The 144,179-nt window shown below is 40.4% G+C and overlaps 1 protein-coding gene across 2 annotated transcripts; it reads left to right on the forward strand.

Annotated features, from left to right (window-relative positions):
* The first annotated feature begins 4,141 nt into the window (after positions 1-4,141).
* Mrps28 (mitochondrial ribosomal protein S28) lies at positions 4,142-108,566 on the forward strand. Of its 2 annotated transcripts, none has more exons than XM_035439994.1 (3): positions 4,142-4,663; positions 25,624-25,805; positions 103,125-103,237. In XM_035439994.1, exons 1-3 carry the CDS (start codon positions 4,454-4,456, stop codon positions 103,186-103,188), a joined length of 456 nt encoding a protein of 151 aa, XP_035295885.1. In that variant the 5' UTR covers positions 4,142-4,453; the 3' UTR covers positions 103,189-103,237. The 2 variants fall into 2 exon arrangements, with proteins under 2 accessions (XP_035295885.1, XP_027254579.1); XM_027398778.2 differs by lacking the exon at positions 103,125-103,237 and adding an exon at positions 108,272-108,566 and having other exon boundaries at positions 4,175-4,663.
* Positions 108,567-144,179: the final 35,613 nt, after the last annotated feature.

A 144,179-nucleotide genomic window follows, 5' to 3' on the forward strand; every position in this document is an offset into this window, starting at 1 on the left:
TGCTGTGATTAAAGGCCTGTGCCACCAATGCCTGGCTTAGATAGTTATTAAGACCAGTTGAAGGCCAGATTTTTTTTTCCATAGCAAAGAGACATCTGACTGTAAAGTAGACCTCATTTTTAGTGGCTGCCCTCTTCTAACTGGATTGATTATAAAAATCACAGTTAATTTATACCATTGCCACTTTTAAGTAAACCAGCAGATCTTAAGTCTGCAATTTCCATATTCTGATGTAGGAGGTGAGTCTGTGTGTACTCATCACAAGGCTTTGTATTCCAGTGATCTGGAGTCTCAGTTCCTACCAAGTCCAAGCACACAGCAATATCCAAGCAATTTTCTTGTTCAAATATATCTTCTATGTAATGGTTCTGACCTTTAGGATTCTCAACTTCAGGACTGGGGAAATGATTCAGTGGGTAAGGGGTTTGCCATGCAAGCATGAAGACCTGTATCCTCATAGAAAGAGGGTACCAATACCAACTACTGGCCTCCACATGCATGCTGACTGTACACCTTCACATATGAACACATACATTAAAACCCCTTCACTTCCACATGCTTTAGTTTTCATTCATTTCTAAGGTTTTGCTTTTCTCCAATATGACTGATTTTTAGTATTACCACGTCTCCCAAAATGCTATTTTCAATGACCTCTATGACCTCTACTGTGACTGAAATGATTGTCTTCAGTGTGACAGTGTTTCACCTGTGTCTTGGGACCTTTCTTCCAGACTTTTCTAAGTAGTTAAGAAGCGTACCCCCCCCCCTTTATTTTTATGTGGTGCTGGGGATTGAAGCCAGGGCTTGCCTTAGGCATGCTGGGCAAGTAAGTGCTCTATTATGCCCAACCCGAGGCATAAATTTCTAATCACCTCTAAGTGACCCCCACCAAGCCACTAACAACTACTTTTTATGAAGATTTTACTAAGTGCTTTTTACACTGGTGGTCTTGTGGGTAAGGTGGGATGTTTGTACTGGAATTGATGCCACAATTTGGTAGATGAGGCTGTAGCCAGTAGATGTAATTAGGGCTTTGAAGTGTGTTTTATTCTCTTTCCTTGCTGTCTGCTACTAATATTTTTACAATGTATATGAATAACTTTGGAACTGTAAAGAAGCCTGTATTCTAACAAAGGCAGGAGTAAGATGCAGGGAGCAGCAACATTGCCATTGCAGTAGATGCTGCTTGTGGTGCCTATGAAGACAAACATCCTACAGACATGTCCTTCTGTGGACTCATATGGTTTTGTCTTTTGAAGCAGCTCAAGCTGGCTTCAATCTTGCTATGTAGCCAAGGATAACCTTGCCTCTATCTACTATGTACAGGGATCACAGCCATGCCCCACCACATTTTGTTTTTGAGACAAGTTCTCACTCCTTAGCTCAGGTTGGCCCCCAGCTCACAATTCCCATCTCCTCACTACTTCAGTTTTAAAGATATATTTTTGAGGGTTGCATATATTTCAGTCATTGTCTATTCCTAACTCTCCCTAAGTCCTCCCTGATCTGCTTCTGCCTCCCTACCCCACCTTCATGTCTGTCTTTTTTTAATTTTAGTACCCATTGATTTCAATTTGTGCCATTATACTTCTGGTATAATACACTGGAGTGTAGTCAGCTTACCAGGAGCCACACCCTAAACAAAACAAAACAAAAAACAAAAAAAAAAACTGATTTTTTTCTCCTCCAGAAGCTATCAGCTGTCCACAGCTCCCGAGTTAGGGGAGATAGAGCCCGAGTTGGGGTGGGACTCAAAGACCCCTTCCCAGTCTGTTTCAGAAAGTTGCAATCTTGTGTAGTCCCCACTTGGACAACCACAGCTGCTATGAGTTCCTGAGTGTAGGGATTCAGGCATGCCGAGAAAGTGTGTGCTTTGGTCCTCCCCCACTCTTGGGTCTTAATCTTTTTATCGGCTTTTCTAAAATGGTCCCTGGGCCTTCGGGTGGTGGCAGTGGTGATGCAGATGTCCCATCCATGGCTGAATGTTCCACAGGCACATATTCAGGCACTGTGAACAGTGGTTTCTTGTTAACCACCGTCCACTGCAGTTTCTGATGAAGTCTGTGAACTGCACTAATCTGAGACCAGAGAGAGGAATTTAGAGGGCAGTTTGACTATAGTAAAATAGTAGCTGGTTTTGGCCACATTTGTAGCAACCAGGTGAGTTCCACCTCCTGTGGAGCAAGCCTTAAATCCAACCAGGAAGTGTTTGATGACCCCCCTAACATTCAAGCTACCATTGCACCCATGGGCATATTCTGCCATGCAGGGTATTATTAGAGTTCACAGGGGTCACAGCTGGGTAAAACTGCTGATGATCTCTGCTCTTCAGAAGCCTGCATAGCACCTTCTAGTACATGGAGTGCTAGCCTGGTCAGTACCAACTTGATTCTTCCATATTCTGTGATGAGTATGTGTAGCATCTTCAGCAATAAGAGTTTTACTGTCAAGTTCTGATGGGCAAACAAGAGCAAGGACAATAGTCTGTATTGAGCCTGGGGTCTCCAGGACACCTCTGGCCAACAACTTGAGGTGAGGTATCACAACCTGGCATTGGGCCGTTTCTTAACCCATGGCTTATCAGATGAGCACAATCCACTGTGTAGAGAAATTCCAATGAAAACTTTAAAGTGAATCCTCACTTTCCTAGTCTCTGTCATTTGATGCTTCTTCAAGTAGTTAGGAAACTTCAAGGTGTATCCTGCTTCCACTGAGTGCCTACAGCCCACCAACAGGAAGAACAAGAAGCTGTAGTAATTGTCCCCCATAGCTGTCAGTATCTCAGGTTTATCCTGTAGGTGAGGCAGGACATAAATATGACATGTCTATTGGTGAAAGACGGACCCTTAGTAGCCTCATTTGTTCTGTTCATCCAGATGTAGGTTTTATACTGAAGACTGAACCTGTGGTCTTGGCATGCCAGGCAAGCACTGGCATGATTTAAGGTTACAAAATGGTATGAATTAAGTTTACAAAGCAGTTCTTTAAACTTGACACTGGTTAGCAGTTTGCTTTCCCAAGTAGGGAAACCAAATCAGCAACATGATATTGGATTGCCCAAGATAAACATTACTTACTCAGGACTACTGAAGGCTCTTAAAGGTCACTGGCCAGGTTCTACAATTTGCCACCGTTTTTGAAAGGGACTGAAAGTAGCAACAGCCATAGAGAATGACATTTTAGACAAGAATCCACTTGACTGTTAGCAGAATAGAGTTTAAGTGTGTAGAGTGAGACCTCACCTGGATTAGATTGCCTTTGAGGTACCTACTGAATTTTTAGGATTCTCCCTACAGTGAGTGGCCAGTAATGGTGAGTCTTAAGTGACTGGAACAATTAGGCACCTTTCCAAGGTCCCTACATGCCTATGACATTGAGGAAGATTTAAATAAACAGTCAAATGACATAAAAGAGGGGCTGTCCTGGTGGTGATGATGCTTATAAAATCTCACCATTCAGCAAGAAGCAGGAAGTTCAGGTGTTTAAGTCAGCTTTCAGGGGACTGCATAGTGAGCTCAAAACCAGCATGGGCTACAGAAGACCCTGATTCCAAAAGAAAGAAGTTTTTGTTTGCAGACAACATAGAAAAATGTGACACCTGCCCCAGATTTAGTAACATCAATCTTGTTATTAGATGAGTGGACGCAATTAATTGACAAACACTTCATGTTAGGTGGTGGTAGGTTTGATTCTGAAGTGGGTGGACAAATTCTGGGGATTTACGCTGAAAAGAAACAAACAAAAATAGTACTTGTGTGCGGTTGTGGAAGGGCTATGCCTGGGTACATGCTGAAACTTAACTCTCGAGAAGGGATGGTACGTATCCTGGATAAAACTTCTCAGATTATTTTTGTAACGAGGGGGACTGACAACAAAAGTGGCCAAGGACAGACCTGCCACCGATTTCACAAACAACTCTGTGTTTATTTGCAAAAACAAATCTCCTTCCTGGAGTTTTCAAAATTGGAGGGCGAATACTAAAAATTATTTTGTCTCAAATATGACGCATTCAGAAGTGCTGAATAAGCCGGGTGTTGGTGGCGCACACTTTTAATCTCAACACTAGGAGGCAGAGGCGGGCGGATCTCAGTGAGTTCGAGACTAGTCTGGTCTACAGAGCAAGTTCCAGCACAGCCAGAGCTACACAGAGAAACCCTGTCTCAACAAAAAAACTAAAGGACTGAATAACAAGGGACAGGAGGCGCTGCCGAGCTTGTAGCTTCCAACTCCAATAGGATAATTAAGGAGACCTCTAAAGACCGTGGGGAACAGCAGCTGTTGCGTCCCCTGAGAGGCACATGCCTTCTCCAAACGTAGCGGTGGAGCCATAGCCATAAGCTCTGAGGCCTGCCGGCTCGCCCCGCACTGAGGAAGTAGGCGGGGCTCTCCTCTGCCCTCCCCCTGACCCGCGAACGTGCGCAAGAGGCCAGAGGTGAGAGGTCGTGCGGGCGTCATGGCGGCGCTGTGTGGGTCCCATGCCGGGGCTCCTGGGAGCCGATTCCTGAGAGCGCTTCTCTTCTTCAAGCCCTTTCGAAATGCAAGCACGGAGAGTGGCTCCGAGAGCACGACCCCTGACTCCTCCGCTCCTCGGGAGCGCTCAGCAGGCTTCGCGAGCGCCCTGGAGCGACTCTCGGAGCTGCGGCGGAAGGCGGAGCTCGGACGGGTGAGTGGGCCTGGCGGCGCCACGACCGGACGCCGGGCGAGCGTAGGGTGGGGCTAACCAGCCACACTGGGGAGGGGCCAGTGTGTGTGTGGGGGGCAGGATTCTGTCAGCGTTAGGGTGGGGCTAACCAGCCACACTGGGGAGGGGCCAGTATGGGGGGCAGGATTCTGTCAGCGTTAGGGTGGGGCTAACCAGCCACACTGGGGAGGGGCCAGTAGGGGGGGGCAGGATTTGTCAGTGTTAGGGTGGGCTACACTGGGAGGGGCCAGTATGGGGGGCAGGATTTTGTCAGTGTTAGGGTGGGGCTAGCCAGCCACACTGGGGAGGGGCCAGTATGGGGGGCAGGATTCTGTCAGTGTTGGGGGTGGGGCTAACCAGCCACACTGGGGCGGGGGCCAGCATGTGGGGGCAGAATTCTGTCAGTGTTGGGGTGGGGCTAATTAGAGACACTGGGGAGGGGCCAGCATGGGGGGCCGGAGAGGTGGGATTCTGTCCTGTGAAGCTATGCAGTGACTTAGGGCGGGGGAGGGACTGGAGTGGCAGATGTGGCATCCTACTCCTGGCCTCCTGCAGCAAAGCGTGTGACTTTTCTTTCTCTTCTGAGTACTTTCCCCGAGGCTGGGTGGGCTCTCTCCGTGTACCCTCCATCGGCATCTGGGCGGGACCGGTGGGGCGACCTGGGACTCTGCAGAAAAAGAGCTCCAAGTCTTAGTGCTGTCTCAAGGAGCTGGAGCCTGAGGCTCCAGGCCTGTCATAAACATGGTAATTGAATTGCTAGGAGATTGACAGACAGAAGGAAAAGTGTCCAAGAGAAAGGACAAGAAACTGACCCCACTTGTTTTAACGCTAAGGAGTCCCATAAAAATGCTAAACCAAAAGCTATACTATATACACGCAGAGGAGCCGGTGCAGACCTGTGCAGGCCCTGTGCATGCTGCTTAAGTCTCTCAGTTCCTTTGAGCTTTGCTGGTGTTAATTTAGAGGGCCATATTCTCATGGTGTCCTCCACCCCATCTGGCCCTTACACTGTTTCCATCTCCTCTTCCGGGGCTTCACCCTGAGGGGTGGGATTTGATGGAGACATCCTGTTTAAGGACAGAATGTTTCAAGGTCTCTCACTCACTGCATATGTCTAGGTGTGGGTCTCTGTATTCTCATCTGCTGCAGGAGGAAATTTCTCTGATGATGACTGTGCAAGGCATTGGTCTATGAGCATAGCAGAATGTTATTAGGAGTCATTTTATTGCTACTTTTGTTATTGTTGTTGAAACAGTAGTATTTACCCTAGGTCCTTGGGATCTCTAGTGGCAAGTTCTTGGTCACCCAAACAGTGTTGGGTATGGCTTTCATCTCATGGAGTGGATTATCAGTCAAATCTGATAATGGTTAGTTACTCCGACAAACTTTTTGCCACCATTGCACTAGCATATCTTTCTGGCAGGACACCATTGTAGATCAAATGGTTTGCACCTGGGTGGGTGTTTATATTTCTCTTTTAGTACCATGCAGAGTACCTTCCTGTACCAAATATGCTAAATATAAAGGTGAAAGCTCTATATGGGTAGCAGCTCAATTTCTCCATGTTCAATAATTTGTGTAGGTGTTGTCTTCAGCAATGGGGCCCTATTATCAGTTTTGTCATACTCACTACCTCATAATGACCCAACATTAATCTCCCTGTTTTAAGGACAGCTTATTGGAAATTTTAAACATATCTGTGGGTTTCACATAATCAACAGTGATCAGTTTAATGAAAGAAATATATGACCATGATTCCCCATCCTTCTGAATACTATTCTAATTGGGGTGCTCTGTTTTCCCAGGAGGAGGCGAGGTGTTTTCTGGCAGTCCCAAGACATTTTACATTTGTTCTGCTAGCTGATACTGCATGGAGACTCTAAGGACAGTTTTTCTTCATCTAACACAGCTTAGAAAGCATTATTCTATTACCCAGAGCAAATGCATTTGGTTGTGACATGTAGTTCACCAATGTCTTGTTCATAATTCTTCAAGTCTTGGTTTAGTGGGAAGGAAATGCCTTGGGGAGGAGGTGGAAGGAGGCTGGGTTGTAGTCTCCATTTTACAGGGTCTCAGCTTCATAACATTTAGACTGAGACACTGCAATTGAATTATTGTAAAGCTGGCTCTGTAACTAGGCATAATGAGGCAGTTTTCAGTGATGTGTTCAGAATCAACTTGTTCTTTAAATGAACCTTACTGCTCTGTTAGTGAGAAGCTTTTGTAACCATGGGGTTTCACCGTGCTTCAAATACATACTCTGGTCAAGGTTGTGGGGAATAGAGACTGTAGGGGTGGGGGAAGAGATGCATGGGATATCACCATCTCAGTTTTGCTATAAGTACCCTAAAACTGCACTGAAACACTTCCCTGGAGTATCTATCAGGGCTATGGATTAAATCCACAGCCTTGGATGTGCTGGATTCAAGCTCTAACACAGCTCCAGCAGCAGCAATTTTGTTTTGCTTAGTTTTGTTTATGAGACAGGGTCCCCAATATCACCTGAGGCTGGCCTCAAATTTGTGGTTCTCCTACCTCCCATGTGTCATCACGACTGGCCTGTGTTTATGTTATAATGAAATCATGAAAATGTTATTTTAAAATGTCTCTTGGGAGTGGGAAGACACTTGTTACCAAGCTTGCTGACCTGGAGGGCATCAGTTCCTGCAAACTGCTGGCCTCCACATATACTCTATGTAATGCCCTCATCCCCTCCCCAAAAAAGTTTTTTAAAAAAGTAGGCCTATGCTATGACTACGGGTTGTACAATTGTGAGACAATAAAAAAAAAAAGTTTTTCACTGGAGAAATAGAAAACTCAAAACAACAAAGATAACATGCACCTAACTTACAGGCATTGGTAATTTCTTTCTTTTTCTTTTCTTTCCTTTCCTTCCTTTCTTTCTCTCTCTCTCTCTCTCTCTCTCTCTCTCTTTCTTTCTTTCTTTCTTTCTTTCTTTCTTTCTTTCTTTCTTTCTTTCTTTCTTTCTTTCTATTTATTTATTTTGAAGACCGGGTTTCTCTGTGTAACAGTCCTGGCACTTGCTCTGTAGACCAGGCTGGCCTTGAACTCACAGATATCCTCCTGCCTCTGCCTCCCAAGTACTGGGATTAAAGGCATGCACCACCACCTGGCTGGGCATTGGTAATTTCTAAATGAAAGCTTGTGTAATTTAGTACACTTTAGGCTAAAGTTTTCCTTGACTCTCTCCCCCAACAGAATGAGCTTTCAGGAGGTTGTCTCTCTTGTTCTGGTTTGTTACCAGTATAGAGCACTGTGTGTGACCTGTGGTGGGAGTGAGTAAATATTTGTTATCTTAGTTCCTTTTTTCTTTGCTGTGACCAAGTCAGTATCCGACAATAAGCAGTTTAAGGAAGAAAGGATTTCTTTCTGCCCACAGTTTGAGGACATAGCCCATTGGTAGAGAAGACCTAGGCATCAGGAGCAGGAAATGGCTGGTTACATGTGCCTGGAGCCAGAAAACAGAGAGATGAATGACAGAGCCTCAGCTCTCTTCCTTGTATTTTCTTTTCCTTCCCAAGGGGACCCCAGCCTGTGGGATAGTCTCTCCTCGTTTCAGTCTCTCTGGAAACACATACATGCCCAGAGGTGTGTTTCCTACATGATTCCATTGTCTATCACGTTGACAGTAAAGATTAAATATCAGATTTACCAAACGGATGCCTGGATAAGTAGTACACATAGATCTCATACTGTGACTTTAGTTACTTCATAAGGCTCTGTCTAAGTTGTGATATGTTTGTGACTACTCACAAACTTACACAAGTAGGATAGTTTGGGCTATTGGTTAAATGTGCTTGTTCATAAGAATAATTGAGTAAACATGATTTTAGAGTAGTAAAAACAAGCTGAAAATACCCTCGTAGCTTTACCTTTAGTATCTACTGGAAGTTTTTGGTACATATCTGTCTTAGAGATGTACCAGGTGCAATGATGAGGAATGCAAGCAGTAGTTAGGGACTAATAGGGATTTAGTTTATAAGAAAAGTCTCACTTCACTTTTTGGGGCTCCTGGGTTTAATTAATTGAAGGGTAACCTAAAATTAGAAGATGAATAAATACTGTGTGATCAGGGCTTTTGAAAGAATTTATTTAAAAATTATAAAGGTAATATTTATTTAAAAAGAGCTTAAATAGCACAGGAAGGTGTTATGTGAAATGTAAATCATTACCAAGGAAGGAGAGAAGTTTTTAAAAGTATGTCCCTTGAATTTTATTTATGTACATTTGTGTATACACACAAAGACAAATATAAACTAAGTATATGTGCATGTGTAGTTAAAAACACACAACTGAGCTGGGCAGGGGTGGCACATGCCTTTAGTCTCAGCATTCCGGAGGCAGAGGCAGGTGGATCTCTGTGAGTTTAAGACCAGCCTGGTCTACAAGAGGTAGTTCCAGGACAGCCTCCAAAGCTACAGAGAAACCCTGATTTGAAAAACCAAAAATAAAAATAAAAACAAAAAACAAAACCCACACAACTGGTTTATGTTGCACAGGTTTACAGCCATATTGCTGTAAAAGAGTATACTCTTTGGATTCAGAAAGTCTTACTTTAAATGCTTGGTTTTGCTTTGTTTATTAGCCATACTTTAAAAATTTTAATTATTTTCAGGTGTGTGTGTGTTAGTGTACCATGTGCATGTAGTGCCCAAGGAGACCAGAATATGGCATTGGCTCCCCCAGTACTGGAGTGTAGACAGTTGTGGGCTACCATGTATGAGCTGGTAATTGAACCCAGTCCATTGGAAGAACAGCCAGTGTTCTTAACTGCCAAATCATATCTTCTGCCTCTTCTAGCAATTTTTTTCATTTGAAAAACTACTGTTATGGGATTATTGCAAGGTTAAATAATTCATTATTTAAAGCTCTTGAAACTGGCCCTTGCTAATCTAGGAACCACAGGTAAGACACCTCCCACTGCCAGGTAACGCTCCTTAAAACCTATCCAGTAACCCCAGACTGTACCCTCTCCCCTGGGCTCTCTACTAGGGCCCATAGCTCTGGCAGCCTTATGGGAGGCCAGGCTAGTCCTAATACCTGCAGGTAAGACACAACATACTGCCCACAAAACCCTTTAAAGCCTGCTCAACAACTCCAGACTGCACACACCCCTGCCTTCCCACTCCCACATCCAGCTCCATATCCTGGTCTACAACTTCAGTAGAAGATTTCTGCTTTACCAGAGGCCAGGCCTGATCTAGGAACTCCAGGTCAACATCTTCAGAAGCATACTTCAGTTTTACTGGAGCACAGGTCAGATCTAGGGACCCTGGTGTTGTCAGCTATACTGGAGGCCAGGCTGGTCCTATGGTCCTCAGAGGCCAGACCAGATCTAGGGACCCCAGTCTGCACTCCCTCCTCTGGGTCTACAACTTCAGAAGAAGACTTTGGCTTTGCCAGAAGCCAGTATGGATCTAGGGATCCTTAGACCCCCAAACTCTAAAGGGGACACTCTATTAAACCTGAAGTCATACTAGTCACTAGAACCCTTGGCCATTTAGGCCAGAAGACCAGAGAGGAAAGAGAAACCAAACACCCATCCAACAAAGAAAAATGCAGGAATCAACTCCTAGACCAATAATCATCCTAAATACAGATGCCTAAACATCAGTGTAAGAACACAGTTAATAAAAGAGAAGGCAGTATGGCACCATCAGAGCCAAGCTATCATACAACAGCAAGATTTGAACAATCCAACATAGCTAAAGCACAAGAAAACAACCTTAAAAATGACTTTATGAAATGTAAAGGTTCTTAAAAAGGAAATGAAAAATGCCTTAAACAAATTGAGGAAAGGACAGATAAAAAATTGGAAGAAATCAATGAATCCCTACAAGAAAGCCAAGAAAAAGCAAACAGAGGAAAGAACTGAAGTACTGAAAATGAAAATGGAAGCAATAAAGAAAACACAAATGGAGGGAATCCTGGAAATGGAAAATCTTGGTAAGGTAACAGGAACTACAGATACAAGTATCACCAACATAATACAAGAGATGGAAAAGAGACTATCAAGTATTGAAGACAGGATAGAGGAAAAGGCAGAGAGAGAATATGCAATTCAACAAAGTCAGAAATGAAAAGGGGGACATAACAGACTTGGCGGAAATCCGGAGAATAATTAGGTCATACTTCAAAATCCTGTTCTCCACAAAATTGGAAAATTTAAAAGAAATGAACAAATTTCTTGATAGATACCACTTACCAAAGTTAAATCAAGATAAGATAAAACAATTTAAATAGACTGATAGTCTTTAAGGAAATAGAAACAGTCATTAAAAGTCTCCCCCCCCCCCACACCACACAAAAAAACCTAGAGCCAGATGTTCTACCAGAAATTCAAAGAATATCTAATACCAATATTTAAATTATTCCACAAAATAGAAACAGAAGGAACATTGCCAAATTCTTTTTATGAGGTCACAGTCACCCTGATACCCATACCACAAAGATTTAACAAAGAAAGAGAACCACAGACCAATTTCACTCATGAACATTGATGCAAAAATACTCAATAAAATACTGGCAAACTGAATCCAAGAACACATCAAAAAGATCATCCACCATGACCAAGTAGATGCAGGGATAGTTCAACATAGGAAAATTGTCAGTCCATCATATAAACAAACTGAAAGAGAGAAAAAAAACCCACATGATCATCTCCTTAGGTGCTGAAAACACCTTTGACAAAATCTGACACCTTTTGGAGAGATCAGGGATATGAGGGACATAATCTAAATATAATAAAATCAATATGCAGCATGCTGATTGCCACCATCAAATTTAATGGAGAGAAACTCAAAGTAATTCTATTAAAGTTACGAACAAGACAAGGTTGTTCACTCTCTCCATACCTAGTCAATATAGTACTTAAATGAAATCAAGGGGATACAAATTGGAAAGGAAGAAGTAAAAGAAGACAACTTCTTGAACAGAACATCAGTAGCACAAACAATAAGATCAATAATTAATAAATGGGACTTTATGTAATTGCATTTGTCTTTGGGCTGCCAGCTCACAAATAATGACACAGAAACTTGTTATTAATTATGAAAGTTTGGCCTTTATTTTAGGCTTGTATCCAACTATCTCGTATAACTCAAATCAACCTATTTCTATTAATCTGTGTTCTGCCATGTGGCTGGTTACCTCTGCTTTGTACTACATGTCAATATATACTTATTCAGAGTCTCACTGGTGTTTCTGTGCCTTCCTTCTTCCCAGAGTTTTCTCTCCCCAGAAATCCGGCCTTATTCTCTCCTGCCTAGTTACTGGCCATTCAGCTCTTTATTAAACCAGTCACAATGACACATCTTCATACAGTGTAAACAATTATCCACAACATTCCCCCCTCTTTGTCTAAATAAAAGAAAAGGATTTAACTCTAAAACAGTAAAATTACATATAATAAGAACAATTATCAGGGAAGAATTATATTTACAATGTTCAGTCCAGTAGTGTTTGGCAATTTTGGAGAAAATACTTGATTATCTGTCCTATCTTGGTGAGTCCAAAGTTTTATATATATATATATATATCGCTTTCTTTCATAACTTGTATTACCATCCTAAAAATTATCTTTTTAGACCTTGAAACATCTTTTTAGATAAGCAACTTAAGCTGTTATGTCTCTGAACTTTGTATCTCTTTTGTAAGTTTTTTTTTTTAATTTAGTAACAAAGAAATTGGTGTAACTATCTAGTCTTCAACCCCCATCAGAGACCATGAAGTATATAATATTTCCTGACTAAATAGGAAGTATAGAGCAAGCAACTTCCAAAACTATGGAAATGACAGGAATAGCTGGCTACCTGGACAGTCACTCCAGATTCTTCTGCTACATAGGGGCATCCATCTTTTGCCTACAGGGTTAGAATATCTGACAGACTTTTGTGTAGCAGGGATTTTGAAGGACTGACCTACCTTGTCTTGGCAAAGTTCAGTAGTCACCTTCTTTTGTGCCCTGCTTCTCCAATTTGGGCAACATACTGTTAGCAGTTGAAGCAAGGGCATTTTTTTGCCTCAATGGATTGTTTTGTCATACTGAAAGCAAATTCTATATGGACATTCTTCAATGCCTGTCACCCTTTTTTTAAGTATATTGGTGCTGCCAGGAGCAGACATGTCTCTGTCATGGAAAGCCTTATGTCATTAAGATATCTAATGCCATATTCCGTAGGTCTCTGGAGTGTTTGAAGACCATCTTTCTATCTAAAATATATCTCTGTATGACTTTGAAAACATACCTAACATGACTACAAGTTTGATTATTAAATGACTACTCACCTGTATTTCTTAATTATCCTAAATATTTTGTAATGATGAGTTTTAAGGACTAGAAATTTGTATTACATGTTAAATGACCTCCATAGTTACAATACCTTAAACAAGAGTAGAAACATTTATACAGTATAACAAAAGTAACCTTAAATTTGTATCAATATACAAAAATCCATACCAATGCAAACTATTTAAGACTAGTAGTTGCTTTTTAGTTTAAAAGTAGATTCAAATAATCTACTCATTTTCCTATTGTTTCTGACTATATTCTTGTTTCTCCCCCTTCAGAAAGAGATCCCTGAATCTAATCTCCTTTGCTCAGCTTTGTCCCTGACCATGATCAACAACAACTTGCAACCAACCCCCCCCCCTTACAAATGATAAACATCCATAATCCATTGAAACAAAAGCCATCTATCCCACCTGTTGGGAATGTAGGTGTCATGTTCTCTAGGCTGCTTCCTAATGTCTGGGAGTGATGGGATCTTTAGGGAACCCTGAGAAAATTGAGATAATGGTCAACCTGGAAGAGCTAGCTATGTCCTTTTTTGTCCAGTCTCCATGTAATGGGAAAGTGCAAGGCTTATCTGAAGTCTTGGCTGCAGTAGTGTATGAGGCTGGACCATCTCTGTAATAGCTTTGAAGTTGTTCTGGATGCAGAATTTTGAGGAAACTGCAACAGAGGCATTTTGAGACTGGATCACCTTGGCTGCTTGTCTTTATTGGTGTTTGGTCCTGTTGTTCTGAAGACACACAAACTTTTAAAGATAACATACATATCTGCATTAACACAAGTATGAAATGTGTGGTGTGCACAAATCAGTGAAAGATGATTTTCTGTTTTAGGTTTGAGCCGGTAAAAGGCATCTGTTAATTTTATAAGACCATTTGGACTATATAAATAAACTGTAATATAAATCTCCATCTATGTTATATGAAAAGATGGCATGTAATGGTATGTCATGAGGATTCTATAGCCAACAAGATTTATCATGTCTCTTTCAGTCTCAGAGCTATTCCCATGCAGAGAAATCAGCATACATGTCACCTTCCCTATAGTCTTTCCTGGCATTCTACCTTATATCTGTAGCCAAAATTCTCAGGATATCTCCCCCAATCAAATCTGATTTTTATTAATTTTGAAGAAATCCATTGCTTTTTGTTTCCAGAGGAAACAAAAGCAAAAACTCTCCTCCAACACACCATATTTTCTGACTTACATTCCAGTTAAGATGTTTAAAAAATATATAGGTTCGTTTGGTTTAATTTAGCAGTTTCCATAATCCGATGTCTCTCAGCAGCTATTGATTTTTATTGATTAATATTTAAAAAATTCCAAGTCAACAAAGCACCATACAAGATCTAGACACCCTGTGTATTTCCCATTTTTATGTGGCTTTCTCCTTTTACAGTACATTACTCTCTGTTTAAAGAAAGACTTTATTATTTTTAAACTACTGATGTTTTATATCATGACCAGAACATAATTTATTTAACTAGAAAAGGGCTTCCTTCAAAATGTCCAGGCTGTTGTTGTTTTGTTCTCCCTTAACAAAGAATGCTACAGTGGGCATCTGTGCATCTGAAAGCAAATGCGGAATCTGCCCATGGGGAGAAAGCTTACACACAACTCCTATGTACAGGGTTGGTGACACTTGTTTCCTTACCACCTCGTCACCGTGGGCTTTTTATTATGGTGTGCATTTTCTTTTATTGTTTGCATTGCTGGTGTTGGAACTAAGGGCCTCATGTGCTCTGTGGCTGAACTTTATCCCCAGCCCATCAGTGTTCTTGATGCTGGATGACCAAACCAAACTTCAGAACCTGGGAGCTGGGATTGTTACCCCTCATCCCTGATTTTAAGTCAAATTTGCTGATGATTATATTTTTTACTTGATAAATGAGCTTATAAGATACACTTGTAGTCACAAAAATTACATTTATGTTATATATATTGGGGATTTATGTAAGATTTCATTAATTAGATGGTTTATGCTTGATTTTGTTTAAAGTACTCTCCACCCTAGATACATTTCCTATGTGCAGATTCACAGTAAAACTCATTCTTTGTCTAGCCTTAGTGATCCTACTAACCTTTGAATGTCTTGTGCTTTGCTTCATATTGTCTTCATAGTATGCTGACAACTCTGAAGTAATTTCTGAGCCTGTTATCTTATTTTGTAATTGTAACTCTTGGAGATCAGGGTTAGGTTTCATTTGTTCTTTCCATCCACTGCATAATGCCTTACATGTTAAGTAGGAATGTATGTTGATTTAAATTGTTTATGGTTGAGTAGTTATAAATGTAAAAATTTATAACTACTCAGATGCCCATTTTTTGGATTTAAAAATATGTATATATAGTGATGAAATTTCAAGTGGTACCCACTGGCTTTTTTCTTTATAATGTTTTAATCTTATAAAATAATGGGTTTCATTGTGGTATTTTCATATATGCCAAGAATTCAGGACCTGATCTACATAGTTCTTTGTCATAATTTTTCATAGAAGTTACTAGATAAAGGGACCTATGGGTTCTATGTACTTAAGTGCTCATGTGGCCATATTTCTTTTCCTTTGGTTCACTAGCTTTGATGCTAGTAGTTTTTTTCCCATTTGTTAGTTAGTTGTTTTGCTTATTTTGATTGTAAGGACCAAATATTATTGCTTATTGTGATCAACATAGCTTATTCTGGTGCATAAAAGGACTACTGGCAAATGTTTGGTAGAGATTTTTGTAAATACATTTTTTCTGTTTTTTTTTTTTTCTTTGTGGGGTAGAGCATCAAAGCCTGAGCCTTGCATATGATAGATTGTTGTATCTTTGAGCGACATCCCAACCTTTCCGCTCCTAAATTTTAAATCCTGAACTTCTCTATGTCACTTACACTCTGAACAATATGACAGACAATATGAACTGTTGTAGCTTATGACCCATGTTAACTGCCCAAAGATGGCAGTATTGAGCAAAGAATGGCCTTTTCTGTGTTCAGGCTATTCATACTGCTTCCTTACAGTAGAGGGTGCCCTATCTCTCTTCAGTACATTGAAAAAGTGCTTTTCAAGGAGTTTAGGGCCTTGAACATCCTTCTGCTTTAGATTATTGAGAATACAGACATTAAAGGACACTTTATAGTTTTATTTATTTTCACAGTATCTTAGATGGATTTCATGTAAATAATTTTAAAAATTTTTTTTTGTTGTTTTTGTTTTTCAAGACAGGGTTTCTCTGTGTAGCTTTGGAGCCTATTCTGGCACTCGCTCTGGAGACCAGGCTGGCCTCAAAGTCACAGAGATCCGCCTGCCTCTGCCTCCTGATTTCTGGGTTTAAAGGCATTCGCCACCAACGCCCGGCTTTTTAAAATATTTTTACTTTCTTGTTAAAAATCCGTCCTTCCGCCAGTTAATATAAAGACAATAACAAAGTAAATTGAAAACAGACAGATTTCTCAAGGGAGTAGGCTTTTATCAACACTTAAAATATGCTTGAAAGCAGTAATCAGGTGATTTATGTTGTATTTGAAGGGTGACCATATGACCTGACCCATTTAGACCCTTTTCTCACTTTAAGCTCAGTCTGTTTCTCTACCTGTAGATTTCTGTTAGCACCCACATTTTGCCCAGAAATCTTGCTACCTTCTTTTAATGTCTTTGATTTTTTTTTCTTCTAAGGGCTATAATAAATTTTATTTTTCATTACATTAGTTTTAGAACGTGATTCTGCTTTTTTAAAATTAGCATTAAGTAACAGGAATGACCCCAAAGAAGGAAGAAGAATATCAATCCTGTGGACATCAGTCGACCTCTCTTGCCCTTCTCAAATGAATTCAAAAACACAGTGGCCATGGTAGCTTCTTTCTGTCTTAGTGTTGAGGGGTATGTCAACAGGCCCCAGAAAGAAGCTAACCACATTTGAGAAGAGCTTGCTTTGTAGGATTTAGGGAATAAAAAGATACAGTCTTGATTCAGTTTGGGTTTTGCCTTCTTTTTTTAAAGGTTTGTGGACTTCACTGTTGGTAGCTGCTGGACATGAGTCATTGCTGGCATGTTGTCAGTTGTCCTTCAGGAGTCTGCATTTCAACCTACTGCCTGGACCCTGAGTACTCAAATAGATACAGCTGAGTTTTCCCAAAGAAATGAGGGAACACTGGGAACTGGATGCTAACTGTGGAGAGAGTATTTATTTCAAAGAAATGAAAGCTTATGTTCTGACTTGGGGTGTAGGTTAGTTGATAGAGTCCTTGTCTGGTGTGCATGGAGCTGTGAGTTCAGTTTCTAGCACTACATGAACAGGGAATAGTGATGGCTATACCAGTACTTGGAAGGTGGGGTGAGGTTACTTTGACTACATAAGGAGTTTCAGATTAACCTGGGCTACACAAGACCCTTTCTAAAAAAAAAAAAAAGATCTTCATTAAAACCTAAACCCAAACCCAAATATTTATAGTAGCTTTAGTTTTTAGTTTAAAAAGATTTTAAAAAAATTTTACATGTATGTTTGTACAGCACATGGTGCAGTTGCTGAAGAGGTCAGAAGAGGCTGTTTGGGACTCTTGGAACTGGAATTAGAGATGGTTTTTGAACCACCCTGTGGGTGCTGGTGACCAAACCTAGTCTTGTGGAAGAGCAGCAAGTGCTCTTAACTGTTGAACTATTTCTCCAGGACTATTTAACAATTTTTAATTTAAAATTTTACTTCATGTGTATAGGTGTTTTTCCTGCATGTATGTCTGTGCACCACATGTATGCTTGGAGCCCTCAGAGAACTGGGATTACAGATGGTTGTGAGTACTGGGAGTAGAACCAAAATCTTTTGGAAGAGGCATTTCTCCAGTTCAGCTTTATTTTTAATATTGGAAAAAATCTGCATGTTTATTTAAAAAAACAGTTAATGATTTAATAAAGTATGGTTCATTCTTACATAGAATACTGCTTAGTAAATCCATACTCACAATGTCAGTTCCCAGCTATGCTATGTTACTGTCCTTTTTTTCCTGTACAGATGGTGTCTTGAAATCAGCCTTTCAGCAGGTGGCAGGCATAGGGAAGACAACTATATTGGGAAGTTAATTTTGCTCTCTGCTCCTGGCTGATTGCTTCATCATTTAGCAGGGACTGTAACCATGTCACCACAGGTAAAAAGAAGTCAGTATTTCTGAATTCAGACATAACCTCCTTCCCTAAAAAATGTAGGGTCTTAGAACTGGGGAGATAGCTTGTTAGGTAAGAACAGTGGTTGTGCAGGCATGAGGACCTGAGTTCAGATGCATTTTATAACCCAATGTTAGTCTAGCTGAAAGACAGATCTAGGTTCAGCAACAGACCCTTTCTCAAGGAATAAGATGGGAGTGACTGAGGAAGACAACTTTCTCCTTTGACCTTGAGAAGTGTGCTTGTGGATGTGCGCATCTCTATACACATATATATACCACACACATTTCACACATACACAAGTATGTGGTGTATGTGTGTGTGTGTGTGTGTGTGTGTGTGTGTGTGTGTGTGTAGTGATAATGCACCTGTAATTCCAACACTACTTATGAGAAAGAGACAGGAAAATCAGGGGTTCAGGGCCATAATTGGCTATACAGTGAGTTTAAAACTAGCTTGGACTATCTGAGATCCTATCGAAAATGAACAAACAAGTAAATAATATATGGGTGCCTTCCAACTTGATGAAACTTTAAGGTGACCAATGGTCTGGGGCCTGTTGACATACCCCTCAACACTAAGATGAAAGTGCATCTTGACTGCCATGGCTACTATGTTTTTGAACCATTTGAGAAGGGTAAAAGAGATAGCTTGATGCCAACAGGACTGATATTCTTTCTTCTTTGAAGTCATTCCCATGTGACCTTATATAAATTAGACTTATTTTGTTCCCCAAAGTTTGATGTATTAGAAGCTTAGTCCCCATTGTGGTGATGTGAGAGATGGTGGTCCTGTAAGACATGGATCCCAGTGCAAAGATGGTATGTCACTGGATTTGCTGTCCTCAGAAGTGATGGCTGTCATTATTGTGAGACTCTACTTGGATCCTGTGAGAGTGAGTTTGTTATGATAAATCTTTCTGCCAAAAGCTGCCTGAGCCCTACCCCCACGTGGACGGTCTCCACCAGCCGCCTGAGTTTTGCCTGCTGCGTGGATGGACAAAATAATACACAGACTTATATTGGGTACAAATGCTGCTTGGCCAATGACTAGGATTCTCATCTGTTAGCTTAGTCTAACCCTAACCCTAACCCCAACCCTTGCCTGTGGATCACATCATGACGCTGGAGGAAGAGCGGAGGGGAAAAAGGACCACTTCCTACTTCTCTTTCCTTAAATATATGTCTCCTTGCTATGTCACTTCCTGCCTGGATCACCACTTCTCTGCTACATTTCCCAGAATCCTCCTCGACTCCTAGTCCTGCCTAACTTGCTGCCTCATTGGCCAAACAGTACTTTATTTACCATCCAGTAAGACAAACCCATGCACAGAAGCACTTTCCCCATCATGAGTTGTTAGAAAAGCACTGCATCTTGAATCACTGACTCCCTGTCTTGACATTTAGTTCCTCCCTTTTCCTCTGTGCTCCTACCATGAAGCCATGTAAAGTATGGTTGGAGAAGATCCACACTAGAGCCATCACCCTGCTATTGGAACTTCAGAAAGGATTCTTTCATTTTAGAAATTGTTATTTTGTGTGTGAGTGTAGTGCGAGTATTGTATCTGACTTTTCCTCTGTTGCTTCTGAAGATCAAACTTAGGTCCTCAAATGTGTGAGATAGGCACTTCATTATGGTCATGATTAATAATGGCATACGTGTTCCTTCTGAATTTCTGACCATCCAGCAAAACTGCTTACTCATTTTATATAAGCCAACTCTCATTCCAAGCAAAATATCACCTGGGCATGAAGCTCAGAGTTCTGACTACTGATTTTTTTTCTCCATCTTTCAGTTTTACCTTGTTCTACACTCTGGGTCACCACGTCTCTATTCTTTACATCTGCTGCAGAACATTTCCAGGTACCACTGTATCTGTCAGGTCATGCAGTCCAAGAGATGGAACAGCTTGCATGAACACCTGGGTCTGTTGTAAAGCCTTCTCTTGTTCTGGGTCCATGAAAAACTGGCTAGTTTGAGGTAACTTGTAAAAAGAATAGAAATACAGATCAAAACTGTATTTGTTGCTTCTAGACAACAGCAAGAGCCACTAGGCATTGTGCTTCTACTAGGAATAGGGGTACTTTATATGTCCCAGACCACTAAACCTAGAATTTTCATAGGGTAGGGCTCATTTTCCTCCTGTGGCATATGACTTTCTTATTGTGTGTCCAGAGTATAGAGTTGCTGCTGCTTATCCCAAGGTTCCATCACCAGAATGGTGTCCAATGGAATTGTCTGACAGCAAAATTCCTAAGGTTTAGGTTATGGTATAGAACTGAGGAACTGATAGAGCTATGAGATGTGTGCTTTTACTGTCAGGTTTGGTGAAAGGAAGCTCTTGTCAGATCAGTAGTGGCATGCCAGATGCTCAGGGATACTTGATTTGTTCCAGCCATGAAATTACATCTAGAATAGTAGCTACAATTGGAATTACTACTAAGTTTCTACTAATAAATTGTCATCTTCTAAGACCATCTGTTTCTGCTGGACCATATAGATAAGCTGAATGGGAATGAGGTAGGATCTTCGATACAGAGTTCTTTGTGGTGGCAGCTGTGGCTGCAATTCTTCCAGGGAATATAGCACTGCTGTTGGTTTACTTGGTAAGTAGACACATTCTAATGCAGTGATTCTCAACCTTCCTAATTCTGTGACCCAGTAATACAGTTCCACATGTTGTGGTGACCCCCAATAATAATTTTGTTGCTACTTCATAACTGTAATTTTGCTATGGTTATAAATCGTAATAGAAATTTTTTGGAGATAGAGGTTTGACAAAGGGGTTTCTATCCACAGGCTAAGAACCAATGTTCTTGTGTGTCTTCTGCTGACTTTCCCTATCATCATAGACTTGTGTCCACGAATCAGAACTAGTGTGGAGATTTTGCTAGTTATTGAGGGTGTCTATTTCGGTTATACATTATAGAATGAGAAGACAGCTGCAGAGTGCATACATGGGAGAGAACTAAGTTAAAACACCTTGAGCTTGTGGTCTCCAACAACCTCCATTCTGACTGGTGTGATTTGTCTTCCTAGGAGTTATTGCCAGCTCAGGTCATCTCTGAAAACAATTTTCCTTTACTTGATGGACAGTCATCCTGATCAAATAGCCATAGCTCCCTGTGGGAAAGTGAGGAAGAAGATTGATAGTGTATTTTTTCTTTTATTAATTGTTTTTAGCATACACAATAATGGTTTCACTATGACACTTCCATACCATATACATCTTACTTTGCTCCTGTTTGTCTTTCCATCTCTCCTCCACTCTGTCTCCAAGCCCTTCCCTGCTGATCTCTTCCTCCCCCTTCTGCTTTCATATCATGCACTCATAGTACACATATGGAAAGGTACTTTTTAATCTTTCTTTTTTTCCCACCCCATACTCTCTCCTGTTCCTTCCTCTTTCCTCCTTTAGACATCTTCTTCCCAGACAGAGCCTCCCATCCATATTCAGGCAAGGCCTTGGAATGAACTCCTTTTCATTTAAGAGACAAAAAGTCTGGAAATTGGTGCAAGTTTGGGGGCTAGGTCATGATGCTCACTTGTGAGGGGACTTTTTTTGGCTTACTCTATTTGGTGTTCTGTAAGCTTCTTGTACTTTCATAGGCATGTCCTTTGGGTTGGGAAAGTTTTCTTGTATGATTTTGTGAATATATTTACTGTGCCTTTGAGTTGGACTTCTTCTTTTATCCCTGTTATTCTTAGGTTCAGTCTTTTCATGGTGTCCCAGATTTCCTGTATGTTTTGTGTTAAGGGTTTGTTGGAGTTAACATTTTCTTTGATGAATTTATTTCCTCTGTTGTTTCTTCAATGCCTGAAATTCTCTCTCTCATCTCTTGTATTCTGTTGTTTATGCTTGCATTTGTGGTGCCTGATCTTTTACCCAGATTTTCCATTTCCAGTATTTCAGTTTATGTTTTCTTTATTGCCTCTATTTCAAATTTCAAGTCTTGAATCGTTTCCTTCACTTGTTTGATTGCTTTTTCTTGGTTTTCTTTAAGGGATTTGTGGATAACTTCCAATTTTTTGTTTGTCTTCTCCATTTCTTTAGGGGAATTTTTCATTTCCTCTTTAAGGGGCTCAGTCATCCTCATAAAGTTATTTCTTAGGTCATTTTCTTCTGCTTTATCTGTGTTGGGATGTTCAGGTCTTGCTGTTGTTCCTAGTTCCTAGTGGTGCTGTATTGCTCTTTATATTGTTAAGTGTGTTCTTACCTCGATGTCTACACATCTCTTCCTCTAATTGGTATAGGTGGAGCTTGTACTTCAAGGTATCTCTCTTTCTTCAATTGGTATAGTGGGGGGTGGGCTGTGGCTCTGTTGAGTATTCCTTCATACTCAAGCAGAACAGAGCCCCAGGTGATTGATTGTTCCTCCTGGTAGAAGTGGGTCCAAGGCTCAGGTGGTTGCTCCTTGAGGTATAGGTGGGACTACAGCTCTGGTGATTGCTCCTCTAGGTATAGGTGGGGGCTGAGGGTCCAGTGGTCACTGTAGCAGTGGGGTATCTCCAACCAAGAAATGTCAGTGGGTGTTGACTGGGACACAGGTGCTGTTTCCCAGAGGAACTTCTTGTGATAGCTTCTGGAAGCCACTACTGGATGCTGCTGTCGTCGTCTCACATCTCACTCAGTGGTTGCTCCCTGTTCAGGGCCCTGAGACTCTGGCCTCCCCCTGATGTTGCTCCCAGGCCTGAGGTTCAGGCCTCACTCTGATGCTGCTGAAGCTCAGGCCTCCCTCCCTGAATGAGCTTTATGGCGATGTTTTTCATCACTCAACTGAGTTCTGTGAGGCAGACCAGCAGTTGACAATGCATCTACTGTCTGTGAGCTGTGTTAGCATGCAGGGAGCTAAGTGTTGTTTCAGACACTTTATTAACAGGGCTACCTGTTGTCAGAATGTGCTGTGGGAGTTGCCATATTTGATACGTTTAGAAATCAATTGACAAGTAAATGGTTTAGGCTCCAGGAAATCATAGATGGTTCTAGATTATGGTTTTTATCTGATTATCTAAAATGACTTCCAAAAGTCAGTGAGTGATGATGAATACATGATTAAAGAATAAATTTAGGTTTTAACCCAGGGGTCTTATGCTTGCAGCAAAACCCTTTCATTCATTAAAGACACATTTGCTCCCATTGTAAAATGTGATAAAGACAAAGGTAACAGAAGACAAAGAAATGTTTCATTCTCATTTGATTTAAAGTAGACTGTTAGAAAAGTATATAATGGAATAAATATTTTAAAACAGATTTACTAAAACTTTATTTTCACCTATTTGTGTGTGTGCATAGATTGCCTGTGGAGGGGAGAGGGCAAGTTGCTGGAGCTCTCCTACCAAGTGGATATTAGCAATTGTACTCAGGTGTCAGGCTTGTCAGCAGGTGCCCTTACCCTCCGAGCCATCTTGCCACTCAGGGAAATCTTTATTAAATAGTCCAATATACTGTCTTCGAAACCTGAGGGAGAAGTGCTACCTGCTGCCTCACTGCTCTTAGCCCAGGCATCCTTCACGTTTATAAAGAAGATTGTGTATTTTAGGAGTGGGCCCTAAGTACATGTTTAATTTTTGGATCCTCTTGTTTTACTTGGGCTCTGGCTTTAATGAGTCAGCTGAGAAAAAATTAAAAGAAGAAACCTCATAGGGATCAGTGTGGGTGGGGCCCTCCTGGCTACAAGCACAGTGAGACCCTACATTGATATCTGTCTGGTCTTCCCAGCTGCTCTGGTGGTGATTGCTTTGGGTAGCTTAGTGGCTTCCAGCAGAGGAACATGGTGGTTGTCTTGTTTCTTCCCCTGGCTTACTTAGTGTGACTCTGCTCTATTCAGGGCTGGGCAGAATTGAGCCTCTGGGACAGTGGTTCTTAACCTGTGGGTTTCAACCCTTTTGGAGGTGTAGAATGACCCTTTCACAGGGGTCACCTAAAAGCATTGGAAAACACAGATATTTACATTACAATCATAACAGTAGCAAAGTTACAGTTATGAAGTAACAATGAAATAATTTTATGGTTGGGGGGTCACAAGATGAGGAACTGTATTAAAGGGTTGCAGCATTAGGAAGGTTGAGAACTGCTGCCGTAGGGTGTGCCTTTCCCTTTATTTCAGCAAGACCTCCTTGTTTGTTTGTTTGTTTGTTTTGTTTTTTGCTTTTGTTTTTGGAGACAGGGTTTCTCTGGGTAATTGTCCTGGTTGTTCTGGAACTCAGTTTGTAGATCAGGCCAGTTTCGAACTCAGAGATCCCCCCTGCCTCGGCCTCCCGAGTGCCAGAATTAAAGGTGTATGCCACCACCACAAAGCAAGATCTGCTTTTAAGATACTTTTGCGGAGCCGAACTGAGGAGCTATAAGCTGGTAGGATGAGCTCCTGGCTATCCCTGGTGTCCAGATCTACTGATGTGGCTTTGGCTTGTATTGACTTTGTATGCTGAGGAGTCCTTCCCAGTATGTTAGGCATGTTTTGTCTCATTTATAAAACGGAGTGTGTATTATTTGTTTGTTTGTTTTCTTTTTCAACATGTATGCACTTTTAAAAGGCAGAGTGGTGGCTCTCCCTACCTGGCCTCTTGTTCTTCCAGGATGCCTCCCAGGGCCAGACGTTTGAGTTTGTAACACAGAGTATACATTAAAATTCTGTTACAAATGTGGTTGTGTAATTGAAAATATATACCACTGAATGATTAATAATCCTTGAGTAGTATGTAAAACTCATTCATAATTCAGGGTGTAGGTAGGTAGAGGTAGACACATCAATTTATTAATATTCCTCTGTAATTTGCTGTCACAAATAGAAATCTGGTGCTTATTTTGCACCAACATCCATACGCACATCTCATATTGAAATTAAAGATGACTAGAAAACACAAGTTTGTATTCAGATTTCTAAAGAAGCATGCCTGAGAAACAGTTGTAAGAATAAGAAAATTCCTTCACAACATCCCCTGTCCAGCTTTCTACTGCTAGAAGACTCCTAAAAAGTTTGTAGTAGAAAAAAGTTAGAGGCTATTTTCCCTTGGGAACTTTATATCAGAAAAAAAAAAAAAAGTGGGGGGTATGAAGACCAACCCGAGTTGTCTAAAATTATTCTATAACAAGAACTCATACTCAGACTGATATTTGTGATAAAGTCACTCTCTCTGGGCTAGACATTTTTTACAGGTGGTCAGTTCTGGGAGTGAGGTCAGTGTGGTCTCTTTGGATGTGCTTCAAGGGCCCAGGATATGATACCACTTCCCATGTCCTGCCTGCTCTCCTTACTTCCCTACCAGACCCTTTCCTTTGGTTCTTTTGTGAGAAAGAAAGGGAGGAAGAGGAAGTGAAAGAATATTACTGTCTTGTGGAGCAGACTTCCACTTTTAGTGTTGAATTAATTCTGCACAGTGTAAGTATACAGAAAATTGGTTTTGTGAAATTTCCTCTTTAAGTCCCTGTTAAACTTACTCTCATCTTTTTGGTGGATTTCATGTATATAAATATTTCTTCTCATATTTAGGAGTCTCCAAAAAATGTGGAATCCTTTGCCTCCATGCTGAGACACTCTCCACTGACACAGATGGGGCCTGCCAAGGACAAACTGGTCATTGGACGGATCTTTCATATTGTGGAGGATGATCTCTACATAGATTTTGGTGGCAAGTTTCACTGTGTGTGTAAAAGACCAGAGGTGGATGGCGGGTAAGTAGAATCATTTCTAAGTGACTTTAATGTATTCATAGGAGTAGGGAAAGGACTGTCAGTAAATTGCTTGTTCTGCTATCATAAGGACCAGAGTTCCAACCCTGGAACCCCACAGAAAGCCATGTGTGGTACATGCAGTTGTAATTCCAGTGCTGGGAGGCAGGTGGATCCCTAACGTTTACTGACCAGCCAGTATAGTCTACCTGGGGAGCTTGAGGTCAATGAAAGACCCTGTCTCAAAAAAGAATGCATGATGGACAGTGCCTAAGACATGACATCCAATGTTGAGATGTTGACCTCTGGTCTCCATACACTTGTGAATGCATACCTTCCCCATACCTGTGTAGTTATAAAGGTTAATGTACCACAAAGGTTTTGTTGATTTTTTTTAATTAACTTGGTTCTTTGACAATTTCATACATAGATGATACATTTTGATTACTCCTCCCTTCTCTCTCTTATCTCCCTCCCATCATGATGAACACATTCTCCTTCCTACCCGACCCTTTCCAAGTTCATGACTCCTTTTGAACTTGTTTTGTTGTATGACTCATTTAGGTTAACTGGGACCATTGATGTGACCACTGAATTTGAAGTACACACTGGAGCCTGGGAGGGTCACCAGTGGGCACAGACTGCAAGCAATAACTTCCCTCTCCCTGAGTCTGTTAGCTGATAATTCAGTAGTGAGAGACAGGGTCCCGTCAACCTGTCCTCTGCTCATGTCCTTGCCTGGCTATTGATGAGCTCATTTTGCAGATCTAGTGCAGGCACTGAAGCTTCTGTGAGCCCTTGATTGCAATACCTGTCTATGTCTTGCCTAGAAGCTGGTACTTTGCAGCTCTTCTCCCTGTCTTCTGGCTCTTACAGTTTTCTGCCCCCTCTTCTGAAATGTTCCTTGAGCCTTAGGGGGGATGTTATAGATATCTTTTTAAGACCGTGTACTCAACTATCACTTATTCTCAGAACCTTCTGCAGACAATATGGTAATGCTCATGGAAGTCAGAAATAGGGTTCCTGGAGGAAGCTGCTTATCTGCAGTAGTTGAACCGGCAAGCTCTGGGTTCAAGTGAGAGAGTCTGCCTCAGTAAATAAGATGGAGAGTGCTCACGGAAGTTACCCGATGTCAATCTTAGGCTTACACATATATAGGCATATACATTCAAACACACACACACTGTGTATATATATACAAATAGAAAGGAAGTTTGTGCCATGTTCATCTCACACACCTTTAATCCTAGCTCTTGGAGGCAGAGACTGGTGGATCTCTTATGATGAATTCTAGGCCAGGCTGGTCCTCATAGCGAGTTCTAGGCTGGCCATGGTTACTTAGTGAGACCCAGTCTCGAAAAGGAAGAAAAGATGGTCTGGGAGATGGCTCAGTAGTTAAAGCACCTGCTGAACAAATAGCAAACAGAAGGACCAGTGTTTGGATTCACAGAACCTACATAAATGCTGAGTGGGTGGTGTGGCTCCTGCCTGTAATACTGACATTTGGAAGGTGGAAACAGCAGATTCCCTGAGTAAACTGACTAGCTAGACTAGAGACCTTATCTCAGTAGAAAATGACCACAGAAGGCTTTAGACATCAGTCTCAGGCCTCCACATAGACACACATGCATGCATACCTGCAATACACACATACTCCTACATACCCAGATGCAGGCACATGTGCACACACTGCCCTGTACCACACACAGCACATACACATGTGAAAAGGAAAGAACCAATTGTATTAATAGAAATGAATAGTCCAAGAGAGCAATTCTAAGAGGTAGTTACCCCTTCCTGAGCACTCTGGGTGTTTACAAGTGCAGGTAGTAACTGGGCTCACCCAGTTAAGATCATAGGCTTGTTCTATCTGACAAAATTAGTGAAATACCCATTTGTTTTTCACATCAGTGATATCTGAGAGACCATTTAACAGTTTATTTTTTATTTTAACAAGAACCCCAGCTTTGCCAACTTCTGGACTATAAACCGCTCCCTTCTTGGTCAATTTCACATTACCAGTTTGGTATCACTAAATGCATATCTGGGAAGATGTAGACAGTGGGCTCTCACAAGGTAGTTTGAACCTCTCCAGCACACCTCTGTCTCAGCTAATCAGATATCAACGTCTGTTTCATTAAGCTGAGTGGTGTAAGCCACTGAGACCTAGGCAGACAATCGATTTCCTTTGCTCCCTGGAATGGGAAGTGATGGCTCAGGCAAATGTAAAACACATACAAACCCAGTCCAAAATAGTAAGACCTAAAGAAACTCTAATCTGGGCATATCTGCAGTCCAGATTTCAACACTGTAATGTATATGTGTGCTTTATAGGGTGGCTGAAGGGGTTAGTCTGCATATCAGTATTTAGAACATGGATGGCGTCTGGGAGGCAGATGTTCCTGCTGTAATGTAGTTATTATTGAAATGTTATGGAGGGCCAGATGTAGATATATATTCTCTAAAGCTGTCCCTCAGACATGTTAAACCTATTTGTAGATAAAACTATTAGTGGATAGTTCCCTACTCAGTCAAATTTATTGTAACTTCCAGATACCTGAGATGTTTTGCTTCTTGTGTTTGAGGCAGAGTCTTGTTATGTTGCCCTCACTGACCTGGAACTTGGGCATTCCTGCTTCTGCCTCCCTCCTGAATGCTGGGATTATAGTTGTATATATAGCACTACATCTGGCACTTTCTCTAAAGGATTGAAGTTTTTAAAAATTTTGGTTGGTCTTTTTTCATTTAGTTAAAATTTTACATCTGTTTTGTCATTATGTCATTTTCTTGAACATAATATTTCGGAATGCCTTCAGAATGTCTTGAGTAGAAAATTTCAGAATTACAGATTTAATTCTTTCTCATTTGCTAAATTGCAAATTTTTAAATGTCAATATTTGAAATTAGATATTCTCTTATGTGGACTATATTGTGTTTTGGATATTCTTTATAATGTAAGCTTTAAGTTGTTAAATGTTAGAATTTGTTGCAATATATACTAAACCTTAGAATTTCATTTAAAACTGTTCACACACACATGAGTATACATTCTTAGAGAAATGACTGTATATGTAGCCCCACCACCATCTGTCTTCCAAAGTAAAAGCAACTACTTAACAAGTCTTTTGGAAGGAGAATGGATGAGCAGTTCACAGTGCTTTTGCAAATAAGATCTCTAGTGTTTAGAGCAGTTGCTGTTTCCTCCCTCCCTCCCTCCTTCCCTCCCTCCCTCTCTCCCTCTCTCCCTCCTCCCTCCTTTCTGTATTTAAGTGAGGTAAATATGTACATCTGTTGGTTCTGTAGTTACCTGCAGTAGCTATCTCTCAGCTCCTGCTTTGATAAACCGTTTGTCCAGTATCTAGAAATAGCTCCTTAACTTCCAAACTACTCACAAACTTCATGCATTTATGAATGAAGATTATGAAGAAGGTTGTGCAGGGGTTGATGTGCTCATTTGTATATTCATATAGTCGTTCATACTTACTAGATCTCAGTGTGCTGGGGCACTATTGACAGGGCTAGTGAAAAAAAAAACCAAACAAACCAAAAAACATCATTCTCTGTCATTGTGAAGTAAAGATTCTGTCTAATGGGGGAAAGGAATAGGTAGTATATAAGCATATAAATTAGTTTCAAATAGCAGTAACCCTACAAATGGAAAAGGAGAATATGGTGACAAAATGCAGGTGAGTAGAGAAGTAATAGAACCTTTGCTCACAGCCTATATTGACATAGATGAGAAATGCCGTCAGAGGACCTTTTTTAGAATGATAAAGCAGAAACTGAAGCTTACACGCCGTTTCTTCTTCTGTGGACCAGAAGCGATAGACCTAAGTATGTCTAAGGAGTAGTTCAGTTCAGTCACAATTTAATCTGGGACTTTGATTATTTGCTTCTGCTGCCTACAATACATAACATGGTTTTTAAGAGAGAAACTAAGCTAGATTGTTCGTCGTCCATCTTTTATTGTATTGTGAGGTTTTTCTACTGTCCACAAAGTATTTATTAAATCTCTTGATTTGTATGTGTAGAAATGTGTAGGTTCTATCTAAAAGTCATCAGTTTACTATAAGTTTACATAGGTGTCTGCCACTGAAGCTTTGAAAGTACTGTAGAAAAATGTTAGGCCCGTGTAGTTACTGCTTCAGTCATGTTTCATTCCTATTTGTATGCAAAACAAAATGTGTGGGTGGAAGCTTTCAAACAAATGTTGGCCTGACCTTTTTCACTGCCAGGAAGATGGTCTCACTGGAATGAGCAGTAATGAGGTCCAGCATGGCAGTGCCTCTCCTGTTGTCCCTGTATGTTTAGATTATGGGTTTGAGAGATGTTTGCATTCCTACTCTATAGCATCAGACCTCCGATGGACAGTTTCTGAGTGATCAAATCTTCTGTTAGGACACATTTGAAGTCACTATAAATAGGCGGTGCATATTTATTTACTATTCATCAGCTGCATCCTGACTTCTCTTTCAGTACTTTAGAAATCAAGTTTTATCTTTATTCAGACTTCCTCCAAGTCAGGATTAATTTGGGCATGATTTAGACAATGTACTTTTTCAGTATTTGCCTACCCTTTTCTTTAAATATTTTTTCTTCTGTCATATGCACACAATGTATACTCATATTAACAGGTTTGTCCCAGTGTGAATAGCTCACAAAAACAGAATGTAGATAATATCATTGCTATTTTCCAAATGAATGAAATGAATCTCTGGGCCTAATGTGCTGCAGTTACACAATTAGTAATTAACAAGGCAGACAGCATAGGACTCTGTGTTAATCCAGGGCCCATGAGGGTTTTCTGCCCAACTTTGCTGCTTTCCAGATCATGAAACACAAGAGCATTCACATGTCATCAAAATGTAGTCTCACCTTTGAAGTACTTTTCTACCAGGGACATTGAAAGCAGTGCATTAGTGAGAAAGGGCGATACAGATCTGTTAAAGAATACATGGTAGTTTGCTATAGTATTCTGTTCAGGTGGCCATGGTTGCTGTGGTCTGAGTGATTGTGTGTGTGTGTGTGTGTGTGTGTGTGTGTGTGTGTGTGTGTGTGTGTGTGTGTGTGTGTGTCTGTGTGTGTGTGAAGATTCAGATGTTACAACGTGATTACCATTGTGATGTTATTAGGAAGCTTGTGGGGCTATTGAAAAGGGATTAAGTCATGAGAGTACTTCCCTCATAAGTGGCATTAGTGCTTTGTAAAAGAGGCACTTGAGAGCTTCCTTGATCCTTCCACCAGTTGAGGATAGACACAATGCTCCAAGGCTTGGCCTTCATTAGACACAGACTCAGCTGCTACCTTCTTGGACTCCTTAACTTTCAGACCTCTGAGCTGCCATTTTTTCTGAGGCTTTGTTGTAGCATCCTAAACTGACTAAGACAATGGTATTCTATGTTTGATAGTGTTATCACCAGTACGGTAATGAATAAGGCCCAGACTTTTTAGAATAAATCCAGATTGTAATTTTAGTGACAACAGTAATAACAGGAATTAGTTATGTTTATCAGTGATTGGTAGCTGAAGTCAGTGTGGCTCATGCTATGTAGAAATGCAGTTTATTCTGCAGGGAACAGAAGTCCTTTGATACACATAGTACTAACTTTTAATTCTTTGGTGCTTTTATAGAATGTAGCAGCTTTACATTTCACTGGGCTTAAAACTTAACCTTTTCTATTTTTTATGTCCCAAAGTTATATTTACAAATTTGAATTTATATATTTTATCATCACCCAGATACCATATAGAATTACTGTTCAGTAACCACATAACTCCCAGTTGTATAGTTTTGTTTCATCTGGTGTGATGCCCATTTCTGTGATGGGGGACGTCCTTCTGTATATGTTTATCTTACTGGTTGTTGAATAAAGCACTGTTTGGCCAATGAGGCAGCAAGTGAGGCGGGACTTGGAGTCAAGGAGGATTCTGGGAAATGTATTAAAGTCTTGTGATCAGGCAGGAAGTGACATAGCAGGAAGACTCAGAATATAAGCAGGGACAAGCAAGAAATCACTCTTTTCCTCTTCCTCCTGGAGCCGCCATGTGAGCCCAACTAGAGAGGACGCATGCCACTGGTGTCCTCGATCAGATAAGTCTTTATAAAATATATAGATTAATAATTATGGCTGATAATTAAAACTGACCTAGCAAGTAAGAAATCCTAGTCATTGGCCAGTAGCATTGTACCTAATATAAGTCTCTATGTGTTATTTAGGGTGCCCACATGGGCAGCTTGGCAAAAAGACTTCTCGTTACAAAATGGTGTCAGCAGTGTCTGTTGAACCAGCCAAGGTGCTGAGTGTTTGGGACATGAGCAGTTGTCATGGTAGAAACTTTAACACCTTCAGTATGGAATAGTAGGAAAAATAAGATGAGATTATTGGATTCTAGATTGTGTTTGAAGAATTAAAAATTCTTACAGCAAACTTGTAAGTAGATCATGAAAGTCCTTTTAAAAATTGTTAAGCCTAAAGAATAGATTTATGATATTGATTAATTTGTTTGCTTTAGAATATACCTGTAAAACATTTATTTTTAAACAAACAGAGCATAGTATAATTTTTCATTGAATCCAGAAAACTTTAAGTATATACCTGGTAGAGCAGTGTGTCTCTACCCCTTTGGGGTCAAATGACCCTTTCACAGGGGTTTAGACCGTAGGAAAGCACAGATACTTACAGTATGATTGATAACAGTATCAAAATTACAGTTATGAAGTAGCAATGAAATAATTTTATGGTTGGTGATTACCACAACATGAGGGACTGTATTAAAGGGTTATAGCATTAGGAAAAGTTGAGGACTACTGTATTAAAGCTACCTCAGTATTATTAATGCTAATGATACACGGATTAAAGATAATCTCTGCATCCCAAGAGTTGTGTTAGTCCATGGTGCAGAGAATAACGCCATACAAATAACACCGTGTTCATTCTTTTCACTGTGTTCTTTAGGAATGGAGACTATGGGTCAGTGTTTCCATTGTGTGCATCATCAGGGAGGCTATTACAGAGGGGCTGCTGACATTAGTGGGAAGTATGGGTGAGAGCAAGAGACTTGGTTGCCAGATAAGAGAGCCTATGTCTGGGAACTTAAATGGTTTAGCCAACCTGTGTTTAGGAGATGTACTAGGCAAGGTGGCAGGTAGACAGAATGTAGTTTTCAGTAATATATATTCTGTTCTAAAAAGTGTGGCTTTATCTGGAAGGGGACAAATAGCCATTGAAATATTTTAACAGGTTACATGGAGCGTTTACTGAAAGAAAAATGCTATAGTTAGGTCATTGAGGAAACTGTTAGAAAGAAATGGCAGTGTGAATAAAGCCTGAGGGTGGGGAAATAGAAATTCCTCAGCAAAGTAGGGAGAGATGACCCTGTTCTTGATACAGGAGGCAGAGGGTAGGTTTTGAACAGTTTTCTATTTCAGATGTGACGTACAAGGTAGGTAGTGCATTGGGCTATACTGGGGAGGTAGAGCAGAAGGGTGTTATTTTAGACATTTTTGCCTGCTTGCTCACATTAAGATTGGTTTGATTCTCTCATTCCCATTCTTGGGCATTCAACTTCTGAATAGTTACCAGGCAAGGAGTGCTTCTACCTTTATCAAAATACAGCATCTCCGCAGTTTATTCATGGTTATTGATTTGTCAAATTCTTGAAACCTTTTCATTTCATAGTTATATTTTCATTTTTCAGGAATTGCAAGCATTTCTGTAAAATCATCCAGCTCAGTTGTATAAGTAAAAAGTCTATTTATTAATGTGTAAATGAGGGTTATATCTCTTAATGCATTATCTCTACTCTGGCATCTCTATCACAACACACATGATTGACAGCTCTGAAAATCGAAGAGTTTCAAAACAAGCATGATTGGCAGCTCCAAGGTAACTTGCACGTGCCCTGAATGTTATTTGTACTTTTGTCTGACACTGGGGTGGAATAAACAAGCTAATTTCCCAGTCTTTGTTTCTATTTCAGGTTATGAAATATATAGGGTCAAATAGAGAGTGGAATATATAGTGGATGCTTCAAAAACTCAAGTTTTCAAAGTGTATTATTGGCAAAGCGAAAATAAATATTTGAGTTGAGTCCCTGTTTCAGAAGAGAAAAGAATACACTGTAAAAGTGTGCCTATATTTGCCTAGATTGGTGATTTAGACTCATCCTGTGAGCTAGCTCTTCTTTAATACATCTACAATAATTTAAAAGTAAAAGGGTGTGTTATATTTAACTTTAAATTAAAGACAATAGTTATATGAGTTATATGTTCACATGTGGTCAGATTGTAAATTATGATCTTTTCTAGAGATGTCCGACTTGTGCAAATATGTGGTATCAACTGTGCATAGTATTAGGAGGTTCAAGTTTTTCGTAGTTGGGACTCATATCATAGAAACTGCTTTTGGATTTTGCTCTGTTGGCTTGGTTGTAACAGATTCTTTTTTGTGGCTACCAGAACTGATTGCTTTGTAGTTGTCACCTGTGTAAAACTCTACCAGGGCAGAGATGGTCAAAAGAAATATCTAGTAAGTTTTTAATGCTGTCTCAGGACTGCAAAAGTCACAAGTGATTTGGCCATGGCTTGGTGTGGCTGTTTCTCAAGGAATGTAAGCCTTTTTAAGTGTTTCCACAAGAACTTCGACATTAAAACCTCAGGACACAGGAAAAAAAGTCAAGGCTTCACTCCTTCACTTGAGTCAAGAGTGGAATTTCCAAATATTAAAAATTGTTTTAATGGAAGATCTGGGTTCTACTTTAGCATGTATAATTTTTCATTAATTCATTGCTACTTGGTAACATCTGGAAAGTCAGAGATTAGTATTTCAGCACAAATTTTGTTATTTGTGGTTATTGTAACATGAACAATATTTCACATTTGTTGAACCATCTGTTCTTTTCAAGACACTTTATGAAGAAAATTGCATGCATTTTTTTCTTAAATCTTTTTATTACCATAATATTAATACTGTTAGGAAACTTGTTTAAAAACCCTGAAGAAACTGAGGCTGTTATTTTAAGTAGCTTACCCCAATGCTTTGGCACTAGAGAGTGAGCATACTTGAGATAGCATAGCTCCTTTCTAGCTTTCACATCATGTTTGCTGCTTCATGCTCTTCAGATTCACTTCCAGTACAAGTGTTCATGCATACATGCATACATGCATGTGTGTGTGTGTAATTTGATTTTTTTCCTTAATAAACCTTTTGCATAGCTTTACTGCAGTATGTAAAATACAGTTTGAAAGATCTGTAGAGCATAGCAACAATGCAGAAAAATGTATGAGCAAATGTCCAAGTGAATGAAGTGCTTAAGAGAAAGAGTTAAGATGGTTTTGTAAGCAGGGAAAAAAGTCTTTTCTAAAAGATGGAACTTTAGAATCTAAAAGCTGGAGAAGTTATTAGAAATTAATGAAAGGGTATTTCTGGGGAAGTGGCATGAAGTATGGCAGAGTGCACATAGTATGATTGTTGGTATCTCCGATTTGTATGTGTCTTGATTATGGTTTCTATTGCTTCAATGAAACCAGGACCAAAAAACAAGTTGGGGAGAAAAAGGTTTATTTGGCTTACACTTCTAGATCATAGTCCATCACTGGAGGAAGTCTGAACAGGAACTCAAACAGGACTGAAACCTGGAGGCAGATGCTGATACAGAGGCCATGTTGGGGAGATACTTACTGGCTTGCTTCCCTGGCTTGCTCAGCCTGCTTTCTTATAGAACTCAGGACCAGCAGCCTGGGGATGGCACTACCCAACATGGCTGGGTCCTCCCACATTGGTCACTAATTGAGAAAATGCCTTACAGCTGGATCTCATGGAGGCATTTCCTCAACTGAAGCTACTTCCACTCTGTTGACTCCAGCTTGTGTCAAGTTGACATCCAAAAGCCAGTACAGTCTATAACAAGTTATCCTAAAACTTAGTAACTTAGAATAGTAAACATTTATTAGTCTCATGTTGTTGATATGGTCCCGGGATCAATGAGTGCCTTAGCTGGATGATTCTAGCTCAGGGTCTCTTAGGAAGTTCATTGGAGGTATTTGCCTGGTAGCAGTCATCTTAAGTCTTGGCTGGGAGTAGAGGGCTACCAGTTGTGCCATGGGCTGGTGACCAAACCATAAACACTGAGTCTTTGGAGAATGCTCCAGATCCACACCATAGCATTAAGGTGCTGGTTGTTGGCAGGAGACCTCAGTTCCTTCCACATGGACCTCTTTCTCCATCTAGATGCAGTGAGTGCCTTCATGAGTAATCTAAGAAAGGGAGCCAGGGAAATCATGGTAACAGTGTCATGGAGCATGCATTTTCACTAACACCCTACTCTGTAGGTCTGAATCACTAGACCTACTTCCTGGGGGTGGGAGTTTGGATTGGCCTGCCTCCTATATGGGGAGGTATACAAGGTTTATGCATATTTTTTGTGAACAAAACTCAACTTTTATTCTAAAACCTATTATAACTGCTTTTAAAATTTCTGTGTGTATTGTTTGTAATTTGTGTGTACACATGTGCACATGGGTAAATGTACATGTGTGCACATATAGACATACAGTAGATGTCAGCCACTGGTGTCATCCCTTAATCACAGACTACATTTATCTTTTGAGGCTGAGTCCCTTGCTGAATCTGAAGCTCATCAGTTTGGCTAGGTTAGTTGACCAGTGGGCTTAGGAATCCACCTATCTCTACCCTTCCCCTCCCTCCAGCACTAAGCTGAAATTATAAGTGCATGTTGCCATACCTAACTTTTTAGGTAGGTTCTAGGAACCCAAAGTTCAGGTACTCACACTTGTGCAGTGGCCTTTGCTGACTAAGCTATCGCCCCGCCCTGTTATAACTCTTTATAAAACAATGAAATATGTGGTAGAAAAAGATTTAAGAAAATGAAAACATTTTTTTTTCTACCTTTGCTATATTTTCTTTGGAGGGAGGGGATTCTTTAGTTCTGTTTCTTCTTTGGGATAGTTGGCTGCATTTTTTCATGAGGGTGGAGGGAGCGGAAGTGGGGAACAGGGTTATTTGTATGGCTATGAGTATGATGGAGACAGTCCTCCAGGAGACAACTTTGGTGAATCTGCTCAACTTTATTCCAGAGCATAAGCAATATGTAGGATTGGGGAGCCTGAGGACAAACCCTAATTTACATTAAGTGGCACACTTCTATCACAAGGCTTTATATGTAGCAGCAGGGGCCTAAAGCAGAGCTTTAGTCTAAGTCTTAGTTATATGTGCAGCAGGGGAGCCTTCTAGCAGGGATCTGGGCCAAGGGTCATGCTAAAGATAAAACAGGAATCTGGCTTAGAGACCCATTTCAGATCAGGTCAGTCCTCTGTAGGCAGAAGTTTCTGTCCTGCCAGCAACTACCAAATAATTGACTGGCCTCGAACTCACAGAGATCCTCCTGCCTCTGCCTCCCGAGTGCTGGGATTAAAAGCGTGCGCCACCAACACCCAGCTAAATGATGTCAGAGCTGAGTCTTGTTTGTTTTGTTTTTCAAGACAGGGTTTCTCTGTGTAGCTTTGGAGCTTGTCTTGGAACTAGTTCTTGTAGACCAGGCTGGTCTCGAACTCACAGAGGTCCGCCTGCCTCTGCCCCCCAAGTGCTGGGATTAAAGGCGTGCGCCACCAACGCTCGAAATCAAATTCTTATGTTACATGAACCATATGAAATTACTGTTTTAAAACTTAAAAGTAATCAAATATCTGATATTTCCTATGATTTCACCCAGTACTCTCTGGATTCCCTATTCACTACCTTAAATTTTCTCCATTGTATTTTCTTTGATAAAATGCTTCTGATTTTATATTTCCCCCTTAAAATATTTTCCATTCTTTCTTTTCCCCGAAACTGCCTGTTCTCTAAATTTCTGTTCATTCCCCAGCAAGGCTTTGCCCTCACCATTATGTCATGAATGCATTAACAGTGGTCTCTGGTCATCTGCCCAGCATTTTTTGCTCAAGTGCTTTCTGTCGTCATTTAATCCTGCTGGCTTTTCTCATCTTGGAAATTGTCCATCCTTTCATTGTCTTGGTCATCCTTTAAAATCCCTATTATTTTTCTTCATCTGTATTTTTTCTCTTGTATGTCACAGTCAGAAATGCAGCTGCTTTGCCTGAATGGGATGCCTGAACTTGCATTTGCTAGGACTTCTTCAGGACAGTTCCTTTCAGAGGATGTGCCACAGACACAAGTTCCTAGATGCTCTTGCCTATATATCCTGATTAGTTTCTCCAGAAAGTGCTTTATAAAATCGTATATATGGTGGAGATATAGGAGTCTTAAGTTGTGGGTTTTTGGGTTTTTTTTCTTTTTCTTTTTCTTTTTTTTTTTTTTTTACTTCCCACAAAGGTCCAGGTGTTAAAGAATGGCTGTGGGTTCTTGGGAGCAGGTCAGACCTTTAGGAGGCAGGGCCTAGTGATAGGAAGTGAGGTGATTGGAGGCATGTCCTTGAAAGGTGTGGAGGGAGGCTGGCCTCTTTTTCCTTTTGTTTCCTGACTTCTGTCACTGAGCTTACCCTTTATGATAATATTGCCACACTGAAGGCTCAAAAGCAACAAGCCACGCCACCATGAATAGAAACTTCTAAAACCATGAGCCAAAATATGCCTTTTCTTCTTTTTGAGTTGACTATGCCAGGTATTTGTCACAGTGTTGGAAAGCTTACTAACAGAAGTAGGTTTGAGCAAGGGAGATGAGCAGGGCAATTTGGATGGTGAGGTAAATTAATTCCTGTGGACATGACATGTCGGGTATGCCCTTCCCTCCCATGTTCTTGCTGACATTGCCTTTCTCATCTCTCTTGCATATGCTTCCTCCTAAAAGAAAGTGGGGATATAACTCAGTGGTAGATAATGGCTCTACAGCCATTATCAAGTAATGATAGTAAGTAAGTAATGATAGTAATGATAAGCAAGTAATGATAGTAGGATTACATGTTCTCTTCAGCACCACCCTAATCCCAACAACAAAGAAGAGTTGTTCCAACAGAGTTGTTTGGATGCTCCCCTACTTTAGAAACCACTTCATTTTAATCATTAGAAAACACCTGATATGTGCATAATTGACCCTTATAAATTTATAGCTCTGTTTATACATACCTTATTTTCATCTTGGTAAGATAAATCAATGAGGTTCAGCATCGTCCAGTACTTGAAAATATGCTTTGTTCTTAGCATGTTCTAATTTTTGAGTGGGGGTGGCATCCATAAATATACCATAGTTAGGTTTCTTTTAAAGTTACAATTCAGACCCTTATTTTTAGACCTAAAATAGAGTACTTTGCGTTCCCTTTTAAAATGCAAATTGAGTATTAAACAAGTATAATTAGATCCTTAATTTGTACTGATTGAGCATATTATAATGTTCATGTGAATTTTATGATATTGCTTCAGTCACTTTGAATTTATTAAGCAAACAAATTTTTCCTTAAGATATTTTCCTTGAAAGCAGTCTTATATAGTGTGTATCCTTATGAAAATGATGGTATCAACAATTATGATTAAAATGGAGAAACTATGCATTTTTCAATGTGGAATATACAATTTAAGGTGAATTGGTTTCTAAAATATATTCCTGCAAATGTATGTATGTTGGAACTCAGCAATTTTACTTGCATTGCCTTGTTATCAAAATTTCTATTATGTAGTTCACGTAAGATGTGAAACTGGTAGAGGAAAACGGTCAAAGATGCAGGCATAGTACAGACTTTCTGAATGGGACTCCAGTAATCTAGTAAATAACAGCAAGTAATGATAGTAGGATTACATGAAGTGAAAGAGTTTCTGTACAGCTGAGGAAACAGCAGTATGAAGAGAGCCTGCGAGATGGGAGTACACATTTGTCCGCTATTCATCTAACAGTAAGAATTTCCAAACATAAAGAACTCAGAAATGTAACACACACACACACACACACACACACACACACACACACATTCAAATAATATCACCAACAAATGGTAAATTAATTAAACAAACCATTTGTAGTTGGTTGTTTTTTCACTCTTATTACTCTTTGTTGGGGGGTGGCGCACCCAGCTCCCAAATAATCACACATGGAGTCTTATTCTTTCTTATAAATGCCTATCCTTAGCTTGACTTGTTACTAGCCAGCTTTTCTTAACTTATCCCATCTACCTTTTGCCTCTGGGGTTTTACCTTTCTTTTACTTCTGTAAATCTTTTTTTCACTCTTACTCCATGGCTGGGTGGGTGGCTGGATCCTGACGTCCTCCTTTCCTTGTTGCATCTTGCTCTTTCTTCCCTTTTCTTCTCCTCTTCCCAGTTTCTCCTCCTATTTAACTCTCTGTCTGTCAGCACCCATCTGTCCTTTCTCCTGCCTCACTATTAGCCATTCAGCTCTTTATTAGAACATCAGGTGTTTTAGACAGGTAAAGAATCACAGCTTCACAGTTAAACAAAAGCGACATAAAAGAATGCAGCACATCTTTGCATCATCAAACAAAAGTTCCACAGCACAAACAAATGTAACACACCTTTAAATAATTTTCCACAACAGTAGTTTTCAAAACAAAAAGTATAGTGGTTGATCAGTAGCTATTAGGCAAATAGAAATCAAAACTTCATTAAGATTCTTTCTTTTTACCCAGTAAAAAATGGATATTCTCAAATCAAGTAACAACACTGTTGAGGATGCAGGAGTAAGTAGAATTTTGTTGTTTTTCGAGACAGGGTTTCTTTTTGTAATAGCTATGGCTGTCCTGGAATTCACTCTGTAGACCAGGCTGGCCTTGACCTCACAGAGATCTGCCTGCCTCTGTCTCCTGAGGGCTGGGATCAAAGGCATGTGCCACCACTCCTGGCAGAAGGATGTGAACTGGTACAGCCATCATGGAGCTAAATCTGGAGGTTTCTCAAAACACAAACTATGATGCAGCTGTACCACTTCTGGGTATATGCCCCAAGGACTCTTAAGTCAGCACACAATAGAGAGGTTCTGCTCATTAGTGTTTGCTACAGTGTTATTCAGAATAGCTAGGTTGTGGGATGAGCCTAGCTGTCCATCAACAGATAAATGGATAAAGAAAATGAAGTGTACTGGTATACAAATACAACAGAGTTTTATTGAGGATAAAGAAGAATAAAAATCATGTCATTTACAGGAAAATGGATGGAATTGGAGAGCATTATATAAAGCAAAATAAACCAGACTCTGAAAAACATACCACACTTTATTCTATGTGTGGAATCTAGACATCTAGATTTAAGAGAGTAGGAAAAATCTTGAAAGCAGGGGAGGTTCTTTGAGAAAAGGAAAGGGACCGGTGTAAGGTGGGGAGTAGGAGAGGATAATAGGGAAAGGAGTAAATAGAGTACTTGGTGATATGTAACAATGCCATAATGAAGCCCATATTTTATAAAATGAATATATACTAACTAAAAAGCAGTAACTTCTTGGATGCAAAGTAGTACAGTGGCAGAGCTAGAATTTAGGAGACATTGGTTCAATCCCTAGTGCCATCACACACACACACACACACACACACACACACACACACACACACACACACACACACACACACAGAGAGAGAGGGGGGGGGGCAGGTGGATCTCTGAGTTCTAGGCTAGCCTGGTCTACTATCTACCTAGCATGTCCCAGGACAGCCAGGGCTACACAGAGAATCCCTGTCTCACAAACAAACAAACAAAAGAATAAAAATCCCATATTCTTTTCAACACATCCATTCTGCTTTGGCCCTTACATTCTAGTTTTTAACCAGAGAGGTAGTATTCAACTATTTTGAAAATTGTTAGCAAAATTTAAACACTTGAGATCTCAGATAAATCTGTTTCAGAAATGAAATACCTTTTCCTAATTGCAATTGCAAATGTTTCAATTCTCCTGGTTCCAGAATCTACTTTATTTAGGCACTTTAATTCTGAATTTAGCTTATTTTGTTAATACTTTGAGAAGAGCAAAGAGACCAATGGCAGGTAGAGGGCAGGAGAGGATGATGGGGAGAAATCGATGATTTTTTTCTTTGTCATTTATTTCACTGAGGTTTCATCCTGAAGTTTGAAGGAAAAACATGCCTCAAGTAAAGCTTAGCATTTATGTAACAGAAGCTTTATATGCCACTAATGGTCATGATGGTGGGAATGTTATAACTGACAGCTACTTCCTAACTTTTTAGGACTATTCTGATGTTCCATTTCCAAAAGAATGTTAAATCACTTTAAAGAAATAAATATTTGTTACTTCTTACAGAACAAATTTTAATGTCTCATATAATCTCTTACAGAGTATAAATTCAACATGAATATTCACTACTCATTTTAGGGGGTTGAGGTATTAGGGATTCAACCCAGAGTCTCATATGCTACGTATATTTATATTCTCTTTCAATATTGTGATGTGAACTATTGACATCACAATGCCTACTTTTTTGAACAGTGGGTTCTCAAAATCATTTAGTTAATGGTGCAATATTTCAACTGTTGAGATATACTTGTCTTAGGGGCCAACTTATATTTGATAAAGAGGCTTCACTACTCTGGTTCAGTAATGACCTGGGAACTTTTAAGTTTTAGGAAAGAAAATAAAATAAATACTAAATTAAATGAGACTTTTCTAGAATTTAGCACTGGGAAATTTCCTACCAGTTCTTATCTTTATGATTTTCTACATTTTAGTAATCACTACAGACAAAAACATTTAGCTGTCAACTCAGTGGTTAGTAATTTTTCTGAGTATCTAAGTTCAGCCCATTGGCCCCTTTCTGTGATGATTTTCAGATTTGAGTCCTGGCTCTCCTTATTCATTTAATTGTGTGATTATGAAAAAGTTACTAAGCTTCTTGAAGCTTCAGCTGTCTGATCTTTGGAATGAATGAAATAATAGAGGCTTACAACTGTCTAAGCCCAGAAGAGGGAACCCGATTGGCTTCTTCTGGCCTTTGTGGTCACCAGGCACACACATGCATACATGCAAGTAAAACACCTACACACATAAAAAAGAATAACAACAATTCTAAAGAATTATTTTTTATATATCGGTGTGCTTGCTTTAGTTTATGTGTATCACATACTTATAGATGCCCCTAAAGCCCAGAGCATGTCAGATCTCCTGTAACTGAAGGAAGAGGCCAAACCTGGGTCCTTTGTCAAAGCAGTAAGTGCTCTTAACCTCTGAACCATCTCTCCAGCCCCCTCATTTATTATCTTTTTTAATTAAAAGTTTGTTTTCAGTAATCTTTTTCTTAAAGGGGGATTGAGGATAATTCTACATTATCTGACCAGTGACTCTGCTAGTTTGCTAGGACCCCTACAACTTAAGTGGTCAAGTTGAGACTCTAGCCCAAGTGTGGCTCACTGTAAAGGTCCATCCTACATTCATACTTCTCCAAGAGTGTCTACATCAGAAACATTGCTAATGAACATTACCCAGCATTTTAAAGATCCAGTTTTACTTCTTGAAGTATATATATTAAAAATTATTTACTTTGTAGACTCACTGAATTTTGTCTTCAGGTTAAAATATAAAACAAAACCAAAATCTTTTGACTTTTTTATGTTTATAAATGACTTCAGGGACTTTCTTTCTCTTTTTTTCTCTCTTTTTTAAAATTATTTTTTATTTTTGCCAGGCTGGGAATTGAGAACAGGGCCTTATTCATATTAGGCAAGCTCTCTGCCACTGAGCTAGGTACACACCCCCATTCAGTGGATTTCTGGTAACATTTAAAATTTTTGTATAACAAGAAAAAGCATAATACATATTTGAAATACTGATTTTTTTGCCACTCTGATCAAATTGCATGGTTTTTAAATTTATTTATTGTTTTGTTTTCAATATATCCTGACCATAGTTTCCCCTCCCTCCACTCTTCCCAGTTCCCCGCCCCTTCTCAACATCTACTGTTCTTTTTCTGTTTCCCTTAGAAAAGAGCATCCTTCCCAGGGATATCAACTGAAAATTGCATAACAAGTTACAAAAAGACTAGGCACAAAACCTCATATCAAGGCTGGATGAAGCAACTAAGTAGGAGGAAAAGTGTCCTAAGAGCAGGCAAGGGAGTCAGAGACGCTGTCACTCCCTCTGTTAGGAGCCCCACAAAAACCCCAAGCTACCACACCATATATGCAGGGGACGTAGCATAGACCCACACAGGCTCAATGATTGCTGCTTAAGTCTCTGTGAACCCCCATAGACCCTGCTAAGTTGATTCTGTGAGCCATGTTCTCCTGGTGTCTTCAACTCCTCTGGCTTCTACAATTCTTCCTTGTCCTCTTCCACGTGTTCCCTGAGCTCCAAGAGGAGGGACCCAAAGGAGAGCTCCAATTTGGGCTCCCTTTCTGCTTAATGTTTTTAATCATGTTAAGTGAGTTTTTTTTTTTTTTTTTAATGTTTGTTTCCTAAGGAGTGGTTATCCATTAATTTTGTTTTCTGGAAATGTCACAGTTCTTGGAAATTGCACATTTATTTATTAATTAGATTTTCTTTTTTTTCTTTTTTTTTCTTTTTTTTACAGAGAGATGAGGGTAGAGGGAGACTGAGTAAAATTAAGGCTGTAATCCAAATTCCTTAGTTTTCAGATATATAACCATAGTTTCTTCCTCTTTTTTTTAATGTTTAAAGTAAATTATAGTGTAGCTAAATGCACAAATTTTCTAAATTAGACAACATTATCAACATTTTTGAATTCAGGAGATTAAGCAAAAGAATACATTCAGTTTCTGTAAACTGATACCTTCCGGTTTTGGTGGAGCTTATACTGAAGCTGGGCAGTCTGTCTAGGGGCAGACTCCTGTTTTTCTAGTTCTCTAAAACACTTAAACTGCTTGGTTGTGGAAACAAGCATACCTTGAAGTATCACTTTTCAAAAGAATTTAACACCTTTTTGGCATATGCTTCTTTTACAAAAGAGTTAAAACAGTAAGTTACACAAAATACTGTATTTCTTTTTAACTAGTTGCATTACCATGGGACCTATCCCCTTTCTGTGTATATGGTTCTATTTCAAGTTCACTTTTTAAAATGGATAAATAACTAACCAAAATATGTGTTCTTGGATTTTTATAAGAAAAATGAAAGTAAAAAAAATACTTATGTACCTATTGTAAATACCGAAGTTATGTTCTTTAAAATTTTACACTTTATTGAAAATAAATAAATTTTATATATTTTTCCTTATATACTACTTTTCTTATACCTTCTTAATAGTTATAAAAACATTTTATTGACAGAATTCAATTAAATCTGTTGGGTCTTCATATCATTGTTTTTGTTTTGGTTTGAGGCATGGTCTCACAGAGTAGCCTTGTGCTTGGATCCTTCTTCCTCAGCCTTCCAAGCGCTTGGATCACAGGCATGTGACACCAGGCAATCTCTTTATGTTAGATTAGAACTTCATTTAGTTTTCTCTATATTGATCACTATAATATCAAAGCTAATATTCTTCAATGATCATGCCAAATTAATAATTGTTTATTTAGTATTTCTGTTATCAAATTTTCACTTTTTGTTTCAACTTGTGAAAATAATGGATCCTCATAAGCTGCTGTGGAGAATTTTAACCTTCAGAATCCTGCCAGTCATTTTGGTTTATTTTCTTCCAAATTTGCTAGCTAGACACAGGTGATTGTCTGTGGCTTCAGTTGTACAGTTATAATTTTAACACTTGGGTTTGTCACTTAATTTTTTAGTATAGCATCACCCCATTGGATATATCTGATTTCTTTAGGCTTTCTTGGTTATTAGACAGCTGATTTCTCTTTATTCTCTCTTGAAAATGACATAGCCATGAACATCTTTGACAATAAGATATATCAGATTATTTCCTGAAGACTAAGTAGAATAACTAGGCTACAAGGTTACTGATATTTTTCAGACTTATGTAAACATTTCATGTATTTATTAATAGCATTGCCTTTTTAAAGTAATATGTTTAGCTTACAGCTTATACCACTAAGGGTATAGTGTTGTGTTCTTTTTATGAGATCTTGGGATCTTAAACTTGTTCATCCTTTTATTTCATGGTAGAATTTTTTTTTAACATAAGTAACTGGGGTAGTTGGAATGTAATTGGCCCCCATAAGTTCATAGGGAGTGGCACTATTGGGAAGTAAGGCCTTGTTGAAGTAGGTGTGCCTTATTGAAGGAAGTGTATCACTGTGTGGACAGGTTTTGAGGTCTCTTTTGCTTAAGCTTCACTGGGTGTCAAGTCTCCTTCCTTTTGCCTTGTGATCAAGATGTAGACAGCACTATGTCTGGCTTCACACTGCCTTGCCTCCCTCCATGATGGACTGAACTTCTGAACTGTAAGCTGCCACTTCAATGAAATGTTTTCTTTTATGAGAGTTGCCTTGGTCGCAATAGAAACCCTAACTAACACAGTACACCTTTACATAATTTCAGGGCAGACCATTTGGTATTGGGTAACAAATTAGGAAGTTCATCCCTAAGGAAGACTTATTCCCTGCTCTCAGCTTTCCTATAGTTCTTTGTCTAGGAAAAAGCCTATGGTTAATTTCCCCTTCTATATTAGCTTATTGATTAGTGGTATCCTTGTTTGGGTCTTCTTTAGGCAGCCATATTGTTGAGGTATCATAGTGAAGTTTCTCTGTCATTTAAAGGTGACACATTTTCACAGCAGATTGCCTGGTCTTCTGGCTCTTACAGTCTTTCTGCTTCCTTTTTCATAATATTCTGGGAGCCTGGGATGTAGGAGTTGTGTTGTAGATATATGTAATTAGGAATTATGATGGTTTAGTAAAGAGACAGTAATTTCTCCTCTAAGATCCATGACCTCACTAGCCTGGGAAGTTGGCTTGGTTTCCATTACCAGCATGATTTCTCTCCTGTTAAGCAGGCCTTAATCTAATTAGACAGCTGTTGGTTACTGACAAGATATGAGTGCCACTCTTGCAACCTTAGGAATATCTTGCCATGCTTGTCATTGTGGTTTGTAGGAGTCACAGATGCTTAGATTATTGGTTGCTTCCCTACCTTAGAAACTTGCATAACACCTTCTGGTACTATGAAAGCTAGTCCTCAGGGAAGAGGATTTCCTATAAGATCCTGTGTCTGAAGTGCATGATGTCTTCACCAATAGGAACTTAACTTTCAACCTCTAGGGATAACCAAGGGCAACAGTAATGGCCTATATTGTTTGGGAAGTCACTTGAACTCCCCTGTCAACAACTTGAAAGGGGATTTCTTATGCTGGGTACTGAAATTTTTGTTAGCCTATGGCTCTTTTGGGGGAGCATTGTCAGCCCAAGTGGTACAATGTCATTTAAAGTACACACACATGCACACACACACACACACACACACACACACACACACACACACACACACACACACACGTTTCATATGTAATCTTAGATTAAAAAAAATAATATAACTGTGGCTAAAATTTGGCATTTATATGTGGTCCATTTATAAAATTTATTGTGATTTAGATAGCAAAGAAGTAGTATACTACACCTTTAATTTTATTTACATTTATTTATTACTATGGTTGTGCAATATACAACTTTCAGGAATCCATTCTCTCTTCTCATCATCTGAGCTGATAGTATCAAACTCAGGGTGTTATGTTTGGTGGCAGGTAGCTTTACCTTCTGAGCCATGTTACTGGCTCCTATTAACCCCTTAAAAATAGGTATGGGGCCAGGTATGGTGGTGTACACCTTTAATTCTAGCACCTGAAATGCAGAAGCAAAGGCAGGTCTTGGTCTTCCTAGTGAGTTCCAGGCCAGCCACGGCTACACAGTGAGACCTGTCTCAAGCAAACTCACAAAAACCAATTTAAAGTCTTCTTTCTTTTCTAAATCTGAATTTGACTTTCATGTACTGCTTTGGGGTAATAATGGGAATGTTGAAAATTGATTGAGGCACAACTAATTTTAGTGAGTATGTTGAAAACCATTCAGGCTGGTGAAGGTTTTACTGTGAATTATACTTCGGTTAAGAAGCATTGGTGAAGTCAGGCACCTGGGGTTTAGGGAAAAGGAACAGGAGGGGATGAGGTTAAAAAAGCCTGCTAGGGGCAGCTGTGATCAAAATACCCTGTTTGCAACTGTCACAATGAAGGCCTTCATTTTTACATTTTGTATTTGCTAGAAAGGCTTTTTTGTAAAAAATACAGTATGGTCAAGGAGCCCAGAGTTTACTGAGCCCAGACTTGGTTCATTGCTACTTTGTGAATGTGCTCGTCACACACTGTTTATGGCACTCAGTCTCCATTGTCTGATTCTCTTTACATCTTTCCAACTCTAGAATCTAGTATTTTAGTTTTGAGGGTAGTGATCTGCTTAGAGCCCTCAGCAGATAAGCATGGGGACATATGGACTGCTCTGATTCCAGTGGTTTCCCAGATTGCATGTGACCTAGTTAGGGAGCTGATCCTGCTGCCTTCCACTTGGTTATCATGGCTTCTAAAGGAAAATCCATTCTTTGTTTATATTAAAGCCTGCATTTTCCCAAAGTAACTGTCTACAGTACAGTTTACCTCATTTCTTAGCCCAAACAATACATGTGGTGCCACTGAGTCTACTGTCAAATAGCCTTAGTTATTCCTTTATAAAACATGCCAAGAGTGCCCTTTGTCACTGCAGTGTTAGTCAGAGCATCTCAGCAAATAACCACAGACTTTATTTATAGCAATGTGTGTTTTGGATTTATAACATTATATCTCTTAGAGACATGGTATATTATTTGCTTGGTTACTTTATAATTGTGGTAGTTTCATGCCACCCACTGTAGGTTGTTCTGCAGTGGTTATTCTAACCACAAATTAAGGAGTTATTTTTCTGTGGTTCAGTTATGCACAGGGATTGTATTGCAGGAGTTACTGGAGCCCTAGTTCTATAAACAAAAATTTTAGAAGGAGTTTTTGTCAAACAGACTCACAAGATTGTTGGTACTCAAAACATTTGAGACTAGAGTTTAGATGAACAAAACATAACTTGTCAGCTATGTTCAATTTATTTTGTATTACAAAGAAGTGCCATGTAGGCACATGCTGATTGCCTGCTGAGTTGGTATATGACAATCTCTTTGGTGGGATACAATTTCTGTCTCCATATAAGTAGCTGCTTATACTGGGTCCACTTGAGAATACAATGAAGGCACATTGTCTAGGAAAGTTTAAACGTGTGTGTGTGTGTGTGTGTGTGTGTGTGTGTGTGTGTGTGTGTGTGTGTGTGTGTATGTTGTAGTGTTGGGACTTCACAGATTTCCCTCAACAAACTCTTTAACCTTTAAGCATCTGTATTCAATGTTAAAACATTTGATCTAGAATCTTATGATGTGGGAACTTTTATCTTCTATGTTGACATTCAAAACGTACATGGAGCCATGTGCTCTCTGTGGCAGTATATAATGAGCATAGTGTTGTTGAACTTGCTGGAATGCAGAGGTTGCTCTTGTAAAGAATGGCATAGATCTCTCCTTCCGTCATGTTGGAGTGCTCAGGTCATCAGACTTGGTGACAAGTGCCTTTATCCTACATTGAGCCATCTTGCAAACCAGAACTTAACTTTCTGATCTTCCTTTCTCTACTTCTCTAGTGCTGGTTTACAGGCATGTATTCCTACACCTGGTTTGCATGATGCCAGTGGATTTGTGCAAGCACTTTGCCAGTCGAGTGCCATCCCAGCACCTATCCCCACCCCCCCATTCTCTTCTTGCTTCTCATAACTCAGTTTTTTTCTTTTGGTATAGATCATCAAACTTTATTTTGTCTTTGTCATTTCAGATATCACTTTTGTGATTAGAGAAAAAAAAAGCAGAATTCTTTAAATGTTTCTATACTGTTTAAAGTTATTTTGAAAGCCCATAGTATACCTGAAACTTACCTTTGGCTAAAATTGTGGTTTTATGAATAATAGACATTTTGTTTTATGGGATTTCTTTCTAGATTATTTTTTAGTTACACACACACACACACACACACACACACACACACGCACGCACGCACGCACACACACACACACACACACACACACACACACACACACACACGCACGCACAGGAGGCCGGGTTTTTGTTGTTGTTTTTGTAATATATCACATTTCTTTTGGTAGTATGGTAAGGTAGTTCGAATGTAATTGGCTCCCATAATCTCACAGGGAGTGGCACTGTTAAGAGGTATGGCCTTGTTACAGGAAGTGTGTCATTGTGGGGGTGGACTTTTCGGTTTCCTATGCTAAGGATAATGCCCAGTGTCTCCGTCAACTTCTTGTTGCCTACAAGATGTAGGACTCTCAGCTATTCCTCCAGCACCATGTCTGTCTGCATGCTGCCATGCTCCCCACCATGATGATAATGGACTGAACCTGTGAAGTATAAGCTGCCACCTCAATTAATTGTTTTTCTTTATAAGAGTTGCCGTGACTATGGTGTCTCTTCACACAATACAAACCTTAGCTAGGACATATGGGTTATTTTCTTTCACATTGAAATTAGTCAAATAAATAGCTAAGCTTTTCAGATTGTTCCTGCCTATTTGGTTAATAAATGTAAAAAGCCAAAGTTCCTTCTCACACAAATTGCTTTTTTTTTCTCCTAAATAGGTTAATACATCATTCCTCCCTACCTTCTTTTCCTCCATAGTGCTAGGAATAGAACTCAGAGCTTCATAGATGTTAGGTAAGTGCTGTGCCAATGAGACAGAGTCCAAGCCTCTTTGTTATTTTTTAAGAGGGGAGTAAGAACAAGTTCTTCTTATATTACTTGGGGGGGATGGTACCATAACTAAGAGAAGAAATTCTTAAATTGACTATTATAGTAGAATTGTTTCATTGTTCTAAGGAGTAAGAACATTTCAAAGGTTTTAGCCATATTCTTTTTTTTTTCCTGTGGCAAAATACTTGATAAAAGCAACTTAAGAAAGGAGGGGTTTAACTTGACTTATGGTCTAGGGTGCCACTCCATGATGGCTTGAAAGGCCTGAGGCTGCTGGTCATATGCCTCTGCAGCCAGACAGGAGAGAGAAGAATGCTGGTGCTCAGCCTATTTCTCTTTGTTCAACCCTAGCCCACAAAATGGTTCCATCTATACTGAGGGCGGGTCTTCCCACTTTGCGGCGTCCACCCTTGACCAGCAAGAAAGACGCCACACCGAGAAATCTTCAACACAGTTTAATCGGGAACCTCTTTGCTTTGTACAGTGTATAATGGCGGCGGCGGCAGCGGCCCCGGGCTGAGGGAGACGGGGCCTGATATAGTCTACATCTACCAATCACCTAACCCTACGTGGCGTGCCAGGATAGGTTGTCTCCAAGCAGAATTAAGAGGATACATGACCTTTACCAAATTTGGAGTTGTTTACCACAGAGAGCGCTCGCCGTCGGGCTGGCGGAGGGCAGAAACCGGCGCCATCTTTTGGGTGCGGTATTCTGCAGCTCCCTACACCACTTAAGTTAAACTCCATGTAGAAACTCCCTACAAGCTTGCCTAGTGATTTGTGTCCTAGGTGGTTCTGTAACCCATCCTGTTGACCATTCATATTAACCATCATGCTTTGTATACATTAACTCATTCATCTTTTGAGTTGTTTTATACTCACAGTTACTATTTCCATTTTATACTTAAAAGACGACTAAGAGGACAGAAAGGTTGTGAAGCTGTCTACATCCTGAATTATATTCTTGTTAGTATTTTGCAGAACCTGGACTCAAACATTGGCTAAGTGATCCCAGAGCCTGTGCTCACAGCTGCTGCATTAGAATACCTCTACAGTGTGCAGCTGAACGTGAATAAATGCCAGTGTCAGGCAGTCATGGAGTTTTCACAGAAGAGATGACATTTGCCTTATTCTTAAAAGAATGAGTAGCTTTCCAAATAGAAGAATAGAGAGGAGTGGCATTTGTGTCAATGCTGGACAATCTGAAAGTATTCTAAAGCGGTTGCAGCAGGGTTAGATTAGAAATAGATAGATTAGAATCAAATTTTAAATTGATTTCTGTTCTTTCAGAGTATCTGAACTTTAGTGTGTGTGTGTGTGTGTGTGTGTGTGTGTGTGTGTGTGTGTGTGTGTGTTATGTGTGTGTCTGAGTGACCTTATGGAGGCTAGAGGTGAATGTCGGATTTCCTCTATTGGTCCTCCTCCTCCTCCTCCTCCTCCTCCTCTTCCTCCTCCTCCTCCTTCTCCTCCTTCTTCTTCTTTCTTCTTCTTCTTCTTTGTCGTCATCATTGTGACCTCATCCTCTTCCTTCCTTCCTTCCTTTTCTTTCTTTTCTCCTCCCCTCCCTCCTCCTCCCTTCTTCTCTCTTCCCTCTCTCCTCCCCTCCCTCCCTCCTTCTCCTTCATTATTATTTTGAGAGCTAGTCTCTCACAGAACATAGAGCTCACCACTTGGCTGTTCTAGCTGACCAGAAGGCCCCTGGGATCTTCCTGTCTCTGTTCTCTTCCCTAGTGCTGGGGCTACAGGCTCGTGCTACCATACCCAGCTTTTTAAAAGAGTGCAGGAGATCTGAACTCAATCTTCATGCTTGCACTAAGTACTCTACCTAAAGGCCCATCTCCTCAAGTCCTAGGCTTTACATTGTAGAGCATAGGTTCCACAGCAAGAGTCAAAGATGCATGTTGAGCTGATTACCTCAGAATCATGGGTGGATCTGGTTATGAAGACCATTTCCTAAGCTCTATTCCAATAGATTCTTCTGATTCAGGAAGCTAAAAATGAGTGTGGGTTAGTTAAAAGAAGGCATGTCTAGGCCATGAGGAACTATACAGGCTTACAAGCAGGCAGAATTTGGTTATAAAATACAAATTATTGTTATAGTTATAGAAGGTTATACAAAGTACATTTCAGGTGTGGAAGCAAAGAGATCATTTAAGGGGTGTACTTGTTAGTCTGTGTACTTAATCTGTAGACAAGTCTGTGGGAGCATTTTCATGATTAAAGTTTGATTTGGAAGGATCCAGCCCACTGGGTAGTAATACTACCAAGACAGTAATCCAAGACAGGTGTCCTGGATTGTATAGGGAGGCAGACTGAGCAAGCCAATAAGCAGGCATTCCTCCGTAGCCTCTACTTCAGTACTTTTCTCCAGTTTTCTGCCTTGGGTTCCTGCCCTTAGTGTCAGGTGTCTTAGTTAGTGTTTCTATTACTGTGAAGGAACACCATGACCATAGCAACTCTTATAAAGGAAAGCATTTAATTGTGCCTGGCTTATAGTTCAAAGGTTTAATCCATTATCATCATGGTGGAAAATATGGTAGCACCCAGGCAGACATGGTGCTGGAGAGGTAGCTAAGAGTTCTACATCTAGATTGTCAAGCAGTAGGAAGAGATAGTGACACAGGGCCTGGCTTGAGCTTCCAAAGCCCACCCACAATGACACACTTCCTCCAACAAGGCCACACCTCCCAATAGTGCCCACTACAATGAATGATAAGCTGTAAAGTTTTTTCCTCACAAGGTTGCTTGTAGTCATGGTGTTTTTCACAGCAATAGAAACCCAAGACTACTAAAAAAAAAAAAAAAAAGAAAAAGAGGAAATAAGATCTAAATTAAGATGTAATGCTATGCTGGGCGGTGGTGGCACACACCTTTAATCCCAGCTTGAGAGGCAGAGGCAGGAGGATCTCTGTGAGTTCGAGACCAGCCTGGTCTATAAGAGCTAGTAGTTCCAGAACAGCCTCCAAAGCCACAGAGAAACCCTGTCTCAAAACAAAAAAACAAAAAAACAAAAAAAAAAAACAATAAAGTTATAATATTACTATGGTAGTAGAGGATCCTGGTTGAACAGTTATGTCAGTAGGAATCCACATGTGGACGAGCAGGTAGGGAAAAAGGAAGAATTAAAGGAGTATGATGGGATTCAAAAGCTAACCAGATGGTTTATTACTCATGATTTCTCTGAGGGAAGAGAAAATAATTTTGCCATTCTAACTTATTCTAATTTAAACCTGTGCATTAGAACTACTGTATTTAGTATGTGTCTGGTCATCTGAGGATAAAAATTGGTAACCCCTATTCAGAGGCAACCAGTCAGCTTCTTAAAGCAGTGCTGGTCAGATTTCTCTGTTGTACCATCTCTTGTTCCTTGAAAAAATCAAGCCTCGACACCTCCATGCCCACCATAGGCCAAATGATATCCTTTCCCCAAAGCCACAGAAATGAATGCCCTTGACTTAACTTTCTAACTTGATACTTGATAGCCTTAAGAACTGTCAGAATGCTGCTACCATATAGTATATCTCATATGTTCTAATGCTTGTGCCATCACAGGCTCACACAGCATCTTCAGCTGTGCCTGGGTGGCCATGTTGAGATCATATGGACATTTTCATAGGGCCACAGCTGATTAGAGCAGAGTAGTCACCCGAACCAACTAGAATCCATTCAAGTTCCAGCCCTTAGAATTAGGCATTAGAAAAGAATGAAAGAAAATTATCTTCTTCTGTGATAAAATACCATGATCAAAAGCAACTTATAGAAGAGTTTATTTGGGTTTATGGTTCCAGTCTATAATGGTAGAGGAGGCATGGCAGAAAGAACAAGAAGCTGAGAGACCACAATTCAACCACACATAACAAACAGGAAGTGGAGCAAGACTATGCAACCTCAAATCCTGGCTCCACTAGCATACTTTCTCCAGCAAAGCTGTCCTCCTAAAAAGATTGCATAACCTTTCACAGCAGCACTGTCAGCTAGGGATTGAGTGTTCAAATACATGTCTAGGAGATATTTCTCATTCAAACCACATGTGACCCCCAATATTATGGACATCACATAATGTAAAATGTATCGAGTCTAATTTCAACAATCCCTAGATTCTTTAATAGTATCAACACTATACAAAAGTCCAGACCCTTTTCTCAAACCCAAGGCATTCTCTTAACTGAAACTCCTTGTAAAGTTTAAAAAAATGTATATGCTTTTAACATATAATGGTACATAGTACACATTCCCATTCTGAAAGAGAAGCATAGGGACATAGTGAGGAAATATTGGACCAAAGCAAGACCCTGTAACTCCATGTCCTGTTCCTGGGGCTTTAGTTTCAAAGATGGTTCTACCCCTTTACCTTTGCTGCCTTCAACATGGATCTCTCTCTGTGGATTCTACTTTATGTATGCAATTCTCCTTGGCAGATGTCCGATACTTCTGGTATTTCCAATATCTTGGCGTCTCTAACAGCTAACCTTTACCTTCAGTGTCACACATGACCTCTTGCAGCCTTCTTTCAGGGACTACAGCCCTGTTACACTTTGTCCTGGCCTCAGTGGCTCTCTGAAACTCCCTCCCCCATTCTTGTATCTTTCATGCTTCCAAAGCCAGTAATATGTGGACAATTACTTTTTTGTGCTTTTTGGAGCAGAAAACTCTTTATGACTTTTCACAAGTTGGAAGCTTAGTTGAGTGGGTTCTTGCTTGAGGACATTCCTCCCATTGTTTCAGTGTACAGCAGCAGGCCTCTTCTAAATGACTTAATAGTTACTGACTCCTTTCCAGCACGTCCTGAGACAGCATTGGGCTTCTAGTGTTCCTTTCCTCTCCGTGTTGTATTTTGTTCTGCTCCACTTACTCTTTTCCATTGTAGACCAGAATAACAATAATCAGTAGTAACCAGGCCACGTACTCAATATTATGCTGTTTTGAAATTTTCTCCTCAAGAAATTAGCACATTATTTTTTAGTTTTAACTAAGTTCTTAGGATAGAGTCAGAATGTAGCCACAGACACTTTGCTAAAATATCACACAAATGGTCTCTGGCCCCGTTGCTAATACAGTCCTTGCCTCCCTCTAAAACCTCATGACTTAGGCCTCTACCTTTTGCATTGGTCTCAGATTTTTTTTTTTTTTTTTTGTTTTGTTTTCCAGTCTTTTACTAGAATAGCCAGTTAAGCTCTATTACAGCATTTGACCACTTTTCTGGTTCAGAGTTCCCAAGTCTTCTGAAAACAGTATATATTCCTCCAGAAAACAGTATGATCAGTGTGGTGGTTTGAATGAGAAAGTCCCCAGTTGGCTCATGCATTTGAATATTTGGTCTCCAGTTAGTGGCACTATGTTGGGAGCTTTAGGTCTTGTGCCTTTGCTAAAGAAAGCATGTCATTGGGAGTGGGCTTTGAGAGTAAAAAGTCTTGCCTACGTTTGCTCTTTCTGCTTTGTGCTTAAAGTTGAAATGTGAGCTCTCTGCTTCCTGCTCCTGTCACCATGCCTACCTCCTGCTGCCATGCTTTCCCCACCCACTGTCCCCCACCCTCTGGAACCATAAGCCAAAACAAAATCTTCCTTCTATAAATTACCTTAAGGTATTTTTATCACAGCAACAAAAAAAGTAACTACTACAGTTAGCTTCTGAAAAGCAACAGCCTACTCTTTGGTACCTCCTTCTATATTAGTTACTTTTCTGCTACTTCAATAAAATAACACGATCAAAAGCAACTTACTGAAAAAAAATAGTTTACTTGGACTTATGATTCCAGAGGAAGAGTCCATAATGGCTGGGAGGCATGACAGTGAGCAGCAGAGCAATAATCTAGGAGATCCCATCTTATAAATTCAAGGGCTTAGAGTAGCCAAATTATAATCCATAGGGAGAAAAATATGGGGTTGGGGAGGGGAGGAGCAGGGATAGAAACATAGACACAGAGGCAAATACTGTTTCCTGTGCCACTCATGACTTCTCTGTAATTGGCAGCCAAGATTTAGTACCCACACACCAGTTCTTTCTGCTCTCGTTTCTTTTCTTGTTTTTTATCAAAAGCCATTCCTGAAAAATGTTTGACCTTTAGACAATATCCTTTGATTTAAAAATTTGAGATACAGGTAGGGTCTTCATATTTTCAGCTTAGACATTTAGACCGTATTTCTGTTTCTGAGTGGGAAACACTGTGATATGCATTGTAACAAACTTTTAAACCAAAATGCATATCCTAATATATCTAAGCACTTGTCTTAAGGTTCTTGATTTTACTGTTTGTCCCTCCTCCCACCTTTTTTTAAATGATCTTATTATATCCACACTCTCAATATTGTGACAGATTCTGAGTATAGAGAAAAAGGACCTTACTAAGGAATTAGATTTTATTTATTTGTTTGTTTGATTTTGAGGCAGAGTCTCCCTGTGAATTGTAGTCCAGCCTGGCCCAGAGCTCTGAATCTTCCTGCTTTAGCCTCCAGGGTTCATTTTAAATGAATGAATGTAATAGCTTGCCTTTCCTTTTCCTTTTCTGTTTTATTTTTTAAGAATATGTACATTAAAGGGAAAGAATGTATATGTATACCCTTCAGTATAGAAAGTTTGAAGATATCAAACTGCATAAACAAATTATACTTTGAAATAGCCCACACGGGGCATTGGTGGTGCACGCCTTTAATCCCATCACTCTGGAGGCAGAGGCTGGCGGATTTCTGTGTGATAGCCCTACCAAGGAAGCTATAGAGTAAGTATGAAGTAAGTTAGAACAAAATTTACTATAATAAAAAAAATTCTGCTCATATTTTTTATGAATTGGGTGTGTGATCTTGAATTGTGGAAATCAAATATTACTTTTTCATGAATAACAAGAGCATTATAAGACCAGGCAGAATATAGGCCATTAAATCAACCAACTCACAAGAGCTTGAGTGCTTTTTTTCTACATAAATTAAACTATTACATCATACTTTTGACCAGTCTTGCTAATTTTATCTAATTTTTTATGGAATTCTCTAAATTTCATGATTTATTCTTTAACTCAGGAGCTATGTACAATTGTATTTTAAATTGTCAAACAAATACGAAGTTTTAATGATTGGTTTCTAGCATAGTTGTATTTAGACAGCAGAAAAGTTTCCCCTTTTGCCTGGTATTGAGTCAATTTATTTAAATATTTACTAAATCAGTGTTTTCATTTTACAGTTTGCTTTTATATATTTTAAGGATGTTTCATAGCAGATCAGAATTACATGTCCTCTTGTGTTTTTAAGGCTGTATATTTATCTTTTGTATCTATGATGGTGAAGGAAGCCATATGTGATAGTGCACACCTGTAACCCTAGTATACAGGGTCAGAGGCTGGAGATGGGCGAGTTTATGGCCAGCCTAAGCTACGCTATTTGTTTTTTTTAGTTAAAAGGATACCAGGATTTTTGCTCAGTGCTCCATTTATTCTTTGAGCTTAGCTCTTCTTTCTTTTTTCTGCCTTTCAATAATCAGTTCTAAACTGCTGTCTCAGTGATATCAGAAAATGTCTTTGGTGTTTTAACCACTATGTTGTGCCTTATAGCAGAAGCTTTAGTCTGTTTACTTGTTCTGATGTACTGCTAGGCAAGGAAGTCTGTTTCAGAAATTACTTATAATCAAGGGCATTCACAAATATTTGTGCATATGTACAAGTTCAGACTTTGAAGATATATTGAGTCCAAGCTCTGCAGAGTAACTCTGAAATTGTTATTGCTCTGTGTTCTAGTAAATGTACGGTGGCATTTAGAAAGTAATGGAAATAGTAGGCTTTTTCTTCTTTTTCATATCACTTATATTCTTAAAAACATCTATTGTTAGAGCAGTTATTTTTCATTAATTAACTATTTTACATTTCAGGGTTGCAGATATAATTAACATGTAAGTTAAAATTCCTAAGCATGAAACTAATTATAGCTATGAAGTAGTGAGGATTTATCAAAGCAGTTAAGCCAAACATTTTACTTTTTGACTCCTAAAGACTAGATTTGGTCAGCAATCCCCTATTCCCCAAAAATATACCTTAAGCATATTTAATTCACAAAGTAGTGTTATTTATGGGTCTGCTAGGGTTTTATGGTTTGCTCCTATTCTAGATCTTCCACAGCAGTGCCTCCTTTGCCTTAGTAAGCAAAGCGCAGTAACGCTTGACAAGTCCTAGTTGTGTTCCTAGGAGTGTCAATGAGATGGTTCAGTCTAGCATTTATCTCTGTGTGTCTCTCTGTGTTTTGCTTCTGTATGTGCATATTTGGAGATATGAAGACAGTTTTCAGTATTCATCTGCCCTCTTCCACCCTGTAGATTTCAGGGATCAAGCTCAAGTTGAAAGGTTTGGGGGCAAGCACTTTCATCCACTGAGCCATTTTGCTAACTGTAATTATTAGGCCAAATGTTGCTTTATATTAGGTGGAAATATTAAATCATACACATTTAAAAAGTCTTCTGTTAATGGATAGAGAGATGTCTTGTTGGGTAAGAAACTTGTTACTCAAGTATGAGTACCTGCAATTGAATGCTTAGTACCACTATAAAATAATCTGAATGTGGCAGTGCACCTGTGGCCTTGTTGCTGGGGAGGGAGGCAGGTGTAGAGGGATAGCTAGGGCTTGTTGGCTGCCAGCTAACCTCCAAGTTCTCTGCAAGAGATACTGTCTCAGGGAAGTCAGATGAAGATAGAGCAGGATACCTATCATCTTCTTCTGGCCTCTACAAAAGCTCACATGTAAGCATGCACCTCTCCACATATGCATACATTTCACTATTAATATGTTTGTGTTTAGTTCTGTGTCTATGTCACAGATGCAGTGACCATAAAACTTGAATCCGTTTATTTATAGGAAGCAGTCTCTCAGGAAATGAACATCCTCATAGATAGAGATGTAGTGATCTCAGTCATCTGGAAAAAAATTTCCTGTTGGGTCATGAACATATTAATCCCCTGGCTGGGGAGATGCGAGAGGCTGTGATTGTTAGCACTAGTTGTAGAATTTGGAAGTGGTCCTAGTAGCAATTGGGGTTAAACTTACAGGAAACATTTCAGGAATGCTTGCCTGGTGCCAGGCTCTGCTAGGTCTGTCACACATAATAACCTCTTTTGTCCTCACAGGAGCCAAGGCAGCAGGTATTATTATTATCTCAATAATTATTTATTGAAACAGAGTAAAAGCGTAGCTAGCGGCTGGGGAGGGTAGGTGGGAGGGCAGTTAGAGGGAGAGAGGGTGGGCAGTAGGTACAAAGCACATAAAGGGGGTAGCACTAATGTTCTCCAGCACAATAACATAACTATAGTATACAGCAATTAATTATATACTTCAAAATTACTATTAGAGAAGAGTCTGTAGGTTCCTGACACACAGAAATGATAATGCTTGAAAAGGAAACATTCATTATCCTGATGTGATTGTTATGCATTATATGCATATTTTCAATTATAATATTGTACTCTTTCAGTAAGTGTATTATATGTTAAGAACTAAAAATTAGCAAAATAATTATGACATTTTTAATGTCAGACTTCATTCTAATCTGGAAATGTAGTTTCACAGATGAGGAGAATGAAGACCCTGAGGGTTTTTAATAGATAGCAGAGGTGATAATTGGTAAAACCAGATTAGAATGCAGTCTGACCCTACAGCATACACACTTAGGTACAATAACACTTCCCAAGATTTTGTTGCTTAGGGGAGGGACATTTCATTCATAGTTTAATTGGTGCTTTGCTCTAGCTGGATTTTCTTGGCCATTGTCAGGTAAATCATTTTAAGCCAAAGGAAGCTGCTGGTCTGTATCCACTGTTTGATTTCTGACTTCTGTTCTCTATTTTTATACCTGATTAACCCAAGAAAGAGGCAGGAAGAGAAAAGTGCAAGTGCTTGGGACCTTATGTTAACATACATAGAAAAACAAAACCAGAAAAAGCTTCTGCCAGCCATTAGGGATGCCTCAAACCCCCTACCTGAATCTTGCTTCTCAGCTACTTTTTGTCCCTTTCCTGCATTCCTCTGTTGACTGCATTCCTACTTTGCTTCTCCACTTTGAGACACTCCAGACTTCTTTTTGTACTTATCACAAGCTCTGGAAAAAAAAGATTACATAAGAAATATGACAGAAATGAGAGCAGTCCAAAAGAGCAGCAACAGTGCTTCACAGTGTCCTATGAAACTCTTGGGAACTGTTCTGTATGGCCCTAGCTGTACTTTAATACAAAACTACCTCACTGGGGTAAGAGAAGTTTTCTTACTGACTTACCACTTCTCTCTTGACCTGTCATGTACATATGGGTACAACTGCTGGCCACGGGGACAAGTGTGGAGCATTCTTCCGCCTTCACTTCCTAGGCTCTTTAGCCCCCATTGAACTGTGAACAGTGGCTGAGGACAAAAGCTGTATACACTGTTCAAACAGAGCACCAAAGCAGCAGTACACTGAGTCATTCTTCGCTCTGTGTGAGAACTGAGGGGGACTCTATTCATTTCCTTTGTGCTGGTGTCTGTCAACAGCGCTGTTTGAGGCAAGGCCTATTGTGCTGGCCAGTGTTTCTTATTGACCTAAGTCTGTGCCTGCTATGTTCCCAGGGTCGAAGTTGCGAGTGAGAGAATGTTTGGAAAGGGGTAATCATAGGCTAGATGCATTTTGCTGCATTGTCATCTGACCTATTAAATCTAAACTGTGGTCTGCGTTAATGCAAACAGGTAATTATATAGTCACAGCTGCAGCTATTGACATCTGGTCACTGCCCCATGGGAAAAAATATGTGCTTTTTGTCCTGTGTCTAGATTCTTGAATGGTGGACTTTAATGATTTTTAACTGAAAATAGATAATAGATCAGGATGAGTAAAAGATGAACAAGGTAGATAATTCAAATAGCTTCTGCCACAGATGATTGCATGTTTCCTTTGATAACATGTTTCCTTCCCATGGCTCCAGCCTGAATTATCTTGGTTGGGTTTTAAAGTAGTGTAAAATAAAGATAATTGTTATGTTTCTATCCTATATGATCAGGGCATCATGCTAAGTTACTTTGAAAGGACTGCCTCTGGGAACTTGGTTTTGTTAGCTTGTCTGCCCTGTGTTTTTAACCCATTGTGTCACCCCAGGACAAGATGGTCTGAAGCAAAAGTTTTGAATACAGATGATTTTAAACATCACATCCTCCATGCCCTCTGGGAAAGAACCAGTTTTATGAGAAAAAGAAAAAGAAAATGTTTAAATGTTTCATTTTAGCGTGAAAGCCCACTTTATCACTCAAATACACTGTACTCAGGTTTTCATTCATCTGGACAAGTCATTAATCTTAGTATTTATTAAAATGCTAGTAGGTGATAGACTGTGAGGTAGTAGGCTATACTTTGAAAGTAGAAGGTATATTGTCTTCCTTCTCTTTCATGCTGTCACTATTGCTATGATGAAGTATATTTGAGGTGAAAGAGTCCTGTAGGGCAAAAAGAACAAGTTTTCAAGGTCTATGACCACTTCCAGGTTTGTCTAATGTTTTGACAGTTTGTATCTCTTGAATTTTGGATTGCAGTTTCTTCCTAATCAGTTAGCTAAAAAATTTTGTTGTTGGGCTTTGATTGGGAAAGCACTCGGATACCCTTAGGTTTGAATTACTTTTGAACCAATCCTGTAAGATTACTTCCTTTCTTTGGTTATCATAGAGCAAGCCAGGAGATGGTTGTACTGTGCTCTGAGAGCCTGTGGTAGTCATTGGAAGGATGACATTTGACTTTCTTGCATCTGACGTACTAAAGATACAATGATGGGAACTATAAACCCTTACCCTTGTGGAAGTAAGGTTGAATGCATTAATTTTATACTATCCTCACTACAAGCACAGCTTTAAAAAACATGACATAGTGATTAGATTTGATACAATGAATAATATGATGCAATATACACACAAATGTTCGATTTTTTAACAAAATGGGCCAATGAGAAGAAATATGATCTCTGTTTTGAAAATAATATTTCATGATAATGTTACTAAGTAAAGTTGGCATCTTGTATGTGGAGCACTTGGTAGAATTAAGACAGTTATATAAAGTGCATGCTGGTCACTTCTTAAAATGAAAACTGTTTTCAAATTCTTAGAGTGAAATCTTCTTGTTAAAGAATACTTTCCCCTTTTTAATGCTGTGTTACATAGAGAATTATTTTGACAGATAACAAGTGTAATCACTTCAAAAGGCTTTTCATATTTGTAAGAAATAACAAACCATATGTCATCTTGTAGAAGCCCTGATTTGGAAGGAACATGGCTCTTGGCCAGTGATTAATTAAGTCACCCTTTTGTTTGGGCCATATTGTGGCAGTGTTTAGGTGTGAAATCTTCTGTTGTCACCAGATAGGAACATTCTTGTGTGCATTCATGACAGTTTTAGAGAAAGTAGTCGATTTTGGTGCTATTTTTCTACAAATTGTAAGGGTAAGTAATTGAAGTTGCACAAGGTAGAGAAGAAAACACTATTAAGATAAAAATAAGTACATGGATTTGGCCCTTGGCTATCTGAAAGGGATTCTTACTACTTTAGCTCATTGGAAAGTGCTTCATGTTATCAGGAAGTTAGAAGCTGAATATCAATAGCAGGTATCTATTGCTAGAGATCATGGAGTAAGAAGAGTGCTTGATTGTGTACTGTGTGTACTTTGTGTAGTGGAGTACCCTAATGTCAGAAAAAGAAGACGATTAGCCCAGCTATCGATTTTCTGCATTCCTACTGAATTATAATTTAGATATTCTTAAATTATCTTCACATAGAGATCTCTTCAGTCAGATTGGATGTGCTCAATTAGGTTACCTAGTGTTGCTCTAATCGTGAAGCTTTTCTTGCTTCTTGTTAGAGAAGATTTAACTTTTTATTCAGGATATAGCAGTTAAACAGAGTTATGGGCTCTGGGTCTAAAGATTGCAATCAGGGAAGGCTGGTCTCAACAGAGAGCTTCCTTTCACCCTTTTTGACCATTGTCTCCGCTTCCCCTCATTCATCCTCACTGCTGTTGATCTTAGCAAGGGACCCAGAGACACCATTGCCTTGATTACAAATAAGGTTTCATGTTTGATCTTTTCTATTTGGAAAAGATAAAGCACCTAGATCTTAAAAGGGTGCTTTCTTTCTTTCTTTCTTTCTTTCTTTAATGAACAGCAGTGGCCTTGGGAATTTCAAAAGCTCTATAATGGTTTGTTCATATGGTAAAAAGGGCACAACAGACATTGTGATAACCATGCCTGTTTTCTCTTTCTCTAAATGAAAAATCATTTTCCTCAGATTAAGTATGGTTAAATTTAGAATTTTTTTTGCATTTTTTCTCCAAACCCTAACTAATGAAAGCAAACCCACACATACATTTTGGAGGATTTCTGAACCCCAGAGTTGGCAAGCAAGATTTCTTCTTTTACCGTAAATACAGGTAGTAAGCACTAGCCTGTGGGTATCTGCAGACACACCCATGCTAACCCTGCTGTATATGGGGACAGTCTGGTACGTATGGTTATTTGGGAGTAAGTAAAAGGATATCAAAGTATTTCATAATAACTGTAGGTGGGTGTTGAGAGGGTTAACCATCTGGCCTTCTGGTGGCTTAATTAGGCTCTGGCACAGAGCCAGGAGCTGTAGAAAATAGGTCTGCCTGGGATAACCACAGAAACCAGTGGCTTTCAGCCTCTTGGCAAGGCTTGGAGGCTTCTGCAGCAGTCTGTGCTTATGCCTACCTGTTGGAAATGAGCTTCTGTGGAGAGCAGGTGTAAAGCAGCCAGGCATTCCTACCTAGCACCTTGGCTGTTTTGGACTTTAAAATGAAGGCAAGAGTACTATCTCATAGCTGGGCTCCTGTAGTGATCCACTGCAATGTACTTTGAGCTTCCCAAGGAGGAGGTAGTGCAAGGCCATTAAGAAGACCTGAAGTTTCCCTGGGTCTACGATGGGTCGGGGAGTCGTCCTTGTGAAACGGGATGTTGTGGGAATTTGAGTTTGGGATTGAACCATGGCAGATTTGGCAGTGTTGAGAAGTTTCAGTCAGTCAGTATTTAGCCTTGTGCTTTTTCAAGAAAGGAAAACAGCTGTATTGTTGCTTTATTGATAAAGTTTACATTGGCTCCAAAGATTACAAATGTTTTGAAATGAAGCATCATTATAGATGTATTATTGTTTAAACCCATGCACTATTTGTGAAGTACAGTATCTGAGAGGTCAAATTTGTAGCACCACAATTTCGATTTGTCTTACATGGCTGGCTCATAACTCAGAGTTTTAAGAGGAACTTGAGTATTGATCTTCCATACTGAAAACCCAGATTGTAAAATCTTGAGTTTCTGTGAGCTGAAAAGTTTTTCTGCTTAAAATGATTTCAGAGAAAGAAGATTATTTGCTTTAGAAACCTCCTCTGCCCCTGCTGTTTAAAGTTGTCCTGTTTAATCTCCCAAAGGGAAATCTAATTTTAAAAACTACACTAAGTAAAAATATAAAATAAATCAAGGCCCCTACCCTGCCTGGGGAGTGGAGGGTAGATGGGGTGGGAGGCAGGTAGGGGATGGGGGGGTGGGGAGGGAGAAGGGATTGACATGTGAAGCAAGCTTGTTCCTAATTTGAACTAAAAAAAAAATCAATTACAAAAAAAAATTAAAAAATATATAAAATAAAACCTTATACAATTTAGAGAAAAGCTTCATTATCTTTTTTACTAGAAAAGCTAGGGTTCCTTTTTCTTTTTCTTTCTTTATTTTGATTTTTCCAAGGTTAGTTTTCTTTGTATAGCCTTGACTAACCTAGAACTTTCTCTCTAGACCAGGCTGGCTTCAGACTCAGAGATTGGTCTATCTGTGCCTCCTGAGTGTTGGGTCTAAAGGTGTATGCCATCATACCTGGCTTAAAGCTAGTTTTTACCCCCTAAACTAACAGTAACAAAAATAGGTAGAACCACTTACACCTTGCCCCAGGAATAAAAATGTGAAATTTTTTCATATTTTATAGCTTCTGTATCACAGTGATCTCTACCTCTCAATCTTCCCAAGTTCTTTAATTCATTGCTTAATAAACAAGGAAATTCATAGCAGTATTTTGTAGCTTACTGCTACAGCTAATGTAGTTAAAATAGCATAATTTCTCTATTTGCAAGTGTTTTTAAAGCTCACATATAAAAAAGGGAAGAATTTCCTTTCAGGGTCTCTTGGGGAGCTCCAGCTTCATCTATACAGTGCGTACTGTTACTATTCATGCAACTCATTTGTCTTGACCACTGTTCTATTGCTGTGGGACACCATGACCATGGTAATTCTTTTTGGTCTTTTGAGACAGAGTTTCTCTGTGTAACAGTCCTGACTGTCCTGCAACTCTCTTTGTAGACCAGCCTGGTTTTGAACTCACAGAGATCTGCCTGCCTCTGCCTCCTGAATGCTGGAATTAAAGATGTGTGTCACCACCACCTGGCTGACCCACTGGCAGTTTTATAAAGGAAAGCATTTGATTGGGGCTTTCTTACACTTTTAGAGAATCAGTCCATTATTACCATGGCAGGGGGAATGGCAGCAAACATGGCACTAGAGCAGTAGCTGAGAGCTACAGAGAGAATGAAAGGCTGGGCATAGCATGGGCTTTTGGAACCCTCCAGCCCAACCCCAATGACACTCTTCCTCCAGCAAGGCCACACCTACTCCAACAAGTTCACAGCCTCCCAATCCTTCTAATTCTTTCTCAAATAGTATCACTCCCTGATGACTAAGAATTCAACTATATGAGCCTATGGGATCCATTCTTATTCCAACCACCACAGCATTTGTTCATTGATAATCTTGTTTTCTTTCTTTAACATATCATTTCTAACTGTATTTCCCATAACCATGCTCAAGATGGTATTAATTTAAAAAAAAGACTCACAGTGAACTCTTAAAACATCAGTTATTTAATTTGTATTATGCAAATGAGTTGACCAAAACTAAATTGGTTTTGATACATTTGGTTAAATTTGGTACACTTCTTATAATGACTTTTTTGTAACAATGAATCCACTGTGTGATACTAAATACATGTCCCATTTGTTAGTTCTTTAGGTGTGTGGACAGATTAACAGCCCCACATTCACTGTTATACTTGGTATTGACCTACCCATCATGAAAGTATTGGTCCTCCCATTATATATTAAAGAAGAATCCAACAAAGTCAATTGGAGACTCCTAATAGATGTCTTTTTTTTTAAGTGATGCTACTGTACCAAGTAGAATTAGGTAGCAATTGGAATTATGTATTTATGCAGCTATGATTCACTATGAATCTTAGCATTTCCTTCAGTCAGGATAAGATGATTCATATTGTGCTGTCTATTTGGAGGAGATTTCATAAGTCAAGGTAACATGTTTTTCTTCTGCATCTTACTGTGAGGACATTATGCCCAATCAAATAAGTCATACATTGTATTATTTCCTTTTTATGAAATGTCCAGATATATTCAAAGAGATGAAAGTAGAAGGGCTATTGCTGATGGCTAGGAGAAAGTGGGGAGTGCTCATGGGTGCAGGGTCTCATCACAGCAAGAAAACAGTGACTAAGACAGTATGATAAACCAAGACAACACACACAAACACCACCAACAACAACCCCATAGTAGAATTCCCAGAGAACAGCCTAGAACCTAGATTACATTCAAGACCTGTAACTCAAAAGAGCAATTTTGCAAATGTTCCATGAGTTCAAAGCCTTCAACAAAGGTACAATTAAACACCTGGATGACCTTAAGGACAACAGTAATAAAATTATTAAAGTCCAGGAAAATTTAGACAACTAAATGAAATAATGAGAACAGTTCAGGATATGAAAGTTGAACTCAACAAAGAGATAGAAACACTAACGAAAAGCCAAACTGAAATGAAGCAGAAAATGAAAAACTCATTAAGTCTAATAAAAAGCTCATTGGGAGATCTTACCAACAGAATGGATAATATAGAAGATAGAATACCAGAACTTGAAGGCAAGGTAGAAGAAATATATCACTGGATAAAAATTACTGTAAAAAAAAAACGAATGGAACATAACAGGAACCTTGGTATACCATGAGCAGACCAAGTCTGTGAATTATGGTCATAGAAGTAGAATTCCAGGTCAAAGGCATGGTTAATATTTTTAATGAAATCATAGAAGAGATTTCCCCAAATCTAGAGAAAGACAAACCCATCCAGACTCCAAGGCCCGCAGAACGTCAAATAAGACCAGAAAAGAAATGCTTCATAACTTGTTTATTAAAACACTGAAAACACAGCCTAAAGAAGCAGCAAGAGTGAAAAGTCATTCACACACAAAGGCAGAACCTTCAGACTAACAGTTGATTCAATGAAATTTTTAAAGCCAAAAGGACTTGGAAAGACATATTGCAAATTCTGAAAGATCACATATGGCAACCTGTTCTATAATTCCTTGCATACCTTTAATTTTATATCTTTAATGCTAGCTATTAAAATTAAAGGAGAAATAAAAAAACTTTGCATGCTGAAGACACGCTAAAGGAATATATAATGACTAAGTGAGTTAGCTCTACAGAGAATACTGGAAGGAACACATCAGGCTGAAGTGAAGGGTAAGAGCCTTCCCAAGAGCCTACTCAAGAGCTCATAGGGGAAAATTATAAACAGAAAAATCAAATGAAGTCTAACAAGACACAGTATCAACAGAATGACTAGAATTAACACACATCTCTTGACAACTATGAATATTAATGGTCTCAGTTTACTAATAAGAAGATGTAGACCAGCAGATTGTATTAGAAAATTGGATCCTTCATTTTGCTGACTTCAAGCACACCTCACCATCAAAAACAGACACTGCCTCGGTGTAATAGGATGGAAAGAGTACTTCATGCAGATGGAGTAGGTCCAAGCACATGTAACTCCTCTAATCAGACAGGAGAGATTTCAAATACAACTAGTCAGAAGAGATAGAACAAGGACACTGCATACTCATTAAGGGAACAATCTGTTTAGAGGGTATTTAGCACAAATTTACCTAATTTCACCAAACAAATACTTCTAGATATAAAGCCACAAGTTAACCCCAACACAGCAATAGTGGGAGATTTTAGTATCCCACTATTACCTATAAACAGGTCATCTAGACCAAAAATAGAGAAACATTAGAACTAAATGAATCCATAAATCAAGTGAGCCAACTAGTTATCTACAGAACTGAAATGTTAAAAGATTTACCTTGGAAACTCATGGATCTTTCTCATATCAGGATATAAAGCAACCCTTATCAAATACAGGAAAATTGAATAATATTCTGTATTCTATCTGACCTCAACAGAATAAAGCTACTAAAAGTGTACAAACTCATGGAAGTTTAAAAAACAAACAAAAAATGAAAAAAAAAATTCCACACTATTGAACAATAAATGGGTTACTAAAGAAATTAAGAAGGAAATAAAAATGGTGGTTTGCGCCTTTGATCCCAGCACTTGGGAGGCAGAGACAGGCTGATCTCAGCCTGGTCTACAAGAGTTAGTTCCAGGACAGCCTCTGAAGCCACAGAGAAACTCTGTCTCAACCCCCCCCCCCAAAAAAAAGAAGAAAAAAAAAAGGAAAAAAAATAGTCCTAGAATTAAATGAAAATAAAAACACATCAAAATCTGTGGGGTACAATGAAGAAAATCTCCAGAGGCAAGTTTGTTTCCCTAGGTACCTACATCTTTTGAGAGATCCAAATAAATAATGTTCACCTTAATGCCTTGGAGACACAAAAACAAACCAAATCCCAGAGCAGCAATAGGGAGAAAGAATTGAGATCAGGACAGAGATTAGTAAACACTAATTATAAAAAAAAATTAATGAAACAAAGAATTGGTTCTTTGGGGATATAAGCAAGTCAACAAACCTTTAGTCAAATTAACTAAAAGAAAGATGGCATCCAAATTAATAAAATTGGAGGTCAAAAGGAAGGTATTACATGAATGAAATTAAAAAATATACCTTGGAAACTTTTACTCCACTAAGTTGGGAAAATCTAAAAGAAACTGATGACTTTTTAGACACATATGCCCTACCAAAATTAAACCAAGGTTGAATAAATAATTTAAACAGAGCTATAACTAGCAACAAGATTGAAGCAGTAAGAAAAAGTTTCTCAAGTAAACAAAAACAAAGCTCAAGACCAGGTGGATTCACTGCAGAATTCCACCAAACATCAATGCTACCTAAATTAGTATATTAAATAGAAAAGAAAGGAATGCTTTCATACTTCTTAGGAAGCCAGTATCACTGTGACACTAAAACCAAAGTGAAACAGACACACACACACACACACACACACACACACACACACACACACACACAGAGAGAGAGAGAGAGAGAGAGAGAGAGAGAGAGAGAGAGAGAGAGAGAATTAGAAACTTATCTCCTTGATGAAAATAGATGCACAAATTCAATAAAATACTGGCAAATTGGAGCTAGAGAGATGGCTTATTGGTTAAGAACACTTACTGCTTTCAAAAGAGAGAAATGAACCTGGGTTCAGTTCTTGGCACCTACATGGGAGCTAATAAAGGTCGGTATCTCCAGTTCCAGGGTATCCAATTCCTTCTTCTAGCCTCTCTGAGCACTATGTGCATATGATGCACGTATATCCATGCAGGCAAAACACTCATACATACTAAAATAGAGGTCCTAGGCCCAAGTAAGGCTCTTCCTCAACTAAATTAATAGCATCAAACTGCCTTCTTAAATGTCTTTTTATATCCGTGGACAAATGCTTCTCTCAGTCTTAATCAGAGAATTCTCCCTTTGCTAGGCTCTTGGCTACCCAAGATACCATAAACAAGTGACCGTTAAGGATTCTGCTCTAAATAAGACATTTACACTACCTCCTCTAAGCTCAGGGACCATTGAGGAGGAATGGGTGGGAAACATGTAAGAGCGGGGTTGCAAACATTGTGATCATGAGCTGACATCAACTGCAAATAATCTGCACAGGCCTTCAGAGGACTGGTCCTGTCAACAGTCATGAAAGGACAAAGTGCCCATGGGACACTGCTTCTTAGTGCTCAACTTTTGGCTGTTGATTGTTTGTGGAAGAGGGGGAATGTCTTCAGTTATATATTCACTACTGAACCCACTAGGCTCCAAACTCATGGTCACACAGATGGCCCTAGCCAAACTCAATGGATCACAAAACAGCTACTCTTAATTTTCAGAAACATTTCTAATATTAGCCAGCAACAATTAAAAATCACCAAAAGACTTGTCTTCATGACTCACTGAATAGCAACTATCCATACAAAACAAAAGGCATATATTGCTTTATGTGTACATAAAGCAGCATATTGGTTTGAAATGATAGTTTTTTATGGCAGGAGAAATTCTTTAGGTGCTTAGCTGATTTTCTTTCCCATGCCATTTTCTAGCCCCGGGAAAGCCCAGCACAAGTAGAGGCAGTAAGGAATGTCACTAGTTACAGAAAGTTTCGGTCTTGATCAGTCTTGTGGTACTGAACGTCATTCCCAAGGTATCAGGGCGTCACTGTGCCCCTCAGTCCTATAGAGTATTGGATTCCAAGTCCAGGCTTGGCAGGTTCCCCAGCTTAGAGAGGGAGTTTGGGGGTTTCCACTCAGACAGAAAAGTTGGTGTTACCATCTGGATTGGCTTGCTCTCCAGAGAAACAAAAGCAACGGGAACTATGATTATAGCTATAGCTGGTTTATTTTAAGGAATTGGCTCACACCATTGTTGGGGCTGGCGAGTCTAGATTATGTAGGACATGATAGGCTGAAAATGTAGGCAAGAATTGATACTGAAATTTTGAAACAAAATTTCTTCTTTCTGCAGGAAACCATGCATTTCTCCCTTAGTCTCACAACTTATTAAATGAAACCTACTTATAAGATTGAGAAGAACTGCAGATGTTACACTCTGCAGAGTAAATGTACAGTAATGCCTAGACCTGCTTTTGATTAAATAACTGGGTACTAGAGCCTAGCCAGGTTGATACATGAAACTATCACACCACCCATTACATCTAACAATGTAGAAGCAGCAACAGTCACAGAGAGGTAGTCTCCATGGCAGAGCTGCCTATGAGGGAGCAGGATGTCTACTCCTGGAGAGCTGCAGCACCTGGGAGAGGTCTAAAGTCTCCACTCCAGACAGGCATTGGGCTGTGCATACTCACAAGAGGAATCCACAGCACATCATATGTATCCTATCTCTCTCCAAATATACAAGGGAACATAGAGAAGCAAGTAGCCATGTTGCCCGTGGGATTTTACACAGAACAAAATTACTGTGCAAATGGCCACCCTAGAATTAAGTGAATGTTAGCACATCTCCATTGTACTTCTCTAAGCCTGTGATCTTTGTCTTTTAGTTTTTCAAGACAGGGTTTCTCTGTGTAGTTTTAGAGCCTGTCCTGGAACTCACTTTGTAGATCAGGCTGGCCTTGGACTCACAAAGATTCACCTGCCTCTGCCTCCCAAGTGCTGGGACTAAAGGCATGTGCCACCCCCACCTGGCTAGTCTTTGTCTTTTTGTTATTTTTTAATTGCTCAAATTTATGAGTTACAATGTGATACATATGTAAAGTGTGCAATGAGTGATCTTTATTGCTACCTCTGCTAATCTCTCCCAAAATGCATATAAAATGTGGGGGGTTTTTTTGTTTCATTTTCTACTTTATTTTTCATCTTTCCTAAAAGAAATTTGAATAGTTGCTTTTGATTCAGTTCATATAAGTGATGCAATGACTGTTTACTTTTAACTTTTCAGATGGGAGCAGTAAATTAATTATATTGCGACTAGCTGTATTCTGTCACTGTGACTTTAACTGTGGCGATATAGACCTGTAATCACAGACTGCATTCCAAATCCAGAGGAAATCCCAGGAGACACTAGTGGAACTGAAGATTCACTGCCCTCTATGGCAGTGATGAGAACTACATATGCCTGGTACCAGGAAGCTCCCAACTAGAGTGGGGTCTGAAAGACAAGAGCAGGGCCACAACCCAAGCTGTGCAGCTGCTGCTTGCTGTCTTCCAGTGTGAGAGCACCTTTCTGACAGGTTCTCAGGCTCAGCTCTGAGTCAGAACAGGATTAGGACAGGAACCTCCTTTGCACTGACAGCTGCTGTTAGTCAGTGGGCTGACTTCAGCTGCATGGCTTCTCAAGAATGCTTCATTCATTTTCTCATTACCAAAAGTTATCTTTTAAAAAGCTACCATCCCATGCTTTCACTGGCTTAGCTTCCACCACCACCCCCCAGGAAATTGTGAGTTTCCACCAAATCACCAGGATTTTTGTCTTCAACCTGCTCTTAGATGCTTTTACCTAGCACAGATTTGCAGATTTGTCAAATTTATCAAATTGTGAATGTTGTTCACCAGTCTTCATGTCCTCTTCCTCCTCTTCCTTCTCCTCCTCGAATAGAGGACTTGCTTTGTAGAACTAGGCAGCTCTCAGAAAAAGAATGTGCAGCCTACTACTCCAAGTATAGGAACATGGAACTTTTGGAGTTCCATGTTTTGGTGAGACCTCACCCTCTGTTAAAGACCCCAGCAAGCAGCCAGGAGGAGACTGACTCAGTAGCACAGGCACCTCTATTGCTGTGTTGTCTGCAGGTTATCCTGTTATATGGGACTTCAGCCCTTTGGAGGATGCAAATCTCAGCCAGAAAATGCTATCAGTAAGAACATTTCTGCCATTATATGAGAACTCTTTAATGTCATTCTCCTGCAAATTATGGCTATATCCCTACCCCCAGTGTAAACAGCCTCCTCCTTCCCTCCATCGATACACGGTGCAGGTCAATGACGATGCAGTCTTTGGAGATTAGAAGACAAAGTGGGAAAGTAGGCTTACTAGAAATAGCTTTCTTTCCAATAGCCTCTCTTCATCTGTCACACAAGTTCATCTCATTATATGTAACTAAAACTGTTTCTGTCTGTGATCAGGAAAACCACTGAAAATGTTCTATTTTGGAATGAGGTGTTTTGAATGGCTTGATTTTTAAAAATAGGCTGTGTAATACATCAAGTCCACTTGGAGTCTCTTGGGGACATCTCAAAGGAGTGAACTTTCTTTTCAGAAGCTGATAAAATGTGTTCTGTGAGATCTGCATTACTCCTGTCAGGAGTATGCTATCATATGTGTCAAGTTACTTTTAGCTGCAATTAACAGAAACCCCCACTGTGTCTTAAACAATGGGGAAACTTCTCTACTTACCTAACAAGGAACGTGAGGTAGGAGTGTTGTGAGTGTGCTGTGGGAAGAGCCTCAGGGAATCCTTTTTGAGACTGGCCTTCCTTGTGTGGGTTTTATGTTCAGGCTTAATTGCACCATGTTGCAGAATAATGGTAAAATACTAGACATTGGGGTTGGAGAGATGGCTCAGCAGTTTAGATTCCTGGCTTCTCTTCCAGAGGACCTAGGTTCTGTTCCCTGCCCCCACATGGCTGCTCACAACTCCATGTAACTACAGTTCCAGGTGATTTGATGCCCTCTTCTGGATTCATGCAGGCAAAACACCCATACACAAATAAAAATTAGACATCATATGCAAAACTGACAGTTTCCACATGCAGAAAGGAGACATCTTTCTTTTATCTTCTTTAAGAAAGAAAATTTTCTCACATATTTCCCTGAACATGATTCCTTTATACATTATTGGCCTGAATTGTGTCCAATGCTGAAATTTAAAATAATACAGGTAGGAGTAAATCCATAGTGATTGATTCAGACACATCGCAATCAGCCTGAGTTGAGCCTTGTCCATGCTAGGCAAGCACTGTATTGCCAACTATATGTCAGGTCCTTCTACACTTTTTATTTGAGCCAAGATCTCACTAAGTTGCCCAGGAGGGCCTTGAATTTGCAGGCCTGTGCCTCCAGGACTAGCTTCCAGTGTCACTTTATAAAGTACGAAAGTACTAGGTTATTGTTTTTTTTTGTTTTTTTTTGTCTGTTTTCTTGAAACAGTTTTCAATACATGAAGACCATTGTGAACTTTCAACTTGAAATGATGACTTTACAAAGAGAAACTTGTTATGTTAATAAAAAAGATATATTTTAATAAGATCCATCTTATAGATCTAGTATTAATGATTTGCTGGTCATTATTTCTTCCTTTGTAAAAAGTTTCTTCCTTACTCTGTAGAAAATTTAGAAATTACACAAGAACAAAGGAAGAAAGAAACTCCTATTGCTGAGAGATGAACACTGAAGAACTGAAGATGTAATAGTATGTTGCATCCTAGAGATTGATTCTCAAGTGGCAAGAGAAGTTTATTATTTTGTAGTTGGTGGTTAGGAGAAAGCCCAGACAAACTTTGAACTTGGAATATCCACAATGCCACTGTCTCCAGCCCTCCAGGTGCTGGAATTACAGGCATAGGCCACCAACTCTAGTGGGATAATATTTTTAATGGCTAGCTCTAATTTTGGGAAATAGTCTTTCTATAAGGTTTTAGACCTTAGAATAAATACTAAATACTATTGCAGTTAAGTAAATTAGACTTTTGGAGCCAGGAAGATTTTGGTGGTTTGAATGAACCCTGCCCCCAAAGGCTCATATATTTGCTTGCTTAGTCCCTAGTTGAAAATTTGTTTGGAAAAGATTAGGCCTTGTTCGGAGAGGAAGTATTGTTGAGTGTGGGCTTTGAGGTTTCAAAAGCTGATGCCAGGCCGGTGTACACGCTTGTTCTCTCTCTCTCTCTCTCTCTCTCTCTCTCTCTCTCTCTCTCTCTTTCTCTCTTTCATGTAAAGCTCTCAGCTGCTACCCCAATGTCGTGCCTCTCTGCTTCCTGACATGATGATAATGAACTGACTTGTGATAGAATATTAGTTTAACATGTGTTACATTCATTTTTTGCTGTGGAATATTTGTTTAATGATGCAAAGATGTGTTGCATCTTTTTATGTTGCATTTGTTTAACTCTATAAATCTTTGTTATTTTGCCTGCCTAAAACAATAAATAGCTAGGCAGGAGAGAGAAATAGGCAGGGCTGCCAGGCAGAGAAAATAAATATAAGGAGAAATCTAGAGGAGGATCACAAAAAGGAGGAGGAAAAGAGAACACCAGGGGCCAGTTACCCAGCCAGCCACAGAGTAAGAAGGAAAGAAAGATATAAAAAAAAAAAAAAAAAAAAAAAAAAAAAAGCCCAGAGGCAAACATAGTTAAGGAGAAATGGGATAATTTAAGTTAGAAATGCTGGCTAGAAACAAGCCAAGCTAAGTCCAGGCATTCGTAAGTAAGTATAAGTCTCTGTGTATTTATTTGGGAACTGGATGGCAGGCTCCCAAAGAGAAAAAACCAACTACACTAACCCTCTGAAACTGTAAGCAAACCTCTAATTAAATGCCTTTCTTTATGAGTTGCCTTGGTCATGGTGTCTCTTTACAGCAATAGATGAGTAACTAAGACAAGGATCGTTTATACTTTAACTAGTACAGTTAGTGTAAAAAGAAAATATTATGCATCTTCTTTACCTTAAGTATACTTCTAAAGATTATACTTCTTCTTTACCTTAAGCATAATGTGTTAAAATAGCAGTTCAAGAATGCTACACAATGTAGCATATCCATGTGGACCAATCATGCACTGGTAGGATGGCTTAGTGGGTAAAGGTGGTCACCATGCAAACCTGACAAGCTGATTTCAATCCCCAGCCCTCCACTCCTCCTCAACTTGTGTCTTCTTTTCTGTAATCCACTGAGTTCAGTTTGTGCTGCCTATGTTCTTGTGGGTGTGGGGTATCCACTGAATCATTGTCAACCTCCCAGGAGCCACACTCTTAAAGAAAACTGACTCTTCTTTCCCCAGAAGTCATCATTTGTCAACAGCTTCTCTGCTGTGGGTGATGGGTGGGACTCTTCCCTTTTCATGTTGGAATGTTGATCAACTTGATCTTATGCAAGCAGACACAACTTGTGGGCAGTCATGAGTGGTCCTGTCATGTTCAGAAGACACTGTTTTGCTCTGGTCCTTCCTAACCTTTTAACAATGTTGTATTCTCTGCAATTTGACCAGTTGTGAGTTTCTATGTTAACCACCATCGGCTGCACAACAAAATTTCTCATAGGACATCTCAGATCCTTACTGATCTATGGGTATAAGGCTATGAATTTACAGGGCAATTTGATAATGTTCCCATTTAACAAAATAATAACAGTAAATTCAGTCAGGGAGCCTTGAGCTCCCCAACCATGTATTCTTGGCTAGATTTACAGTACCATGAATTTCCTCCTATGGAGTAAGCCTTAAGTCCTCACAGAAAGTAGTTGGTTAACCCTCCCCTCCTCCTACACACACTATTTCCCCCATGGACATATCTTTCAATGTTAGTCACTATTGTAGTTTGTAGCTCAAGGGTTCAGAGCTGGGTAAGACTGTTGATGACTCTCCCACCCCACCCCCCAGCATCCTGCATAACACGTCTGGTTCTGTGAAAGCTAGCCAGCAGGGACAGCTTCCTGGTTAGTACCAACTTTATTTATCTATGCCTTGTGACCAAAGTATGTGGTGTCTTTAGTAATAGGGTTTTACTATCAAGTTCTGGTTGACAATCAAGAGCAGTTACAATAGCCTATATTGTTTTGGGGGTCTGCAGGATACCCCTAACTAACAAGTGGAGGGAAAGTCTCCCTCACCTGTAGCTCCTGGGATGAACATACTACTCTGTGATGGGTAACTCCAATAATAGAATATTATAGAATAATAATATATAATTATGTATACATATGTAACTTATAAAATTATGGGTTTCCTTATGGTTCCTCACTATATCTCCATATTATAGCAGCATTACTGAGTATTCAGCTATAGTGAAATACATAGAAAAGCGGTTAATCCGTGCTAGAAAATATTAGCTTGTATATTTTACACCTCAAATTTGAGGGTGTATCTTTCCAAACAATTTGCATTTTAGAATTTACTATAACAGATCCATTTTAAGTTTTTAAAATTAATTGAGAATTTCATACAGTATATTTTGATCATTTTCACCCTTCTCTCCTAATTCTTCCCAACCCATTCAACTTTGTTTCCTGTCTTTATCCTCTTTTTTTTTTCTTCTTCTTCAAACCCATCATGTCCAGTTTGTGCTGCCATATACTTTTGGGTGTTATGACCTTCCACTTAAAGAAGTCTGACTCTTCTAGCAGTTATCAGTATTTCCTCAGCTAGGCATGGGACTTCATGCCCATCTCTGGGCTGGATAGCGCAGCTGGTGCAGTGTTTGATCAGCATATACGAAGCTCTGGATTTAATCCCCAGCACGATATAAACCAGGTCTGTTGGTGTATTCCTACAATTTTAACACTTGGGAGGGGAAGGCAGAAGTTCATAGTTATCCTTGACTGTGTAGTAAATTTGAAGCTAGCCTAGCCTGGGATGCATGAGATTTAGAGAGAGAGAGAGAGAGAGAGAGAGAGAGAGAGAGAGGGAGGGAGGAGGGGGAGGGAGGAGGGAGAGAGGGAGGGAGGGAGGGAGGGAGGGGAGAGAAAAGAAAAAAGATATGCCATGATTTTTATTACAGTAACTTCTTTTATGGTGACGATATAGTTACTCTGACTAAATGATTTGCCTTCTTTGAGATAGCCAGGCTTCTCTGTACAATCAGCCTGGTCAAGCTTACTTTTCACTGGTACTTACTGCCAGTCTTGACTTTCTGCATCAGGCCAGATACTTTTGCATGCTTCAGGTAGGTTTGTGTAGCTAGCTGACTGAATTGCCGGATCATAGTTTGTAGTTACCTGCTTATGATTTCAGGTGAATGGCTTTGAAAGAGGGGAAATAAAACTAGAAAAAGGTAACAGGTAGTCAAAGTCTGATGTTTTGGTGATTTTCCTTTGGGGAGTGGTATTAGGAACTGAAGGAAAGAATGGGTTCATGGTATACTTAGAAAAACAGTAAGCCAAGAAAGTGTTCTTTTAAACGAGGCCAACAAGGTTTTTAGATTACAATCTTAGGAAACAGATAAGCAAAATTTGGTCTTGTAATTGTTTTAGGCTTTGGGGGGGGTTAATTTTAAGATTTCTCAGCAGTGTCTTTCATTCTTACTGTGAAAAGATCTTTACAGCATGTCCCTTATTTGGCTATTGAAAGGACTGAGTGACAGTATTTAGAATATTGACCTGTATCAGTAAATGTTATTTTCCTTCAGATTGGTATAGGATAGCTTGTATGGACTTGCTTATCTTTTTAATTCTTCCATACCTTTTTAGATGATACTTACTCTTCCTAAGTCATTGTTTTACAGATTGCCAAGACCATATCTTTATGCAGATCACATGGCAGTGAAGGAGGAAGCTATTGTGTACTGAGTAGAATGTTTAACTTGAAAGAAATTCAATGTGGAGGAAATTTGAGCAGCCCCAGCCAAGAAGAGCACTACCCTAAATAATATGCCACCAACGAAGGTCACAGCATTGGAAGTGTAGTGTTCCTATGCAACACCAGGGGATGGCCAACTGTGTTAACTCTCCATAGAAAATAGCTTTTGAACTATAAAACCCAAACAGAGTCATGTTATGGGTGTCTGAGTTTCCATCCCTAAAATTAATATACAGTAATTTTTCTAATCTCATACTTTCTTAAATCAAAGATTAGAAATTAATAGAACTTTTAAAATTGAAGTCCCATTTCACTTTGCTAGTGGGGCTAGCTGAAATCAATTATAGAGTTACTGGATGGCTGATGTTGCATATTATAGCATGACTCAGTTCCTTTGATTCTAGTGTAAACATGAACCAATCTTTGTTAAACGTTTGTAGTTGCTAGTTTTTGATAATTATGAGTATTATGTACTATGACACCCAGCAAATTACCTCTTTTCAGACAGTCTCATGTTTTGCCTTTTTTATGTGATTTTTTTTTTCATCATGGTGAGGGCTTAAAAGTGTAGCCACCTTTTCCTTTATGAGTTACTAAGGTAGTCATAACCATAGTCCCCAAGCTTTTTTACATTCTTTCCATCTAAGGGGTCTGTTTTGTTCCTTCAGTATGTACTGTGAGAGTCCTTGAACCACAGACTGCAGCAGAAATGGTGTTATGCTAGTTTGGGAGCTGTGAGTTTTAAAAGCTGGTGGCATCCACCTGTGCCTTATAATGTTTTGCAACATACCACCACCATCCTGTGAGGGAGTCTTAAGTTTCCATGTTCTACAGAACGGTCCATATGGCCAGCAACTAAAAGCCAGTGGTAAACTTGTCATTTGTGTGAATGAAACATCTTTTAAATGGATCTGCCAGCCCAGATCACATCACTACTAGAGACTTGAGAAGAGCAAATAAGTCATTGCTGTTGTTTCTAGCCATTGAGCTTCAGATGATATGGCTGAAAGAGCTATACCCTGTGTGTCTGTATGGAAAATCCTTTTCTACTTTGGGGTTAGGAAGGTATTTCCCCAGTTTATGTATGATGTATCCACAGCCTTATCTTTCTTAGTTTCTGTAATGTATCTGATATTTACTGTTCTCATTGTGGCAGAGTACATATAATAGAAAACTTAGCATTACAAGTGTACACTTTGAGCTTGGGGAGGTGGTTCAGTGTGTAAGAGTGCTTGTTCTTTAAACATGAGGATGTGAGATTAACTCCCCAGCATTCATGTAAAAATCTGGGCATGACTGCAGGTGCTTGTAGCTCCAGTACCAGGACACCAGGACAGACAGATCCTGGAAGCTTACTGCCTGGGTCAGCTGCCTAGCCACTAGAATCAGAATCTCTCTCTCTGTCTCTCTGTCTCTGTCTCTCTCTGTCTCTGTGTCTCTGTCTCTCTCTCTCTCTCTCTCTCTCTCTCTCTCTCTCTCTCTCTCTCTCTCTCTCTCTCTCTCTCTCTCTCTCTCCCTGTGTGTGTGTGTGTGTGTGTGTGTGTGTGTGTGTGTGTGTGTATCCCAGCCATGCCTTCCCTGTTGTGATGGATAAATCTCCAAAATGGAACTTAAATGACCCCTTCCCCTTTAAGTTATTTTTCTCAGGTATTTTGGTCACAGTGATGCAGCAGTAGTTAAAACATCAGCATCACCACTGACTAGTTGGAGTAGGTTGTCGTCATCCGGTGAGGAAGTGCCTTACTGTCTGTGCAGGTGTTTTCACATTTAGCTTGAAGATGAAGAACTCAATCTCCCCCACCCCCAGGTGTAAAACTGGTTGTTCCAATATGATTTTACTAAGCAGCTCATCTTTTCCCCCACAAATTAAAAATTCTGTCTCTACTGCCTATCAAATCTGATAGATATTCTTTAGGCCTTTTCAAAAGTAGTTTTTTTTCCTCATTTCTCAGGAATTTTAGAAAGTAAATTTATTATATATTATTTTTTGTTATTGTCATATGCAAATACAATACATTTATATACTATCCACCCCTCTGCTCCCTGCCTCTAGTTTTTCTTGGACACTGCTTTCTACATATTTTCTTCCTAGACACCTCCCTCAAATAACTCACTGAATCCAATTAGTGCTATTTGTACCAGAATGGATATAGGATGCATTTGCTGGAGCATGGGCAGGCTACCATGGGCCACACTGCTGAAGACACTGGCTTTCTTCTCCAGCCACCATCAACTGCTAAGTGTGGAGCCTTGTGGAGTATTCCCCTCCCCTCAGTTAGGCTTTCTGCCAGCATCCTGTTACTTACTTTGCCTGTTTGGGTGTAAAGTCATTTGTTACTATGCAGATCATTGTAACTTGACATTATTATTTTATGTTTTTATTAGCATACATTCATTTATGTATATAATTTTGGATTTTATTGTGACATTTTGATCCGTGTATAGAATATATTTCTACCATATTCACCTGTCAATACCTTCTCTCATCCCCCACTCCCCCCCATTCACAATGATTTCCTTCCTCTTGTCCGATAGCCCCGGCTCCCTCCCAATGAGTTTCATACTTGTTTATTGGGGATATTTCACAGGGCTTGGGTGAGGGGTTGTTTACAGGAGCAGGGACAACTTACCTGTGGTTACAGGACTGAAGAAAATGTCTCTGCTTCCTTATCAGCCATTAACTGTATAAATCTTTAGAGAGGGGTCAGGCTTCATGAGCCCTACCTCTTCGTAACAGGGTGTCAACTACCCCAATCTTGTGCAGGTAATCATAGCTATGAGTGCAACAGCTGTGTCATGACCCCATGCCAGCGTTCCATACCACTCAGTGCCCTTTCCTCCAGCTCGTACAGTCTCTCTGTCCCTTCTTCCATTGTCCCCTCAATCTGGGAGGAGAGAATACAGATGCTTTTGTGGCTATGCACTAACCCTTAGCACTGTGAGTAGTTATGAGTCCCTACAGTTACTGCTGCCCATTATAACAATAAGTTTCTCTGACTAAAGCCAGTGGCAGCATTGTTACAGGGGCATAAATATTGTTATTTGAAAGGCAATATGATGTGCACATCATGTCCCTATGGTGATTATAAATATCAGTTCTACCTCTAAACTATTTTCACTTTAAATCCATAGTAAATGTATGCAAAGGGGGGCATTTTATTGAAGCAAACACTTTTTTTTTCAAATATTAGTTCTTATCAAATTGTCATCTACTTCCATTTCAGTTCTAGCCTAATGTGATTCTTATTATTTTAAAACTTTATAACAGTATGCAATTGCTATTTTAATTCTTGAAGTGCTGGACCCAAGTCTCCATTAGATACTTCATTGTTTAACTTAATAAAATTAAATAAAATTGGGAATGAATAAATGATGAGGTTTTCCTTTTATGCCTAGAATGTTGAGGAATCTAAATTACAGATATGAAAAACAATGTAATATCCCATGATACAACAAGTCTGGGAGCATAACATGCTACTAATAAAGCTGAGTTGTAGTCGCTCCTTCCTTCACCCCCCTAGCTATTGTTACATAGCACACTCTGTAGCAGTGTCATGGGTAAGCAGCTGCCTCCACAGTCACAGCCAGTGCTAAAGATTTTTCTAGGCTTTTAGCACCCTTCTTTCATCTGTGAGAACAGGCAAGGCAGCTGCTCCGTGAGTTGGGGTGGGTTGGCATGTGTTGCTAAGGCAGCTGCCAGACTGACCGCACAGCTGGGGAAATAGTACTTGGTATCAATGAAACCTCACAGAAGTATGAAAATGACAGGGGAGGAAGAGGTCTTTACTCTTAGATCTTGACCACTTGGAGTGAAGTAGCACTTTGATTCCTCCTTAAAATATGGAGAATTAATGGAAACATATTGCAGTAGTTTTAACTGAGCATGCTGCTAGTTTTGTTTTGTTTTAGAACCTTTTAGAATTTTACTTCTTGAATGATTAGGATGGACAGATACAGCTGTGGATTATTTGATTACAAAGTGGACCACATTTTCAATATTTTTTATCTGTACAAAAAGTGAGTATTTCTTGTGTTTGCCATGGTTATAATAGTCTAGTAGGTAATTCAAAAATATTGAGTTTTGAAGGGGTACTGTTTTCAAAAGCAATCTCAAATCCAAAGTAATTAACTTTAAATAATAGTAGTATACAAGCATAAGATACCAAGCATTAGTTTTGATCCAGTCTGTTATGATAAATCTTTCTGCCAAAAGCCGCCTGAGCCCTACCGCCATGTGTGTGCTCTCTGCCAGCTGCCCAAGTTCTGCCCGCTGCGTGGATGGACAAAATAATACAGAGACATAATACAAGGTACAATACTGCTTGGCCAATAACTAGGATTCTCATCTGTTAGCTCAGTCTTAATTATCATACATCTATATATTTTATAAGACTTATCTTATCGGATGCCTTATTGGCATCCCTCTTGCCAGTGGATCACATTGCGCTGTTGGAGGAAGAGCGAAAAAAGGGGGACATTTCTTGTTTCCTTTGCTTATATATGAGTCTCCTTGCTATGTCACTTCCTGCCTGGAACACCACTTCTCTACTACATTTCCCAGAATCCTAGTCTAGACTCCTAGTCTCATCTAACTTGCTGTCTCATTAGCCAAACAGTATTTTATTTAACAATTAATAAGATAAACATACACAGAAGTACTTCCCCCATCACCAGTCAGGAAAAACACTAATACTTTTGAGAAATTTCAGGTAAATTCACATTGACTCCATAATATCCAAGTCCAGACTTTAGTGTTGGACTTATCAACTCAGTTAATAAAAATTTCATAAGTGATACCAATATTATGGAGTCCTGTGAGTATAAGTATGGCCTGAAGTTGGGTTATTTATCCACAAATTAGGGGATAATTCCAAGATTTTAAGTCACCTTCACAGTCCCAAATTTTATACCCTTATTTAAATAGCCAGTTCTTGATCTGAGGTAGCTATTGTTTTAGGCTAAAGATGATTGGCATACCTCGAGATTGTGACTTGAGTTTTTACCTGCAGGAGCCATGTTTCTTTCAAATGTGTCATTTCATGTATGAAACACAGCCTGCATTGGTAGCCCAGTCAGTACTAGCGCTCAAGGGTTAATCCAAAGTGCTATTCCACTAGCTTGCCAGCCTACTGACTTGTCACTTCTTAAACTACTTTCTTCTTGGACCAAACTGTTGTTCCTGAAGCTCCTAAAAATATTCTTATTTTTAAATGAAATAAATTTGCTCTTCGACAAATTCATACATGTATAGACCACAGTCTATTTTCCCACTCTTCCTCTCACTCCTGTCAACCCCCCATCCTTCTTACAAATATCTTTCCCACATTCAGGTCTTTTTTGTTTTATGACCCACCAAGTTTAACTGGGGTCATCTGTATATATAAGTTTGGAACTCATTAGAGATTGATGTCATCAGTGGGTTCATAACTGAAGATAGTGACTCCTGCTTTCACACTATCTATCCACAGCCAACAGTTTGGCAAGGTGGGGTAGGGTGCTAATGAATTCCACTCCTATCCACAGCTAATCAACAAGGCCAGTTTTGTGTAGGCCAAGTACAGATAATCTCAGTTTCTGTGGGTGTAGATTGCATGGCTATGCATGCCCAGAAGATGATATTTTGTACCTCTTCTCCCTGTCTCTCAGTTCTTAGCATTCCTCTATCCCCTCTTCTAAAGTGTTCCACAATCCTTAAAGTGTCTCTTCCACCACTTATTCTCAGTACTTTAAGCAGCTGTGGCATTCTACTTTACTGTCATTCACTACAAAAAGTCTTCTTTGATTAAAGATGAAACACCTTTTGTCTATGGATATAAAAATAGATACTTAGAAGGCAGTTTGACACTATGTCAACTAAATTTAACAACAGAAGTAAGTTGTTTAGTTCCCTAAAAGCCAATGATTTCTTCAGCCATAGGTTTACAGTGCCAGGCATGGGTTCCCACATTTGGAATGTGCTTCAAATCCAGTCACAGAGCAATTAGTTACTTCCATAATAGTTGTGCCACTACTGCACAAGTGGGCACATCTTGCCTGGAAGTTTAGTATTGAAGTTGATATTAAGTAAGACTGTTGATGTCTTTTCTCTCAGTTGTCTGCATAATACTTACTCTATGAAAGCAGCAGGAAGAATACTTCCAATTCAGTTCTGGCTTGATTTCTCAATATCTTGTAACTAAAATATATTGATGTCTTAAGCAATAGGGTATTATCATCTAATTCTAATGGACAACCAAGAGGAATGGTAAGGGTCTATATTGTTTATGTGTGTGTGTGGGGGGGGGGTGTCTAGGGTCCCCTGACCAGCAATTCATACAGTTATCCCACACCTTGTACTGAGATTTTATACTTAAATTTTATATTCTGGCATAAGCTGATATCACTGATTTGTGATAAGGGCAGTTATGTATTTAAAAATTACAGTCTCCTCTCGGGTATTTTAATATAAATATGTAAACCAAAAAGTGGTATAAAAGTTATTGCTGTGTATTTCATTGCTTTTCCATGTTCGAGGAAAGTCTTTCAGCAATTCTTTCTAACCCAGAGGTACTATAGCTTGAGTATACTGTCAATTTTTCTTCATTTCTTTTGTCCAGTACAAAACTCCTGCTTGTCCCTTTTTCTGAGAGTAGGGATAGAATTTCACCTACCATTGAAAATGTAGATGATTCTTTGTTTGGAAAAGTTGGCTTTGAACAAAAGTAGTCTAAATCTAAGTGAATTGTCACCTTAGGTTGTGCCTGTACCTAGACCAGCAACCGGATACTGTGGGAAAACCAGGGCCACCTTTGAAGATAGTAAGATTCTGCTGTAGAGTTGCTTTTGCTGTGCAGTGATGGCAGGGCATCCTAGGCATTTGTCAGTTGCCCTTTCTGAATTTGGAGTGCATCCTATTCTGAAAGACTGATGCCATGATCAAGATTTGTAGGAGAAACTTTAAAATAACTTAAAGTAAAGGGGTTTGTTTTTACTAATGAACACATTTTCAAAATGTTCAGTGAATTCTAAAGACAATGACACCTGAAAAGCCCTTACATTGAAACCTGACATCTTCTTGCCAGCATGTTCTCCTTAGCATGCAGAGCATTAGCCTAATCCCAGAGGTAAGGATTTAGAGTGATCTGGGTTTAGGCCCCAAATTCAACCCTTATAAAAAAGCATTAGCAATCTTTACTGACATGAACTTCTTTTTAAATAGATTTTTACATTTATGTATTTAGTGTATATGTTTCTCTGTGTATATACGTGTATATATGCATGCTATGGTGTACATGTGAAAGTAGAGGATACCTCAAAGGAGTTTGTTCTCTTCTACCATGTGGGTTCTGGGAATTGAACATAGGCCATCATGCTTGTCAGCAAATGCTTTTAACCATTGATCCATCTTGCCAATCCAACATTATCTGTTATTCCAACATTAAGGAAATTGATGTATGTACTAGGACAGCAAGAATAATGATAACACATATAGAGACCAGAAAACTGAAAATTTCCTTAAAAGAAATTTTTATATTAGTATGTAATGGTGAATTTTCTTTTTATTTTACTGTTAGTTGATACAATATTTGTATATATTTCCGTGGTAAGATGCAATGTTTCTGTCTTGTATACATTGTGTAGTAATGAAATGTGGCTAATTAGGGTAGCTATCATTTCAAATATTAGTCATATTTTTTGTGGTGAGAACATTGGAAATTCCCTCTTGTAGCTAATTTGAAATATACAATAAATTACTATCAACTGTAGTCTGTGTGGTAGACATTGGTAACTTTGTACCCATAAACCTATGTACCCCTCCCCTATCACGCCTCTCCCTAGCTTTGTATCCATTAGCCCAAATACCCCTACCCCTTTCACACCTCTCCTCTGAAACATTGGTAGCTACCATTCTACCCTCAGCTTGAAATGTACTTTCTTAGATTCCACATATGCATAAGGTCATGTGGCGCTTGCTTTTCTGTGTCTAGCTTATATCAATTAATAGTATACCTTCCAAATTCATTTATGCTGTCACAAATAACAAGATTTCATCCTTTCTGATAACTGAGTAGTATTCTATTTTGTATATGTACCTCATTCTCTTTATCCACTAATTTGTTGGTGGACATGTAGGATCAGTCTCATATCCTGGCTATTGTGAATAGTGCTGCAATAAACTTCATGTTTCTTCTACATCCTGTTTTTATTTCTTTTGAATGTCCATCTAGTGATAAGATAGTGGGATCACTTAGTTTCTTCATAGTCATGGAGACCAGGTTATTTGCCGTCTATTAGTTCATGGGAGTGTATTATGTCTAGGTATTCCCAGGTAGAACTCCTACACTGATATTTCAGTGAGCACCTCTGAACCATGATGGCTGATACATGTGGTGGGAGTTACTAGTCTAAGCAGAAGTTACCACAGACCCCTGCACATTCCTTCTCTTCCCACAGCCAGCTCAGTACTGAGAGTCATCCATTTGTAGGAGATTTTATATTAAATGTGGCTTTACTCAATGAATATTGGCAAAGTTTTATAAAGTTGTGTTTCTTATTTGCTTGATCAAATCAATATTCCTTCTGTGGAAAACCCCTTTATATCACTGAACAGGCGGTTCAGCTTTTGTAGAAACTGTTGAAGTCATACATAGGTAGTATAATGAAACTTTTTAACTGATTTATGATGAAACTGTTCACTTATCTACAAGTCTTACATTACAAGGTGCTTAAATTTTCTAAGTAGATGCACTTGCCAGTGTCATTGGTCAAGAGAATGTGGATTTTTTTATGCTTGCGCATTTACTACCAAAGCTGGCCCCATAGGTATTCCTTGATTTTAGCAGTTATTATCTACTTTTCTTGACTCAGTAACTTAGGAAAGGAGTACAGACTAGGTTTAGAAAGAATAGTTTTTGATCTCATTTTCTAGTTGTATGGCTTTGGGGAGTGTTTTTCCTTTTACAGTGTGGTAATAGTAATGTCTACCTGTCAAATTGTGTGAGAGTAAATGAAATACCACATAAAGGGCAAGACATGCTGTGTGACACATGGTAAGAGTTAATCATAGGAATGCGTCTTGCTACTGAGCAATCTGTCCTCTGTGCTACATCCATTCTGTTTATACCAGTAGAAGTCTGTGTATCCTTTAGAAGTTGCATTTGGTTACACTATTGTGTCTGTATTTCTACCTATAATTTCATATATGAACATTATATTTGGTTGTGTACTAGGGAACTCAGTCATAAGCCATATGCATTAATATCTAGAAAAGTACCTACCCTATAGCATGATATATAAGCTGCTTTGTACAGTAAAAGGTCCAGATCACAAGAGTACTTACTATCACTTGCATTGGTTCTTTGTAAATATTTGTTTGGTAGCATGTTACCCTGTAAAAGAAAAACTAATATTCTGCATTGTCTTTGCTTTAAAGAATATAATCTATCTTATTTTCCTTTTATTTTGTATCTTCCAGTGGCAGATACTTTTTTAAAGCCCAGTTATATACATTGTAGTTATTGGTAATAATCCTAAGTAAAATCAGTATTAATATTCTAAATAAAAAAAAAACCTTAAAATTCACATGGTCTGTTCTTTTTTTCCAGGCTGTAAAAATTAATATGAATCAGCTTGAACTACAGCTTCAGTGTACTTTGTGAACCATAATTGTCTATGTTGTAAGCAACTCACCTTGTCTACTCTTTAAACTGATAAACCTAAGAAAGTCACTGTCACAGTCCCTTACTTCCTAAGCTAATTCCCTCCTGCTAGCTGTCTCACAGCTTTCTAATGAAACTTTATATACTTTTCAAGGGAGCCTGTTTCAAGACTTAGGGAAATTTTGTGTGTCTAAGAAGAAATGAGTTAGCTTTATTTCTTTAATAATAATAAATTTATTTTTTCTATGTTCTAAGAGGCAATAATGAAGAGGTTTTTTTCTTCCTAGTTATAGAACTAAGAACAGATTTATCATAGAGAAGTGTGTTATCATGCAACCATGAAGTAATTCTCTTGTTTTTTTTCTAAGCCAGCATAAGTTATCTTTAAAGGTGAGTTGTTCTCGTAAGGAACAACTATGTTTTGTCATCTACAGTTTTCATATATTGGGCTATATAATGAACATTTTCTTTTTTTATTCCTTTTTTTATTCAGTAGGTCTGGGGGTGCCTGGTTATATCTTCAGTCATTTGTCTGTTGTGTCTCAAGTTATTTTACTTTAAACTGAATGATTAGCCAGAGGGTAAAGTAAATATAACAGAAGTTTGTCTTGGTCCAAAATGCCAAAATGGGACTTGATTATGAAATATTAGCTCACATTGTAAATATTCTACAGGGGAACATACAATTTGCAGGTGTTTTGTTGTTTTTTGTTTGGGTTTTTTGCTCTTGAGAGTATATTACCATTTTTACTGTTTTATTTGGCTTATCACTCAACACATAAATGAAGTTCTATAATATTCTCAGAATTAGATAGCTTCTTTTGTTACTGTGTTTTAGATATCTTTATCTTTAAAAGTCAACACTTATTAGCTGAACTCAAGTGTAAAAGTTCATGTGAAGTCAGAAAGCAACCTTCCCCATGTTTCTGAGTTTGGCCTTAGAGAACAGTGGGTGGCAGATGGAGTTGACTGTGGTGGTAAATGAACAAACAAACAAAAGAGAATAGGAAGGGAATGAAAGACCATTTCCTTACCAAGCAGTCACACAATTTATTGTCTGGAAAATAAAAAAAAAGGAAGAAAAAAGAAAAAAGAGCCAGTTTTCTGTACTGTGGCACTCACAGATGTTCCCCTTGGCAGCCATGCAATCCTAGTCAGCATCGGGTTTTGCAGGCGTAGTATGTGAGGCTTCTTTGTTAGAAACAAAGTGTGGCCTGTGGTGGGAACGGCTGCAGTGATGGGAGAGTATCGTAGGTTACTGTTGGATTACTGTGATTTTCAATAGAGACAGTACATTAAAGTAGCTTTGTGAACGATGGATTGTTTCAGCCAAGCCTGGCTAATAACACCCTTATCTTGGCAAACTGTTAAAAAAGGTAGAGTTGGCATGGGTTACAGCCATGGAACCCATCCTATGCCTGGACATCAGAAGTACTTTTGTAAGCACGGGTTTTTAACAACCTATTGATATAATAAATTCAACAAAAGGGTTTGTGACTGTAAAGTTAAAACTGTAACTGTCTTTATTAATGGAAATGCTTCTTTTTTGATAATTACTAGTGTCTCTGGAGTTGTCACCGAGTGCTGTTTTCAACTGATCTGTTCCTTCTTAGCCTCTTGTTCATTTTAAGATAAGCCTTGGTTACGAAATGAAAAATGCATGACTTACAAGATTTATGTTTTGGAACTTCCTTATTTGCATGTGCAGTGTTTTCTGTTTAAATATGAGCTTGTGAAACATGTAGACCACATGCATAACCTTAGTCACTAAGAGCAAAGGAAAGTATTCCTTCATTAGCCCTGTCTTTCTCATGGTTCACTTGAAGCAGAATGCTTGATTACCAGATGGTAACCTATGTGTTAACTACATTTTAAGGTTAATGGTTAAACTTTCAGGATTCATAATTAAATGTTTTTAGGTTATCCCCCTTTTGAGTTACATGCATTATTGAATAAATTTTATGGCCATTTAATTGCTTACATAAAATTCAAACAGGAAGAGACAGGAGACTATAAAAAGTAATAGAGACTGGGAACTTCAAGATCACCTCTAATTAGATAGGTTTGTTGGGTTTATGAAGAGAGTTTAAGCCTAGTAAGAGTCATAAGATACAAGTCAACCTTTTAACGGGGTGGGGGGTGAGATTCAGAAGAATGAACCATAATAATAGGTAGTAAGAAGTTACAACCAGATTATAAGGCTCCTCCTATTCTCACATCTAAACACTCTTATTTAGCTTTTATAATTCTATCAAATCAAAACAACATTCACTTACTGAGCTCCTTCCCCATTGAAGAATTCACCAAATGTTACCACACGGAGACCTACATTCCAGTTAGTAAACAAGGAATGTACTCATTAAAACTTGTTGCTAACAAAAGATTTAAATAGCAGTTCAAGACAATAATGGAAGCCTATCTCAGAGGAGGACTCCTTTAATGGCTAAATGGGCTGTGCAAACAATAATTATTCCTGCACTCAGTACATGGAGAACTGTCTTCAGACTAGGGTAGGCAGAGCATGGCCAGAGGTTGGCTTGTGAGTGGCTCTGAGTTTTCTTGGTTTCACTGGTGAGTGAAAAACATTTATAAAAACAGCATAAACGTCAGCTCTTCTTCCTAGAGTTCCTGAATTTCTATACTAAGGAACCCTTTACATGTCTGCCTACCTCTAGGATGGCTTGCTGTGAATCACGTGCTTTGCTTTGAAAGTTCTTTATGTGTGTGTGCAGTGTTTTGCTTTCCACAGTTGTTTCCCCGTGGATGCTGGACTCCCATTTTGTTGTCACCTGGGCTTTGGGGTGGAGACCAAGAGTTATTCTGTAGGCTAGGTAGACCTGGAGCTTAGAATGTAGCCCAGGGTTTCCTTAAATGCTCTGTGATACTCCCGCCTCAGCCTCTCTAGGACTGGATTACAGGCATGAACTGCCACGCCTAGCTATTTCTTTTGGTTATTGTGTTTTGTTTTTGTTTTTGATAGACTCTTGCTGTGTAGCCTTGGATGGCTTGAAACTCACTAAGTAGGTCACTTAAGCATTGAACTGTCAGTGATCCTCCTGTCTCTAACCCTTGAATGGTAGGATTTTGAGGTATGTGCCACCTCACATCTCCAAAGGAATAGCTTTGGAGGGTTTTATTGTTGTTGTTACTGTTGTTGTTTGTTTATAGACAAACAAGTCTACTATAGCCAAAGCAGATTGCAGGCGTCCTATGTAGCTAAAGATGACCTTGACACCCCTCCCCATCTTTTCTGCCTCTATCTCGCAAGGGCTGGGATTACAGACATACTCAGATTACTCTGAGGTCCTTAAGATCACAGGTTTATTCTTCACATCTTAAGCATCTACTTGGTATGCAATGAGTGACTAATGTATATATAAAGTTAACTGGGCATTTGCATGCACTAACACAATCATTAGAATTCATATGACAATCACACCTTGTTATGCACTGGGTTTTATCCCCTCCTCACCCAAATTCAAATCTGGAATGGAATTCCATACCCCAATATGACTGTTTGGAAGTAAGATGTCTGAGGACGTAGTTGGGGCTCTAAGGTTAAAGGTAAGATTAAAGGTTAAAACCCTATGGGATTGATACCCATATAAAAGAAGGCAGAGACATGAAATGGTCTCTTTCAGGACTCTTAGACTGTTGGTATAGTCATAGCTACCTGGATCCTGCTGATAGAAGTTCCTTTGGTGCCTAGAAACATTCATCCCTAAGGTCTAGCTGTTATTGCTCATCCAGTAGAGTAGAAGCCTTTAGCTGATTGATGCATCAAGATGTAAGTTGGCCCAGGAATTTGAGGCCAACCTGGGAGACACAGTCAGACCTGATATCAAAGATCAAAAATCTAAGTTCAATTTATTTGTATACAAAATCCTTGAGAACATTTTTGATGGGATATGTCCTTCTGTATGGTGTGAATATATGTTTCTTTTATTGGTTGATGAATAAAGCTGTTTTGGTCAATGGACAAACAGGATGTAGCCAGGCAGGAAGTAAGATGGGGCTATCAGACTAGAAGAATTCTGGGAAGAGGAATACAGAGAGTAAGTTGCGAAGGAGACCCCATGTAGCTGCTGAGGAAGCCAGAAGTCTGGACATCACTGGTAAGCCAAGACCATGTGGAGATACACAGATGAATAGAAATGGGTTAATAATTAAGAGAGAGCTAGCCAATAAGGAGCTTGAGCCATCAGCCAAACAGTTTATAGTTAATATAAACCTCTGTGTGTTTATTTGAGACTAAACGGCTGTGGGCCTGGGTGAGAAAGAAATTTCCATCAACAATTTTTATTAACTGCTGTCTAGTCCCATCAGGAGACAACCTTCCTGCCATTTAACGTAGCCTATTAAAGGTTATGGCCAGGCCTCCTCTACTTGTGACATAAAGTAGGTAGTGCTGCACCAGAATCATTTCTTTGCTGAGTTAGTGCCTTTCTTCCTGGACTCTCCTTTATGTGCATTCACTCCTGCAATGTTCCCAGCATCCTGTGAGGTAGGGGCTGTGGTTCCCATCTTATAGTGAAGATAATGGAGACAAATACTATGTCCAGGGTTACATGATGATCATAGAGTTGCTCGTATAAAAGGCCCATATTCATTCTGGTGTTATTTCTAGTCAGTAAACCAATAACCTGGCTGTCTTACCTATTCCTGTCATATAGCATTTGCCCTCTGGGCAGAAGGCTGCTATTCCTTCATCCATCCTTTCCTGGCAAGTGAAAAAGCTCTAGGATCCTGAATTCTTTTTTATTCTGTAGGGCCTAGCTTAAGAAGTCCATTTACAAGGCGATACAAGCTAGCTGCAGATAATCTCTGTAAGATAGAATTTGATAGGGATAATGAGTGCTTATTAAAAGTTAGTATTTGCCAAGCTGAATTCAGTAATCTAAAATAATAATAATAATAAAAGGAAGGAAGAGGAGGAGGAGAATCAATATGAAGTTGGGTGGGCAGGAAGGGCCTGAGGAGTAGGGGGAGGGACATGTATATGATCAAAATACATTGAAGTTTTCAAGTAATTTATAAGCATCATTGCTTTAAAGTTAGTTTGGGATTTGTGTAGTAGTAGGTATAGACACTAGCTGCCAAGGCTGAAAACCATGTGGAAGAAGGAGAGAACCACTCCCATAAGTTATACTCTGTCCTCCACATGTCATCCTACACACATTAAATAAATAAATGAGAAGAAAAAGTTAGTGTTTCTTATTAAAGAGTCTAACTTTTGGTGGCAAAGAAAAAAATTAAGTCACTATTCCTCCCGGTTTTGTTTTACTTTAAAAGCATAAAAAAATGTTCAGAGACAGTTAGTTATTTTAGTCAAAATATACCAAATAAGCTTCATTTAGGATTTTATGATTTGAAGTTGTTTTATAGGTAATAAAAGGTTGAATATAATGTCATTGTCTAATCCTAAGAAAACTGTGTCAACATATTTCCATTAAAGTAAAACAAAACTCTTATTTATTATTTTAAATCATAAATATGTGCCTTATTGCTTTTGTTCAGAGTCTGAGGAGTGTAGTTGTCATTGAGTGTGGTTGTCATTTTGAACTTTGTTTCAAGGACACTTGACTCCTGACAGTAGTATATGCTCTTAGCACTTAGAAGGGAGTCACCCTAGAAAAAGCAATCTACCCAGAAATATGCTTTTGTGTCAGACCAGAAGCCAAAGTAATCAACCTGATGAGTGTAAATGCCCTAGTCACCCTGTAATCACACCCATTCCTCAGTCCTCACGGAAATTCTGGCTCTATACTGAACTGCACATATCAACACCTAGGCTGTTCCTCGGGCTTTAGTAAATGGATTCAGCTTAGACACTGGAAGTCAAAATGAGGCATCCAAAGGACAGGTGGTGAATGCACAGGTGGTCATTACCCAATGACCCAAGGATCCACACACAAGCACCCTTTGTGGAATACGTTGCAGCTGTTTGATGTAGCATTTGAGAATGACTACTTTCTGTAATCTACAAATACTGGTTGGATGCCTACTATGATAGTGTTGTGAAGTACAATAGAAGTTCAGAAGTGCCATCAGGCTATGAACTTAGTAGAGTAGCATAAGTGGTAGGAAAAGTAGGTATGCTTGACCTCTTCAGGTCTCTTCACCAGTTACATACCAAAGGAGGGTGGTATATCTAGAGTACCTACTTAGAGAAGCACTCGACAGAGTCACACCCCAGCTAGTGCTTTGTGTTTCTCTGTTTCCAATAAAGAGCAGAAGCTGGAGTGATGGAGGATGTCCTTCTGTATGCTGTGAATATGTTTCTCTTACTGGTTGATGAATAAAGCTGTTTTGGTCAATGGACAAGCAGGATGTAGCCAGGAGGAAGTATAGGCAGGACTACCAGACTAGGAGAATGCTGCGAAGAAGAACAGGTGAGTGAGTCTCAAGAGAGTTGCCATGTAGCTGCCGAGGAAGCAAGAGACTTGGACATTCTCTGGTAAGCCAAGACCACTTGGAGATATGTAGATTAATAGATACGGGTTAATAATTAAGAGAGAACAAGCCAATAAGAAGCCTAAGCCATAGGTCAAACAGTTTATAATTAATATAAGCCTCTGTGTGTTTATTTGGGACTAAATGGCTGCCTGACAGGGCAGGACAGAAACCTCTGTTCACATTGGAGTTTTTCACAGAGTTGGGAATACAGGGGACAAATATCAGAAAGGGGCCAAGGTATCATCACCAGCTCCTGTCAAAGCCTAATATTAGCCTGTGTGTATATGTTGTGGGGGGGAGGGAGAGAAGTATATGCTTTTATCACTTAGTACTTAGAAGGAAGTGTACATGTGTGGACATCAAAGGAGGATGTCAGATGGCCTACTCTGTCACTTTCTCCCTTGTCCTTTAAGACAGTCTTTCACTGAACCTAGAGCTAGGTTAGCAGTCCACAGGGCCCAGCAGTCCTCGTGTCTCTGTCTTACTCCCCATATGCTAGACCTGCTAGCAACATGTGTGGTCATGCTCATCTTTTTGCATTTATGCTGGGGATTTGACCTCAGGTCCTCATGCTTACACAGCAATTTTGCATTCTGAGCCATCTCCCCAGCTTCCCAAGATAATCCTTCTTAAATGAAACTTAACATTACCCTGGTGAGTGTGGGATAGGACACTTCTGCCCCTCTGCTCCCCTGCTTCCCTATCCTGCCTCTATTTCTTGTTAGTACCCCCACCTCAACAGAGCCTATTTAATAAGCAGCTCATTTAGAGAGACAGAAATGGAGTCAAAGAAACAAAACGAACAATGAGTTAGTATAAATTTAGAGATTTTCTATTCTCTTACTGTAATATTTTAAACCCTCTGAACAATGTAACTTAAAAGCCACAAGTGTGTGTTAATCCCAGCACTCGGGAGGCAGAGGCAGGTGGATCTCTATGAGTTCGAGGCCAGCCTGGTCTCCAGAGCGAGTGCCAGGATAGGCTCCAAAGCTACACAGAGAAACCCTGTCTCGGAACCCCCCCCCCAAAAAAAAGCCACAAGTGTGTGTATATATAGCTATTGTTAAGACATAAATGTGACACTCTTAAGACACCATACCCACCCTTGCCACGAGTAAAACTCTCCTTTTCTTTAGCTTCTCCCCTTCTCTCACCACACCAGTATTTAAATGTATATTAAAATGTTTTCTTAATGAACTCAACAGTCCTCCATTTAAAAAATAGAATTTTAATGTGCAGAGCTATATAGGAATCTGGAGATTATGCTTTACTGTGTAAAAGTGTTCTTGGGCAGGTAGGATGGCTCAGCCAATGACTTTCATGGCAGAAAAGAACTCACTCCTGAAAGTTGTCCTCTGACTTCACATATGCACATGCACACATGCAGGAAGTAAACAAATGTAAAAGAAAAATTTAAGTGTTCTCAAGGATGCTTTAGGGATTTGATAATGAAGAGAATATATGTGCTAGAAAGTGCTGGTTCTGGAGCACTGTATTAGTGGCTTCAAAAATCACATTTCTCATGAGCCTGAAAACAGCCTCAGCTGAAGTAAACCTTAGGTCCAATGAATAGGATTCAGCCTTTTGTTTAGACGAACATAAATATTAGTCTCTTTGGTTTTCATAATGGAGAAATAGTTTTGCACCTCGAATCTGATATTTAAAACATCCATTTCTCATGCTGGCCTACATAAACTGCATGCACTTGTTAGGAAAATTAAAGCATGAATTAAGTGACTCCACCATGAGTCACTTAGAGTTCAGTTGCAACACTCAGAGACTGTATACCATGTGAACCAGTGCCCTAAACAGGAACTGTCAAGGGAACCAGGCCACTTGGAGGAGCTTTTCAGTATGCATAAACTCCACCTGCACCCTATCAGTTTTGATAGAGCCAGTCTCTGTTGGACCCCAGTCATCAGTGTTTGCCTGTGAGTATATTTGATTGTTTGGTCTCACTATCCAAGGCTGACTTTGTGTCCAGACTAGTCTCAGACTTTCTATCTGACATGTACCACCATGTCCAGGTGATGGTTTTTTAAAGAAGAGAAAAATGTAAAGCTCCCAGAGATTACTATGCTTCTTGATTGTGGCCCCTGTTCGGCCACAGCCTGTCTCTGTGCTTCAGAGTAATCTGGACTGTTATCTCTATCCATCAGTCCTAGATTCTTAAACTTAGAGAACTTTCCCATACCTTCCACACTGTCATTTAATAGTTTTAACTTTGCTACTGTACTTGTCCATTGGTGCCATAGTCTAGTATCTTTAATAAGCCACATTTGAAATTATCAGTTATTCAGACCTTCACTTTATTTTTTTAATTTGAAAGCTTTGAAATGTCTTATGCTTTACATATCAGTGTTAATGCAATGAATTGTTTTGTTTTGTTTGTTTGAGACAAGGTTTCTCTGTGTGGTCCTGGCTGTTCTGGAGCTCACTCAGTAGACCAGGTGGACCTTGAACTCATAGAGATCAGCCTACCTCTGTCTCCAGAGTGCTAGGATTAAAGGCGTGCACCTGGCTTGTGTAATGAGTTTTTAGTAGCTAATTGTGGTTTAGTGTTTGTGAGTCAATGTATACTCTTCATACTTTAAGCTTCATTGCATCCTTTGAAGGTATTGTACAATACCTGTATTTTCCAATTAACAGTGAAGAAAAGTGACACAAACCTCTGCTCTTCACTGACAAACTGTCTCTGCCAATAAATGGATCTTCTCTTCTCTCATGGAATGAAAATTGGCTTACTTTTTAAAAGGTGTGGGTTTTTTTTTTCCTAGATGCCAAATTTAGTTTAAGTTTAGTCATTTGCATTTTTGGAACCATGAACCTTTTGTTTATTTAGATTTTTTAACTCCCTTCATGTATATATTTTTATATTTTGATCAGCAACAATTTTTTAGATTTTTTCCTTGAAAAAAAATAGACTTGCTGTGATTTGTTAGGTCATAAGATTTTCCCTTGTTTCTTGGTGTATCTTATTTGGTAACTACAGAAAGCATTCTGCCTTGTTTGAAGCCACACACAATTCCATTTGGACATTTCAAAGAATATGTTTAAATCAGAAATAAAACTATTTGTCATGACCCAAAATATTAACCAGACATGGTTTAAAAGACCTTGATTTTAGAAAAAAAAAATCAAGATCATACATTGTTGTTAGGATTTTGGAAAAATAAGAATTGTTTTCCAAGTGAATACAGCTTTAAAAAAAAAAGATGCATTCAAATGTAGTGGACAGTGTCCTCTTCTCATTGCCATGATGAGCACTGCAGTTTTCTAATGGCCTCAATGTGCATTGGTGATTTTGGCCCAGTTGATAGATGTATTCTATATAGCACTCTGGGGAAGTAAATTTACCAGACATCCCTATGGGGGCAAAGAGATACTTACAAGAGTGTAGTAGACCCCAAAGCAGTCCCATTGGATGATAGCTTCCCTACAGCTATATAACAGGGGGTTTGGTGGTGGTGGCAGCTTTTAGCTACATAACAGTTTTTTGTTTTTGTTGTTTTTCAAGACAGGGTTTCTCTGTAGCTTTGGAGCCTGGCCTGGCACTCGCTTTGTAGACCAGGCTGGCCTGGAACTCACAGAGATCCGCCTGACTCTGCTTCCCAAGTGCTGGGATTAAAGGTGTGCACCACCACTGCTTAATGTGGTAATCACTGGGTTTTTTTGTCCAGAAGACCTTTGGTAGTAATTCAGATAGAAATGTTTATTGTAATATATTTTATTTTCATCTACATCTTCTAATTACCTGTAATAATAAATTAGTTCTTAATATTTATGCTGTATTTAAATGTTAATAAACATAAGAGATATTGGCAAGAAGTAAATCTAATAAACACCCCCCCTTTATTTTGTTAACTATGTGTTTAATTGTATGGTAAAGGTGATACAATTGAAGAGAGCAATACTTCAAAAAAAGAAAGGGTATATTCAAAATATACAGGATCCAGTTAGGGAATATGAAGTATGACATGCTTATGGCTGGATGGAGAACAGAAAGAACAGATGAGAGCTTGGATAGGCATCTTAGAGAAGAAAGCATAGACTACATAGGTGAAAGAAACATGAGTTAACAGGACTAGTAAAAGGTGACAATTGTGAAAGACTTGATGTAGTCCATAGTGAAACTTTTGTTAACTGTTCACAGACACCCCAATATTCTATGCAGCTAATGATAAAAAGCTTTAAAGTTTTACACTTATATATTTTATCATCTTAGCACTTAATACCACTTTACACTTCATCAGCTTCCAAATACTACTGCATGATAGTACAAGAAAATAGAACTCCAGAAAGTCATAGATCTTTTATTACTGCTTTCTTAATAATAAGAATACTAATGGTCAAAAAATTTATCTAAAGAGCAATGTACTGCAGTCACATGGACATGGCCACATTCTCACATGTACACAGACATAGACAGACGTGGCCATATCTCCACTCCTTTATGTATACAGGCAAACATGCATGCACACACATTCAAATGGATTCTCACGCACATACACAGATATAGCCACATTCCTCCATGTTCACTCAGTATATTAGTTATTTTTTCTATTGCTGTGATAAGATACTGTAACCAGAAGCAGCTTAGAGGAGAAATGGGTTTTCTTTAGCTTATGGTTCCAGAGAGGATCCAGCTTATTATGGCAGGGAAGGAAGGCATGGCAATAGGAGCTAATTGGACTAGCAAAGTCAGAACTCCTCACATTATTGCCTTTGGATACTGAGGTTCAGTCTAAGCCTTGTGTCTGCCAGCTTTGTATCATCTGATGTATTTATATCAAAGAACTAGTCGGGTGATCCTCTGTTTTAAGCCCACGAGAACCACCAGTAGCAGGCACTGGCAAGGAATGTCCAAACCTATCCAGAGGAAAGCCATAAACCACGTTCTTAATGCAGCAATGCAGAACCCAATGTAGCTGCCCCTTTCCCCACAGACACACCATGTGTGGTGTAAGAAGTGCAGGTGGAAGCCAGCAGCAAGACAATACTGAGTCTGGATCTGTGTAGAATGGAGTTACAGATCAGTCAGAAGGAGTGCTTGAAGTTAAACTACAAAAAGAGGTCATTTCATTGTTAGTGTTCCTACTGAAGTTTCCCTTTAAGTCAGTATTTGTGATTCTAATACAAAATATAAATTTTTTGTTAGACTAGTATTTGGAGGCTTTTTTCTTAATTAAAAAAATTGAGCAATGTAATGTTTTAATAATTTAATTCATTATTTGTTGACACATGGAAGTGACTGTGTTTCTAAAGGAAAGCAAATGGAGTTAATAGTAGCAGCCAGAGCCATGTTCTGTCCTCTCCAGAATTTACATATGGAATCTCCAACTTGCAATCTGATTGTGTTTGGAGGTAAAAGAAGTGATGGTGTACGGCTAGAGCTGCTTTCAGTGTGTTTCATGCCTTTATGTTCTTGGCGGCGGCGGCGGGGGGGGGGGGGGGGGGAGTTGTTTTTGAGACAAGTCCTTCAAGTCTGACCTTCAACTCTTAATCTTTCATCTACCTCTTAGCTAAGTGCTGGGGTTACAGGCATGCTCTGCTGCTCAGCTTTATATATTTTAAATAAACAAAAAGCAATTCTAAAATTTTCCTGGTAATTTTGGAATCACTGAGCTTTTTGTAATAAATGTTTATGGCTGTGGACCCACCCAGCCATTAAAATGTTGTCATCTACCTGTCCTTTCTTTGGTTCATTGTGTTGATTATTCTCCTCCTGTTGTTTTATTTGCAAATATATTGATGCAGGTCTAATCTGTAAGTATCCAGGGATAATTAAACAAAAATGTCTTGTTTGTAGTATGGCCTTGTCTTATTCCCATTTGAAAATGAAGCTGTAATAGACATTAACTCTGCCATTTATAAACTGAGCATTGGCCCCAACAGCCTGTTAGTGAAATGTTGGATTGCCTGAGATTCTGTTTTAACTTTATTTTTCAGTGATCAAATTCATGTCCTCATGCCTGCTAAGCAAGGGCTGTACCACTGATCAGCACCAAAGCCCAGCTTTTCGGCTTTGTTAAGCACATTCAAAGAAACCAACAAACATTACCATCACACGTTAAAATCAGACCTGTATTTATTACCTCAGAAAGACACACTTAAAGCCTGTGAGTTCTATGACAACTTCTGTGTCATCTGTGAACCAGCCCTGGATATGTAGCAGTATTGTGTTTGTGAGGATTTGTCATAAAATAGTCATTGAAAGCATCGGAGAAATTCAGAAACTGACTAAGTGAAAGATAATAAAATCCCAGTTTGGCAAGAAGATGAGAGATAGGTTTGAGTCTGTAAAATCATAGATTAGAAAATTTTAGATTAGAAGATAAATCTAAAACTAACAGCTAATTTGAAAGAATACTGAATAAAAGTTCTTGGTAAAACAAATGATGAACCTATGGAATTAATACTCCACTCCCACAAGAATCTATCTGTCAAGATAGAAGCAGTAATGGTGGCCAGAGGTTAGGAAAGCTGTGCTAGCCCAGCCCTCCAGTCTTCTCAAGCCATTGTTGCAAAGCATCCCAGAGTAGATCAACCATTGTGCCCCTTTCCTTGACAGTCTATGCTTGTTTCTGCTCTGTTGTGGAAGCTGCTGGGGATGCCAGCTGTTCAGTGTGTGGTTCCTTGAGGTGACTTGGTTTTGTTCATTGTTATTTGGCTTCATCCTCAAACTCCAGCATTCGTGTTGAAAGAAATTTTTATACTTTTATACTATTTTTTTTCCTTTAAAAGAGTACTTGTATTACTTTCGTGAGAGTGTAATACATACATACCAAGTATTTGGGTTATATTCACAGCTCTTCCTTGATTCTCCCCAGGTTTACCCACCCACACACACATACACCTCTTCACAACTTCATGTCCTCTTTTTCCATTTGTTTGTTTTACGACCCACTAAGTCTAATTTTCGCTGTTCATATACTATTGGGTATGAGGCCATCGCTGGAGTGTGGGTGACCTATCACTTCTCCATGTTAGAAACAATGAATAATTATAGTGTCACACAAAGGAAGACACAAACAAAGCAAAGGTGGCTCAGCAAGGCAATTCTTTTTGCAGACATAGGTGGTGACAGCATCTTATCCCTCAGTGGGAGGTTGCCTTCAGTCTAATGAAGTTGGCTAATTGGTATAAAGGGAAAAAGAAGGTTCAGGAAATAAGGGTACTTGTCATTATAACTACCTTTAATATTAAACAAACAAATAAGAATCCTATTTCTCACAATTCTCCCCTCTTTATAGTGCTGCCTCTCCCCCCCCCCCCCCCCCGCCCAGAATTCTGTCCCCACTCCATGCTGGAATGTTGACTGGCTTGATCTTGTGTGGGTAGCCACAGCTGATATGAATCCACGAGTACAGTAGCACTGTCATATCCAAAAAACACTGTTTCACTCCAGTCCTTCCCAACCTCTTGACTCCTACAGTCATTCTGTCCCTCTACCAAAATGGTCCCTGAGCTTTGTCAAGAGAAGTGTGATATTGATATCCCTTTTGTGGCTGAACATTCCAAGTTGGCTTACTGTCTGCCCAAACGAATCTCTGGTGAGGTCTGGGAGCTGCATTAGTCTGTGGGCATAGAGATATGTATTTAGAGGATAGTGTGAAATAATTATTTAGTAAAATAATGGTAGTAATTTCACCTTGAGGCTGATAATCTTCCCCAACTGTGGTTTCTTGGTCAGATTTACAGTACCAGGTATGTTTCCTCCCATGGTGTAGATCCTAAATCCAATCAGAAATTAGATGTCTAATCCTCTAACATTGTTATATTTTAGTAGGGGAATGGTAATACCATTAACACGAATAAGATTTAAATCTAAGCAAATTTTTGAATTCCTAAATACCTTTCTTTACAAATTTTGATTTAGTTATAAACTGGGCTATTGCACCTGGGCTCATACTATTTGATTCTAGAGTTGGGCACCATCCCTAAGTCATCTGGCTCCACAGGACAGTGAATTATGTGCTTAGGTCAAAGTCATTGGATAAAGCAGGCATGGATAAGGCACATGCAGTCTGGGAAGAGTTTACTGGCATATTCATTTTAAATCTCATTATGTGGGACATTATAAAACTTAAATAAGACAGCTAAGTAGTATAAGTGATTATCTAAAACCATAGCACTGAAGGCTCACCTCAAATTACAATGGAGTTCTCAGAAATGCATATTAGTTGACTTCTTTCTCTTTAATAACATACTCTAAAGTTTAAAGGTCCCTTCTCTTTGTATGGCTTTGGATCCTAGTGATTATGCGGATCTGTTCATGTCCTAGGATTCCCAGAATGGACAGAGTGCATGGGAGAGGCTGTTGCACTCCCTCTGACAGAGGGCTTTGATGAAGGAACTCCTTTTAGTGTCACTTCTACCTTACACAGTGCTCTTAGCACTTACAGAAGATACCTGTTACACTTGAAGGCTCTTCTTGGTCTCAGTAAGTTGTGTCTGCTGCCCTTATTTTATCAGCCCTTTGAGTTTGTGGAGGTTGTACTGTTCAGCACTTGATTATACACAACAAAGGTAATTCTAGGTTAGGTTTTCTCGGAAGGCTGTCAAAAATCACTGTGGAACTTTTCGAAAAGCAGATTGCCAAGTCCCACCTCAAATCTGCCAAACCTCTCTCAGATTTTGTCTGTGAATTTATATGTTCCACAAGCCCCAGTGCTTCCAAAACATTGTGGTCCAGTGTGAAAAGCACCATTCAAGAGAGTGCAAGAAGTAGAAGCATTCCTCAGGCTTTGTGAGGGCCACTTGACAAAACTCAGCCCCTGGTCTTGAAGGAGGCGATAGCTAACAGGGAAGATAATGTCCATATAGAAATAACTATAATACACAGTGAAAATAAAGAAGTTCCTTCATTGTAGAAATAGCTCCTTCCAGAAAGCAAGTCAGAGAGATTTTAGAGGTTTTTTGTGTTTGTTTAATGAATAGAATATATTACTATATATATGTTTTAAAGTATTTGTGTCATTAGAGCTCTCAAAGTTTATTTTATGAGACATGGTCTCATGTAGTCCAGGCTGGTCTTAAACTCAGGATCCACTGCTCCACCTCCCCAGTCCTGGACTATAGGTGTACACCACCACACCTGGCTCATTGTCAGACGATTGACATTTAGCATACATAAATGTCTCTACTTTGCTTCTCTTTCCTTCACTGGCTCACTGGGATAATTTATAGAATTTATATAACATATTAAGACAAAAGCAAAATTGTTCATATTTTTAAATCTTACTACATCTCAAACAGGGGGAAAGCCTTGCCCTCTGTAGATGTTCAGCCCTCCGGGAGCTTCTGTGTAGATTTTCTGCTGGGGATTGTCAACTTAAACAGCATAGAACCACATACATGGAGAGCTAATTGTGGGCCTCCTCAGTGTTAGTGTGGCCAGAGCTTTCTTCTCAGATGTGTGTGACACACTCTAATTTTTCCAATAGAAACTAAAATCACTGTCCCTACTACCATCATGCTTAGTTTATGGCTCACCAGTGAATAACACTCTTAAAAATAAATAAAGAGAGATGAATAGGAAAGGAAAAATATGCTCTCTCGCTCTCTCTCTCTCTCTCTCTCTCTCTCTCTCTCTCTCTCTCTCTCTCTCTCTCTCTCTCTCTTTCTCTCTAATTCTAACAGTGGACTCTGTTCTGAGAGGGAAATGAGAAGTAGCTACATTTGGTATGTTCCTCCGGGATACTAAAGAATCAATATGGGTTAGGAAAAAAGGACCAAGCAGTGCCAAGGACCCATAAGGTGTAGAATGCACTCTGAGACCCGAGCTCCAGGAAGACCATGGCGGGCTTCATGTCTAGACACCATGACACCTGAGTGGCTAAGCCAAAGAGATATGTGTTGAAAAAAATAGACAAGACCAGGTAACTAGTTGGATGTTATAGGAAAGAGGCAAAGAGGGGTCTGAATGAACAAAAGCTGATTGAACCAGTCACTGACAGTGTGTTGGAACACAGTCTAAGAATGGAGTTGTGCAAGGGGAATTCTGAGTGCTTGTGAGAAAACAAGTGTCTTGGGACCTCAGTTTCTTCAAAAAACACGGAGTTGTTTTTTGAATGTGTTTTCATGCTCCTCCCAGGTGTAGCTGATAGGAGTAAGTTGACTTCAGTTGGTGTTATTGATGGAAAACCATGTTTTTGCCACATGTGGCTTGTCCTTGTGATTGAACATCTAACTCTTCCGAGTCTTCTTAACCCTCGGAGTATAAATTGTCTGGTGCGATGAATAAAGTTGACTATCCCATGCCATTTTAGTCTGCCTCATTTTAAGGCCGGCTCTTGCAGGTTCATGCCACCAACTAGAGCTGTAAACAACAGTGCAGTGAGAACAAACAGATTTGCCAGAACACGAGTTGCACTTCCTTATAGACATGAAGTGTTCACTCTACCATGCAAACCTTAGTTCCCAGTAATTGGCTCATATGCAGCATGTGTTGTAATTGCTGTTTGCTAAGGATCTGAAGCTGTGCCTTAATAGTCTTGATACCTAATTAATTTGTTCAAACAAAACCAGACTATAATCTTATGTCTTGCACCCGACGGGGGTGGCTAGAAAAATATGATTGACTTCATTGTTTTTAAAAAGTTTTTTCAAAACCATCAGAAAAAAAAATAACTTAAAAAAAACTAAGTAAGCTTCAGTGTTGACTTGATGGGTAATTCATAACTCTTCAGCATATAATCAGACAATGGGGAGAGTGAGTACATTGTTTACTTAGTGGCTATTAGTAAACCTTCAGAATGTGTAAGCAGACACTGGGGAGAGTGGACATATAGTTTACCAAAATTATTTTCCATTGAATTTCCTGAAAACACCTTTTAAATTTTCTGTTTATGTAAAATAAATTTAATTCAAAAATTAAATAATAATCATGGTATGGTGCATGTTAGTAGTGGGCACTTGCCTAGCATGCATGAGGCCCTGGGTTTGATTCCCAGCATTCCATACGTAAGTAAATAAATAAATAACTTGTGGTATTGAAGTATGTCATTCTTTAGAGATGTCTAGTTTCCAGAGCTGGAGAGACAACTCAGCTGGGAAGAGTGTGTGCTGCTCTTGCAGAGGACCTAAGTCTGACTCCCAGCATCCACATTGGGCAGCTCACAGCAGCCTTTAAGTCCAGATCAAGGGGACCTGATGCCTCGGGTCTCTGAAGCACCCATACACCCCTTTACATACCCACACACAGACACACATGTACACAAATCAAAAATAATAAAAGAAATCTTGTAAAAATGTTTTCTGGAACTTAACCTATCACCAATAGAAGAAGAAAAAAATAATAGTTAAGGAAAAAAAGGCAGATGACTAATGGTTTTTATTTGATGACATAACATAGCTCAGTATTGTATTGACTAAATTGTTAATATGTACCTGGTTTGACATTTTTTTCTTAGTTTACTAATGTTCTTAATTGGCAAAAATTAAATGGTTATTTTTGGGTTAGTTATTTTTATTTTATTTTTTCCCAGTGTGGTGTTTGTTCTTCTTAGTTTTTTGTTTTTTTGTTTTGTTTTGTTTTGTTTTGTTTTGTTTTGAGTAAGGGTCTAATTTTTTAGCCTAAGCTGATCTGGAACTCACAATGTAGCCCCTGCTGGTTTTGAATTCTCAGTAATCCTGATTGCTGACATGAAGGCATGTGCTGCTCTGCTATTTAAAATTATGTATTTGTTATATACAATATGATGCTTGGAGTAATTTCATGTGGAGTGACTTAATGAGGCTCATTCATATATGCTCATAGACTTACACATCCTGTGGTATTAACATTAAAAACCCACTCTCAGCTGTCTTCATGCACATAAAACATTACTAGTGTGGTCACTGTGCTCTTTTGAGCTTATTCCTGCTGTGTAACTGTAACTTTGTTCTTTGACTAACAGTTCCCCAAACACCATAGGCACCCAGCCTCTGGCAACCACCATTCTCTTGCCACTTCTATGAGTTCAACCTTTTCCAGTTTATATGTAAATGGGATTATGCAATGCCTTCTGTGCCTGCCTTATTCCATGTCACATGATGTCTCTCAGGTTCATCCAACTGTTTTTATGTTTAATACTGTGCAGTCTGTCTCAGATGTCAAGTATTTTGCACTTGGAATTTAATCCATGTCATTTTGTAAAATTTTACTTTGTTTGAAACATTTAGTTTTAGGAGGAAAAATATATATCTGGGTTTTTCCTTCTTGATAACTTGACTTTAAAATAATGTTTTAAGAACTGACTTGTTTGAATTTCAGTATTGAGTACATTTTTTATTATAGTATAAAATATTTGATTAGCACAGTATGGTGGTACACACCTGTAATCTAAGCACTTGGAAGTGATGGCAAATCAGGAATATCGGGACCAACTTTGCCTCAGAAAAGCAGTAAATGAATGCATAGAGAGCTAGAGAGATGACGAAGTCAGTAAAGTGTCATCAAAAAAGCTGTGTGTGGCAGCACTGATTGGAGGGGGACAATTTGACTGGAGACAAATGGAACCCTGAAACTCAGTTTCCAGCCATCCTAATCTATTGATGAGCCTCGGGTTCAGTAAGGGACCCTGTCCTCAAAAAGTAAGGTGGAGAATAACTGAGGAAAGACACCTGACATTGACCTCTGGCCTCTGTAGGCAGTGTACACAAATACACGAGTGTGTGTGTATACTTGCACACATGCATACATATTGTTAATTCCACAGGTTTCAGGAGAAAGACCACCTATCCAAATCATACCCAAATTAATTACAGCAAGCTTTATTTTTTTTAGGTACACAGGCTATCTCCCGCTAAAGGCAGGGCTCAGGAGATGAGCATTGGACATGGGTGAGATAAGGGTTTTTATAGTTCAGGAGTAGGGGATTTCCAAATGGGGGATTTGGCAGGCAAATTGGAGTTACAGAAGAATAAGCATAACAAGTAGGTCATAACAACGTCCTGAAGCAAAGACATGTTGCAAGGTGGTCATAACAACAGGTGGTCACCATAACCTTTTGTAGCAAAGGCATGCTTGCTGTTTCCTGGAACAGGCAGTATAGAACCACTTGTAGTTAAGGTTACAGGTGGGGCATAGCCCAATCTTTGAGAAATAGATTTAATCATAAACAGGAATGAATCTAGTTTCTCTTTTTGTATAAGGTGGCTTTCGAGCCTAATATGGAAGCAGTCTGGTTTATCAATATACCCACATTAACATGTCCATATACCACACATTCATATACACACTAAATACACAATGAAAGTAAAATCTTTAAAGGTAACTTTAAGTTGAAAATTCTGATACACCTGAACATCAAATAAAGTTATTCCTCACTTTCCAATGTGAACTTTCAAAGTTTGAGCCAATAAAAATGAAAATTAGAATTTGCATTTCATTTTCAGTCTGTTCATGTGTGACCTGCAGAATTAATGGAATATTTTCTCACTATTTAGGAAGTACCAGAGGGGCACCAGGGTTCGGCTGCGGCTCCTGGATCTTGAGCTAACATCTAGGTTCCTGGGTGCGACCACAGATACAACTCTACTGGAGGCCGATGCAGTTCTCTTAGGACTCCAAGAGAGCAGAGACTCAAAATCGAGAGAGGAACAACTCAATAAGTAAATGAACTCTACTTGGCTCAGTCAAAACAGGCTCTGATTTGAGCCCAGACAGCTGTAAAGAATGCAATTAGAAAACTGTGAATAAATGATTGAATAAAGTTGTAATAAATGAAAACTCATCATGCCTTGTCCTTGTCCTTGTTACAGTTATTTTTGGCTGCACCCCCTTTTTTTCTACCTATTTTTTGTTGGATTGGGGCAATGCAAACAATCCTGAGATTCTCTTAATTCAGTCAGTGCTTTGAGTACTGTCTAGACAGATGGGGTGATTCTAACCAACAGTAAACAAGTAATACAAATGGCTTGCCTTGGTGTGGAAAGTAGACAATAAATAAGAAAAATGTATTGTGTGTTAGTGGTTCTTGCTCAGGAGAAAAACAAAGCAAAGATGGGCTACAAGGTTCCAAAGGACCAGTTAGAATTTAGGTATGATCAGCACAAGGTCCCAAGAACAATCACTGAGGAGGGACTTAATGGGGAAAACGAAGCCACAGGAGTCTCTGGGAGAACATGGTGGCTAGTGTTAAAGCCCCTGAGACAGGCCTGGGCCTACCCAGTTCAGAACCAGGAAGAAGCCATCACAGCTGAGTGGAAGAAGAGAAGAGGCAATTGCAGAGAAGCAAGGGAGAGCACATATGTCCTTCAGCATTCCCTTGCTGTGATCAAGAGGGAGGCTCACTGAGGGATTCTTGGAAGCAGAGGGTGTATGATCTGCCTGTTCCTTTGCCTGGACTCCTTGAGTTGATCGGCTGAGCAGTCTAAACATGAACAAGAGTAGCCATAGAGACCTGTAAGGAGATTAGCGATCATCCAGGTAAGAGACCCGGGAGAGTAGTAGGGACAGGTGGAGAGAAACATTGGAAAAGAAGGCAGGGGTTTCATGATAGCACATCTTTAATCCCAGCATTCAGAAGGCAGAGACGAGTGAATAGATGTGAGTTGAGACTAGCCTGATCTACATAGCAAGTTCCAGGCCAGCCACAGCTACACAGTGAGACCCTGTCTCAAAATGAGGGTATATGCATTCTGTTTGGCAGTGTTGTATGTTATCGTATCATAAAGTCCTAAAGTCCAGGGATATCATTCAGTATAGAGCACTTGTCTTGCATGTATAAGGCCCTGAGTCAGTGCTATAAGAAAACAAAAATATCTTGCTTGCTGTCCCACTAGGGGCCAAGCTGATTGGCCTAATGGTCCTAAACAGTTTCACACAAGTGTCATTTCACCAAGAGGGCCAGATGGGTGGAGTAATCTGGACCTAGTGTGTTGAGTCAGAATGTCATAGACGGCCTCTAACAAGGTAAAATTGGAATAGACTGTCTCCATGACAGCTGACTTTGTGCAAGAAAACAATATAGGCTTTTCTGACCTAGTCTGATCTTCCCAGTGGTTGTAAAAAGTGGGAATGTCATCTCCCTATGAAGGGGAAGGCAACAATACTTCACCTCTTCCTAGGGTTGTGGTATGACTCACATGGAGATGAGAAACAGGGCCATTGTAAAGAATGGACTATGGGCCAGGCGTTGGTGGAGCACGCCTTTAATCCCAGCACTTGGGAGGCAGAGACAGATGGATCTCTGTGAGTTCAAGGCCAGCCTGGTCTACAGAGTGCCAGAACAACCTCCAAAGCTATACAGAGAACCCCTGTCTTGAAAAAAAAGAATGGACTCTGCCTCTAGGGGTAGACATGCCCTTATCTCCTGTTAATCCAGTGGGGCCGGCCTGGGACATGACTAGGTGACCACCCCAGCAGGTTTCACAGTAAGATGATGTCCCACTAGTGTAGTGTAGTGTGGCTGGGTCACATTGCCTTCCCGAGACCCATGTCTTTTTCTTCCGGATGCTAGCCAGAGCTGAAGTATGTTTTGAAACTCCTTAACTAAGGCTTTGGGCTTCCTTGCTCTTTCTGAGCTCTCCTCCAGGCTGCCTGCCCCATGTGGCTGATCTCCATCCCCCCTTATCATAAGCAGCAGCATGGCTTTTGTTCTCTGTTCTTTTCCTCCCCTGAGAGACTTACAGCTTGCCTGCCCTGGGATTTTCCTTCCAGACTCTAATAAATTGTCCTCAAACCTCCATTTGAGTTCATTCTCTTCTTAAATGCTTTTGTTAGTGAGACTAAGTACCCCAAAAGGGGACCCCAGTTTCCCAGGCATCGCTGATGGCTGTCCTGGGACTCCTTAAGATTGCTAGTGACTCTTCTCCACTGCTGTTTAAATGTGTAGTTGGCAGAGCAAACACACCATCCTCCAGTGCCTAGATGGCATTATCTCCATCTTTAGAAAGTCTGCCACCAAGATCATGCCCTTTAGACAAACTCTCAAATACAAATGTCAGCTCTCCCACTCCTGTCCGTCCTGCTCCCTTAAATACATTGCAACAGTCTTTGAGATTCCAGCCTGTTGGCCCTACTTTATTCCTCATTGTCCCATTCATGCTCCCACTGCTCTCACTCTCCAGCTTTCAATTGGGTGTGTCATTACAGTGGCCCCCTTGCATTGCATTCCAGCACCAGAAACAGTTCACCATTGCAGGAGAAATCCTCTGTGGCAGGGATGGAATGCGCAGAAAGGAAAAGCAAATGCATGTGCCTGAGAACACTAAAATGGTATCTCCCTGTACTCCGGGAACTGGAACCCAGCAAGTGTTGATTAAGTAGTCCTCTTACTTGTGGAGTAGACTCCAGAAATAAAAGATGATACAGGTCCTGCAGCAAGACTCTATGAGCCTTTCCTCAAAAGCCCACCACCAGATCTTTCCCATCTCTTAGTATTCCACAATAAAGGCCAGTTGTTAATCTGAACTTGGCTTCCGAGGTGAACTAAGTTGAACAGTGCCCCTTCCCCAGTCTGCGTCCACCTGCAACCTGTGAATGGGATTTTATTGGGTATAGGGATGCAGTAGCTATTTTTCTTGTTGCTGTGACAAAATACTTAACAAAATCACCTTAAGGAAGTGGCTCACAAGAGTGAGGATCCAGTGTAATGTGTAGGGAGAGCACGGCTGTGAAAGCAGCTGTAGCTGTGGTAAGAGAGGGAGGCAACTGGTTGTGTGGCATGCACAGTCGGCAGCAAAGAACGATGTGCTGCCTGCCTCACTTCTTTCCCATCTGGACCTTCTACCCAAGGGATGCTGCTGCCCACATTCAGGAGGAGGTAGATATGACCTCCTCAGGTAAACCTCTTTGCAAAGAGCCCCAAAGATTCATCCAGAGGTCAATTATCCAGAGTGTGAGTCACTCTGAAGCTATTACAAATCCAGTCAAGTTGAATATCAACATTAACCATCATCATTTTGGGCAAGCATGTTTTAATCTATCTTAAGCTAAAGAAGATTTCTCAATGGTAACTTACAATTTTATCCTTATTTTCACCCTCAACAAGTTTTGTTTTGTTGGGTTTTGTTTTTTTCCAGTAAAATGTCCTGTTGCATATTGCCAAAAAAAAAAAAAAATAGCCATCATACATCCCTTGACACTGGACCAGCCATGACACTTACTGTTTTTAATAGGAGTATCTTTGGTGTAGACAGACCTAAAACATGCTTTGAATTTGGCCTCTGCACAAACCCTCAGACTGGAGTCAAAGCCAGTAGAATCACAGCCTGAAATTGGACCGCCCCAATCTGCAGACCAAATGGTTTAATGCTTATTGTCCTAAACCCCTGACATTTTGGTGGTGGTTTATGAAGCAGGAAGAGCCAAACTGACTGATACAGAAACTAATCCCCAGGGGTAACCTTAACTCCAAAACTGAATGTTGAACAGGATATGGATGTTGAAGATAAGAAAAATAGTGTGTTGCAGTACCAAAACATTTGGCCAACTGTCTGTCACCTGCAGTAGCTTGAAGGACAGAAAGCTTAAACTCTTTCTTCTGTAAGTTACCTTGGTCATGGTGTTCTTGCGCAGCCACAGAAAAGTAACTAATGCAATGCAATCACAAGAAATAGACGAACTCAGAAGAAACTATTGGATTCTAGTACCCACATAAGAAGCTGAACATCCACCACACACCTGTAACCCCAGCTCCAAAGGAGGCAGAGATGGTAGGTCTTGCTAGCTTCCAGCCTAGCTGAGAGAGCACATGTTCAAGGTCAGGGAGAGAGACCCTGCCTCAAAGAAACAGGCTGAAAGTGACAGAGGAAGATGTGCATTGCTCTTTTCAGGTCTCTGTCAGTGCACACCAGCACATATACCCATGAACACATGTTCACATGCACCATATACTCACATATAGAGACACATACAGATACACAAATAAATAAATGTATTTTAAATAATTTAAATGTGACTAGGATATAGCCATAGCATCTATTGTTTTGACTTCTGGAAGGACTAAGGTGTATAGACTCTTTCAGATAGAATTCCCAGAAATCTTTAGGCCAAGTTCCACCAAAGCAGTGTTTCTCAGCCTTAAGTTCTTCATATCTGATATGCAACCCCTGTAGGTACATAGGTTGAGAACCTCTGCAATAAAGCCTGAATATGTGCAAATTAGAGGTAATTAAGCCTCAAAAAATAAAAAAATTTGCCAGACAGTGGTAGTGCACACTTGGGAGGCAGAGGTAGGAGGACCTTAATGAGTTCAAGGTTAGCCTAGTCTACAGAGTGAGTTCCAGGACAGCCAAGATTACACAAAGAAACCCTGTCTCGAAACCACCACCCTCCCCCCCCAAAAAAAAGAAAAGAAAAGAAAAGAAAAAAGCTTAGCACAAAAGGACTAGTAGGCGTGCCTTTTGTAGTTGATTTGAAACAAGAAAATAGCCCACTAAGGTTTTGAGGACATATATTGATAACAATGCTTCCAGTATGGGCTAAGAGACTTAAATGGTTCAAAACACAAAAAGCCCTCATAGATTGCAATTTTTATGCTAGGTAGAGGCACCCAACCAGTTGATAAGAGGGATTCCTCCCAGCACGTAGGAGCTGCTGTAGTTAACCTTTTCAAATGGGAGCATTTATTTGAACTACCTTATACCTCTTCTATAGAACTATGTAGTGTTCAGTTCACAGGCCTGGGGAGACTAGGTAGCAAGGAGGGCCCCAGGGGGGAAATGCAGGGATCTCCCTGGGAAGGGGAAATAGAAGAGATCTTCTGTGTGGACTACGGGTGTGTGGGAATGGGAACTGGAAGATGGGATTGGGAGGGTGAGTGGAAGGGGAGAATACTGAAAGAGATGACTGGAAAGGAGGGGGCATTTCAGGGTCAGGCAGAAATCTAATGCAAGGGAAACTCCAAGGAATCTATAAGGATGACCCCAGCTAAGACGCCTAGCAATAGTGGATAATGTAGCCCTGAGCATGCCATCTCCTGTGATCAGATTGATGACTACTCCAGTTATCACCAGAGAGCCTTCATCCAGTGACTGATGAAAACAGATGCAGAGACCCACAGCCTAACATTAGGCCAAGCTCCAGGAACGCTGCTAAAGAGAGGGATGGATTGTAGGAGCCAGAGGGGGCAAGGACATCACAAGAAAACCCACAGAATCAACTGACCTGGCTCACAGGGGCTCACAGAGACTGAACCAACAACCAGGGATATAAAATAAATAAATAAAATAAAATGGAAGAAAGAACTGTAGTGTTAATTACCAACTCTAAGTAAAACATCTTTAAAACTTAGCAGTTTAAAAACACATTTGTCATGTCATTCTGATTCAGTGTCTGTCACAAAGTTTCCTACATTTCCATCTGTGTTTGTGTCTTGGCCAGAGAATTCACTAGGGAAAGCTGTCCTCCTGAGCCCCACTTTGAAATTGTCAGGGTTCATTCCCTAAGGACTTTAGAATGAGACCTTTAATTTCTCAATGGCTCTTCACTGGAGGTTACCTTCTGTTCTTTTCCCATAAACTCCATCAACACGGCACGTTTGTCAGAGTTGGGAGAAAGAAAGAAAAGGATGATAACAGACAAGCAAACACTGACTGCTAGCAAAATAGAAGTTGCCATCTTGCAGGAATGGGGGGATGGGTGCCTCTAAAATTAAAAATAAATGATTAAAATAAAAAAAAAGAAGTTGCCATCTTATGCAACCTAATCACCGGCAGGTTCCCCCTCTATTTGTACTCCTCTGGGTGACAGCAAACTATTCTAGTAACAAGGACTGTACAAAGCCACACATTCCAGGACATGAGGACCCTGGGGACCACTGTAGAAGTGGTCCAAGCCAGGCAGGTAATTTTCTATTCTGTTCATGGGTGTTTAAGTCTCGGCCTGATGTATATCACAAGAACCAGTTTTTAGTGAGTGCCATGATTAGATGAGGCTTTGGGAGGAGAGGTTGCAGAATAGACCAGATGAGAACAGCTGTAAACAAGAGGACAAACATGGTGATTGGATTGTCCATCCCTATCTTCATTCCCCTGTGGTGGTCCCCTCACTGTAGTCTCATGGTAGAAAAGGTGAAGCACCGTCACCATGTGCAGCTTGTTTCTGTAGTGGATGTAAGCTAATGACACAATGAATTTAGGAAAGAGGAAGATGAATCTGTGAATTGCAGATCCAGATTTGAGTATTAAAACCATTCCATGACTTCGAAGCCCACATTAATGGAGCACTGTGAAACTTTGAAACCACAGGCTGGTTAGGCCATTGGGTTGACCCAGTATTACATTTCTTACATTCATATCATTTGGGCTTTCTTAAAATAAATATACAATTTAGTGTAAGTCCCCAAGGGAAATGTGTAGGGTTTTTTTTTTTTTGAAAGACTATAATTCCCCCCACCCCATGTTTCTTTTTAACTAATTACAAAGGACTTAGAGATGCTCTGACCCCAAGGAGGTGGATAAAGAAAACTGAAAGAATGTGCTTCACCGAAAGCCCCTGGAGCCTGTGTTCTCTGACTGTGGGAGAGAGAAAGTGGGATTTTGAAGGCCACAAGTTAGTTTTCAGGTGAAAAGTTTGTATGGACCCCCAAATCATCCTGGGAACAGATGAAATATTCCGAAACCAAAAAGTGGCTCAGATTATTACCACATACTTCACAAAATCGGCTGCTTGAGAATTAAGAAAACACAACCCCACTGTTTACCACACTCTATAAGTCTCAAATCATTGTGGTTTGGGAAAATGCACACGAGACTATGATAGCAATAATTAGTTCACATGAATGAATGAAAGAAAGCAGGATACTGTGTTTTTCCCAGACAACATTTTAGGGCAGAATCTTCCATTTTAAATGCAGTAAATACCACAGAAGCCAGATGATGACCCAGCTCTCGAAACCATACCAAAAGGAGTGGAGCCAGCACAAGGATCATGGGAAAATGCTACAAGCCCCACTGGTTGGAAATAATGGTGTGTCTGAGTCATGCCACTGCCAATCTCTCTGGTGTATGTCGAGATGCCCAGTATTCCAGTAGATTTCCAAAAGAAGACTACAAAATGGATGCCAGTATGGTAATCCCATGCCTATAATTGTGTTTAAAGATGGATTTTTATGCTCCGTTAGGCATTTCGGTCTTAGTTAGGACCTGTTTCCCACTCACCCTCTGGTGCAGGTGTTACCAAAATTTATAATAGATTAATGGACCAGAAAAAGTCCCAAACAACATCCAAGTGGATATTATCATCAGCATCCACATAATCTGATTTAGATGTCACTTGATATGTGTGGGGCAGGAACTAGAAAAACCAGAAAAGACACTATTTCATAAAAAAGCAAACAGAAGCGTGGCTAGAAAGTTAGGCCTCTGTTAACTGCAGAGTTAAAGCCTCCCTCATAGGAGGTGAGCTAACTTGAACATAGCTAACTTGGAATTATTCTCTAAGCCTGCAGAGGGACAGGAAGTTGTTGGTCAGTGGTGTAAACCATGTAGGCTGGATGGGTCTTTGGGAAGCTACGGAATGTGCAGGACTTCCCTAGGTCCTTATAGGGAAAGACTGCTCACCTGCAGTTCAATTCATCCCTGTAGGGCACTAGGGTTGCACTGAATGTCTTCCTTCCTCTGGCTCCAGGGCAGAGGCCAGCTTCTGCTTTCACCATGCCCTCCAAACGAAACTTGCAGCATACCTAAGAGCTCCAGGGAGCTGGGCAAAGGGAGGCCCCGAGGAAATCTGGTGTCTGGTGATCTCTCTCTCTCTCTCTCTCTCTCTCTCTCTCTCTCTCTCTCTCTCTCTCTCTCTCTCTCTCTCTCCTTCCTATCCTAAGGCCTGTCTGTCAAGCTGATTTTCCTATCTACTACCCTAATTTTCCTCATGAAAAGAGACTACAGCCCTTCCCTAGGGCCTAAAAGTGGCATACCTATGGGACAAACGACTGTGACCTTCCTTCTGACTGAAGAAAACCGTGGGAGTCATTTCCTCATATTCTCTCAGTTTCGTGTCTGTGTGCTGCCTCTGCCTTCCAGCACAAAATCTCCCAACAGCAGCTAGTCATCAGTATTCCTCCCAGTGGCTCTGCTGCCACACCATCTTCCCTACCATCCTCACCGCACCTCCATGAACTACTCAAATGCTTTCCCCAGAGCGGATGAGCGTTGGTGTAAAATAGCTCTGGGGATAACTGGAGAATATGATCCTGACTAACCATCTGATTACTGTATATTCACATTTAAGAAAACAAAGTAGGAGAGTATTTTATTGACCAAAATCACTACAAGCTTCTGATTAATTAGAGATATTACAGTGTCCAGGGAATATGGAAAATGTGCACTCAACCAAATCTTGCCTATAAAACTCGAAAACGCATTATTCAGTCTCTTGGCCCCAAAACATTTCCTGCTTTTTAAACTAGTGAATACTAAACAGGATTTAAAGTCTTCCTTGATGACTCAGGGCCACCATTATGGAAAACAACTTCATAATGATGTGATTTCCCGGGGATTATTAAGGTGGGGAGAGCTGCTGGCGACTGTCTAATGCCCAGGCCACTGGAGTCTTTGAAGTTTTCAATAGCTACCTCCAGCCTCCCTGGCTATCAGCTCTTTTCCTTACACTGACGTCAGACAGCCTGTCTGCTGCATCTTGTAGTCTCTGTGCCGGTCTAACATGCACTGTCTACCTGAGGGAGATGTTATGCCTATTTACTAAGCAACTTAACTGCTCTTCTGTTCTCCTGTTCGCTTTTCTCTGGCACTAATTCTCATTTTTCTTTATACCGATGTGTTTTTTGGTTTCTAATTTAAAGGCTTGTTTTCTAATAGTTTGGAAGAGGATCTGAGGTCAGTTTTGTAAAACTCTAGAGTTGTGCTGAACTTTGATATCTGTTTTATCTCTCAAAGCCCTTTATCCCTTATTTCCACAACCACCATTTGTATTTCAGATGTTAGACGGTTCTAATTTATTTTCACAGATAGACTGGTTTTAGAAACGGTCTTAGAAAATCTGGTATTAGAAGGGTTTTAGGAAAGGAAAACTAATAAGAAATCAACGTGAAAGGTTTTTTTTTTTTTTTTCAATGTTAAGGTAGGTGTAGTGGTCATGATTGTAATTCCAGTTCTTTGGAAACTGAGGCAAGACAATGGTAAAGGGAGGCCCCCAGGCTACCGAGTAAAACTGTCTCAAAACAGCCAACTTGAAAAGGGTTCTGCTGTACTCCAGACCTTTCATGTCTAGATAACACAGAGATGGGTAGATCGGTGGGTAGGTGGCTTCTGTTTAAAGCCAGCCAGCACTTTGCAGACACAGCACCTAAGAGGTTATTAGAAACTCTCTTTTCTTCCTTCTAGCACCTGTTTTTTTTTTTTTTAATGTGTTTTTTAATACTCTAACAACTCTGGTCAAAGTTTTTTTCCCCTCAAATAAGATGACACAGCTTGTGAACAGAAAAATTGAAATTGCAATCCACTTCGAACTCTAAAATGTGTACTTTCTCTAACTTTCTTAATTTCTTTGTTTGGTTTAGAGTTTTCTGTTAATTATGGATAATAATGAATTTCATTGTGATTTTCTCATACATGTGTATAATGTATTTTTATCATATTCACTAACAGTTACCATCTTTCACCCCTTCTATTCCTGCTTCTCTCTTTCCTCTTGTCAACCAGTCTTTCTTTTCGTGTGTGTGTGTGTGTGTGTGTGTGTGAGCCACTTCTCTAATCCATGAGAGAGTGGTGATGGCCAAGTCTTGTGCAGATCACCACAGCTGCTGTGGGTCCATTTAGTGCATCAACCATGTCATGCCTGGAAGTCAGTTTTATCAATGAATTGTAGACATCTCTGTCATAGGGTAGATGGCTCAGTAAATAAGGGCACTTGCCATACAAGCATGAATGCCTGAAATCAAATTCCCAGAACCCACATAAAGATGGGCATCCATAATTCCAGTATGCTACCTTGAGGCGGGAGGTGGAAACAGGAAAATCCATAACTGCTTAGAGGTCAGCTAGCCTGTGGTATGTAGTAGGGAACAACAAAAGGAACCCTGCCTCATACAGGGTGGAAGGAGCTGGGGCCCAGTGGGTATGGTGTTGTCCTGGTACACCAAAGGACTTACTTGAGTTTGAATCCCTGGAACCTTCTAAGCTGGGGTGTAGAAGGTGAAAACTTGACACTCAAGGCTTTCCTCACACCTGCATGTACACACCAGGGTTGTGCACACACCCTTACTCATGTACACAGACACACACCTAAATGCACATAACACACACACACAGTCTTTAACATAAAGATTGGGTTTAGTTACTCTTGTATCTTTTGTGCCAGCACTATGTGAAAAATATAAAGAAAACCGGCCAGCATTTGTGGAGTGTGCTTTAATTCAGTGCCCATATGCTATGAGTCTCTGGCAACTGAGAAAGATAAAGTGTGCACAGTCTGCTGCCTGCTGCAGGTGGTGGACATTGTTATCAATGGTGTAGTCAAAACCATCTGAATTTCCTTGCTCATTTCAAAGGCCCCTCCAGTTCAGCTCCTTGTCTCTCCCACCACCACGTGCTTTATGAAAAAATGGTCACGTTTTCTTAGAGGCTTGGGCAGAAATTAAAAGGTTAGGGTTTGTGAGTGCATTTCCTGTATTGGGGTTTCAAATATTCTTCATCTGATGCTGGCTTATATCTCCTGGTGATGTTCTAGCAAAAGCTGCTTGCTGGGCCCCTCCCCATGCCTCGAGTTTTGGTGGCCTAAGGTCAGGGAAAAAAGGAAGTGACCTTGTATGATGTAAAAGATAGCCCATTGTTTCATGTTTGCCATGATCCCTTTTTCCTGTGTTGGCAGGAGGATTCCTGTTCGATCTATTCAGTGCAGCCAGAGTCTGAGGCAGTGAGGAGTCTGTGTGAGAGATGACAGACAGAGAATTCTTTCTTATGGGCCTGTGGTCCTGTTCTGCAGGCACACATGTCTCCAAGTTGTCAGTGCCCACTGCTTCCTACTTAGTACTTTTCCATCATTCACAGATATTGTTTGTCTGAGTGTTGACAGGCAGCTTTTCCTCATGGGAGCTGAAAAGATGGTTATGTGGAAGCCAAGCATTTGGCCCCTGTTGAGTCCCACAAGAAAGAGCACAAGGAGTGCTTCTTCTTCTTCTTCTTCTTCTTCTTCTTCTTCTTCTTCTTCTTCTTCTTCTTCTTCTTCTTCTTCTTCTTCTTCTTCTTCTAGATTTTTATTTATTTATTATGTATACATTCTGCTTCCATGTATATCTGAACACCAGAAGAGGGCACCAGATCTTATAATGGATGGTTGTGAGCCACCACATGGTTGCTGGGAATTGAACTTGGGACCTCTGGAAGAACAGCTGGTGCTCTTAACCTTTGAGCCATCTCTCCAGCCCCAAGGAGTGCTTCCTCATCTGGTGTGTCCTCACAGAAAGATGATCTCTGCTTTTCCTAGTGAGAGCCACTCAAATGCACCCATTGTTATATAAATCATGGCCTGTTAACCTTTTCTCTGTGCATATAACAAGCCTCATTCAAGGGTATCAGTGTCTCACAGAGAAATTCTCATTAGTTCTATGTGGGTTTCTCCCATCCAGTCTCTACAGATTATACTGCATCCTAGCAGGAAATACTTCACCTGTCTCGGAAAATACAAGCAAAGTAATGTAGGAGGAAAGCAATCCGGCTAGACTCAACTTTCTAACATGAAGCAGTCCTCTTAAAATGCCTTCATGAGGAAGTGCTGGGATGTTCATTCATTTGCCTTTGCCTGTTAGGACTTCAGAATAGTCCCACAGATCTGCTCTGTATGATATCCATTTCAAATTGCAGTTAAGACATCCATGACAATTAAAAAGCATTTAAGTGGTCAGCATTGTATTGACACTGGTGTAATCTGTAGGCTGGATCCTCCTTGCTGACCTCAAGTTCAGCTAAGGAGTGATGTCACAGACTACATATAGGGTGAACCCTGGGACACCTTGTTTTCATGGCCTTCCAAGTGACTTCAAATACAAGATCACAAATTCTTGATAAGTATTTTGGCATTTGGGTTTCTACACAGCCCCTAAGGGTAGTGCTCACAGTATTCTGCCCCTGACAGAGGCATCACTCCCTGTTGGAAGGAAGCCTCCCTTAAGTACTAATGGATATGATGACTTAGGAAAATTGATTCTGTGGCTCCGATAGTTCCTAGCCAGTTCTTTACGATGGATTGATTACCTTTGTGCTCAGCTGAAATCTCTTGTCTAAACAACACAGAAAGGTAATGTTACTTTTCTCTGAATATTTCCAGTGTGTTTAAGATTGTATTAAATAAATAGATGCTTTTCTTCTCCTAAAGCAAATGTCTGTCAAATGACGCGTAAAGTACCCATAGGTGGATTTTATCTCTCGTATGGCATACCTTCAAATTGCTTTTCCTTAGTAATTTAAAATGGTATCATTTAGGATTTATATCCCAATTCTAATTGATAATGAAGCAGTTCATAAAATTACCTAGATTCAAGCCTCCAGAGTCAGAGTTTGATTTAATTCACTAGAAACCTTTCTATTTGGCTTCCTTTGAGAGTCAGATTATCTGGGTATATAAACACCCAAACATCCCAGAATCCTCTTCTATAGATTGCTTGGGCTCTTGCAGCTCCCCTGTTCACAGTCCAGTGTGTAGCCTCTGCCTGGAAATGCAGCCTGGCTACCCTCTGCCTTCCTTTCCATCCTATCCCACTTCCTGCCTTTGCATGGGCTAAGGAAATGTCTAGTTCATAGGAGTCACTCCTGGTGAGTGTGCTCAGAGGGGACCAGCAAATGCTAATCCAGTCAGTCCCCAGTTCAAGTCTCCCATGACTTGTTAGAATGCTTTCCAACTTAACCTCATTTTGCATTTGGATTTGCTATGTTTAGTGTTCAAAAATATCCTCTCTGTTTTTCTTGCCTTCAACTTTGTATGATAGAACCCAGAAAGACAATAGTGCCTTCCAGAACTTTGTGTTATATTCAAATTTTAAAAACAAACTATAGCTGGGCATGGTGGTACAGGCCTTTAATCCCAGCACTTGGTAAGCAGAGACAGGAGGATCTCTGTGAGTTCCAGGCCAGTTTGGTCTACAGAGTGAGTTCTGGGACATCCAGAGCTATTACACTGAGAAACTCTGTCTCAAAAAACCCAAAACAACAACAAAAACAACCTGTATTTTCTAGTCTATATTTACCTCTTCAAAATTCACACCTTTAAAAGAAATGGACAAGAAAGCATTAAAGGATTCTCACCTTCAACTATGCATAATTGATATTTTCTAGTTTAAGATAACTAAGAGTGGGGCAATGATTAAGTGGTTAAGTGCTCACTGAATGCTCTTCAAAGGACCCAGGTTCAATTCCCAGCATACACATGGCAGCTCACAACTGTCTGTAACTCCAATTCTAGGGGATATGACACCCTCATATGGACATACATGCAGGCAAAAATACCAATGCACATGAAATAAATAATAAATAATAAAAAACAGATTTCTTTAAAATATTTTAAAAGATAACTAAAAGAATTAATCATAAACTAAAAGATGAGGCTGAGGAGGTTACTCAGGGAATAAAGTGTTAATGACTCAAGAATGAAGAACTGAGCTCTGTTCCCAACCCCCACCGAGACCTGGAACATGGAGCACATCTGTAACCTCGGGGCTGACAGGCTAGAGACAAGTGGATCACAGAGGCTCATTGGCCAGCCAACCTAACTGAATCAATGCCCTCCAGCTTCAGAGAGACTGTCTCAAAAAATAAGGTAGAGACTGATAGAGAATGACTCTGATGTTGATCTTTGGCCTTCACATGTGTGTGTATAGACATGCACACTCAGGTGTTCACAAACACCCAGTAAATAAATAACAAATATGGGAATAAAGATAAGAGAAACCGGAGTCTAGCCTGCCACCCATGGACACTTTTTGTTTTTTAACACGGGGCCTCGCTTTGTAGCCCTTGCTTGCCTAGGATTCAATATGTAAACTAGGCTGGCCTCAAACTCACAGAGGTCTACCTGCCTCTGTTTCTAGAGGTCTGGGAGTAAAGGCATGTGCCACATTCTCTTGACTGGCTGGGAGTATGGCAGTTTGACCTAGACTGTGGACATTATTCCTGCTCCCCAGGGGCTTTCACTAGTATAATGTATATGAAATATTTGGGTGCAATGTTATATGAAGCATATAATAACAAAAGCCTAAAATACTTCAATTAGCAGAATCCAATATGGGCACTCCCTCTCATAGTCTCTAAATCCTGTAAGTGTTTGGACTAAGATGTAACATGAAAAATGAAAGACACAGAGAAAGATAGTGGGGTTCAAGCTTCAAGCTGAAGATCAGAAAAGCAAAGCAGCCAAGCCACTAGCTCTTACCTCTACCTCAAACTAAATGGAACTCCTATCATCACCATGGCTGGAAAATGAATGCCTTTCTAGCCTCAATGTACCTGGAGGATGAATGCCTGAGACTGACTACTGAAGACCCTGCTCCTATCTTTTATACCTCTCTAGTGCTGGGATTAAAGGCATGAGCTCTGTTTCTCTTTTAGACTCATTCAATCTTGTGCAGCCCTGAGTATCCTTGAACTCAGAGAGATGCATCTACCTCTGTCTCCTGAGTCCTGGGATTAAAGTGTGTCACTACTGCCTGGCTTCTATGGCTAACTCGTATGGCTGGTTTGCTATTTTGGTCTCCAGTGGCTTTTAAAAATCATAAACAATAAATCACCACACTAAGAGTAACAACTCTGATTTTTCAGGGGCTTCCTTGAAAGACCAAGGATGTAACTTTCCACCTTGTACTCTTTTGTTTGGGAACTAATACACAGGCACAAATATAACTAATACAACCCCTGACTCCGCAGAACTTACAGTTTACTGGGAAAAAATATCTTGTGCACATTCTTTCAAAAAGAAGCATGTTTGTGTAAATGGGGTAAGTCTCAGAAAAGGTTCAGTTTACAGGAGAATGTAACTGGACATCTTTATTCATTTTCTATAGCTATAACCCAATACCTTAATTGGAGTAATTTATACAGAAAAGATCATGGATCTGGAGGCTATATCTAGCAATGACCTTGTGCTGTATTATCACATGGCCAACTCCATTCCATAGTGTATACATATTTGAGAGTTGTGAGTGGGAATGAGTGGGAAAGATGAAACAAGAGACATCCTTCTGTATCTCAGCCCACCATTGTAGCCCACCACACTGAGGGACATCCTGTGTATCTCAGCCCACTTCTGCAGCCCACCAGAGACATCCTGTGTATTTCAGCCCAGCGCTGCGCCCACCACACTGAAAACAAAACTCACTGTTTCCTAGGGGAGAGTATTCCTCTCCTTAGGAGGGCTCTGTCCCAAGACCCCATTCTCCACATGAGATTCAATGTCTAAATCTGTCCTAAGAGCACTACTTGGTTTAGACTAGAGTCAGCAAGAGCCTCCAGGAAGGAGCCATCCGGTGATTTGGAGGTGGATTAGGGAGGAGGTGGCATGTAGACAGACCAAAGGGGATTTTCTTAGTTGAGGGGATCAACAACAAATAGCAAACCAAAAAACCTACCAAGTACAAATGTGTTGAGAACTTCATGATATGAATAAAGTTTGAGATCTACAATGACTATTTTTACAAGTTTCAAACCTTGAAATCACTTCTTTGAAGATAATTGTTTTTTAATTTAACAATGCAACAAAATTGTCACTTTATTGGGGTGGGTCTAAAAATATCTTTGTGAGGAGCTTGGGGGGTGGGACATGTCTCTGTTGGTAAAGTGCTCTTTATGTAAACATGAGGGAGGATCTAAGTTCAGTTCCCAGAAACTACACTTAAAAAGACTGGCATCAGAGTGTGTGCTTATAATTCTAACTCTAGGGATGCAGAAACAGGAAGGCCCCTGAGGCTCCCCGGCCAGGCAACACAGCCTACTTGGCAAGTCTCAAAAAGGAGGTGGGCAATGTTGGAGGAACACCCAAGGTTGTCCTCTGACTTTCATATTTAGGTGGACTCGAACACACATGTACACACACACACACACACACACACACACACACACACACACACACACACAATGTGTCTTTGTGGTCTATTCTTTAAGGACTAAGTTCTCTTCTTTACCAGGAACACTGCAGCTGTCAGGGTTTATTTTTATTTTTTATTTTTCCTCCCAAGAAGTACAGACTAATGGAGGCTGCTTGTACTGACCATGGGACTCCCAGGACAGCAAGGCGACTACTTAGGCTGCAGCTCCAGTTCCTATCCTGGCTTTCCGGGCAGATGGAAACACGAAGGCAGGATCTGTGTGTATACCTGTCAGGAAAGCAGAACCCAGGAACCACTCCCAGGCCTCATGTAAACTTTGTTGTGGAATAATCTTCTTGTACACTGACTGTCACTCTAATTGATTTAATAAAAATCTGACTGGCCAATTGCTAATTGGGATTTCCAGGCACAAAGGATGCTGACAAGAAGGTGCAGATGCCAGGGGGCCATGGAGCAAGCAGCATGAGCACTATAGAAATGAAGTAATAAGGCCATGAGGCAGAAAGTAAATTAATAAAAATGGGTTAAGTTATAAGAGCTAGTTAGAAACAAGCCTAAGTTATCGGCTGAGCATTCATAATGAATAATAAGTCTCTGTGCCATTTTTTGTGAACTGTCAGTGCAAAGAAAAATCCACCTACAAAACTCCATTGCTGCGAACAGTGTCATATGATCATGCCAAATTGCCAGAGAAGATGAGTTATATTTTTAGGCTGATTATCAAATATGAGGTCTGCTAATAAGGAAAACAAGAAGATGTTGGATGGTGTTTTAGTTCGGGTCTATACTGCTGTGATGAAACACCATGACCAAGTAGGAGAGAGGAAAGGGTGTATTGGGCCCGTACTTCTATATCACTATTCGACACTAAGGGAAGTCAGGACAGGAACTCAAACAGGGCTGGGACCTGGAGGCAGGAGCTGATGCAGAGGCCATGGAGGGATTCTGGTTACTGGCTTGTTCAGACTGCTTTCTTATAGAACCCAGAACAAGCAAAGCAGCCAAGGGATGACTCCACACACAGTGTTCTGGGCCCTCCCCCACCAATCACTAATTAAGAAAATGTTTTATAGGTTTGTCTACAGCCCAAACTTATGGAGGCATTTTCTTGATTGAAGTTCCCTCCTCTCATATGACTTTAGCTTGTGTCAACTTCACATAGAACTAACCAGCACAGTTGACCCCCTGTCAACTTGGCACACAAACACTTCGCTGTAAAGCCACAATCTTTCTTTTCTTATTCATCCCCAAGATCTCACATTAAAAACATAAATAGCTTAATAAACATAAATAACTTTAGCAGCCTTTACAAATTCAAACATATTAATCTAATCTCTTAAAAATATCCAATCTCGCCTTTCCGTGGACTCACCGCAGACCAGACACGCCCAGGCAGGGTGGAGCTTCCTGAATCTGGCTTGGTTCAGGACACTCTTCCTTCCCTTTCCGTGGACTCACCGCAGACCAGGTGAGCCACCCCCTGCTTTTACCCAATTCTTGTCCTAAGCGCCACCCACCCAGATCCCTCCAGGCTCGTCCCTGCTTGAAACAGACACGCCCAGGCAGGGTGGAGCTTCCTGAATCTGGCTTGGTTCAGGACACTCTTCCTTCCCTTTCCGTGGACTCACCGCAGACCAGGTGAGCCACCCCCTGCTTTTACCCAATTCTTGTCCTAAGCGCCACCCACCCAGATCCCTCCAGGCTCGTCCCGGCTTGAAACAGACACGCCCAGGCAGGGTGGAGCTTCCTGAATCTGGCTTGGTTCAGGACACTCTTCCTTCCCTTTCCGTGGACTCACCGCAGACCAGGTGAGCCACCCCCTGCTTTTACCCAATTCTGGTCCTAAGCGCCACCCACCCAGATCCCTCCAGGCTCATCCCTGCTTGAAACAGACACGCCCAGGCAGGGTGGAGCTTCCTGAATCTGGCTTGGTTCAGGACACTCTTCCTTCCCTTTCCGTGGACTCACCGCAGACCAGGTGAGCCACCCCCTGCTTTTACCCAATTCTTGTCCTAAGCGCCATCCACCCAGATCCCTCCAGGCTCGTCCCTGCTTGAAACAGACACGCCCAGGCAGGGTGGAGCTTCCTGAATCTGGCTTGGTTCAGGACACTCTTCCTTCCCTTTCCGTGGACTCACCGCAGACCAGGTGAGCCACCCCCTGCTTTTACCCAATTCTGGTCCTAAGCGCCACCCACCCAGATCCCTCCAGGCTCATCCCTGCTTGAAACAGACACGCCCAGGCAGGGTGGAGCTTCCTGAATCTGGCTTGGTTCAGGACACTCTTCCTTCCCTTTCCGTGGACTCACCGCAGACCAGGTGAGCCACCCCCTGCTTTTACCCAATTCTTGTCCTAAGCGCCATCCACCCAGATCCCTCCAGGCTCGTCCCTGCTTGAAACAGACACGTCCAGGAAGGGAGGAGCTCCCCGAAACTGGGTACAGGCCACTCTTCATTCCATTCCCGGCGACCGATCCACCAAGAGGCCTAACGCCATCAGAGTGAGGAGGCTACGAGGAGAGGCAAAACCATCCAGAGCTCCGGACATTGAATTCCTGGCCCACACACACTACAGAGTAACAAGAGGAGATAGAGAGATCCTACCTGCACTCACTGGAAAAAGATATGGGAAGAAGACAGAATAAGAACCCGCTCAACAACAGAAAGACCAATATGACACCACCAGAATCTAGGGACTCCACTCCAGCAAGATCTGAAAAGCCCAACACAGTGCATGAAGAAGAGATGGACCTCAAAAATTATCTGAGCAAGATGATAGAGACCTTCAAAGAGGAAACAAGAAAATCCCTTAAAGAAATAGAAGAAAAAGTAAGCAAAAAATTACACGATATGGAGGAAAAGACAAACCAAAATATTCAAGAAATAAACAAATCTCTTAAAGAAGCTAAAGAAACCCAAGATAAAACAACCAAACAAGTGAAGGAAGCTCTTGAAACAGTTCAAAACATGAAAGCTGAATTAGACACATTAAAGAAAACACAGAATGAACGATGCTGGAAATGGAAAGGTTGGATAAACGAGCAGGATCTAAAGATGTGAGTATAACTAATAGAATTCAAGAGACAGAAGAGAGAATCTCAGCTATTGAAGACTCGCTAGAGGATATACATTCATCAACCAAAGAAAACCTCAAGACCAACAAATCCCTAACACAAAATATCCAGGAAATATGGGACACCGTGAAAAGACCAAAGCTAAGAAGAAGGGGAAGAAACACTGCTCAAAGGTACAGAAAACATATTCAACAAAATCATAGAAGAAAACTTCCCCAACCTACAGAAAGATATGCCTATGAAAGTACAAGAAGCTTATAGGACACCAAACAGACTGGACCACAAAAAGAAGTCCCCCCGACACATAATAATCAAAACTCCAAATCTACAGAATAAAGAAAAAATATTAAGAGCTGCAAAGGAAAAAGGCCAAGTAACATATAAAGGCAAACCAATCAGAATCACACCCGACTTCTCAATGGAAACTATGAAAGCCAGAAGGTCTTGGATAGATACACTACAAGCACTAAGGGAGCATGGATGTCAACCCAGACTACTGTACCCAGCAAAACTTTCAATCACTATAGATGGAGAAAACAAGATTTTCCATGACAAAAACAGATTTAAACAATACATATCCACAAATCCAGCTCTACAGAAGGTTCTGGAAGGAAAACTCCAACTCAAGGAACATAACTACATGCACAAAAACACAGGCAATAGATAATCTAATATTGCCAAACACAAAAAGAAGCAGGAGAGCAAAATCCACACACAATGACACCAACAACAATAAATCCAAACCAAGCAAGAACCAACGAACAATGGACATTAATATCCCTAAATGTCAATGGCCTTAACTTACCCGTAAAAAGATATAGGCTAACAGAATGGATACGAAGACAGAATCCATCTTTCTGCTGTTTACAAGAAACACACCTCAACTTCAAAGACAGGCGATACCTCAGAGTAAAAGGATGGGAAAAGATTTTCCAATCAAATGGCCTCAAGAAACAAGCAGGTGTAGCAATCCTAATATCTAACAAAATGGACTTTAAACTAAAATCAATCAAAAGAGATGAAGAAGGGCATTTCATACTCATCACAGGAAAAGTCCATCAAGATGAAATCTCAATCCTGAACATCTATGCTCCAAATACGAAGGCACCCACATTTGTGAAAGAAACATTACTAAAGCTCAAACCACACATAAAACCACACACACTTATAGTAGGAGACTTCAACACCCCCCTTACACCACTAGACAGGACCACCAGACAAAAACTTAACAAAGAAACAGAGGATCTGAAAGAAGTCATGGCCCAACTGGGGTTAACGGATATCTATAGAGCATTCCATCCAAACTCAAAAGAATATACCTTCTTCTCAGCACCACATGGCACCTTCTCCAAAATTGACCACATAGTAGGCAACAAAGCAAACCTCCACAATTACAAAAGAATTGAAATAACCCCCTGTATCTTATCAGACCACCATGCATTAAAGCTAGAATTCAGCAACAATACAAATGGCAGGAAACCTGCAAACTTTTGGAAAATGAATAACACCCAATTGCACCATTCCTGGGTTGAGGAAGAAATAAAAAAACAAATTAAAGACTTCCTAGATTCTAATGAAAATGCAGACACAACATACCCAAACTTATGGGACACTCTGAAAGCAGTCCTAAGAGGGAAGTTCATAGCACTAAGTGCCCACATGAAGAAACTAGAAAAAAGTCACATTAAAGAACTGACAGAACAACTGAAAACACTAGAGCAAAAAGAAGCAAACTCACCAAGGAGGAGTAGACGCCAGGAAATAATCAACCTGAGAGCTGAAATCAATAAAGTAGAAACTAGGAAAACATTACAAAGAATCAATGAAACAAAGAGTTGGTTCTTTGAGAAGATCAACAAGATAGACAAACCTCTAGCCAAACTAACCAAAAGGCAGAGAGAGAGCACACTAATTAACAAAATCAGAAACGAAAAGGGGGATATAACAACGGACACTGTGGAAATCCAGAGAATCTTTAGGTCATACTTTGAAAATCTGTACTCCACAAAATTCGAAAATCTAATGGAAATGGACAGTTTCCTGGATAAATATCACTTACCAAAATTAAATCAAGATCAGATAAACAATTTAAATCGACCCATAACCCCTAATGAAATAGAAGCAGTCATCAAAAGCCTCCCAACCAAAAAAAGCCCAGGACCAGATGGCTTCACTGCAGAATTCTACCAGAAATTCAAACAAGAGCTGATACCAATACTCCTCAAACTGTTCCGCACAATAGAAGCAGATGGGATATTGCCAAACTCCTTCTATGAGGCTACAATCACTTTGATACCCAAGCCACACAAAGATAAGAATAAGAAAGAGAACTACAGACCAATATCTCTCATGAACATTGATGCTAAAATACTCAATAAAATATTGGCTAATCGAATCCAAGAACATATCAGAAAAATCATCCACCACGATCAAGTGGGCTTCATCCCAGGGATGCAAGGATGGTTCAATATACGAAAAACCATCAATGTAATCCACCATATAAACAAACTGAAAAAGAAAAACCACATGATCATCTCACTAGATGCTGAAAAGGCCTTTGACAAAATCCAACATCCCTTCATGATAAAGATCTTGGAGAGAACAGGAATAACAGGAACATATCTAAACATGATAAATGCGATATACACCAAACCAATAGCCAACATCAAACTAAATGGAGAGAAACTCAAAGCATTTCCTCTAAAATCAGGAACAAGACAAGGATGTCCACTCTCTCCATATCTCTTCAATATTGTTCTTGAAGTTCTAGCTAGAGCAATAAGACAAGATCAGGATATCAAAGGGATACAAATTGGAAAGGACGAAGTCAAACTTTCACTATTTGCAGATGACATGATAGTCTACATAAGTGACCCGAAAAACTCTACCAGGAAACTCCTACAGCTGATAAACACCTTCAGCAAGGTAGCAGGATACAAAATTAACTTAAATAAATCTGTAGCCCTACTGTATACAGATGATAAACTCAATGAGAAAGAAATCATGGAAACATCACCTTTCACAATATCCACAAGCAACATTAAATATCTGGGGGTAACACTAACCAAAAAAGTGAAAGACCTGTACAATAAGAACTTTGAGACTTTAAAGAAAGAAATTAAAGAAGATACCAGAAAGTGGAAAGATCTCCCGTGCTCTTGGATAGGCAGAATTAACATAGTAAAAATGGCAATTCTACCAAAAGCAATCTACAGATTTAATGCAATCCCCATCAAAATCCCAACACAGTTTTTCACAGACATTGAAAGAACAATACTCAACTTTATATGGAAAAATAAAAAACCTAGGATAGCCAAAACAACTCTTTACAATAAAAGATCCTCTGGAGGCATCACCATCCCTGACTTCAAGGTCTACTATAGAGCCATAGTTCTGAAAACAGCTTGGTATTGGCACAAGAATAGACAGATAGACCAATGGAATCGAATTGAAGACCCAGATATTAACCCACGCACCTACGAACACCTTATTTTTGACAAAGGTGCTAAATCCATACAATGGAAAAAAGATAGCATCTTCAACAAATGGTGCTGGCACAATTGGATTCGAACATGCAGAAAATTGCAGATAGATCCATACTTGTCACCATGCACGAAACTTAAGTGCAAATGGATCAAAGATCTCTCCATAAACCCAGCCACACTGAATCTTTTAGAAGAGAAAGTGGGAACAACCCTTGAACAAATTGGCACAGGAGAACGATTCCTGAACATCACGCCAGAAGCACAGACACTGAGGTCTGCAATTAATAAATGGGACCTCTTGAAACTGAGAAGCTTCTGTAAGGCAAAGGACACAGTCAGTAAGACAAAACGACCACCCACAGAATGGGAAAAAATCTTCACCAGCCCCACATCTGACAGAGGACTGATTTCCAAAATATACAAGGAGCTCAAGAAGCTAGCCACCAAAACACCATACAATGAAATTAAAAAGTGGGGTGCAGAACTAAACAGAGATTTTTCAACAGAGGAATCTGAAATGGCTGAAAGACACTTAAGAAAGTGCTCAAAATCCTTGGCCATCAGAGAAATGCAACTCAAAACAACTCTGAGATACCACCTCACACCTGTCAGAATGGCTAAAATCAAAAATACCAATGACAACCTATGCTGGAGAGGTTGTGGAGAAGAAGGAACACTCCTCCATTGCTGGTGGGAGTGTGAACTTGTAAGACCACTTTGGAAATCAGTATGGCGGTTGCTCAGAAAAATGGGAATCAATCTACCTCAAGATCCAGCCATTCCTCTCTTGGGTATATACCCAAATACTGCTTGTCCATACAACAAGGACATATGTTCAACCATGTTCATAGCAGCATTGTTTGTAATAGCCAGAACCTGGAAACAACCTAGATGCCCCTCAACTGAAGAATGGAAAGAGAAAATGTGGTACATTTATACAATGGAGTACTACTCAGCAGAAAAAAGCAATGGAATCTTGAAATTCGCAGGCAAATGGATGGAACTAGAAGAAACCATCCTGAGTGAGGTAACCCAATCACAAAAAGACAAACATGGTATGTACTCACTCATATATGATTTTTAGACATAGAGCAAAGGTTTACCAGCCTATAATCCTCTACCCCAAGGAAACTAGAAATCATGAATGACTCTAAGGGATAAATGGACCCCAGGAATGGGAAATGGCATGAACTCCCGAGCTAATTGAGAGCATGAGGGTAGGGAAGTGGGTGCTGCCACAATAAGAGCACAAGATGAAGAGTAGAGGAGAAGAAATGGAGGAGCAGATATATTGAGTTGGGGGAAGAATAGAGGAGAGAGAGCAGGATGAGAGATACCATATCAGAGGGAGTCACTATAGGTCCGAGAAGAGATCTGGAACTAGGTAGATCTTCAGAGACCTATAAGGATGACACGATCTGACAATCTGGGCAGTGGAGGAGAAGTTGGCCTAGAAACCCTTCCCCTAGAATGAGATTGATGAATACTCTCTATGCTATTCTAGAGTCCTCATCCAGTGGCTGATGAGAGCAGAGACAGACATCCACAGAAATACACTGAGCTGAAATCTGGAACTCAGTTGAAGAGAGGGAGGAATGAAGAACGAAGGGGTCTGTACCTGGTTGGAGAAACCCACAGAAACAGTTGGCCTGAAAAAGGGAAAGCATATCGACCCCAGATGCTCTTTGGGAGGACAGTACAGGACTAATCCAGCCCCCTGATCATGGATGCCAATGGGGAGGCCCCTGCACTCCTGGGATTTTTAGACATAGAGCAAAGGTTTACCAGCCTATAATCCTCTACCCCAAGGAAACTAGAAATCATGAATGACTCCAGAGGGAGGTGGACTGGCGTTTTGCCCTGGTGGGTGGGAGGGACTTCGAGAGCCCATCCCACTTGAAGGGATTCGCTCTGTCTCTGAACACATGGGGAGGGGCCTAGGCCCAGCACAGGAAGATTTGGTAGACTTGGTGGAACCCTGGTTGGGGGCCCTACCCTGCCTGGGGAATGGTGGGTGGATGGGGTGGGGGGTAGGTTGGAGGTGGGGGAGAAGGAATGGGGGTGGGGGGAGGGAGAGGGAGAGGGAAAGTATATGTGAAAATATTAATAATTTAATAAAAAAAGAAAAGAAAAAAAAAAGAAAAAAAAAAGCTTAAAAAAAAAAATATCCAATCTCCTTAAAACATCCAATTTTTTTTTAAAGTTCAAAGTCTTTCAGCTGTGAGCTCCTGTAAAAATCAAAGTTAAATGTGTTCTTCAAGAAGAAAGAACCAGGGGATAGTCACAATCTGAAGCAAGCAAAACCAAGCTCCAATAGTGTAAATAACTCAATGTCCAGTTATCTGGGAATCACTCATGTTCTTCTGGTCTCCTCCTTGGAGCTTGGGTCACTTTTCCAACTCTCCCCTCTTGCAGCACACACAGTTTTTCTTCTAACCTCCAGATAGCTCCACTACACTGGGAAAACTGAGTTGCAAAGGCCTCAGCGGCAGTGTTCTCCCTTGAGTGACTGGCTTGAATAACGGGCAGAATGTGAGTGCAGTGCCAGCTGTCATTACTCTCTGCTTCCTGCCTGTGGGTGGGGAGGGACACTGCCACTATGCTTTCCTTGCCTCGGTGGGGTGGTTGTCCTGTCAAATGTCCATTCTTGACTCGTTTCTGTCAGGTACCTTGTCTCACAATGAAGAGAGTGCTTACTGCATCTTCCAGTTATGGTTGCTTTCTGTTGTTATCATTCTTTTTAATTTATTTTTATTTTATGTGCATTGGTGTTTTTCCTGCATGTATGTGTGAGGGTGTTGGATCCCCTGAAACTGGAGTCACAGACTGTTGTGAGCTGGGGTGCTGGGAATTGAACGTAAGTCCTTTGGAAGAGCCAGTGCTTTTAACTGATGAGCCACCTCTCCAGCCCCTGCTGTTCTCATTCTTAAGTTGTTCTTTCTCACAATGTGTCAAGATGGGTGTCTATGCCGGTAACTTAATCGATAACAGGACCGTGGAAATATCTTGTCTAAGCTTTCTTTCTCTCCTTTTTCTCCCTTGCCTCCCCCCCTCCCTCCATCCCTTCCCCTCTCTCTTCCCATCACCCCCTCCCTCCTCTTCCATGGAGAAGCTATCTTTTGAAAGTGTAGTAAGGACACTTAAACAGTCTTATGGGAAAGGCTGTGTCATGACGAAGGCTGACGGCAACAGCTCATGTGGAACTTAAGAACCTGCCACCAGCTGTCCTGGAAGCAGTGTCTCCAACCCCAGGCAAGCCACTGGGTAGAGGAGCTGGGTCCACACCTAGACTATAGATCATGAATGATTCTAAGGCAGTTTTACAGCTATTCTTGGACTCCTGATCTTCACAAATTATGAAATCATAATTGTTTATGGTTTGAAGGCACAGATATTGGGCATGATTCACATTACAGTCACAGATAAATAATTGCACTGGTTTTTGCTTTCTATCCTGGGGCACCAAAGATGCCAAGGAGGGTTAAGCTGGTCTAATCATCTACACAGACCAGAAAGTTAGATCTAGTAAAGACATCCTTTGATTGATAGAAGGAGCTGGTGGATATGTGGGTCTACTTCTTGTAGACCTTAAGTGTGCTTTGCAGGTGGTCCCAGCAGGATCCAGTCTGGTTCCTGTGGTGGTGCATTCCCACTCTCCAGGTAGCTCATGCTCCTTCCCAGGATCACCTTCCATCTACCTGAACACAAGCCCGCAAACAGGCTCTTCCTTCACTGAAACTCAAGAGTAAGAGTGTGAATGAATAATACATGTGCAGGAAAGTGTGCATAGCAGTGGGCAGGTGTGCACAGAGAGACAACACACGGGCTAAGTCTGCTTTATATAGCTGCTCTACAGTAAGTCATGTAGACCTTTTCCAGAACACACTCACCTCTCTTCATGAGGAACCCACCCTGGGACCCACCTCCCAGTGCTTCCGGGAAAACTTCTCAGCGTGAGTTTTGGTGGTGGCAAAACTTCTTCAAACTTCAGCCTTAGTTTCAGGGTTGATTGAGGATGTCAGGGAAGCCTCTGGAAGGAACTGCCATGTAGGTGGAGGCACTGCTACTCATTATTTTCCAAATGAGAGTGAGCATGGATAAGAGCAACAGGCTTGGTCTGATTGAAGTGGACATCACAGATAAATTCATTTTATTGGACGATTGCCTTAGCAGGATAATGGTACGTCCTTCCCCCCTCCTCCCCTCTTTAAAAGAATGAATGAGGTTTACATGGTGTCAGTTTTGACAGTTTCCTAATTAGGCATTTACAAGTCAAGGGGCCTTAGAAGTCCTTTCTCTTGGCATTACTAAAGAATAAAATAGTTCCTGAGGGGGGTCAAAAAGGGTCAACTGTGCATATTGCATTCCTTGTTCTCAAAAGGGAAAGCTTGGTAGGCCTGGCTGCCTAGTTCGGGCATAGGTTAAGAACTTCCTGAGGCCTTTGGTGTCCACAAAGGGAGAGCCAGCCAGGCCTGGGAAAGAGTGCTATGGAAGAATTTTCATAGGATGAGGAATCCAAGCTTCTTCCATGTGTCAGGGTACCATTCCTGCCTAGGGGCAGACAGGACTTTTGTATAAGATATGTTTTAGGGAGGATAGTGGAGCAGTGGCTTCCATTTTACAGCCACTGGGCTCCAGGGCAGTGGAAACAAAGGCAGGTCTTGTTATGGCATTTGGGGCTCATTTGTCTAATTTTGATCAAAGCAAAAGTCACCATTCGTTAGATTTTTCTTTATCTTAGCTAAAAGAATTCTGTGGCATTAATCCCATTTTACTGACCATCAAGCCAAAAGAGGTTCTTCACAGTCAGATCTTGTTAGACATTAAGAGAACTGGGGTGGTTCAGTTCCTTAGGCTGTGGCACACTTATTAGCTGCCTTTCTCATGGCTCTGGCCAAGTACTTGACCACAAGCTCTTTAGGGAAGAGGGCTTGTTTAGCTCTGTTTGAGGAAACAGTCCATCCTGGTGGGGAAGGCGTGGCAGTGGGCGGGGCTCTGGTGGTATTTGGTTCACTAAGATCCTAGATCAACCCAGTCTAGCTGATGCAAAAGTAACACACAGCACCTAAGAGACAGTCAAAGCAGCCCGGCAGACCCTTCAGTCAAAACCAAGTCCATCTCCCACTGACTCAAGAGCAAGTGTATGTAGCACCTGTCCGCTGATTTGGGGGAGGGTGGGGGAGAACAGAGGCATACATCTGTGTGCACATGTCTGTGAAGTACAGAGCTCAGTTTTGAATGTTTTTCCTTAGGGACTATCCACTCTTTTTTCAAGACTTATTTTTATTTATCTATGTGTGCTCATTTGTATGAATGTATGATACACATGTGTAAGTACCTGAGAAGGCCAGAAGAGCGTGTTGGATCCCTTGGAGTTTGAGTTCACAGTGTTAGGTCCTCTGGAACAAGAAACTTCACTCATAATCACTCAGACATCCCTCAACTTGTTTCTCTGAGACAGGGGTTCTCATTGACTTAGAGCTTGCAAAATAGGCTAGTCTGCAGTTGCTTTCCCAGTATCTGGAATATAAATGTCCAGCACCATGCCTAGCTGTTTACATAGATTTAGGATGGACCTCGGGTCCTTGTATGGGAGTCTCTTTACCAAATGAACCATCTTTCCAAGCCCGGCATTCATGAACTCTTTGTTACTCAACTTACCTTATAAATTCCCATTTGTAGCTGTGGTGAAGATAAAAGCTATTGTAGCCATGGAAAACGTTTTGTTATAAGTCTAGGCTTCAACATGAAGATTACAGAATGAAAGCGAATCAAACTGGACAGGACTGAAGAACCCAGAGAGTACAGTCGACATTGGGTCAGCGCCTGGAGCACAGCAGTACCCAGACACAGGAGAGCTGATGAACCAAAAGCTACTGAGGGCTGCAGGCCAATCGCTCAACATTTAGAGGAGCTACAAGGCACCCAGTACTGTCTCAACTTGTAGTGATGGCACAAACCTTGTCCTTGGGGTGCTCATTGGGGGGGGGGGGAAGGAGACTTCGTGTTTTAGGAAAATTAATCATACTCCAACTTAGTGTCATTTTTAAATGTTTTCCACTGGGGTTTTTTGACAAAGACTCTTGATAAACTAGACCTTGCAGTCATGACAGTGGCCATGGGTTCTATTCTGACTCTCCCTTGCTCTCCTGAAGCAAGTTTTACAAGATGATGTAATTAAAGCTTTTGGGAAAGTGATTTACACATGTTGTCTCCAGTGAGCTAAGTCCCCAGAATGGCTCAACGACTCTAATTCCAATCAGGGGTGTCCCCCCCCCACGAGACACAAAAGCTGACTTTCCTAGCTCTTGCCCTCTTCCACATAGCATTCTGCCTTTTCATCACGACCCCCACCTTTCCTTGTTCTGTCTGGGGCAGAGGAGGCGGGCTGCCCTAGAGCTTGTCTGTGAACTGAGCCCCATTGAGAATAGAGCCTTTTGACCAGACTATCAAAGCAATCCAGCTGTGGATTAGAGAAACAGAAGGCTGCAGCCTTGGTTTAAGAGTCAGGTCATAGGCATCTTTGAAGGACTTAAGCTCTTGGAGGGGAAGAAAAGGTGGGAAGAGTGTTCTAAATGCACACTTATTTCAGTTACACAAGACAGGCAGGAATATAAAGGGAAGTAAGAGGCTCTTTAGGAATATAATGGTACACATCTATCTTAATGAGTATCGCCTCCTTCAGAACCAATTACCACGGCAGACAGAGTACCACAGCCTTGGTAGCTTTCGCCACAGAAATCTTTTTTCCCATGGTTTTGGAGTTGTGGAGTTGATGATCAAGGGCTCGAAGGTTGCCTTTCTCCAAAAGTCTCTCTTCAGCTTGAAGGTGGTCCCTTTTCTTCCTACACACCCCTAGTCTGCATGTCCAAATGCTCTCATAAGGACAGGGGTCGGCTAGGACTGTGTCCTCACTTGACATGGTGACCTCTGTATGGGCATGGTATAGCCATGGAATTCCTCACCACAATGGCAAGTGGAGGCAGACTGCCATGAAGGTACAAATGCTGCACATGCTCACTTAGATAAAGATCCTAGTCAAATGAACACAGCAAGAATGCAGAACGGTGGTTGTCAGGGACTGTGCAGGGGGAGAAGGGAATCTAGTTAATAGGTAGATTTTCTCTGTAAGAAAATGAACACAGACATATAAAAATAGTGAAAAGTATACACTTATATGATATGTGTATTTAATCATAATTTAAAATCTCAAAATAATGTTTGTGATAGTCAAGAAACAAAGCCTACCCAATGGTTTTAAGGCCATGGGAAGACTGGATTTCCTGTTTTCTCTGTGCTGTTTATAATGATTCAGATATTATGCTGGCCTGCCCCTGTTACCTGGCAGAATTCACTCAGGCAGACCCTGGTCAGCCCAGGGTTCCATGGAGGTGCAAAGGACCCCTTTAAGAGAAAGAGGCAGTCCACTTAATGGCTCTCTGCCGGCTCATCTCTTTCTGCTCTCTTCTCTTTCCTACTTCTCTCTTTTCACTCTCTCTATCCCACTCTCCTCTCTTTGCTGCTGTTCCTCTGGGGCAGACCGGATTTTTCCTGTCTACCTCTTCTCTCCTGTCCTCTCTGTCTCTGTGTCTCTTTACCTTTTTTCTCGTCCCTTCCCCCTTCCATCTCTGTTCCCCATTGGCCAATACCTACCCCTCCCTTTGCTCCCTTTCCCATTAAACTCCATGTGGGTTTGTTGAGTTTTGTGGTTCATGTTTCATCGCCTGCAGCTGCAGCAAAACAACAACACTGTTAGTTTTTGGATTGTGACAAGATGCAGGCTCCAAAAGGAGATAGCAGCATCATGGGGAGAGTGGAATGAAATGAAAGCACAAGTTCAAGATGTAGGGTCCTTGTACACCTGGGTTGAAGATGCTGAGCTGTGTGCACTGGCACCAGGGTGTCTGCAGTCACCAGCCTTTCCTCACTGCTACTTGGATAGCACTCAAAGCCTGTCTGTGTATTACATCTTACAAGGAGGATGGTTTCACTTTGGAAACATGGATTGGCTTCTCATATATGTGGCACGCTATATTGTTGCCAGGAGCTGTGTAAAATCTGTGTACATCATAATCTGCCTAGGTTCTGTCATGCATATTTCATTGGAGGAAAGCATTTTGCCCCTGGCCCCACATCTTTTGGGAAAGGCAGACTAGATTGCTTCTCCCTGTTCTAAATTTGATAGAAAAAGTTTTCATACCTTAACTAGAAAAAGAAAGTGAAGCTGGAGAGATGGATCAGCAATTAAGAGCACTTGCTGCTTTTGTAGGGGGACCCATGTTCAGTTCCCAGCACCCACATGCAGCTCACAACCATGTGTAACTCATTTTTAGGGGATCCAATGTCCTCTTCTGACTTCTGTGGGTACCAGGCATGCACATGTTGCACAAACACGGATACACATAAAATAAAAGTCAAACACTTTACACATAAAATAAAAATCTGTGTGTGAGAGAGAGGAATTTACTATGAAGCTCAGGTATGGAAAGCCAGGGCCTCAGGGGAATTGAGTAGTTGGGACGTAGGATACAGTCTCTCATTTGCCTCTGACAACGGTGATTCAGCCACACACACAGTTCTAATTCTACCTAAATAGTGCTGTGATGGTCCCTGCAAGCCCTTGACAAAGAGAAGGCATGGGGTGAGTTGGCTACATGGCTGTCTATGGCCAGGACAGAATCTCATTAAACCATAAAAAGAATTAAGTCTGGTTCTCAGTTCTGTCTCAGTGCTGCCTCACCATCTGCTGAAGTCACATTCTTGTCCCAGGGAGTACCATGTGCATTCCTACTGGAGTCCTGAAGCCCTAATCCTGTTGCTATCAAATCCCAAGCCTGGGTTGGTGGTCCAAGAAGCCAGGCACAACCAACTAGAAGGATCTCTACTTTCTGTCCTTGTTCGATCCTATCAAACCTTCTAGTGCGCTGGCAAACAGGTTTTCATGGAGCTGTGGGTAATGCCAGCAAACACTCCTCTACAGAAGGTGTGCTACTTTGTGAAAGGCGAAGCTGAGAAGACACTGACTTCACTCATCATGTAGGAAGGCATTAAACTCATTCACAAGTGTAAATGGCTGGAGGAGGTACTGGTAAAGGAGGACAATTCCTGGTATAGTCCACTCAGGACTATAGTTGTCATTTCTTGTCATACTTCAATGGTTCAGGTCTAGGACATAATTTTTCTTTCAAGACTAAGATCAAAAAGGAATCTTGTAGCACCTGGCAGCCCCAATTTCTAGCTGTTTATCACAACCAACCACCCCTCCACAAAAGTGACTAGAAAGTGCCATTGGTTGACCAAAGTAAGTCTTGTCTGAGGGATTATTCTTCTTTTACACCAACAAAACACAATCAACTTTCTGATGAGTGTGGCCTTGGTTTGGAGCAAATGAAAAGCCATATTAAAATGGTGTTGTGTTTGAAGTTGCTATATTAAATAATTCCCATCTTGTAAATATGTTTGTATAAGGGATATTTTTTCCCTTTGTGACACTCTCACCTTCAGAGTGGCTCCCTCTAGACTTCCGTGAAGGACATCTAGTTTCTGAACTGTCGAGGCACTGTGGTAATTCCATCCTGACTGTGCTCTTCCCCACCACAGGTAGCTCCCAGTTTTACTGTCAGACATAGGCACAATGAACAGCATGTCAAGACTTGGAAAGGTGAAGGCAGCCTTAGGCGGTTAAGCCTGCACCATTGGCCTCTCCCCTCTGCTTAGTGCGGCATTGGCTTTGGAATCAATGTTATCAATGCTGCTGTGGCATTGCCACATCAATCTGTCCCCATCCAGATCTTCCTGCAGTCCCTGTCTCAGTCTGAAGAGTGAGGGATGGCATTCCTAGCCCAGTACTAGTGCATTTCCTGTCTCCTGCTGGCTGAAAGCTTGTGTGGGAGATGACTTCTCAGAGGTTAAAAAATAAATAAATAGGCCAGGACCCCTGGGTGAGAAGGGACATTGTTTCTACCTGCTAGGTTTGGAAACCAGGGTCTAATCAAAAGGAAAATGCCTTTCTGTCCTTTGTGATTTTACATATGGGGTAAAGCAACCTTGAGTCTCCAGTACAGACAGACAGACCCTGTCATACATAACAGTGAGATCTGAGGAAGTTCCTGAAGTCCAGAACCTCCACCTGGCTTTTCATTTACTTATCTTAATTTTTTTGTCTTTATTATCACATTTTATTTATTATGTGATAGGTCAGAGAGCAAATTGAGGGAGCCCACCTTGTGGATCCTGGAAAGCAAAGTTTCCTCAGGCTTGGAGACAAGTACCTTTTACTTCTGAGCATCTCACCTGCCATTGTTCCCCAAGCTTGGGAGTTGAACAGTCACCCTGTGCCAGCGGCCGGTCCTGAGGTCATCACATCAGCTTTCACACAGAAATTAGCGTGAGCCCAGTCACGAATAAACTGGAGTAAAAGAGAACTTTCTCTAAAACTCAAGCTCCCTCAAGAAAGAACAGTGAATGAAGTTAGATAGTAATGGCCTGAGGCGAGGGGAAGTGGTGGCAATTCACTAGTCAGTCCCTGCATTAGGAGAAGTAGTCAGGCCACCAGCTCCAAGTGTTCCTGGCTCAGATTAAATAAATCTAGGAGGGGAGGGAGTTATAATCTAACTGAATGGAGTGAGAAAAATGCTCTTTGGTGTACAGGTTCAATAACGGGAGACATCATTAATAAGTTTAGTTACTCTTGAGGTCTTTTCCAGTATGATGTGTTTTTCTCCACGATTTCATTTTGACCTTTGGGTTGCACCAGGCAGGTCCTAAGGCTCCTGGGGTGTGTTCCGAGAGGGAGGAAGAGAGCCTGCAGGGACCAGGGCAGCAAAAGAGCAGCGGCTGCCTCAGAAAGTTCCCCGCGGCTCCCTCTGGCTTTTCACCTTCCCTGCCTGCGGCTTGAGTGTGGGTGACCGGTGACTGCCATGAGGGCGGCTCTCCAGGGGGCGCCTCTCACTCCAAAGACCACCACCACGACCCCAGTTATTACCGGGTCACCCCGACAGTGTGGGAAAGCCCGCCTCGGGGGGAGCATCAGAGTTTCGTTCAGCCCAAGCCAAGTTCACGCGCGTCATTACTCAGGACCTCCCATAGCCATCCCCCTCTTTCTCTTTCTCCTCCACTTCCTCCTCCCTCTCCTCTGTTGCCCCTCTTCCCAGTCTGTGCTACTCTTACTGCAAACCAATGGAGCTGCCCTCCGCCCTCCTGCCCTCCCTCCCTCTTTTTTCTGTCCTCTCCTCTCCCTTCTCATCTCTCCCCCTTTATTTTCCTCCTATTCCTCCTCTCTTCTCCCTCCCTCACTCCTTTCCTCCTTCTCCCCCAAATTTTGCATTTAATGTTATAATGATAAGCTTGCCCCCCGCCCCCGCTCCCTCGGCTGCGCCTCCTCCTCGCCCCCAGGCTTCTGGCCAGCAGCCTCTGAGGAACACAGCGGGCTCCCAGCCGGAGTTTGGCCTCTTCTCAGCCGAGCTGGACCGCTCTCTGCACTGTGCTTGAGTTTTTCCGGTGAGACAGTCGGCGTCACTGGTTTGCTGTAAATGCATGGCATGGGTCGGGAAGGGCTGCGTCCCCCAGTCGCTGCACGTAGGCCGACTTCTCCTAATCAACAGATCAGTTAACCTGCTTAGCAGACACCTGACAGGAAGGTGACTGGCGTGGTGGAGCTGAAAGGACAAAGGCTGTGCGTCAGGAGCCTAGGGTCATGTTTCCACCTCTGCCTGGGACTTAGCCACCTCTGCGGGCCCAGCCCCTCCTTCTGCATTGAGGGCCTGGATAAAGGGGCTTTGAGAACGCTCCACCGAGGATTAGAGAGATAGCATCAGCGCTCAGCTCTGTGGTCTGGAAAGAAAGCGCTGTGTCAATACTACTGGCTGAGCTCAGCCCTCTCCAGGCTGTTCATCTGGCCTGCGCTTCCTTGTCTGTTTTGGCATCCTTATGTAACCCGACGTGTACACGGATGTGCCTGTGGGGATGCCGGGAAGCGCGTGTGTTTGGGGAGGCACGATGGGATTTAATAGAAAAATATTACAGACTGAAAAATTCCAGACTAGAGACCCCCATGATTGGACAGGCTTTACATTGCCCTTGGCCTTCCAGAGTCTTGGAATGAGCAGGGTAGTGAAATGTAAGGTGAAGGTTTTGGTCATTTTTTTTTTTTCTTACTTGCCCATATCTAAGTGTTGATCTCACTTAAAAACAGTAAGAGATTTGAACAGATAGTGATAGCACAGAGGGAAGTTCAGGATTCTGCTGGAGTCTAGCAGGGAGCCACCCAGTTCAAGGTCTGCTCAACGCTGGGATTCTGTGGAGACCCTCTTACACGGAGTGGTGCACTCAGCCTGCAGCCAGGGCAGGGCATGCTTAAGCCCATGCCTTAGGTTCAGCCAGCTTGTCCTATTGAGACCCGACTCTGCCCATCCTCAGTTCCAGGCTGCTATAGCACCTCTGTGCCCCTCAGTGGGCATATTCCTCTGCAGTAGCCTGTGTGGCTCTCTCTCAGGATCTTTCTCTGTCTCTGTCTCTGTCTCTCTCTGTCTCCGTGTCTGTGTCTGTCTCTCTCTCTTTGTTAAGCCTTATAGGTCTGTCATTTATAGACACCGCTTTACTTCCAGTTATAAACAAATAACAATTGTGTTCTGGAAGGGCTCACTCATGGGGCAAGGCTTCACATGCCCAAACAAATCACACCAACCTAAGGTCTTCTGATTCCCAAGGGAATAGAGGCACTTGGCGACAGATACCAATTTCCTTCCTCTTTGGTACGTGTTCTTAAGGAGTTATGTGATTGACAGCGATTTGCGACGAGAGTC

Source organism: Cricetulus griseus, chromosome 2 (assembly GCF_003668045.3).
Source record: "Cricetulus griseus strain 17A/GY chromosome 2, alternate assembly CriGri-PICRH-1.0, whole genome shotgun sequence".
In the NCBI taxonomy this organism is placed as follows: Eukaryota; Metazoa; Chordata; class Mammalia; order Rodentia; family Cricetidae; genus Cricetulus; species Cricetulus griseus.

What these genes read in the sequence shown, in the direction of transcription:
- Mrps28 (XM_027398778.2), top strand. Translation starts at nt 4,454, where the DNA reads ATGGCGGCGCTGTGTGGGTCCCATGCCGGGGCTCCTGGGAGCCGATTC. An exon ending in GGAAGGCGGAGCTCGGACGG is followed by an intron (nt 4,664 to 25,623) that starts GTGAGTGGGCCT and finishes TCTCATATTTAG; the next exon opens with GAGTCTCCAAAAAATGTGGA. An exon ending in AGACCAGAGGTGGATGGCGG is followed by an intron (nt 25,806 to 108,271) that starts GTAAGTAGAATC and finishes CTCACTATTTAG; the next exon opens with GAAGTACCAGAGGGGCACCA.